A 139,588-nucleotide genomic window follows, 5' to 3' on the forward strand; every position below is an offset into this window, starting at 1 on the left:
ATACAAACCCAGGAGCCTCTTACCCCTCCACCTAGATCCAGCCCTCGCAGAGGCAAAGGCCAGGTCTCCATGGGGCTCTCCTGCACAGCAGTTGAAAAAAGCCCATTTTTCAGTGTCTCTCTTCCCAACTGAGGCTTTTTTGTTTTGTTTTGTTTTGTTCTTTATCTTTCCCTTCTCCTCCTATTCTGGTTAGTTTTATATTTTATTTTACAATAGCTTGAATAATACTTTCCTCATGTTCCAAACGCACTCGTTGCTTCCAGTGGGAACGGAAAAATCAGTGCTCCTTTTTATTTTCCCTTTTCTTTTTCTGTTTGCTGTGTTTATGTTATGGAAAATCCCCCCGGCTCGCAGACGGCTGGGCTGCTTTCTTGAAAAGAATAATCATCGTCATAGAATAAAGCGTTTTTAGGGAGCTGAGAGCCCCTGGTGCTGGGGACGAGCGCTTCCCCATGCTGCAAACGCTGCTGCCCCGCACACAGCCGGGAACTGTACCAGATTTACACCAGGTTTTCACTCATTTTAACTTCCCCCCACCCCAGACCTCTCAAGACAGGGCACACCCCCCCCAAAACAAGCTCTTCCTTCTCAGCCCCGCTCCCTCCAGCTTCTCCTGCAGCCTAGCACCAGGAATCCCTCCCCTTCAGCACACAGCCAGCCTCGTCCCTGGAGCAGACAGCACAGGAGCTCTTCCCCAGGGGTCTGCAGAGACCCCGCACTCTCACCCTGGGTCCCTGGTTATACCAGCCACAGGGTGATGGGTTTTGCCAAGAACTGAAGGTAAAGGCTGCCAGGATCCCTGGGATGAAAGGGTCCAGCCTTTGCACCAGCAATGTCCCCCGCATCAGGGATGAAGCATGAGAAAATGCAACAGAATGGACATAATGGATATGACCCCCACAGTGACGTTTTCTTCCCACCCTGGATGCACCCAGGAAGGAAAACCGGGTGCAAGTGCACCCTGCAGCAGGAAGCAGAGGGATGTGCATCCCCAGTATGAGCCCTGATCCCCCTCACCAGCGCCCCAGTGCCACTGGGGACCTCTGGCAGGTCCTGCCACGTTCTCCCCTCCGTACTCGGCCTCGTTCAGGGGGTATTTACAGCACGGTCCGTAGCTCGGGCTCGTCGCTTCGGATGGGAAGACACATTCTTGCTCCTAATGCCGACCATGTGTGATCTGAGCCTGCAAACGTACAGCTCATTGTTTGTTTCCCAAACCCTCTGTGGCCAAAACAGTGGACCGCAAACACTGACGACATATCAGAGGAGATCGAGTCTAAGAAATCATCATGAATTAAAGTGCTCAGCAAAGAGGAACGCCACTGCCTCTCTACCCCTATTAGATCATAACAAGGTGATGAGAGACAATGGATTTATATGCGTTCCCACATACAAATATATGAAAGAAAAAAAAAGGCACACAAAAAAGCAAGCCACCAGCCAGCAGGGTCCCTTGGAAAGGCAAAGCCACTGACAGTCAGTTGGGAGCCGGCGAGCTACGAGCGCACGAGCCTGCCCTGGGAGGATAAATGGAGCAAACCAGACCTCACGGCCAGGCGGCGCTGCACGACGTGTGTGTGGGGCTGGGGCAGCACTGGGGCTCCCCACACACCCTCCAACCCCAGGAGCTGGGGGGCATAAGGAGGGGTTGGGCAAGGGAAAGGGGTGAAGGGACCCAGGGTGCTGATGGAGAGCAGGATCCGACTGAGCCTGAGATGCAGGGATGCTCATGGATGTGCAGCGCTCATGTGTGTGCAAACACCGATGGGGAGTCACTGCTCGTGGGTGTGCAAACACCGATGGGGAGTCACTGCTCGTGGGTGTGCAAACACCGATGGGGAGTCACTGCTCGTGGGTGTGCAAACACCGATGGGGAGTCACTGCTCGTGGGTGTGCAAACACCGATGGGGAATCACTGCTCGTGGGTGTGCAAACACCGATGGGGAATCAGTGCTCCTGGGTGTGCAAACACCGATGGGGAGTCACTGCTCATGGGTGTGCAAACACCGATGGGGAGTCACTGCTCATGGGTGTGCAAACACCGATGGGGAATCAGTGCTCCTGGGTGTGCAAACACCGATGGGGAATCAGTGCTCCTGGGTGTGCAAACACCGATGGGGAATCACTGCTCGTGGGTGTGCAAACACCGATGGGGAGTCACTGCTCCTGGGTGTGCAAACACCGATGGGGAATCAGTGCTCCTGGGTGTGCAAACACCGATGGGGAGTCACTGCTCGTGGGTGTGCAAACACCGATGGGGAATCACTGCTCGTGGGTGTGCAAACACCGATGGGGAGTCACTGCTCGTGGGTGTGCAAACACCGATGGGGAGTCACTGCTCGTGGGTGTGCAAACACCAATGGGGAGTCACTGCTCGTGGGTGTGCAAACACCCATGGGGAATCACTGCTCGTGGGTGTGCAAACACTGATGGGGAATCACTGCTCATGTGTGTGCAAACGCCTATGGGGAGTCACTGCTCGTGGGTGTGCAAACACCGATGGGGAATCAGTGCTCATGGGTGTGCAAACACCGATGGGGAGTCACTGCTCCTGGGTGTGCAAACACCGATGGGGAATCAGTGCTCCTGGGTGTGCAAACACCGATGGGGAATCACTGCTCGTGGGTGTGCAAACACCGATGGGGAGTCACTGCTCATGGGTGTGCAAACACCGATGGGGAATCACTGCTCATGGGTGTGCAAACACCGATGGGGAATCACTGCTCATGGGTGTGCAAACACCGATGGGGAATCACTGCTCGTGGGTGTGCAAACACCGATGGGGAGTCACTGCTCATGGGTGTGCAAACACCGATGGGGAGTCACTGCTCATGGGTGTGCAAACACCGATGGGGAATCACTGCTCGTGGGTGTGCAAACACCGATGGGGAATCAGTGCTCCTGGGTGTGCAAACACCGATGGGGAATCAGTGCTCATGGGTGTGCAAACACCGATGGGGAGTCACTGCTCATGGGTGTGCAAACACCGATGGGGAATCAGTGCTCCTGGGTGTGCAAACACCGATGGGGAGTCACTGCTCATGGGTGTGCAAACACCGATGGGGAATCACTGCTCGTGGGTGTGCAAACACCGATGGGAAATCACAACTCACGGTGCTGCTCTCCTACTGGTGGGGAGCTGAGTGACCCATACATGAGAATAAAAGTCATTTGGATGGGTTAAACCACCTGCCTTTAGGGCAATGTGACAGCACCGGGGACCCCATTACCTGTGCACGGTGTTACCCCGCGTCCCCACATCCTCCTCTCCCTGAGCAGTGCTGGGGACACAGCGATGGCTGTTGTGAAACCAGCCCCTGGGGCTGAGGCCTCCCTGTCCCAACAGCCCTGGGTAACCAAGAACTGACTCACAGATGTGACATTTGTGGTTTGATGACTTAGAGGGAACCAGCTGTCACCAGGACAGCGGCTCTGGAAGCCAGGCTGGCACTGCCCACCAAAACTGGGGTTTCTATCACCAAAACTGCCGATTAGAGGCAAAGTTCTTTCAGTCCCTGCCAGATCCTTTACTCGGATGTGAACGGGCTCGTGTGAGCGGGGATTGGTGCTGCTCTCCCACGTGGGGCTCCTTCGCACGCCCCATTGGAAAGCCAAAAAATCCCTTTTCTATAAAAGAAAAAGCAGCGTTTCCAGACTAAGTAGTGAATACCTTTGGGATATTTCATTTCATTCCTTAAATATTTGCACAAAAAACACCCATTTTCATGGATGTGCCCAGGAAAGCAAACAAAAACTGTGAATGCGGTTGGATCCCCCAAAGCCAGGAGGAATTCAAATCAAGGTTCGTGAATGTTTTGCAGTACTCACCCAAATCTAGCCAGGCAGGAGAAAACACACTGAGCTCCTTAAAGAAAACAAGGATTTCTTGTCCTAACACTAAACAAATGTTTCACCATTTGGCCATATTCCATCCTTGGTGCAATCATTTAATTTTCCCCCATTTAATAAAAATTATGCCTGAAACAAAGATGTTTATTGCTTTTATGAGTTCCTATTTGTATGGAAATTGCATACAAGACGTGATATTTCTGTTGCTTTTGAGTTTTCAATGAGCAAGCCCAGTTAAACCCCAGCCTTTCTTCATCTGCCTTGTGGAGAGAGAAGTATAGATTAAAAAAACCATGCAAATGTTTTTTATAAACTTCTCTTATTTCCTTGCCATGGGACTGCCTTTAATTAGCTGCTCGGAGTACAAAGGACACATTTATAATGCCACCATCCCTGAGCAGAGGGCACTAAGATGAACGTTGCTATTCTGCCTGTTTGCCCTGTGCTCCAGCATGGCAATGTCCATGATGGGTCTGGAGAAGCAAGTTTGGATTTACCCCCATCCCATCCCCAGCTCTTTCTGCTGCCTTTCCGACTTCTGCTCAGAAGAAAACTCGAAGCTATGGAGGTGTCGTGATTCAGACTGACACCGCCAGCCCACCTCAAAGGGACACACGACCTGCTGTGTTCTCAAAACCAGGCCAAAATCTGGGCAGCAGCGACGCGTTTCCTGATGACTGAAGAGCATTGTCTCCTGTTTCCAAAGAGCATTTTGTTCTTTGGGCAGGGGTGTCCTGGGTTCAAGGGGTTTATCATCGCCCTCTCCAATCTGGTTGGGTTCAGCGTGACAGGCTGAGCCATCGCTCAGGACCTGGGTCCTCACGGCCATGATTCAAAGCCAGAGCTCAAGCTTTTGCTCCTAAACCACACCAGGAAGGGAAAAGGCAGAGGGGTTTGCAGAGCTCTACCCAATGCTCCAGCAAGCTCCCAGCTCCTTCTGGCACACCCCAGCAGCTCCAGCCCACCCGGTTCACCCCCAGCAGCCCAGCAAGAGGATGGTGGGTGTGAAACGAAGGTGAGCTCAGTTCTGGGGACACGAGACCCTGCTGGGAGCTGGGACTGACCGGAGGAGGAAAGTGAGGAGAAGTGACCTCCTCTGATGCACAGCTGGGAGGGGGGATGTGCTGTGTCCCGCCGGGTGTGCGGCAGGGCCAGGAGGAACAGGTTGAGCAAATCCATCACCCAACAGAGTCATGTATGCAGCAAAACACTATAAATATGAAAACACACAGCAACCATCTACAGTATATGAGTAAACACCTAAAAGTAGGCTTGCAAGCAGCCCTGGTCTTCCCAGCTCTCTTCATAAACTGGTTTCCCTTTAGAACACCCTCTCCATCAGCACGCGGAGACACCCTTAGACACCTTGGGCTGTGACCGGCATGCAGCACACAGGTTGGACACATATCAAATACACCCCAGCACCGCTCAGCCGCAACCCTTCCTAGTGCTGCAAAGGGTAAAACTAAACAGGAAGAAGCCGGTTTAGTTCTTGTTCCCTCTAGATGAACTTGGACATTAGCGTTCCTTTAGTGGGAGCAGGATGAGCACTAAATGAACACTAAACCTGGACAAGCGCAGAGCGTGGCGCGGCAGCAGAGCCCCCCATGGGCAGCGGTGAGGAGCTGGTGAAGCCACACCAGAGCCCACTGCTGGTTTGCTGCTTTGCAAAGGAAGTGAATAAATACAAAACCCGATGGTGCCAAGGAACGGACGAGCCTGGTCTGTACTCACTGCGCAGGAAAGCTGAGGAGTAGGTGACGAAGGAGTCGAAGATGCTGCCGGATGCCATCCACCTCGTCCTGTACCCCGGCTCCTGTGGAGGAGCTGCTGGCTGGCGGGAGGAGGAAGAGGAGGGATGGGAGAGGAAGAGGAAAGCGGTGCCGCAGGTAGGCTCGGGCTGGCTGGTGGCTGTGTGGTCGCACGGCAGAGCCACCACTCAGCATCCGCTGGTGCGAGAACGGCGTCACCTGATGCGCGGCGTCACCGGGCTGGCGATGTCCTGCGGCGGCGGGCGCTGGGGCTGGGGATTTTCCCCCTCTATATCTTTTGCTCTACTAACACTTCTATGGTTTGCAGTTGGCGGCTCACGGGAGGCTCGCTCGGACTCGCAGCTGAGTGACAGACGGGAGCAACGGAAACATTGCTCTTTAATTAATTATATTGTTCCCTTAGAAGAAAAGGAGAGGAGAGCCCGTAGATCTCTAATTGGGCGATTGAAGTAACAACCCATTTACATGCCGTGGTTTTCTCCTTTTAACTGCCTTTTCTCCCACATTCACCACTTGTCTGTATCCTAATTTTGAGCTGTACACAGCTTCCCGGCTCCCAGCCGGGTGTGGGGACTGCGTGCCGAGACTGCTTCCATATGTGTAGATGGGTGGTTCTTCTTCAGAAGGATTTGATGTGAATTAGTATTAAGCAAAAATATGAAGCACATGCGGCAGAATAAACAGCGCTGGCTGCAGAAGGGGGACCAGGGAAGGTGGAGAGGGCCGGCGAGGAGGAGGAGAAGGAAGGCAGTGGGTACGGTGACCTCCTGCTTTGCCTCAAGGGCAGCAGATAATTCCTGTATGTTTTCTTGAGTAATAAGGCTGACCCAGTAATACAGGTACAGCAAATTTCCAGGAGCTCCTAAAGGTGTCATTTCTGCTGGACCACAGAAACACCAGCACCTGATGGGTGCTCATGGCTGGAGCAGGAGCTGCTCCGGACGCTGCTTCGCCTGCAGTTGATGGGCTCTCATAGAAAATTGCTATTATCACCCTCAGAGATGAATGTTCCCTAAATGGGAAGAAATGTAGAGCTGAAACATGAGATGATATTTGTCCTTTTCTTTTTTTTCCTCATAAGAAAGAGCGAAGGGAGCTCTCTGATGAAGTAAAACAAATGCAAGCATGCAAGCTAAGTCTGAGCAATGAAAATCCACAGGCCATAGGATGCAAGGCAGCAGGCACTGGCCACACAAGTACGATTCCAAGGTTTTGGTGTTCATTATATCTTGCCACAGCCATTTTCTATTGAGCTTTTCATCCGATGGATGCTGGTGGTCCGACATATCGAGATGCTATCAGCTGAGACATTGCAGATTGCTGCAGTGTTACTAGAGGCTCGGGGGGAAGAGCTGCTTGTATTTACTACAGCTGAAACTGCTTGTTTGCTGCTTTTAAGCAAAGAGTGGGGGAAAGCGGTTTCAGAGCAGTGAAAGGGGCAGAGGTTGTGCAAATGCTGGCACAAAAGGGAAGGGAAAAGCAACCCAGCCTGGAAACACCCGCAGCTGCACAGAGCGGGGTCTGTGGCTCTGAACAGCATCGCCTTGTCTCGCTTGCCAGACACCCACCACAACCACAGCTCCAGCCTCGGGCTGGGAGGCTACACACAGCCACACTGCTCCTACCACAGTGGTGGCATCACCCCCCAGCTCCCCAGCAGTGGGGGACACAAAGTTCTGGTCCCCACTGTGGTGCAGAGGAGACCTGGGCAGCTCAGCCCAGCAGCATCCCTCCTGCACATCTGCTTCAGCCTCACAAGGCTCTTGGGCAACAGGCAGGGGTTTTTGGGGTTATTTTTGGATTTTATGGCTCCTTTCCTGCAGAAAAGGGGTGGGAGTCTCAGCCCTCACCTGGCTCAGGTCCCACTGGAGTCAGTGAGAAGAAAAGGAGGATGCAAAGGAGGAGGAAGAGAAGGGAAAAGTGCTTGTAAGATGCTTCCCACCTGCCGTATTATTAAGGGCAGACGGGTGCTTTGGTTCAGCTGTGCTGATTCACACACTGACCAAGCATCCCTCAGCAGTGCTAACTGGGGGAGGCTCTGTGTGGGGCTTTTCTTCTCGATCACCATCCCAACCATCCCCTTTTCCCTAAAACATGGCTGTGCCACCCCATGGACGTAGTCCTGAGCCCCTTTGGCACAGCCAGGGCTGCTGGTCCTGGCCGTCATCCTCGTGATCCACAGATCAGCTTTCATCATAAAACTTCTCCTCTTGCCCCCTCCAGTCATGTTTTTTTTCCCCATGCGGGGTTTTAAATGAAAATGCTCCCAATTGCTCCTGCAGCCGGGTGTAAGGGGGTTATGGGGCTGCAGCCTGCTGGGATTCCATTTGTTACCCGGGCATGGTACTAGCACATGTCAGGGCACTGAATGACCAGCCCAGGCAACACACTTCATTACACACACTTATTTGCATCCCGGTGAGAATCAGGGGCATCCCCAATGCTTTGGCGTTCACCAGTACTCATGGAGATCCTAAATTCCACCCCAAAGCCCCAAGAGGATCCAGAGCAATTTGAGGACAAAGCCCACGTTAAATTCTAGCCTTTTTACACCCGTTTACAGAACTGGGTCCTTCTTCGTGAGCGGTGTTACCACGGGAGCTGGGAAATGGAGCCAGGCTAAGCAGAAACACCCACCCCAAAGAACAGACAAGAGAAGTGATGGAGAGAGCCTCTGCGAGTGAAGATGCTGTTCTGGGAGCAGCTCGGGAATGGGCATGTTTCAGGAATAACTGATTTACAGCTTTTGTGCAATTAATCCATCCCTGGGATGCTCCCCCCTGTTCAGAGCCCGGTGCCGGCTCTCCCATGCAGCCGCAGCACGGGTTCGGCTTCGGATGGGTTTATTCCCTGTGTGAAGGGAAGAGCTTTGTGGTGGGCAGAGGCAGGCAGGCACATTGCAGAGGATGAGTATTTCCTGCCAGTAATAACATTAGGGTTAGGGTTAGGGTTAGGGTTAGGGTTAGGGTGAGGGTTAGAACAATAACAGAACCTCCAGGCCCAAACCTTCCCCCTGGCTCTCACCACCGGGAAGCTCTGGATTTGCTCCGTGGCTATTGCTGCAAAGTGAAGGGCAAACCCAAAGAGCCACCGAGCCCTCATGGGCTCCCAGAGGTGCAGTGGGTGCAGCAGCACCATCCACACACACCCCCTCCACCACCCTGTGCAGTCCAAGCCCCAGGGAAATGCAAGAAGGCTTTAGCACCCATGGATCTGCTCTGCAGGGAAAGCCGCTGCAGTCTCCGTGCTTCCCAAACACCATCACTGCATGCAAGGCAGGGACTTTTGCGTTATAGATAACAAACTGGTGGGGATTAGAACATCCTTTTATGTGGGGATGGCACTGAAAGCAGGCAAGTTGTGCCCTTAACGGTGCACAGCTGTGATGTGCTGTGTCCTTTCAGCATGCAGTGTTTTAGACAACACCGGCCATCCCAAAGCAAAGGGGCTGCTCGGGACCCTCTGCAACACCCCACATTGGTGGCAGTGCCCAGACAAGCCTGGCTGAGACACAGCTGCTGTGCCTGAGCCATGAGGCCACAACGGCGCATCCCTGCCCCACCGCCAACCCCATCACCAACCCCATCACGCAGCCCCACGCTGGCTCTGCCTGGAGCAATGGGAAAGGAGACATGTGATCAGCTCCATGAAAACTATCATGACCCAGGAACAACTCATGGTTGTCCGAGCTTCACCCCGGAGCTTCCTGACCGGCGCCAGGGTGCTTTGGGAATGGCGGTGACCAGTGCACAGCCTGGGCTGCACAGAGCCGCGCAGGCACAATGCCGGCCTTGTAACCCCGGCAGCGGCACAGCCATGCGGAGCGGTGCCTCCTGACCCCGAGCAAGGACCAGCCACGGGATCGCTCCATCACACCCGCCTTGTTTTCCCTGTGCATCCCACTGGAGGCCTGGGAGCCCGGTGACCCAGCGCCCCGATGCCGAGCTGGTGCCGGAGCTGAGGAACAGAGCACGAGGCAATCCGCTTTCCCTTTTGGCTTTAAATACATCTGCCAGTTGTGAAGCACCCGGGGGAAGCCCACCCATTCCAACTGCTGCTCTCACAAATGGCAAGGCAAAACCAAACAACAATTTATGGCAAAAAACGTGAATTTTTGTGTCTGGTCTGTGGTCTCGGCGTGTACGTTCTCCAAGTGGAACCAAGGAAGCTGCTGGGTTCTCACTTGACATCAGGGAGAACCATGCCAGAACTCAACCCAGGTTTACCAGCACAGACGAGTCCACGGGCAGCCTGAGTCCATTCCCCACCGTGCTCAGCGCTGTGGCCCCAGCACCACATGCAGCAAGAGCAGGGGGCTCCTGCAGCAAAGGCCACGGAAGGAGGCTCCAGGCATTTATTTCTAAGAGTGTATTCTATGATTCTGTGATTCTATTTTGCTATTCTGCAAATCTGGGCGTTAATACGGAAAAATATGGAGAGCTTGAGGGAAACTGCCATCACCTTCCAGCTTCCTTGTTTCCCTCCCCAGGACACAGGGTTGGATTTATTTTAGGGAAGGGAAGGGAAGGGAAGGGAAAAGGACATCACCACCCCTGAGGGAGCCCAGCAGAGGCACTCACTGCACTCACTGCTGTGACCTCAGTGGGTACCCAGCACCCATCACAGGTGATAGAACCCCTCCACATGCCCTGTGCTGCTTGGAGAGAGGGTTCATGTGAAATAGCCTGGACTTGAGAGGAAAGGTGGAAATTGCAGCCTCTGAACGCTCAGTAAATCAACTGTTATTAGGGTGGTGGGTTGGGATCAAAGAAACTGGGGTCTGACCCACAGCCCAGGCATGACCTCGGGCATCTGCTCTCAGAAACAAGGTTCTCTTCAAATCCACCATGCAGAAAGCACCCCTGAAAGCAGTGCTGGATGGGGACTAGGATGGGCTTAAAGCCCTGATCCCAGGAGGGTTTGACATCACCAGTTCTGACATCCCACAACCAGCCTCCAATGCAGCAACTGCCTTCGCCATGTATAGGAAGGACCCTGAGCCCTCCTGGTGGGGGCCAAAGCTACTGCAATACTCGTAATACACAGTTTATGACCAGCTGCTCACGATTCATTCCTGCATCCATATTGCAAGAACTGTGTTTTATTTCGGAGGCAAGATCTTTATTAGGATTACTACCGAGTTACTTGCTTTCCTCCAGAGAGCAGAGATTCAAACCAGAAGAGCTAATGGCTTAAAGACCAGGGATGAATTCAAAAGGATTCAACCCGTGGTGTTCTGCTCCCATTCAAGCAGCACCCCTCTTGCTAAACAGAATAACACTGCTGCTGTTTCTGACTCTTTTTCCTTTTCTCATCCTTTCTTCCCCACTCATAGGCAGCTGTTTCTCTTGATCACATCTGTAGCAAATCTGCACTCAATCCCCCACTGGCAGTGCAGAAGAGGGTGGAAGACTGGAAGGGCTGATCCCAGCACCCGGCATGTGGCAGGGAGGGAGGGAAGGGCTGTAATGGGAGCAGGAGGCTCTGTCTGGGCCAGTTCCCGGGAGCAATCCCAGCTCCGGACCCCATCTCCCCCCCAGCCCATTTGCCGTGACTCTGAACCGGCAGGATCCAGCTCCACCTGCCCTGGGGAGCCCTGAGGATGCAAGCACAGAGAGAAGCAGCTCGAGGTATTTACTCATTGCTTTCCTTTACTTCACTTCCCTTTCCTTGCACTGCTGGCGATGTGAGCCCTCGGGACACCTTGCTGCAGAGCAGGGCAAACCACAGCAGGTCGACAGAAGGTTCCCCTGCATCGCTTCACCCCTGCAATGTGGGGCTGGTGTTTCAGAGAGGATGCAGAGCTGCCATTGCCTGGGAAAGGCACCCTGGGGTGACCCAACTGCACCCAGCCCCGCACCCGCCACTGCGAGGTTTCACCATGTCACCTTGGGCAGGTTTTGGTTTGAATATGGCACTTTGGGCTGGTGACAGGCAGCAGGACAGTGACCTGCAGTGGTTGAGGGGCTTCCTGAGTGCTGCTTAATGGGCAGCGTCTGCAGAGCCTCATCTGCTTGGCACTAGGAAAGCAATGGTCAAACCTGCTTCCTGGTGCAAAGCAGCAATAACCCTGCTGAAGACAAGAGACCCGTCAACACAGGCAAAGGTGGCTCAAACACAAAGAGCATCTGTTAACCACAGAAAAAAAAACAATCGAGGACCAAATCTGGCTGCCCCAGTTTTGGGGGATGACAAAGCCGTGCATGGCTGGGGTGAGGAGCTGCCTGGAGCAAGGAGCATCCCTGCCGGGGACCAGCCAGGATGTGGAGATGCTGGGAGCAGAGACACCAGGAGCAGGAACACATTCGCAGCAGGATGGGGGCACCTCGCCACCAGCTGCCAAGTCCTGCAGACTTCCACCCTCTGTAAATACACATCAAGTCATTGGGGGCCCAAATTGCACCGATGATTATCGTTGGCATCTCCCCGCAGCTGGCCTGGGGAAGGTTTGACACTCCAGCTGCAGCATCCCTAACGTGAGCACAGCGATAATACCCCAAGCCCATCCCTGTGAGATGCAAAAGGCCCGGCGAGGTCCAGGGGATGGTGCTGGGGGCATGTCCAGGGTTCACCTTCCCTGCCCAAAGAAGAACCGGTGGTGGGGGGGGAGGCTCATGCACAGGAGGGGCCGCATCCACCCCACCTCCAGCGCCTGATTCCCCCAACGCCTCCTGCTTTCACAGAACACCCCCGCTCCCCCCCAGCACTGCGGCTTCTCAGAAGGGCTGCGGCCCCGCTCTCGGTTACTGGAAGGGCTCAGGAGGCCCCGGGCAGCTCCTTCCTTTCTCACCACGGTTTTTTTTTTCCTCTTGCTTTCTTTTGTCATTGAAACCCTTCCAGTGAGAGCTCCACGGGTCAGGAGCGAGCCCCAGCGCAAGCAGCGCCGCGGGGCGCTTGTCACGAAGGTGTTGGTGAGCGACAGGGACGACGGCAGCACCGCGGGCAGGATTTGGTAGGGGATGGCTGGGGAGCGCTGGGCTCAGCCCCCAGGGCAAGGAAACCTCTGGGCAGCACCACACGATGCTCGGGAGGAGGGGGTCAGGGCAGCAGTGAGGGTTTGGGGGTTCACGCTGGGGGAGAGTTCCCCCCCATGGGGTGCTGTGGAGGTGACGGGGAAAGGGGAAGGCGTACGGGAGAGGAAGAGGATGGGGGAAGCGATGCTCGAGCACCGGCGCGGTCCAGCCGCGCTCGCGGCAGCTATTTAAAGAGCAGAGCGTGGGAAACTTCTTCAGACGTGCGGTTTTCTAAGCGAGGGCCTGGTGTCTGCAGCCGCGGGTGAGTCACGGCACGGCGGGGGGGGGCACGGCGAAAAAGAAACAGAAAAGGGCAAAAACCCCAGCGCAAGCCCAGCCCGGCGGTGGGGGTTGGTGCCGCTGCCTCCGAGGACCCACAGCGCCGTTACCTCCTGCGCAGCAAACCAAGGTCAGACTTGTTCAGAGGCGGAAGCTCCGAGGAGTTGTGTGCTGGGGCTTTTTTGTTGTCTCTCTCTTCGAACGGGAAAACTGTCCCCTGCCTCCATCAAACAGAGAAACCCCGATCCTCTTCTCTTGACTCGTGTAACAGGAGGGGCGCTACGGGCACCTCTGACCTGGAGGGGACCCTTGAGGAGCCTGGGCAGCTCCAGGACCTCGGGCAGATGCAGGGGTCGAGCATCCCCAACACCGTCCCCTGGGAAGGAGCCTGGAGGTCCCAGGCACCTCCCACCCTGGCACCCTGGGCCAGGAGCGCTCCAGGTGAAGCCCAGCTCTGCCCCTGACCGTGGAGCCGAGCGGGGCTGGGGAGCACATTCAGTCATGTAAAGCCTTTTTCCCGTTCCTTCAGAGGTCAAACACTTCACCTGCTGTCTTAGCAATAAGGGAAACTGAGGCACAAACCAACACGCGTTCAGAGCTCGGTGTGGGTTAGCAGGGTTATAAACCAGGGGTTATAAACCTGGCGGTTTGGCCTCCCACTGCTTTTCAGCCTTTATTTTTCTGTTGGCGTCCCATCACTTTTAGGCCTCCCACTCTTTTTCAGTCTGTGCTTTGTTGTTGGCCATTCTGGAGCGACTGGGGCTGTTGAAGTGGCATTTTCCTGGGTGAAAAATACACATTTTTGGTTCTCTCAGTACCATCATATGTGCAATGTGAGATCCTTGGAGCTCCCAAGTGGGATCAAGCAGGTGGATTTGACCAACGGGAGCTGGGAGGTGGTTTGCCCTAGGTCAGCATCACATTCCTGGCGTGATGGGTGCTTCAGTGGGTGCTGGTGATGCACATGGGGGGCACAGGCAGTTCCGGGGCTCACACCTCCTGCAGGCATTACTTCTGAAATGAAACCACTCCAAGACTGGAGTTCTAAATTCTTGCCATTTGCTCTTATCATAGAATCATAGAATAGTTTGGGTTGGAAAGGACCTTAAGATCATCCAGTTCCAACCCCCTGCCATGGCAGGAACACCTCACACTAAACCATGGCACCCAAGGCTCCGTCCAACCTGGTCTTGAACACCGCCAGGGATGGAGCATTCACAGCTTCCCTGGGCAACCCATTCCAGTGCCTCAGCACCCTCACAGTAAAGAACTTCTTCCTTAGATCCAATCTAAACTTCCCCTGCTTAAGTTTTAACCCATCACCCCTTGTCCTATCACTACAGTCCCTAATGAAGAGTCCCTCCCCAGCATCCCTATAGCCTCCCTTCAGACACTGGAAGCTGCTCTGAGGTCTCCATGCAGCTTCTCTTCTCCAGGCTGAACAGCCCCAACTCTCTCAGCCTGTCTCCATACAGGAGGTGCTCCAGCCCCTGATCATCCTCGTGGCCTCCTCTGGACTTGTTCCAACAGTTCCATGTCCTTTTTATGTTGAGAACACCAGAACTGCACACAGTGCTCCAAGTGAGGTCTCACAAGAGCAGGGTAGAGGGGCAGGATCACCTCCTTTGACCTGCTGGCCATGTTCCTTTTGATGCAGCCCAGGGTACGGTTGCCTTTCTGGGCCAATTTTTCCAAGGTTTTAATTTAGAAAGTAACAGCTTCTTGTGTTGAAGCCACTTCCCGCAAGCTGTCCCTCCTGGTTAAAGGGAAATCCAACCCCCAATGCTGCAAGCCCATGGAGCTTGACCTGCACGTCCCCCTTGGCACATGTGGGGTACCATGGGCTGCTTTGGGTGACACTGGGAACAGTGGCAGAGCCAGGAGCAGGCACAATGTGAGGACAGGGACAGTGGCTCCGGCTCTGTGCTGCTTGGGAGGATTCAGGAATGGGTGGCTGAATTCTGCAGGAACCGCACGGTCACACAGACACAGACACAGCCCAAGGGTCACCTCGTCTGTGACCCAGTTACCTGATGTGAAACCAGCCCGGCGCAGGGGCCAGTGGGACCCGGTCACCCCAAACGGCTGCAGACGTGGTCCCTGCAATAGGGAAGGGCTGTGGGAAGCCCCAGCCCTCACTGGGGTGTCCCTCTGGGGACACCAGTGCCCGACAACCAAACCAGTGTGGAGATGGCTTTGCACCATTTCTGCCCCAAAACCACTGGAGGTTTTGCTCCAGGGACCATGGAGAGGGGGGAAGGGGATGGGGGAGCATGCTCCGAACAGGGCCAGGCTGCAGGCAGGACCCCAGGGCTGAGCATCCCCATATGCCCCCTGCTGTCACCCGCGGTCCCCACGGCCAGGAGGAAGCAGAGGCGGGCGTGTGTCCCGTCCCGTCCCGTCCCCCCCCAGCAGACAGAGCCGTACGAGGTCATGCAGTGAGCTGTTTTCTCAGCAGCCCGGACCCACAGCAGGTTCCGGGGCCGGGGGTTGGGGGGGGCGCGGTGCAGCGGCTCACGCACCCCAAGCAGAAGTCTGCGCCGCGCTGGGGAAGTGGCGGTGGCCGATGGCTGCTGCCGGCGGGAGGGAAGGAGACGGCTCCCAGTGACCCCACCTGCAGCCCTCGGGGGCTGGAGCGCTGCAAACCCCGCGGGGATTTCTCTTTCTAGCGAGGATTTGTGCTGAATTGCCGGCTCCCAGCGCCTGGCTTCTCCCTTCCCCAGCGCACAGCGGGGGCCGGTGCTTGCAGAGAGCCGGATGCCAGCCCAATGCTTTGCCCTTGCTGGGCAGATGGACACGGTGCTGGATCCCTGTGGCGGCACTTGGAGTGGCTCTTCCTGACCATTGCAGAGCCCCAAGACCATGAATCCGGAGCGTTGGACTGGCCTAGATGCAGAGAGGGAGGAACAGACCTCAGACCAGCACTGCCTTTGTGGCGTAAAGCGAAGGAAATACATCAGCAAATTATGAATAAAACACATCCATAAGAACAACAACAAAAGCCAAAACAAAGCAAAACAACAGTTCTGATAGTTTCCAAAGCTATCAAAAGAGACATGACAAGCCTGGACTCTCTGCTCTTCCTGCGGTACCCATGAGCATCCCAGTGCTGGAACTTCATCCCTGGAGGTGGCAGGGGACAGGGACGGGACGCTGGGTATGCCTCTGCTACCAGACCCATAACCCCTTGCTGGGACCACACCATGGCTGTGGGGACACAACTGCACACAGGTCCCATCCCCTCTCTTGGGATGGATCCCCGCTGAATGATATGGATCACGGAGTGAGAGTCTTTCCCACTGGCACAAGCAGCTGCAGCAGCAGCAGCACACAGCCTGTAGGGATAATTCACCATGAACCTCACATGCAGCCACTGCCGGTGCATTTCCCTGATTATCAACCCGAAACTTTTCATTAGCAATGAGTTATTAAGCGGGACCAACCCATCTCCCAGCTGGCAGCGGGTTACAAGTGTTTCATTAAGTGATCAGGAGCTAATGCAAGCTGCACCCGCTGCATCCGCAGGGCTCCGTACTTCATTAGCCAGGGATTACTATGCCATTTATAATTAAACGTTCAATGATTTCAAATACACGCAGCAATCATTGGAGGTGGTCACCCAGGAGGCAGGAGGGATCAGGGAGAGCTCCTGCACACGGTGTGTGCCGTGCTGCTGGGAACATCACTCCACGGCTTTGGCTATTGAGCAATTTGACCAATTCTCCAGTTTTCCCAGCAATTCCCAGCAATTCCCAGTTTTCCTCTTGGCCAGGGAAGATGCAGATGAACTCAGTGGCAAAATCTCTGGGTGCTGCAGCAGTGAGTAGTGGGAGGACACAAAGCAAAGCTCCAGTGTTCCCCATGCCTGGGATCTTCATGGACAAGCCCCATGGAGCAGCTGCCCCCCAGCAGCACCGTTTCTATTTTACAGCAGCTCTGCAGTCTGGAGCAGTCTGGTGGTTTGGTTTGATTTGAACCCAAAAGAAATGTCTCATTTCTGATCTAACGGGAAGCATTGTTTCCAGGGAACAACCAGCCTTCTCTGCCCCACCACAAAAGGCCAAGCTTTCTGGATGAGCCGATAGCTCATCCCGCTAGAGATTTTGCTAAGCCCCCACACTGTTATTTTGACATAGAACTCAGTTTTTGTGCCCATCCCAGGGATGCTACCAAGGGTGAAACCAGCCCTGCAGAAAACACATCATTTCCCTCAACGTGGGTCCATGCTGTCCTGGAAAGGACCCAGCTGGCTTCGGATTTTGTGCTGAAAGATGCATCTGGACCAGCATCTGCAAACCCAAGACCGTTCCCAAGCAGCAACGGCCACATGGACAGTCCCAGCATGTCCAAGAGCAGCAGCAGTACCAGAAGAAACAATTAGGAAAGGGAATTTGGATTTGGAGGCAACAGGCTGAGCTCTTCTCTTGGCCAGGAATAATGCCATAAATTTCAGAGGAGTGAAGCAAGTGCAAAGTGATGCTCAGCTTGTTTTGCAGCTCTGACATTTCAGTCTCGTCAAGAAAGAGGATATATGAGAATAGAGGGGGTTTCATGACTCGTTTTAAAGCAGGGAAGGGAACAAATGCTTCCCTGATGGAAACCGAGCCACAGCACGTGAGCACTCACCATGGCCATGGCAACAAACCCAAACCAAACCCAAAGCTGTCCCAGTGCATCCCGGGCTGGGGCAGCCACTCACCCTGAAGGAAGAAACCTTTAACAAAAGGACTAATTAATAGAAGACTTCATCCCTACCCCAGTAGTTTAAACCCGACGAGCGGGGAAAGAAAAACCACACTCCCATTACTTCAGGCTGGCTGGGTTTGGTCAGTTGGGTTGTGCTTTTTCATTAGGCGCTCTCTTGCAATAAGTAATTTTCCTTAATGCCTCGAATCACTCTTGATACCGCTGTGGTGTGCCTGTGGCCAACGTGAAGTATGAGGAGGTCACAACTGATGTGTCTTTGTTGGGCTGGGGTTTCATTAAGTGTGAGTGACCACAGAATTTAACGGTGCAGCCCAGCAACACTGCCCACTAATTGCTTTAGTGTACTCTGGTACCACCACAATTTCCCCTCCTCAGTATTGGGATTCATCTACTTAATCCAATGCCCTTCGTCAGGATTGTAGGGAGATGTGGCCTCATTATGTAAATACGGCTTTTCCTGAGTCTCTGATATCTCTCCAGTGTTGAGAAGAGGGAGACAGCCCTGCACGGGAAACATCCTGGTGCCTGGAAGACCTCCAGCCCCATCCACCAGTGCTGAGAAGTGGACTGCTGGGGACACTGCTCAACACATAACCCATCACTGAGCCCATTTCACAGGTGGGGAAACTGAGGCGCTGGCAGGGAATTGCTCCAGGTCAGCCCACAGCCTGACGCTCATCTAGGAAAAGGCAAAAGCGGTGCAAATATTGGGGCACTGCAGAAAACACCTTTCAGGTGAGCAGAGCTGAATGCTGCAACGTTCCTCCTCCAAAGCAGCTGGTAAAACGGGCAAAGCCAATTTTCCCTTCACTACTAAAGGGAAAAGGAAAGCCTGGATCAGGGACTGAACCCCAGCTCTCATCCTGCATCCCAGCCCTGCTTGGAGTCATGCTGCTTGGAGTCATCTCTATTGAGCGGTGTTATGGCTTGTTTTGCTTTAACTAAGTAAAATCCATCTGCTCTGTTGTGCTATTTCTATTCCTAAATCTTGCATTACATTGAAAGTCTTTTAAACCGTCTGCTCAGGAGGACTCTGTGCGGTTTCTAGGGCATTTTCTGTTTAACTTGCATTAAAGTGTACCAAAGAGTTACAAGTGCATTAGTGGTCCTGCTCCCAAATTGCTGTTATAACCTTTGCCCCCAGCCAATCAATCTTGCTGACACCCATTAAAATGAGCTCATGGTGCCGTTTTTATGGCCGGATTAAGTGGTATATCTGTAGCTCGGGCGGTTCGGCGAGGGCGTCACACTGCTAATGATTTCTTTATTGATCTTTAATGATTTCCTACATTAGTACAAGCAACATTAGCCTCAACAACATGCTCCAGGACAGATTGACTAAATAATTCACTGCAGCAAACTGTGATCACATAACTGCACATTCCTCCTTTGTGTTAAGAAACAGGGGTGGAAAGCGCGTAATTATAATCTCTGGTATAAGGCAGAAAGCTGTTGCATCCCCCCAGATTTCCCCCCAGCACTGACCAACTGCAGGAAGGAACCTGGCTTCATCCTATGTGCGTGCCCAGCAGTATGGGAAAGATGGAGCTGTGGCAGTCTAAGGGCAGGACCTGCCAGACCCCACTGAGGCAGGTCTGCCCCAGCTTCTCCTCCAGGAGTGCCCAGAACAGAAATGAGAGGGGAGGTGCGTGTCCTCAGTGACTGAAATGAAATTTTACAATCTCTGGGATAAGTCTGACATCCATCATTACCTGGATGATTGATGGGTGGATGGATGGATGGATGGATGGATGGATGGATGGATGGATGGATGAAAGGATGGATGGATGGATGGATGGATGGATGGATGGATGGATGGATGGATGGATGGATGGATGGGTGGATGGATGGATGGATGGATGGATGGATGGATGGATGAAAGGATGGATGGATGGATGGATGGATGGATGGATGGATGGATGGATGGATGGGTGGATGGATGGATGGATGGATGGATGGATGGATGAAAGGATGGATGGATGGATGGATGGATGGATGGATGGATGGATGGATGGATGGATGGATGAAAGGATGGATGGATGGATGGATGGATGGATGGATGGATGGATGGATGAAAGGATGGATGGATGGATGGATGGATGGATGGATGGATGGATGGGTGGATGGATGGATGGATGGATGGATGGATGGATGGATGAAAGGATGGATGGATGGATGGATGGATGGATGGATGGATGGATGGATGGATGAAAGGATGGATGGATGGATGGATGGATGGATGGATGGATGAAAGGATGGATGGATGGATGGATGGATGGATGGATGGATGGATGGATGAAAGGATGGATGGATGGATGGATGGATGGATGGATGGATGGATGGATGGATGGATGAAAGGAGGGATGGATGGATGGATGGACGGATGAAAGGAGGGATGGATGGATGGATGGATGGGTGGGTGGGTGGATGGATGAAAGGAGGGATGGATGGATGAAAGGAGGGATGGATGGATGGATGGATGGATGGATGGATGGATGGGTGGATGGATGAAAGGAGGGATGGATGGATGGATGAAAGGAGGGATGGATGGATGGATGGATGGATGGATGGATGGATGGATGGATGTCTCCCCATGCCTCCAGCACACACAGGATGGATGGGATGGTTTAAAGGAAAACTCTCATGAAGCCCAGCTGCAGAGGGATACCCAAGGCCATGCCAGCACAGGCATCCCTGCAGCCAGAGCCAGCATGGGCAGGAGCAAGAACGGGGACTGGGCCCTGGCATCAGAGAACGAGTGGATCTGCCATGGACCCTGCACCAGCCACGCTCCTCTCCATCCACCTCCCAGCTGCCAAACCCTGGAAGTCCTCCAAAACCTGATTCTGCAGCATCGCTTCACTGTTTCCTTGGTTCACCCTACCTGGGAGCTCCTTCCTTTGCTGGCAATGCTGAGGACCGAGGCCAGGATGGGGATGGCTGCTCCCTGCCAGCCACAAGACCGGCCCGTGTGGTTTGGGGCACGTCGGAGGCTGTCTGCAACCTCCAGCCTCCAGCTGGGAGGTGATGGGAGGTGCTGGTGCTGCTGCCACGCTGTTCAACTGGGAAAAGCACTCGATGGCATGGGTCGAACCTTCCATGGGTGCTGGAGCAGAGCCAGACGAGGCTGGGCACACCACAGTCTTCATTAGCGTAACTGGCTGCAAACCACAGCTCTTGACCTGCAAACAGCAATGATTTCTTCATTAATGGAGATGTCAACAGCAGGGAACCTGTGGTTTCTAATGACAGAGCTATTTTCATCAAGTGCACAAGCAAACTATTAGGAAAACAGAAAACTGGAGCCTTCACTCCTCTCCCCCAGCTCAAGGCAGTCAGCCCTTCAGATGCAAGGTGACATTCACAGGTCCTGCAGCAAAGGAGATCTCTCCTAGAGAGAGGCTGAGGTGAACATCACCATCACTTATGCTGGCGAAAGAAACCTGACGTTACCACTAGCTTGTCATCAATGGGAACATCTTCTGGATGGCACCTTTGGATGTCATGGCTTGGTGGCCCCATAGAACAAATCTAGAGGGGCACAGAGTGGTCAATAGGGGCTGCTCTGGTGACCTTGGCTGTGCCTAATGAGGTGTCTTAATGATGAGTGATACTCTTTCCCTCCAAGGCTGCCCCGGGTGGCAGAACACGCAGGGTGGCATCGCTGCAGCCTCAGGAACAGAAAGAGGGGCTTCTACAGAGCAGAAATGGAGCAAAAAGAAAGAAAACAAGCAAACCAACCCCACTGAAACAGAGCACTCAGGCATGGGACAGGTTCAGACTGAACCTGGCACTGCCAGTGGGAAAACAGCCTCCAACTCCAAAGAGATTCACATGGAGAGCTCAGGGCAGAGGCGTGATCCCAGTTTCATGGGATGCAGCTCCAGCCCTGCCCATGAGACATCCCTTGACCCTCTGGGAGCCTTTTCCTGATGGAACCCCCCCCCACAGATCAAAGGAACCAGCTCTGCTCCTTTCCACCCCAAAACACATGCACAGCACAGCCCTGGCTGGGGCTTCTCACAGTGACCATCCCCATGGACACAGTTCACACCTCAGAGATGCAGTAACATCGTGTTTGCTGGTGACAAACACCCCGGGGTGAACCCGTCAGCAGGAGGATGTTCAGGATCTCGTTAAAGATCCAGCCCTCAGGCAAGGCTCTCCACTGGGAGGAATCGGCATTGCCCCCCTTGGAGTCAAACAAAGCCACGTCCAATGCTGCTCTCTGAAGTTCTGAGCTTACCCAGGTGTTTGGGGGACCAGGAGCGCTGTGGTGGGAAATGGCACCTGCTTGAGCAACTTCTAGATTAGGGAGGACATTTGGGGGAAGGCATAAAGAATAACTAACTAACTAATACTGCATTTCATCACGCAAGCTGCACGCACCAAACCCAGCACTGGGCAGGTGGGCAGCCTCGCTTATTGCAAGTGCAGTACTTGAAATTTCAGTTCATCCCCTAGTTTTAACTGTACAATTGACATTTGTTCAGATTTAGGGATAGAAACATCGAAGCATCCACTGAAGCAGAGGGAGGTGAGGGGTGGAGATGGATTACAGCAGCAAATCAAGTATTTTTGTTCTCATTCATACCCGTTACATCTATTTGGAGCAAAACGTGCTCTTGGCAGAGCAGTCCTAAACCATCACTCAGAGGCGACCTTCTTCAAGGGAGGGACTGCCTCTTGTGGGCTGAGGAGAAACCCAATCCCACAGGTTTTCAGCCCTTTAGACCCCAGGGAAACCTCTCTGGTGTGCGGGCAGGACAGGCAGGATGAACGGGCAGGGACCTGCCCTGCGTGGAGAGGACGGTGCCGGTGCCGGCGGCTGCGGGAGACCCCAACCACGCTTCCCATGTGGCTTCAGAGCCTCGAGCCGCTGCCGGCCGTGGCCAGCGGCTCCGACGGCGAAGCCACAAACAGCCCCATCTGCCTATTGAGCGGGGCCCGCGGGCGCTGCCGCGGGCGGGGACATCGATCCCTGCTGTGGCACAGCGGAATCCGAGGCCACGAGGGGCAGCACAAGCACAGCCCCGCAGCCTGGGCGCTGGTACCATGACACCGGCACCACGGCACCAGCACCACAGCCACAACACCCGCACTGCACGGGAAAGCCATGTGCTATTGCAAGGGACCTCGGCAGCCGGTGCCTCACCATTGCTGGACCCAAGGGTGTGAAGGAGCCCGAGTTCAGCTCACCTGCACATCCCGATCTGAGCCCTTGAGGAGCTCCCGGCCCACGCGGCAGCATCCGTGGTGCGTCCGGCTGGACCTTGCACTGGGAAGAGCCGCAGCAGCGCTGGTAACTGGGGTTCCCATGCCATGGGGCACCCATTCCCACCGGGCACCCTGCACCCCAGGTGGAGCGTGGGGCTTTGTCTCCCTCTAGTGCACATCGCTCCGGAGCAGCTCAGCCATGGGACATGATGGACGGGGCACCCCTGGACGTGGCCAGAGCCCCGAGGCTGGGGCTCACCAAAGGGTTGGCCACTGCACCCAATGGCACCGGGAGGCAGCGCTGCTTCCAGTGGCAGAGTAATGGTAGCATTCATGGACCATTGGCTGGTCCTGACGCAGGAATGCACCTGAGTGGAGGCTGCATCCTCGTAGGGCACAGTTTGGACTCAGCATCCCAAGAAACCACTCACCTGAAGCAGCACCCACAGTTTGTCACCTACAGCGGTGCAACCGGGAGAGTTTTATCACATCCCCACGCACCTTCTGTATTGACTTTCCCTGTTTGCCCTGTTAAACATATCCTGGCAGGGGTACAGGGTGACTTGTTATCCTTGCATTGCAATATCTAATTCACTGATATATCTATTATTCATTTATTTTTCTATTATTCATTTATTCACTGGGAATTTAGAGGCAATCAAAAAGGCACTCTTGGTCATTTTGCTATAAAAGCATTTTTGATCCTCCTCTCTGCCAATGCGAACTTGTCTCTCTCGCTTAAAATACATTAATGACCCATTACAGGGATGGGATCTGATGCCCTGCTTATATATAGGAGCGTCTTTGGAGATTTTGAAATTGATATAAATAAACAGGGGCTTGTTGTTAATGCGCTCATTAAGCAAGGGGTGGGCTGGGGTAAGGAACACAATATTTTCCACTCCGAGCTCCCTGGGGGCTCTGCAATAGTAGATGTTAATGCCTAAAAACAAGTGACAAGACAGAAGAGCGAATCCGTGCCCATTGGGCACCAAACAGCTCTCGCCACCCCGTGCTCCCAGGGCCGTGAGCCAGTCCCAAGCCCTGCACCCCATTTGCTAGAGCAGGGAAAGCACCGGCACAGGGACTGGGTCCCCGCAGCCCTCACAGCTGTACAACAGCCCCTCACTTCTGTTTCCCTGTTCCCAGCTGTGGTCACCCCTTTCCCTGCTTCTCCCTTTGTTCCTGGCCCGAGATGACGCCGGTCCCCAGCTCCGCAGGTGCCATGACCCGACAGCTTCCTGCCTCCCAGCAGATCCTTTTGCACGGGGTATTGTCCCCAAGCATCACCCATGCTGCTGAGCAAGACAAGGGCACAGCCGGGCCACCATGAGCCCATAACTTGCCCTTGACCACCAGTGCAACTTCCCTCAGCTCTGCTGAGCGTGCAGGGTGCAGGTCACCACTGCCCACCACACAGACACCTCCTGGGGTTGTGCTTTGAGACAAAGCCAGATGAGGTGGTTTGCTGATGTCCTACTTCTTCTTTAGAGTCTCGGCTCTTCTCCCACTTCCATAAGCAGCATCTTCTCTGCTCACAGGAAGAACAAGCTTGGTGAGCTCCTCGGCCCACCATCTGGTCCAACTTAGAATCATAGAATAGTTTGGGTTGGAAAGGACCTTAAGATCATCCAGTTCCAACCCCCCTGCCATGGCAGGGACACCTCACACTAAACCATATCACCCAAGGCCTCGTCCAGCCTGGTCTTGAACACTGCCAGGGATGGAGCATTCACAGCCTCCCTGGGCAACCTATTCCGAGAGACCAGGTCACCTCTGAGCATCCCTGTGTCTGGGAGCCTCCACTCAGGAGGAGAAATGAAAGCAGGGAATGGGCTGGAAAGGAGGGCTTGACACGAGCCCTGACATCAGGTGGAGATTTTCCATCTCTTCAGAAGAGTGTCCCCATGATGGCCATTGCCTGGTCACACACTGGTGTCTAAGCCAAGAGCACAGTGCTAGGGGATGGCCCACACCCTGTCCTGAGCTCATGGGCTTTTGAGAGGAAAAGCAGCAATAAAATCCAACTGGGAAAAGAAGTGGCCGGGTAAGAGCTGGGATGTGCACCTCCTACTCATCCTGGCTGTTAAATGGCTGTGGAGCACCTGCAAAGGGCAAGTCCTTCACAACACAAAGGACCCAGTATGGACCAGGGACAGGTCTCAGAGCAGACACTTGACTCTAAAGGCTTCTTGGGGACATGAGCTCTCCCTAGGCACTGCCACCCCATGCATCATGGCACAGGCCATGCTGCTGTGGAACATCCCCATGGGCTGCCCACGGTGCAGCTGTTGGCACTATCACCCCCACTGCTTCCCTGGCAGCTCCCAGCAGTTGCAAAACCCAAAACACCCAAAGGCTTTCCTTTAGCTTCCAAATACCCATTTACATCCTTCCTCCAAGGCTGCTGAAGGGCACGAAGGCCACTGCAGCAAACCCCCATGGTGGCCACAGTCAGGGCCAGGCAGAAGACATTAATTATCACATTAGTGAAGCAGATTTAAAACAAAAGCAAGCAACCAAGAAGCCCTGAACCAAAACTGAAAACAAACCACCCCCAAATGGCACCAGCATTATGGAAAAAATACAGTTATTACTGGCTGCAAACATTCGGGCTCCTGAGCAAGGCCTTTCATAGGTAATTTCTGTTGTAATTAACATCTCTGGGTCTAATGGATCCAAGTTTCAGGGGACAAAGAGCCGCATTGTTAACAGCCTGTGCTCCTGGCTGTGTCGGGCCAGGCTGGGGCTGGACTGACCGGGAAATCTCCGCTTTCATCTGTCATTAGCGTCAACCCAGCTGTTATACCCAGGAAATTAAAACTATTCACTGCAGTAAAGCTTTAACGTCCGCGGTTTTATTTGACGGCCTGTGACTTACGGGCTTGACTGGATCCCCCTGCTCTGATCTCTTGGATTTATGAGTTCGAAAAGGCACCGAGAGACAGCGCCGGTACTGAGCCCTGGCCAGGGAGAGACACAGCCCTGGGTGCCAGTCTCCCCCCATGGCTCCCAGCGCAGCAGCTCCCTGCTGCCTCTGGCTTCAGGAGACCTGCCCAGGGCCAACTATGACACCCAGGCTGTGGTTGTTATTCGCATCCATCAGCGCTTCAATGCAGGGCAGCCAGCACAGAGCAGAGCATCACAGGGATGCCTGAGAGAAGGGATGGGTCTTGCAGCACTGGTCAGCACCGGAGGTGGGGACAGCCCGCTGCAGATCAGAGGAAAACCTGAGGTACAGCTCATCCCTGCTTCAAACTGCCCCGTGTGTTTTACAGCCTCCTGAGCACGGATACCTCCCTGCAAACTGCCATGCCGGCCCATCCATCAGTGATTTGTACACTTGGGAATAAAGGAAGGAGGCAGGACCCTCCTCTGAGCAGAACCTTCACTGCAGGCAAAGCAAGCAGACCAATCCTGCACCCGAAACCTTCACACGTGGTGCTCATCCTGCCCCACAGGGACAGGGAGCTCTGAGCTGCCAGCAGGGAACATGCAGGTCGGGAAAGCTGAAGTGGCTGCTTGGTGCCTATGGCTGTGCTGGAGAGTGGCTGCAGCAGCATCCTGGATTTCAGCATGCAAAGAAATGCTTAACAGATGGATTTTGCATCCATCCTTGTGGCTCCTAGAATAATCTTCATAAGCCACAATGTGCCCTTAATCCCACAACAAAATCAAGTCAAAGAGCAATTAATGTTCTGATACCTGTGGCTAGCTGAAGTGATATAGAGCTGAAGATTTCTTTTTCCATTTCACTCCAACTGTGGTTTTGTTTTTTTCCAGCCATTCTCTGGTCAGTGGTTTTAGGGGCACCAAGGTTCACTTCTGTGGGTAACCTCCACTGTTAGCTGTTGATTTAATTAACTCGGGCTCCTCTGCCTTCTTGACCATACCAACCCCAGCAGGGCTGGGTTTCAAACACAAACCCTGAGTATTTCTCAGGGCTTTAAAAAAAAGCAGCCCAGAGAAGTTAAAAAGAGGACTCTGAAGGAGTGGGCTCTGCAGCTCCAGGGCAGCAGCATCGGTTGCTTAGTCCTAAACCCAATTATTTGTGACCTAAACTTGAACCAAGAGTTCAACAGCTCAAAGGGAAGGCACGACCACAGGGATGCTCGCAGCATCTCCAGAGGCAGCACTGAATGGCAGGTCCTGCAGCTTCGCAGAGGAAAAGGGAAGAGCAGAGTTTCTGAGCAGGGCAGGCAGAGAGAGAACCTCAGAGCCCAGGGAAAGGACCCACGTTGCCCCAGCAGAGCCCCGTAACTGCTGCCCCTATGGGCAGCATCTGCAGGTCCACGTCCAGGTAGGGTTTGGAGGAGGAGGAGCTCCAAGTCCTCTGGATTAGGAGCAATCAGAAACCAACTGTTCCCTACAGCAGCCTTTGCCAACCAAGCCACCAGTCCGGACCCCCACGAGAAACTCAGTCCCCAGCCTCCAGGGATGGGTCAGCGCCTTCAGCAGGACGTGGGGATGTCCTCAACCCGGTGCTGAACCGCCCCGACCTTCGCCAGCAGCTGAAAGCCCAGCGGGGGCCGGCCCGGGCGGGCGCTGCCTTGTTTTTAGCAACCTCGTTGAAATTTAAATTGATTTGTTATTTATCCAACTGACAACAAAGAGAGAAAAAAAGAGCCCTAACTCTGTGCGCTGGGGAGATTGGATTCCTGTATCACTGTCAGCTGCATTAACTTACTTCCTGGACCTAAACTCAATTAGGGCAGCATTCCCTAGCATTAATAAATCAATACCAATGCCATTTTGATATATTTTGAATGTCTTTCATTATATATTTCAGGGCAGGGATTAGTGCTGGATTCAAAGTTAATGGGACGTGACAGGGCAGATCAAGTTGGGGAGGTAAAGCCTTAGAGCCGTTAGCTGTAATTGCTTTCTGTTGCAAAAGATTGTGGCGGTGAAACAAAGAGCTGCTCAACTTTTCTTGTCAAGGAGTAACCCCAGCCAGGGACTGTCCCTCTTTGGGGGGGGAAGAGGGGCTCAGCACCAGCAGAACGTCTCGGGTGGGGTTTGTGCCTGCACTGGGGCAGGGGTACGGCGCCGAGTCCCTCCTGCAGCAGCTTCTGGGACGGATTTGCATCCGGCTCCCCTCACCGAGGCTGGCTTTTAAACTGAGGGGTTGTGGGCAAATCGAACTGGTTTTGGGGCTCAGCTGGAAAGGGTGAGACAATGGAGCCACAGGAAAGGGTTTGTCCACCAGCCCCTCTGAAGGGGTCCTGGAAATTCAGAGTGAGCATCCAGCAGCACGGGCACTGTGTCTGCACGTGCACCCCAGCCCCAGCATTTCTCACAGCAACAGGGCAGGGAAAACGCAATAATTCCCACCACAAAGACTCACTGCAAAGCAAAGGGGAGTTTGCAGAGGTGATGGAAAAGCCTTTACTTAGGGCGGGGAGAGTTTACGGCATCAGGAAGAGCATGAAATACAGGTAAGCAGCATGGTGCTGCTGGCACAGCTGAAGACTCAGTAGATCATCCTTGATACTGGCATCCTTAAACCTAAGTATAAAAGACAAAACTCCTGATCCTCAGCTGGGATTAACCTCACCAAGTCCCACAGACAACCTGGTCCTGGCTTCGGCTGCTCTGGGCAATAATCCCTCAATATCCACCATGGCAAAGGTGAATCTCTGCATCTCCTCCTCCCTGCGCTCCCCGCTGCCTCTCAAATTGATCGGGACAGTCCTGATTGCAGATTAAGTGACCGGCCATCAGTGACTTGAATCCTGTCCATCAATCACTCAGGCTGGTCCCTTGCAAAACATTAGTGAAGTAATTTCTCAGAGCGACTCTTTCAGACAATAAAGCAGGCACCTTGCAAGATGGAGCGTGCGACTGTTAAAGGTCTTAAAAGCATTTGCCAGTTATGAATGGCCTGAAGGGAGCCATTCTTGCTGCATCTGGGGATGAATAAAGATGGAAAATAATAGTGTATCAATGGTATTGCAACTTTGCTGTATTAATCTTTTAAGGATTAAAGTTGTTTGGCCCTTCCAAACAGGAACAGCACAGAACACCTCTGGATTTTGGTGTATTAGAAGTGGAAAAATGTGTAGTCTGAGACAACTTCTGACCCATTCCCACCGAATTTATTGTGGTTGTGTCCCTGAAAAGCTGCTGCAGACTGTCCAGGGGACAGAGACACAAACTCCACCAAACCCCTTCCTGAAGGCAACACTTCAAAGCATCAGAAAAGCCCAGTGTTTCCTCTGCCAAGCAAGCAAGCCCCCAGACCGCATTATCCTGTCCATAAAATCAAAATATGCTATTAAGAGCAATTAAGAGTCAGGATTACCCTTTGAAAACAGGTGGTTTCACTTTCAGGGGCACCACAAGCTGCAAGAATAGAGGATTTATGTAGATTTTCCATAGCTGACTTGGAAAAAACCATAACTGGAAGGAGCCCACTAAAACACAGCCCCGAGAAGGGCGGTAGCGCCGCATCCTTTTGCCATTCATTAGACCCTTCCTCCTCCAGAGGCAGGTACTGATCTTACCGCAGGGTCAGGCCAAGGACGGAGGCCTCAAACCCCACCGTATTGTTCATCAAAACCATTTAGCCCCAGCAGAAACCAAGTAGCTCTTTTCCCAAGTAGATTCCAAAGCCTCGTAAAAAGGCACTGAAAGCGTAATGATCTTATAAACCTCAGCCTCGAGCGCCTTGGGGGGCAGTTCAGCTCTGACCGCATCGCCCAGTGAAGTACCCAGAATAGCTCTGCACCCAAGTGACAGCGACTGCCACCCTCCAGGTGATGCAAAAAGCCAAATCAGGCTGAAACCAGCAGGGATCCGGGTCCAGAGGCAGGATCCAGACGGAGGGTTCCCCAAGTGCCTCTATCATGGCTGAGGTTCTTGGGGCTGGTAGGGGTCTGGCTTAGCAAAAAGCCAAATGGAGATGTTTTGGCCGCATCTGCAGCTTGCTAAATTCCACAGGGCCTTTTCTGCCCACTTCTGAGTGCCTGTAATGTGGGTTTGTAGCCCCTGGAGGGTGTGGAAAGTCAGCTGTCGTGGGCTTTTATTTAACCTGGCCATGGAGGCTGAAAGAACCAAATTAGACGTTCAACTAACACAAGGCTCAGTGAGGATTGTTCCACCGCGGCTGCAGGCAGCAAACCCTCCTGGATGGGCTCTGCCCCCCCCCCATGTTCGTGTCAGGTGAGACCCCAAAAGCAACCACCATCTGGGCTGGTTTCCCCTGACTTCCCTGTCTCACCCGAGCGCTTAACCCGCTCCAGGGAGAAGGAGAAGAAGAATGAAGAATGGCTTTGCCCAGATGTGTTGCACAACCTTTAAAAAAGCAGAAGCCTCACTTGCGAAGAAACCTGCTTTGGGCAGCCCAGGCGAGCCCCAGACCTCTTTGCCCACAGTCTTGAGCAATAATTTATCCCAGCCACAAAGGGGATCTTCTCTCCCCATGCCGCAGCGACCCCAGTACAGTGAGCACAAGGAGGGTTCAGGCTTTGCTCGTGCATCCAGCTGCTATGCTTTAGCAAGGGGGTCTTCAATCTGCAAACAGGGCATAATGCTGCTGGCGTGCTCCTAACCCAAGGAAACGAAGAAAGAGATGCAAAGCAGGGGCTGGAAAGCTGAAAGAGCTCACATCTGCCTAAGAGATGTTTGATTTTCCCTAGTTTTAATTAATTAAAGATGTAAAGCAAATGGCAAAGGGAGCTTGGGGCTGCTGAGACCCAGTAGAGGGGCAAACCCCTGTGCGTGCCTGTGGAAATCAGAGAAGGTGTTTGACAACCGGGGAGGGAGATAAAAAAATGGAAATATTTCAGACATTCCAGAAATAACAGAGGCAGTTCCTGAATTACCACTGTGTTAATGGATGGAGGCTCCTGTGCTGGAGAGGCACCGAAACCTGCTGGATCCCCAGGACAATCAATGCAGCGGCAGCATCCCTGCAAGGCTGCAGCAGCCATGGGGCTGCACCAACACACACTGCCCTCGCAGCCCAGCCCTGTGGCCATCGCCACCAGCAGATGCTTAACATCAAGATAAGAGCGTTACTGCATCAAGAACCATCAGATCCAGGGAATGCAGCAGGAAAAACTCCTGCACCGTGCGAATCCGACCGTGAGCTCTCCCTTTCTACCCCAAACAAGGCTCTTATTTCCCTCCCTGGAGGAATTTTTGAGGCTCCCTTTCAGCAGGGTTAGAGCCTGTCAGAAGGACGGCAGGACGCATCTGACGGACAAGCCCATCTCCCCCTACTTCTTGCCTTTACTTCAGACATGACCTTTTGATTTCTCGGGTAGAGTGTAAATTACATGTCGCCAGCATAAAATATTAAATCCAATTTATATTTAATTATTGATGTTATTATGTATTCCATAGTAATGGCAGCAGGAAAAAAACCCAACCATCCACCCCACCATTAAATAGCTCGGTTGCATTAGCAGCTTCTTGAGGTTAGATATCTTCCTCCGCTCCTTCTTAACAGCAAGATTGATGGCTATGGGGAACTTTGTAAATAGTCTTCCAGAAATATTTTATCTGATTATTGTACCTATAAAAGGGAGCAGGGAGGGGGAGAAAGGGCCTTTGCAAACCACTACTAATTATTTGCTCAGCTAAAGGGCAAACAGCTCGGTGAGCTGCGTGTGCCTAATGCTCTCCAGCAACCCCACTGGAGGCCGGCCGCTCCGGTAGCCCCGTGAGCAGACGGGGCCATGGAAACCAGCCTGTGTTTAAGGGAAAAAAAGACAGTGGAGAACCACAGTGGTTTTTATCCAGCTGAGATTTAACCAGTCTGTTAAACTTGAGTTAGATGGTTTTACTAAAATATTAATCAATTCTGTTTTGACTTGATTAAGTTAATTTTCTGCCCATATATACATACACATATATATATATTTAATGCCAAAGCCACCCAAGGTGAGCAGGGTTTTGTTGCATTGGTTTTGCTCCTGTGGTCCTCACATGGGATGAAAGGGATTTATGGACATCCAGTACCAACTGGGCTCCCTGTGGGGCAAAGCACATCTCACTACCCCATCGTGCTGCAGGGCTGAACCACCAGAATCTCCTTCACACAGCATCCCTCCACCACAGCATCTTCACATTCACCATAACACAGCAACAGCTCAGGTCACTTCTGCAGTGCCCCCCCGCCAGCACCCGCAGCTCAGCACCATAAAACCAACATCATCCCCCTCACTTGGACATTCAAATCAATAACCAAATAGAGAGAATCCAGCTCCAGAAAAGTAAAGACCAAGAAGGCCTCCGGGGACTGACGCAGGCCACTAAGTGCTCCAGTGTCACAGCGCTGGGTGACAACCTTTGGGACCGGACAAGCTTCGGAGGCGAGGGGGAAAGTTTACCCATGGAGCTGCTCCTGTGAGACAAACACGTGGGATCCTTGACATTCCCCCTCCCCATCCGGAGGGCTGGCAGAGCGCAGGCGATGCTCCAGTGGGAGCTGCTGCGCTGACCCCACGCACTGAGTGACACCCGGGTGCTCTGCCGGTTGCTCTCCATTTCCTGAGCACCGTGAGCCCGTTGTGTGAGTGCTGCCAAGCAAAGTGCTCCCACTTTTTGACGGGAAAAGCTTTGTTCTTTGCTAAGAACACTCCTCAGCAGCCTCATAAAGCAGCTCAGACACCTCCCATCACACAACAGAACACTGAACTGGGTTCTTTTGGCTACCTGAAAACCTTTGCAGGTATCCCAGGGAGCCAAATGCCAGGAGAGCTCCTGCTCCATCACCAGCACTGTGCGAGGAACACCTAAAGCTACTGAGCCAGAGACCACCAGGCACGACCTGACTCTTCCTCCACTCCCCAGCACCAGCCCAGGGCCAGGGCAGCCCAGACTTCACCCTCCTGCACCTGCCAGCCCTTGTTTCCCCGTGCTCTGGCACACAGGCACCACGAGTGCATTGTCAGATATTTCAGCATCACAACAGCTTCGAGGAGCAGCAACAGCTTTCCAAGACTCATGTTTCCCAAAGCAGCTCCCAGGGGTTGCAGCACAGGAACAGCCCAAACCCCCCTGCACAGGCTGATGTGCAGCACAGCCAGGATCCCAAGTAGCCACAAGCTCTCTCCTTCCCACCCACTGAAGCTGATTAATCCCTAATTGCCTGCACCCCATCCTTACGGAGCAGCCCTGCAGCCCAGGTGCCACTGCCTCTTGTCACCTCTGCACTGAGCCAGCTCCAAACTGTGGATCTGGGCTTCGTTTCTGAGTCCACAGGACCTCAGAGGGCTTTAAGAGGGGCCCAGACTGCAGCACAGTGCTGGCTTTGCACCCTTCCTGCTCTCCATGGTGTGTGAGAAAGGAAATCTAGCCCCAAAGCGACCAAGGGTCATGGAGGCCCAGGGGATGTGCTGGCTCCTGGAGCACAGGAGCCTCCCTCGGTGCTGGGTGCTTCGCCAGGGCTGCAGGGTGCTGTTCAATTATCCTCTGTGGCGGCTCAATCGCTTCCAGCACAGTTCTGTGCCCAGACCTCTGATCTGGCAGCATCGATTCCTTAATCACGTTTGTCCACATCCTAATCTCTACGTTTACTTTAATGCACATTTATATCTATGAAGAACAGCGGAGCCCAGGGTGTTTCTCAGAAATACTCCGAGAGCCCCAAGCAAGCGCCACACACTGGCACCAGGGACCCACACAGCCTCACGCTGGGGAGCCGGGGCGATTCCTGCCCTACAAACACACAGCCTGGATCATCTGTTCAATTCCTTTCTTCTCCTGCAGACCCACATCCAACCTCTGCCCGCTCATTCCACAGCCACGGGCAGACAAAGCCCTGCTCACCCGTGTCCCGAGCTCAGAGAGGCACCTGCAGGGACACAGAGGGATGGCACCGGAGCAACGCTTGGCAGAGCCACGGCCGAGCTGATGCCCCCTGCTCAGACAAGCGGAATGACTGCCCCACACAGGCAGGGAACGCTCGGGGTGCCTGCACCCCACAGGGTCCGGGAGAGGCGGCCTCGGGTGCTTTGTGCAACCCCGGTGGCAGAGATGGAGCTGCCTGCTTTGGGGGAGCAGCCAGGGAAGGGGTGCGGAGGGAGGAGGCGGACGGGGAGGCTGAACGCACGGAGGGGGACTCGCAGATGACTGCTGCATCCCGCGCGCTCCGCTCAAACCCATCTGGGCTCCGGAGGCTTCCCGGGATGGAGACGTTTCCCCCTCTCCCGCCTCCCGGGCTAATTTTACTCGGCCTGGCCGGGGCCGCAGCGCTGGTTCTCGTTACGCCCCCCGCCGCGCACCCGCGCCGGCACGCAGCGCTTCTGCAGCCACAGCAGAAACAGCCCCGTTCTCTTTGGATTGTCCTCCGGCCGCTTCCAAAGTTGGGAAAAAATGACGGAGTAGCAAGAAAGGGGGGGGGGGGAAACAACAAAAAACCACCAAAAAACCCAACGAAACCAAACCCAACCGACACAGAGCAGACAAATCACAAATAACCGCTGCGTGCCGGGGGCCGATCGCGCGCCAGAGCGGAAGCAGGGGGAGGATGGGAGGAGGAAAGAGAGTCAAAATCTCAAAACCTGGCATTTTGTTTGTTACCAAACAAGTCCCCAGCCTCCCCCCCCCCCCAGCCTCTTGCTCCATCCCCACAGGGATGGCCCCTCAGCTGCTGCTCCCCGTTGCGGGGTCCCTGCCCCAGGGTTGACACCCCACATTTCCCTCTCCTGCCATTCCCACTGGCACAGCCACCCCAGCACTGGCTTGAACAGGGCATGGGAACACGTCCCCACCTTGTGCCAATGCACTGAGCCCTGGACCAGGGAGGGAGATGAGGATGAGCTGAGGGAGATGTGAAACATCAGCAAGAGGGAGAGCAGTGAGGGCAGGGAAAAGGGAAGGCACTGGAATGGAAGGAGGGGGTCTGACCCCCAAAAGGGGGTGAATAGCGCTGGTCAGAATGGCCACACAGTGCCCAAACTCCTGTGCCTGGCACATCCGAAAGGCCACGGCCCCAGAGGAACCTGAAACCGAGCTGCAGGGGAAGGGAGCGGGGGCAGCGCTCGAGGTTTTCATCGCAGCCCTTCCTCGATGGGAAAACCACGGGGAACAGAGGGTCCAGAGCACAAAACCCCGCGTTGTGCCCCAAAACCTGAGTCAAAGCCATCGCCCCCCTGGCTGCAGGGTGCAAGGTGGGCGCAGGCAGGAAACGGTCCCAGCAGCGGGTGAGGAAGCTGCGGGGCTGGGGCTGCATCCAGCACAGTCCTGGTTAACACATGTCACAAAACTGAAAGCCAAATGGAGAAGGAAACAGAAGGTGACAGTGAAGATACCGTGACTAACGGGACCTTCCAGGGCTGCTGAGAGGAACTGCCTTCGCCTTGAGGTGGCCGGGGATGTGCTCGAGAGCTGCAGATAGCATGGAAATGCCACCCAGGTGGTTACGAGAATGACGGATACAGGCAGCCGAGCAGGAACACGTTTGCAGAAGTGACACCCGCTGGGGCTCGCACCAGGCCCCGGCCAGGCTGGGTGGTTCCTCTGCTTGCTCCCCCATCAAACAGCTCCTGTACAGCCACAGAACACTCCCCAAAGCCTGCCTTGGACCAGCACCCCCCGAGGCCTTCCTACCCTGACCGAGGTTTGAAGGCAGGCACAGAGGTGCACGGCATCAGCATGCCTCTCCCGTTAACGACAATCACCTTTTGGTCCTGCTTTAAGATGCCTTTTTAGCACACTCGAACACCCAAACGCTTTTGCATCGGCACATTTTTTGCTCCGGTGCATTTTTGCCTTGCACAAAGGAGGAGGTGACTGCCCGAGGTGCTCCCAAAACAGGGGGAGGCATTTGTGCTACCCAGCAAAGAGCAGCATCACCCACTGAGCCCTCCCAGCACCCATGGGTGTCCCCAGGCAAAGGATGCTCTGGGCAGCTCTTGCAGGATCATCTCACTACAGAGGACAGAGGTGGGGAATGGCTCAAGGGGCACTTACAATGAACCCAAGCTTGCATTTCCCCATGGGCCTGAACATCCCCATGCACGAGCATCAGCTCCTGGGTTTGATCCTCCACAAGAGCTGAGCAAACCCAGCTTGCTCGCAGCCCCACTCAGCTCCTTTCACCAATGTTTCACCATATTAAGCAGCTGAACTGCATCATCCAAGGAGTGTCAAATTGGTTTTAAATGGTTCTAATTATAACCAGGAAGTTTTAAAGTGTGTGGGTGGAAAGGAATGCAGCAGATTAATTTAATAGCAGTTACCACGGCACAATAGTCCTTCAATTAAGAGTTCTTTCTGGCTGGGTTTTTTTCTCTTTTTTTTCTTTTCCCTGTTAATAATAAATGTCACAAGTGAGAATAGACATATTACTTCATCAGATGCTTTGGCATATCTTGTCACCGAACGCCTTTTGTGCAGAAATAGTAGCTGAAAGGGTAATTTTATAGGGCTTAGCACTCACTTAACACTTTAGAGGCCAAAATCAGGCCTCAGAAGAAACCCAAGGAGCTGCACCTGCTTGCATCCAGCAGGATCCGACTCAGCAACCACAGAAAAACCCAGGCCTCGTGCACAGCAGAGCTTCGCTATGGTGCGTCAGACAGGAGCCCGCTGGGAGCATCCCACTGCCAGCACATGGGGCTGGGGAGCGTTGGGGGCTCCGCTCTGCACCCCCAAAACACCCCTGCTCGGCTCTGTTTGTGTTCCCATCGCTGAGAACTCGAGCCCTGCGCCTGCTGCGGGGGGAGCGGGACCCCCGTGGTCAGGGAAGGGGCCGGCTTCCTCCCGGCTCTGGCTTTGAACAGCGTGGGGGTTCCTGGGGTCCAGGTGTGGAAAGGGAAGCGGCGCGATTCCAAGGGGAGAGGCCGTGAGCCGCAGGGGGTGTCCCACAGGAGCAGCAGCACCCGGCTGCTTCCCAACGTTCCGAACCCATCACTGACCGTGAGGACCAGCAACGTGCACCTCATGTGTCCCTGGGAAGGAGACACTGGGGCTCGGCTCCCTTCTTGGGGCTCAGCTCCCTTAAAGCCATCAAACCAGGCTGTTTCCAGTACCCTGTGCAGCGCACCAAGGCAAGCTCCCACATCCTCCATCCTCCCTTGTCTTTGCAATCCCTTCTCCCACCCTGGTCTCAGCTGCAGCCAGGCAGGTTCCTCTTTGCAGCTGGAAATTTCCCCTGGCTCTGGCTCCCAGTGCTGTGGAGGGATCCCACCAGCCCTGGCCCTGCCTGAAGTAGCCTTTCCCATTCTCATTTTCTTCTTTGAAAGGTTTATTCTGGTGGGTAATGAGGGGGGAGACTGCTGGGTTAGGGGAAAACCATGCAGCAACCCAACCCAGCAGTTAATGATGAGCGAGGATGCAGCGACCGCGGCCAGGAGACAAAAATACTGGGAAGAACAACCATTGAGAAGAAAACCTATGGCTGGTGGAGGAGCAGGAGGGGGGGGGGGGTCAGGAGATACCCCAACACCACCAGGCTCCCTGGGGCAGAGGATGGAGGGAGGGAGGCACTGTGATGGGGTCCATGAAGACCGGGACACAGCATCCCCTCATCAGTGCTCACTCAGCCTCACTCACTGCGGCACTTGCTCGCGGTGCCCGGCAAGACCACAGGAGCTTCCCTGCACAGCGCCAAGTGCTGGAAAGCATCAAAGACTGAGTAATATTCCCCAAAATCCGGCTTTGTCTTTGTGATTTGTGTTCGCGTTTGGCCGACACGATATTGAACAGATGCCTGGAGGGACTTTGGTGCTTAAAAACAACGCACAGGAGGTAAACAGGGAGATTTATTCTTTTACTTTTGTGGTTTTGAGATAGTTTATGGCACTGGGCTAATAACTCACAAACCAAAATCTCCATTGATCAGGGGAAAGGTTACGTTATCCTCCCTCCACACCCAGAGAGGCGGCTCCCATGCAGGCATCTCTGCCCTGCGGCCCACAGGGACAAGTCACCAGTGGGATGGCCAGGCCCAAGCCCTGTGTCCCACAGCAGGAGGGAAGCGAATCCCTGGTGTCCAGGGCAGCCTCAGGACCCCCATGGTGCTGTGGACTCAATACTGCTCATGCTAGGACCGACGAGCAGGATTGTCCCCCACTGCCCATCTCGCAGCATCCCTCCCTCCAGCCTCCTTCTCCCTCCTAATTGCAACAGCGGGACCACAGGTCCCATCCTTCCCCATTATTGACAGTTAATGAATTGCCACTTGTCACATTCCCCCAGGGAAGCATCCACCCCCAGCAATCGATCCCTGCTGCTGCTGGGTTTTGGGAGCCTCGAAGGCATCCCCATCCCATTGGGCTGATGGAGAACCAGTGTGGCACCTCCCAAAATGCCTGTGCATGGGATGCGGCACCAGGTCCTTGGGGTGGCACATGGGCCTGGCGAGGGGGAAGCACAGCGGTGAGCACCCCGTGCCGCTCTCCCACCTCACACTGGCATTTCTGTGATATACACTGTAAATCTGCTTCATTTGCAATTCACAGCTAATGACTGAGGTGCTCTCATCCAGGAAACTCTGCGAGGTTCCGGCTTTTAAGGGCAAGGCTGTAACCGGGCAGGAGCTGGTGAGCTGTGGAGAGATGCCCCAAAAGCTGCTCTGAAAGCAACATCAACCCCTCAAGAAGTCTGTCATTTATCGGCCACTGGGGCTGTGAATCCCAAACCATCCACCCCACGTCCCCTGGCCCTTCATCCCAGTTCAAGCCATGATCCCATACCAATGGGCTGAAACATGGACAGGGAAGGCTTGGGCAAAGATTCCCACAGGCCCTCCTCTGGCTGCTCCAGGTGGACTCTCTGCATGGTCCCAAGGGAAGGTGGGGTGGGTTTTCCATTGTGCCCACCGCTCGCTGCTGGCATTAAAGGCGAACCATTGCCATCATTTGAACTATATGATCAGGAGCCTAATTCAATACAATCAGGCTCATTGTTTGAGGGTTGAGCATTTAGCTGAAACCCTAAGCCAGCCCTGAAGTAATTTGGCTGGGGAGGAATTGATTTTGACCATCAGCACTTTCTCATTTTCAATAGAGTAGGGATGTAACCAGGTTAATTTCTCTTAAGCACATTACCCAGGTACTTTTTGCTCTCCAGGACAATGATTATGTGTCTGATCTGAAAGATTATAATTGCAACCCAACAGGACACAAGCACCAGTCTGTGATTGAAAGGAACCGGACTCAAAGAACACCAGTTTCTCTTCTGCCTAAACCCCAAACAATCTTCATGTTTCCCCTCTTTCCAAATTCCTCCATGGTAAATGACTACATGCAATAAAGCAATGTATTAGATCTGCTCCAATGGGGAAATATACTCTGATTGATCTTATCTTCCAACACAGCAGTGTCACCCTTCTGGATTAATGCAGTCATTGCAAGTTTGATTTGGTCCTACCCAAGTTTTAGGTCTATTTTCTTCTTCTTTACCCAAACCAGTGCTTCTGCTTGTGAAGGGCTTCCCAGCATTGCCGATGCCAACACCCCACCTGTCCCAGCCTGGATACGCCGGCATCCCAGGCACTGCCTCTTTTCCTGCCCCCGTTTTCACCCTGCTGACAAAGGACATTTGACTTTGGGTCTGCAATTCCCAGACATCGGCACGCCACCGGCACGGCCGTGCAGTGGGAGCACAGTGAACACAGCCCGTGCGCGCCACCCAGGCTCTCCCCTCTGCGTCCCCCAAATCCAGAGGTAGGGAAGGCTCCCCCCGCTGAGGATGGATGTCCATCGCACCGCCGCCACCCGCCGCGGGGCCGGGCTGAGCGCCTTGCCTGCAGCGCTGCCTGTGCATTATTACCCCCGATCGTCAGAACCTTCTTCCGCTCCTAAAGCACCTTTCATCACGAAACAGGATGGAGCGCGGCAGCTGCTGAACAGCACCGAGCTGCGCCGCGCAGGCAGCGCCGGGCAGGAAGTGAGGCAGCTCCCGCAGCTGCTGGGGCCGCGCAGGAGAGCAGAGCTCACGCCACCGCGTGCCGGGGCCTTATCGCATCCCCGGCACGCTCCCGGCTGCCTCTGACACGCAACGAGCCCATGTGGCAGGACGCGTGTGATGGCTGCGATGGGGAGGCTCCCGCGGCAGAGATGTCCCGGGCTGCTGCAGCGAAACACAGCCTCGCCTGCAGCACCCAGCGCATGGACCGGCGAGAGCAGCCCTGACCCGCACCAGTGGGGATGGGGCACGGCACACCCAAAGCATGGCACTGCACATCCAAAACATGGCACTGCACATCCAAACCATAGCACTGCACATCCAAAACATGGCACTGCACATCCAAACCATGGCACGGCACACCCAAACCATGGCACTGCACATCCAAACCACGGCACTGCACATCCAAACCATGGCACTGCACATCCAAACGATGGCACTACACATCCAAACCATGGCACTGCACATCCGAACCATGGCACTACACATCCAAACCATGACACTGCACATCCAAACCATGGCACTTCACATCCAAACCATGGCACTGCACATCCAAACCATAGCAATGCACACCCAAAGCATGCCACTGCACATCCAAACCATGGCACTACACATCCAAAACATGGCACTGCACATCCAAAACATGGCACTGCACATTCAAACCATGGCACTACACATCCAAACCATGGCACTACACATCCAAACCATGGCACTGCACATCCAAACCATGGCACTACACATCCGAACCATGGCACTGCACATCCAAACCACGGCACTGCACATCCAAAGCACGGCACTGCACATCCAAAGCACGGCACTGCACATCCAAAGCATGGCACTGCACATCCGAACCATGGCACTACACATCCAAACCATGGCACTGCACATCCAAACCACGGCACTGCACATCCAAACCACGGCACTGCACATCCAAAGCATGGCACTGCACATCCAAAGCATGGCACTGCACATCCGAACCATGGCACTACACATCCAAACCATGGCACTGCACATCCAAACCATGGCACTGCACATCCGAACCATGGCACTGCACATCCGAACCATGGCACTACACATCCAAACCATGGCACTACACATCCAAACCATGGCACTGCACATCCAAAACATGGCACTACACATCCAAACCATGGCACTGCACATCCAAAACATGGCACTACACATCCGAACCATGGCACTGCACATCCGAACCATGGCACTGCACAACCGAACCATGGCACTGCACATCCAAACCATGGCACTGCACATCCGAACCATGGCACTGCACAGCCAAAACATGGCACTGCACATCCAAACCATAGCACTGCACATCCAAAGCATGGCACTGCACATTCAAACCATGGCACTGCACACCCAAACCATAGCACTGCACATCCAAAGCATGGCACTGCACATCCAAACCATGGCACTGCACATCCGAACCATGGCACTGCACATCCGAACCATGGCACTGCACATCCGAACCATAGCACTGCACACCCAAAGCATGGCACTGCACATCCAAACCATGGCACTGCACATCCGAACCATGGCACCGCACATCCGAACCATAGCACTGCACATCCGAACCATGGCACTGCACATCCGAACCATGGCACTGCACATCCAAACCATGGCACTGCACATCCAAAGCATGGCACTGCACATCCAAAGCATGGCACTGCACATCCGAATCGTGGCACTGCACATCCGAATCGTGGCACTGCACATCCAAACCATGGCACTGCACATCCAAAACATGGCACTGCACATCCAAACCATAGCACTGCACATCCAAAGCATGGCACTGCACATCCAAAGCATGGCACTGCACATCCAAAGCATGGCACTGCACATCCGAATCGTGGCACTGCACATCCGAATCGTGGCACTGCACATCCAAACCATGGCACTGCACATCCAAAGCATGGCACTGCACATCCAAACCATGGCACTACACATCCAAACCATGGCACTGCACATCCAAACCATGGCACTGCACCTCCAAATCATAGCACTGCACACTCAAACCATAGCACTGCACATCCAAACCATGCCACTTCACAGCCAAACTATGGCACTGCACACCCAAACCATGGCACTGCACATCCAAACCATGGAACTGCACATCCAAACCATGGCACAGCACACCCAAACTCTGGCACTGCACATCCAAGCCATGGCACTGCACAACCAAACCATGGCACAGGACACCCAAACGATGGCACTGCACACACAAACCATGTCACTGCACACCCAACTCATGGCATTGCACAACCAAACCATGGCACTACAGAGCCAAACCATGGCACTGCACACCCAAACCATAGCACTGCACATCCAAACCGTGGGACTGCACATCCAAACCATAGCACTGCACATAAAAACCATGGCACTGCACACCCAAACCATGGCACTGCACATTCAAACCATAGCACTGCACATCCAAACTATGGCACTGCACAGCCAAACCATGGCATTTCACATTCAAACGATGGCACTGCACAACCAAACATGGCACTGCACAGCCAAACCATGGCACTGCAGACTCAAACCATGGCACTGCACACCCAAATCATGGCACTGCACACACAAACCATGGCACTGCACATCCAAATCATGGCACTGCACACCCAAACCATGGCACAGCACACCCAAACCATGGCACTGGACATCCAAACGATGCCACTGCACATACCAACCATGGCCTTGCACATGCAAACCATACCACTGCACAACAAACCATGGCACTTCACACCCAAACCATGGCACTGGACATCCAAACGATGCCACTGCACATCCAAACCATGGTACTGTACACCCAAACCACGGCACAGCACACCCAAACCATGAAACAGCACACACAAACCATGGCACAGCACATCCAAACCACAGCACTGCACACCAAAGCATGGCACTGCATACAGAAACCATAGGAATGCACACCCAAACCATGGCACTGCACATGCAAACCGTAGGAATGCACACCCAAACCACGGCACTGCACACCCAAACCATGGCAATGCATACGTAAACCATAGGAATGCACAACCAAACTATGGCACTGCACACACAAACCATAGGAATGCACATCCAACCCATGGCACTGCACACCCAACCCATGGCACTGCACACCCAAACCATGGCCCTGCACACCCAAATCATGGCACTGCACACCCAAACCATGGCACCTCACAAATCATGGCACCGCACATCCAAACCACAGCACTGCACACCAAAGCATGGCACTGCATACACAAACCATAGGAATGCACACCCAAACCATGCCACTGCACATCTAACCCATGCCACTGCACACCCAACCCACGACACTGCACACCCAACCCATTGCACTGCACACGCAAACCATGGCACTGCACACCCAAATCATGGCACTGCACACCCAAACCATGGCACTGCACACCCAAACCATGGCACTGCACACCCAAACCATGGCACTACAGAGCCAAACCATGGCACCGCACACACAAACCATAAGAAAGAACACCCAACCCATGGCACTGCACACCCAACCCATGGCACTGCACACCCAACCCATGGCACTGCACACCCAACCCATGGCACTGCACACCCAACCCATGGCACTGCACATCCAAATCATGGCACTGCACACCCAAACCATGGCACTGCACACCCAAACCATGGCACTGCACATCCAAATCATGGCACTGCACACCCAAACCATGGCACTGCATATCCAAATCATGGCACTGCACACCCAAACCATGGCACTGCACACCCAAACCATACCACTGCACATCCAAGCCATGGCACTGCACACCCAAACCATGGCACTGCACACCTAAACCATATCACTGTACACCCAAACCATGGTACTGCACATCCAAACCATGACACACTGTTCAAGCCAGATGCTGCAGTGGATCAGCCCCGGCCGATGGCAGATGGAGGCTACACCATGGGGCAGATGTTTAGGGAAGAGCTGCTGCCCGGTGCCCCCGTGCAGAGCAAAGCGCGGGCTGTCACTGTGCTTCAGCTGCTGTGCTTGGTGCTACCAGCACAGCTTCAGCTCCAGCTTGGAGCTGTTCTCCCTCGAGGGTGGGAGATATCCCAGGGCTGGGCTCACTGCCTGCAGGCTCTGGCTCATGTCCTGGGGACGCGGTGTGGCTGATGCCAAGCTGGAGCCACAGCAACACGAACCTCTCAGTGCCCCTGCTGAGCCCCAGGAGCTTCCCATGGCGAGGACACCGGTGGCCATCACCGCAGCCCCACGCGCCCCTCTCACAGCAGCGCGTTTGCTGCAGTGGACGGGAGATCACCAATGATGTCCCATTCAACCCCCCCACCCCGGCCAGGATCTTCCCCTTTGAAAAGGACAAATATAACTGGGATGAGTCAGTTCCTCCGAGCTCCCATCCCCTGTACAATATGTAACTGGAATTTTTCATTTCGGCACTGCAGGGGAGGCATGACTGGAGAAGACAATGGAGGCAGCTACAACCCAAAAGAGTGGAGCCAATTCTGTGTGCATGAGAAATACAAACACTTTTTAATCTAAAAATAAATTAACTGTAAGTGACAGCAAGAGCAGATCTGCATGCACTCACTGTCAGCCGTGCAGGACCAGGCCCTGCTCCTTGGGCAAGGCGGGCTGGGGAGAATTCCCTGCTTTTTGGGGCCAGGTTGGGATTTGCAACTCTGCCACAGAGCCGGGGAGACACTGGGCACCTGCAGCAGGAATGGGGCTTCCTGAGATGGCATCAGACCCAGAAGCAAATCCACAGATGCCAGGGAAATCTCTTGGGTTTATTTTCCAGCTGCATTACAGCAGCGGGAAGGGAAAAGAGGCTCCAGTGAGCCCAGGGCTGGACACAAACCCATGGGCACGTCCAGCCTCCTGTGGTTCAACGGGAGGGCAGCGACTGCACAAGCGAGTGACAGCCCCAGAGCCTCTGCCCCACAACCGCTCACCCTCTGCCTGCTCCTAACCCATGCCTGAAGGGGACAAGGGGTGACTGAGTGCTGGGGTCCCAAGCACGTAACTCAGCCACTGAACTGCCCAGTGACTGTCCAACATCAACAGACAAACCTCCCCTTCCAGCACCGGCGGTCCCGGTCCCCGTCCCCGGAGCAGGTGCAGTTTGCTTCGTGTGCATGGAAATCTGACAGCTCCCAGCCAAGCAGCAGGGATGCGGAGGGGGCAGGTGAAGGAGACACCCAAACCCAACCCACGTCAGGACCATCCTCTCCTTTTCCTTAAGGCGCTGTCACCGGGGCCCAGCCTGCTCTGCTGTACTGCACTGGCTTCACTGGGTTGGGGTTCTTTTTCCCCCTGCGGCTCGACTCCTTGCTGGGTACCGCCGCATTTGATATTTATAATCACTCAGCATGCATCAGAGTTTGGCAGCAGAAGAAAGTGAAGTTAAAAGAGAACAGAGACCGTCGGGGTTTGCCAGGGGCCCGCCGCTGCCGCAGCCCCTCATCACTTGGCCTGCGTTTCCCTCTGCTGGGAAGTGACGAGCTGCAGATGACAACGCCGGCTCCAGAACGTGTCGTGGGGCGGCAGTTACCGACCCTGCAGGGCCTGGGTGGTTTCTGCAACGGGAAAGAGGAGCTCTGCACCTCTGCAGGCACACAGGCGTTACACGCACACGCACACGGATGCACCTCTATGCGCAAAGCGCTGCTGCTGATAAACCCCGAGGGTAAATCCGTGTTTGGGTCCATATTTATCTATCGATAGCACCGGCTCTCTCCGAGGCTCCTCTGGACCACTGCCGCTTCTTCGCTTTGCCTGCAAGGCTGCATCCCCCGCCGGTTCCTCGGGAGAAGAGGAGGAAAATGCTCGTTGCCAGCGTTTCCGGAACCTCGGCTCGCCCCAGGCCCGCTGGGGGCTGCCTGCCCCGGCACCAGCGGCCGCAACCCCGGGGAATGGGAGCTCGCTCCCGGGCGGCTCCTTACGCAAGCAGCCGGTTTCAGGCCTGCCCCCGGTGCAGGCGGTGGCGGGGGGCGGTGGTTCCTCCCAACCGCTGGGGGGCGCCCGAGGCGGCGGCGGCGGCTTCCCGACAGGCCGTGCGCGAAGGCGGAAGCGGAAGCGTTCCTCGTAGGAGATGGCGGCGGCGGCGGTGTCGGAGCTGGGCAGCCTCGGCGCTCCCGATCCCGACGGCGGGGTGAGGGCGGCGGCGGCGGCGGGTGGGGGGCGGGGGGCTCGCGGCTCCTTCCCCGTCACGGGCTGAGCGAGGGTTGTTCCAGGGCTCCTCGGGCTCGGAGGACGAGGCGCGGCCTAGCGCGGCGGCGGTGGCTGCAGCGGCGGCACAGAAGCGGGAGGAGCGGCTGCGCAAGTTCCGCGAGCTCCACTTGAAGCGGGTACGCGGTGAGCGCAGCGGGGCCGGGCCGGGCTTCGCCATAGGGGAGCAGTGCGGGAGGGGCGGCTCCGGTGGCACCGGTGCCCGTCCAGCACACGGCGGCGGGCCCCAGACGCGGCGGTCGGGGTGGGCTGTGCCGGGCCGGGCTCCTGCAGCCCGGGGGTTCCGGTCCATTATTACCGGGTGTAATGAAGCGCTTTGTGCCTAGAACGAGGCTCGCAAGCTGAACCACCAAGAAGTGGTGGAAGAAGATAAAAGACTTAAATTGCCACCAAACTGGGAGGCCAAAAAAGCTCGGCTGGAGTGGGAGCTGAAGGTGGAGGAAAAGAAGAGGGTAAGCACACGAATACAGCTTCTGCAGCCCTGCTGAACCCTGGGCTGTGCACTGACAGTGGGGCAGAGCCCCATTCGTGGTGGTGCTACAGCCTTGGGAGCTTACGCAGGCAATAAAATCCACCTCCTAGTTAAGATTCTTGAGTATCTAAATTACTGTCCTGCCCTGGGTGCTGGCTGGACTCATCTTGGTAGGCGTAACTAAGCTTCATGGTTGGCTGTTGTTACAACTGAAGTGTTCTTTGTTCTCTGGTAGGAATGCGCAGCAAGAGGAGAGGACTACGAGCGAGTTAAACTGCTGGAGATCAGCGCTGAGGATGCAGAGAGGTGGGAAAGGAAAAAGAAGAGGAAAAATCCAGATCTGGGATTTTCAGGTAATGGCTTAACTACGTAACTGTGTTTGCACCCAGCACCTTTGTTAAGTGTTTTAGCTGCAAACTGACCCATCAAATAAAAACCTTCACCTCCACGCTTTTCCTTCCCCAGATTACGCGGCTGCTCAGCTGCGCCAGTACCAGAGGCTGACCCGGCAGATCAAACCTGACCTGGAGGAGTATGAGAAGCTGAAGGAGCAGTAGTGAGTTTTGATCTGTCATGTGATGGTGTCTGTGGTGTTTCAGAATTATTAGCTAACACCAAAGCCGTTCAGAAGTAATCCTTTCAGCACATGCTGTGCTGAACATCTCATCCACTGTGATGTTAGACCTTTTAATGTTATCTTAAAACTCATGATCCCATAACTGGCAGTCCCTGTGTGAGGAGTAGGAGCATTACTAAGTTTGCAGAAGCAACAAGTTGTGTCACTTGCACTGAGGAGAGGGTGGATTTAGCACCAACACCAGCACCATGAGCTGTTACAGTAAACTGGAGCATGCATAAACTGTTGTCCATCTCTTCCTGTTGTCCAGTGGGGAAGCGCTTTATCCCACCTCTGACAGTCTTCTCCATGGAACTCACGTGCCGACTAAGGAAGGGGTCGATAGAATGGTCGCAGATCTTGAAAAGCAGTAAGTAAACAGAGAGGTGGCACTGAGAGACCCTGTGCAGTCACACCCCCAGGTTCACCATGGGTGCCGTTTGCCTTTCAGGATTGAGAAGCGTGAGAAGTACAGCAGACGCCGGCCCTACAATGATGATGCTGACATAGACTACATTAACGAGAGAAATGCCAAGTTCAACAAGAAGGCAGAGAGGTTCTATGGGAAGTACACAGCTGAGATCAAACAGAACCTCGAGAGAGGAACAGCTGTCTGAGTCCTCAGCAAAGCACCTGCCCCTGCTCAAGTTTGGCTTAGTAAGAGATTTTGTGGGTGATTTTAAATTTTATAAAAAAAAAAATACCTTGTAGACTGTAGTAATTTGAAAGATCAATGATGTATTTGATGTGGTAAGTCATCTGCAGACCTTCAGCTGTACATAGCTTTTATTTGCAGAAGGAACAAGCTTGTGTAATCACGTAACACAATAAACTGGTAAGAATTAAATTCTGAGCAGTAGCCAGAGTTCCTGAGGACATGGGTAGCAGGGAGGTAAAAGCACGTTTGGGGAACACGAACTTTGGTAAAAGCATGGTTGGGACTGTTGTGTGATGAGTGTGGAGCTCCCCTGTACCACACAGCTGACCATCACCGAGAAGGTGAGGGACATCCTTTGTACACATGCCAGCCTTGCCTGGCAATACAGTTTCTCATTGGAGGAGTCAAACTCACTTTATTTTAGTAGTGATTTATTTTCACAAAAGCCAAGCCAGTGTGAAGGTCCAGAAATCACCTGCTGCTGCAGGCTGTGGTAACAACAGCTCAGCCTGGACATAGCATGCCCCAGCGTTCAGCCAGCTCGCCACTCAACACAGGTCTAACACTCGACACGCCAAGAAGCCAGTGCAAAATTTAAGTTTATTCACTTGACGAGCTACACAGTATAAATCAAGACTTCAAAATAACAGCTACTGAACAGTTGTTTAGAAAAAGTTACCCACCTGTAAGCTCTAGTCCATTAAAGCAATACAAAACACGTACAACTATACACAAGAGTCCCATCTGTGGCTGGCGGATCACTGTGCTCTAGATCTGAAAGAGAAACCTAAGATTCCGCAATTAAGATCTCAAAATGAACACTCGGCATTAATAAATCTTCACCCTGATCAGACCGTTTCAGCCCTCGCTACTGAAGTGTGCGCAACGCTGCAGTCAGACACAGACAAACAAGTCAGCGTGCCCGGAACAAGGCGCTTTTGGGTGAGAAGTTGAGAAATGTTTTCTTCTCCTCCTTCCTGACAGGAACCCACTGCCCATAGGGACTTCCCTTCCTGTCATCTTCTCTTGCCGGGGAGACTGCCGGTTCTTTAACCACTTGGCTTACTGGCTTCTGTAGGACTGGTTTTGCCATTGTATTCTGGAAAACAAAAGAACCACACAAGTTTCCTTTAAAAGTGCTGCCTGAAGAAGGAATGCACCAAGGCCTGTCAGCTTCCACTGGTGAGACAAAGCTTTCAGCTCACAGGAGACCTTATGCCCTCTGAGTATCACCTATGGACACCTGACACAGGACTTGAGGAAACTGCTTTTTCCTTTGTTTGCTTTACTAAAACATGTAGCTTGAATTAAGTTCTGGTGCAAACTACTTCTGGCATACGCTTTCAAGCCTACAGCACAGTAGATACATTTGACATCAGGTAAACATCCATTCTGAACACACTGCTATAGTGATTACAGGGCTCTGCCGCTGAAGGACTGATCCAGCTCCAGGAAACTCATTACTCAATCAGCAAGTTCTTTACCATTATTAAATTTAATTTGGCAACCAATGCTGGGACAAGCCTAGCAGAGTGAGGAAGTACCAGGATTCCACACTGGGAGGCCACACTTACATTAGGACTGAAGGAAATGCTCTTCTGTATAGCTGCTCTCTCTATTCCACTCTTGGTCATGTTTCCTGCTGGTCTTGTGGGTCGCTAGAGAAAGCACACACAGCTTAGGTGGGAGGACACATTATTCAATGCACGTTAAGGCAGTTACTAGAGAGCATGAACTTTCTGGTGGAGTTGCTTCAGATATTTACATCAACAGTAGCTGTAAGCTACTAAATATCCAAACAGATCAAATGTCAAACTCTCTTTGAAAGCATTCAGTGCTTTTCCCCCCAAAGTCCATATCCCAATTCTCTCATGTGATATCCATGCCCCCATTACAGACTTTAAACAGATTCCACCAACTGGAAGCATGGACTGCCCCACAGTGCAGTGGGAGAGCAAGTGGCTTTAAGTTCTGCATATCCATCCTGCAGAGCTTTGAATAACAATAAACTTATCTGCCAGTGATGCAGGCCTCTTCTTCTGTACTCTCAATATCTGGAATATATTGCATATATTATGAACGGGATGCCTGTACGATTTCTCTAAACCCCTCAGTGTATTTACTGCAGCATCTGCTCAATGGGAACAGTTAGTGCAGTTCTGCATTTACGACTAATCAGGTCACACTGTAATGACAGAGCCAAACTAACATCCAGTTTAAGCTGCTCGAGTTTCTCCCTCCCTTAAATTCACAGCAGCTACAGCCCACAAGTCCCTTTATTACCAACAGATTTTCTTCATCATGTCTGGAACCATAGTCATGATTTCTATAAGACAGAAATAAAGTATGTAAAATGCATTTGTGTGCTTTGGTACGTAATTTCTGGGAAACAGTTTGTTGCACATGAAAAACTTTTAACAATTAAAAAGGGCAGAAAGATGTAACTTGAAAAAAAAAAAATCCCCGCACTATTCACTCGGTTTCGTAAGAAGACTCTTGTTCTAGGTCAGAAACACATAAACTAGTCTAATTAATATCCTTTCAGAAGAACAACCCAAAGGAAAAAACTACATTCACCTCTCCTTCCCAACCTGCCACTACTGGAAGCCTGCAGGTACTCAGTGGATCAACCACCTCGCAAGAGTCCACAGTACTTTTGGCTCACAGCAATGTGGTTTCCGGAGCAGTTTTCACCACTCTGGGAAATCTGAAGTTTTTGTTCAACAGTTTCAATTCATAATCACAAACTCCAGAGTTAAAACCGATGAGACATCCATGCAGAGCCAAGTTAAGAAGGGTTTACCTTTTCCTTGAGAACACTCCAGTTCATACTTACCTCAGCTGACTCCCCAGGATCTTCCTGCTTTTGTTTGGTGCTTTTTCTCTCTTTGGGAGGAGTAAACATCTTCAAGCTTGCTGGCAAGATGATGTTATCTGTTCCCAGAGCTTTTGCAGCATTTGCTTTTGCAATTTCCAGGAGTTCCTTTTTGTCTTAAAAAAAAAAAAAAAAAAGTGTCTTCTCTTATGCTTAAATTAATATGTAACTACTCACACAAGCCCCAAAACCTGCAGGTTTACTATCACTGAATCTAAGTAAGCATTAACTGCGATGAATATTCATCAGAACTTGAAATTTAGCTTCAGTTGAAGTCCTAAGAATATGCTCTGAACTACTTTTTTAAAAACATGTACTTATAACCACCCATTGTCACTTTCAATTCTGCTCTGTAAAGCAACTCAACAGACGTAAATTTGCCTGGTTAAAATAAGCTGTAAGCTTTGAGGTTCTTACACAACAAAGGCTCAAAAAAGAAGTACCTTTTGCACTCAAGTGGAGAGGTGACCTACTGCAGGATCTTGATCGTGACCTGCTCCTCCAGCTCCTGTAAATCTCAGGGTATATTGTCCTGCCAAATCCATAATATTTTCTGCATCTAGAACGTGATCTGCTTCTCGAGTATGACCTTCTGTAATAGGATCTTCCACGGGACCAGGACCGGCTGCGGGACCGGTACCTTGGTGGCGAGCGGCGGTATCTGCGGTAGTATCTGACGTGGTACCTGCCACGGTACCGCGCATAGCCACGGGATCTCGACCGGCTTCTGGAATACGAGCGGGAGGATCTTCTGTACCTTCGGGAACTGGTTCTTCCACCCCGTGACCTTGATCTGGAGCGGCTCCAACTCCTGGAGGAAGCTGAAGAGGAACTACTTGAACTGGACCGTGAACTGCAAGATGATCTGCTGGATGACCTTGTGGATGACCTGTCACAACTCCTCCTGGATCTCACAGACGACTCTCTCTTCTTCGGTGAGCTGAGGGTTAAGTCATCCATAAAGCCTGTCATATCCTCAGTCTTCCTCACCACCATTTCCTGCACACAGGTGCTTTCAGAAGCTGGTTCTGGTTTTACTGTTGTTGTGCAATACCCAGTCTCTGTTCCTGTCAAAGGTGGGGAGGGGAAGCTCATAGTTTATGCGCATTAAGGTATTTATACAACCACCACCACCACCATTACAGCACACAGGCAGAAAGTTCCAAGGCTAATTAAACACCAGCAGTTGTCACCCAGTCTATCAGCATGTTTTGCCTGTGACAGTTTAAAGTGTCATCATTTCCTTTCCTATAGTCAGTCTTTCATATGAAATGAAAAAAAGCTTCAGTTTAACCCCTAAGTAGTTCTGTGTGGAATTCTGAGGTTGGTTTGTGTGGGTTTTAACACCCTTCATTCGCTAGGTTACCATAAGTGTTTTGTGAAAAGTTAGTACCTTTTCTCCCCTCTCCCAACAGAATTCCCAAGGTATTGTATTTTCAATCTATCCTAAATGCAGCCTATTACATTTACAATGAAAAACAAGCACTTGCCTTCAGGTCAGTACAAATGGAATAGCTTTATTCTGCAGTTCTATCAGCACCTGCAAGGCACGAAGCAGCCACACCAAGGCCGTGACTGCACATTACAAAACTACACAAAGCTCCGCACGCCCCAGCAGCGAACTGCTATTAAAACCATTCTACTTAACCAGTGAGCAATCCGGGCAATGCCGCAATGGATGTGCCCCTGGTTTTGGATGTAACCCTCGGTGAGGTTACGCATTAATAATTAAAATGGCTGTCCCTCTAGCGGCAGCCATTTCATAGCTACGAAAGTTGCTGCACTCCACCTGAGCTGTCTTACGCCAGGACTATAGCCCTGAGTCATGTCACCATCCACAGCTTGAGGCAGCTTGCTTTATCTCAACGTTTCTATTCAGTGCTCGCTGCAGGCCAAAGCTACCGAACAAACCCTAACGCCTGAAACCTGCACGGTCGGCTGCGTACGGGCCGGTAGGAAGCATTCCCCCTCGCCACTACTGAAGTTAAAGCTTCACTTCTAAGCCAGGACCAAGGTCACAAGCGCTACCAAGGGCACAGCTGAAAGGAAACCCCCCATGAATCCTGATCTCAGAACACGGCACCGCACACACCGGGCACACCACACCTACGTTCCCCACCCGCTCACGGGCACTTACCGCTGGGAGCCGCCGGGCTCTGCTGGTCCTGGTTCCCGGTAGGGTCTAAAGCGCTTCTGCGAGGGAAAGAAACCAAATAACGCTTGTGGACCCCGACAGCGCCGGGGAGACACCCGGGGGGGGGGGGGGGAAGACACCTCCCGCCCGCCCGCCCGCCCCGAGCGAGCGCGGTACCGCTGCGGCCGCCTCACCGGCTCCAGCCACCCGGGCTCCCAATGCACGAGTCCTGCTCGAGCGGCGACGCCTGAGGAGACAGCCCCGCTCCGCGAGTCACCCCCATGGCGGCACGGCCGGGACACGACCCAACCGCTCCGTCCGCAGCGCCTCAGGTCTTCCAGAACGTTCCAGCCCCGCGCTTACGTAACGGGCCGGCCCCCGCCGGCCCCACCGCGCCTGAGCGGCACCGCCCCGCCCGTGACGCTGCCTGTGCGCCTCGCGCATGCGCACTGCTGGCTGGCGGCCGACGGGGAAGCACCGCCCACGGCCGGGCCCGCGCGTAGGTGAGCGGGACCGGGACCGGGACCGGGACTCCCATCCCCGGGCGTAGCTCCGGTTCCCCCCCCCCGGAGCCGCGAACCGGGACCGTCTCCCTAGCGGTTCCTCGGCGGTGGTGCCGGTGCCCAGGCGCTGCCAGCGCCCCCCTCGGAGCGGGCCCCGGTGTGGGCTCTCCGCGGTTCGGAGCCGTTCCGCGCAGCCCCGGAGCTGAAGGAAACGTCCCTTTTCCTCCCGCAGCCCTTCAGAGCGCTGGAAGATGTCCGGGTTTCTGGAGAGCCTGAGGTGCTCGGAGTGCGTTGACTGGGGAGAGAAGCGGAACACGATCGCGTCGGTCGCTGCCGGAGTGCTGGTGCGTGCGGCTGCGCTCGGGCTCTTCGGAGCAGTGAGCTGGGGGTGAGCTAGGAGCTGTTGTCCCTTTGGAGGTAAAAGGAGGAACAGGGAGATGTTCTCCTCCTGTGTAGCGTTAATGACAAAACCCGTTCTGAGTGCTTGCATCCCTGTCTGAGGTTTCGCAGCTTCTACCCGTTTAGTGGCTCCTGGAGCAGGTAAATCTCTGGCTTTGCATTTAACCTTGTTCCTCAGTCCATGGCAAAACCGGTTGTGCTGTCATCAGACTCAGGGTTGGGGTCTAAAGGAATGATTTTCTGTACTAATGCCACTCTTTGCAGAGCTGTCTCGTTAAAACGCTTGTGCCCACATTTGAAGTTGTTGTGCTCTTTTTTCTTTTGAAACAGTTTTTCACAGGTTGGTGGATAATCATAGATGCAGCTGTAAAGTACCCTGAAGTGGAAGACTTCAACCATTCATACCATGCTTGTGGGGTTATAGCCACTCTGGCATTCCTAATGTAAGTGCAATTTCTTCGTGAGAGCTAAAGATTGCAACTTGCTTTGTGCAGTTAATTAGGGAACACGTGGGCTTTAAATGGAGAGGGAACTAAGAATAAAACATCAAGTTATTGTGTCTCATCTGTCTTACATTTATTGATACTTAGAATACGGAACCACTTAAAAAGTTAAATGTTGTACAAGTCCAAGGTTTTGGAGAAATGTTTTTTACTATTTCGAGCTTAATAAAACGATTAAGCTTTAGCCTTATACCCTTAAAAACAAATACATAAGAAATACATGATTTTATCCTTTTTCTATAGGTTTCTGAGAGGTTTCCTATTGCTTTGTAAAGATACTTTTTGTTTTACCCATGTTTACCCAGTTTGATCCTGTTTTGCTCGTGCAGGATCAACGCGGTATCTAATGGCCAAGTGCGGGGTGACAGTTACAGTGAAGGCTGCCTGGGACAAACAGGTACAGAGCTGTGGGCTGTTGGGTAGTGACAGGTCTGGGAAGCCACAGAGCCTTGGAAGAGCCATGAGGGCTGTTCCTTGTGTGACTCCCAAACCAAAGCACCCTGAAAGTCAGGAGTGTCTGGACTCAGACACAGGCACAACACGTCCCCCTGTGGTTTTCAAGGTGCTCGGATCTGGCTGTTCATTGGTTTCATGATGGCTTTTGGATCTCTGATTGCTTCCATGTGGATCCTTTTTGGAGGCTACGTTGTTAAAGGTAAGATATGGTGTGGAATGTGACCTGATCTGGTTCTGAAAGTTTGAAGGTATTTTAAATGATGATGAATTTTAGAACAGTGCACTGGCTTTTGTTTTTCGAAAGGAAGTTGGGTCACTTGAGTACATGTAATAGCCAGCCCTGCCTGTGCCTGAAGCTGCAGTGAATTCCACATTAGTGAGGTGCTTTGGTTTAATGCACACTCTTGTCAGCTCTGGTCTTACTCAAGGGGATTTTCAAAGAAAGCCAAGTGCCCAAGGTGCACAGCAGTGCTAATGTGCACTCCCCTTTTGTACATTGTCACTATACATGACCATACACGTGTACATACTGACACACACATATGTTCCAAACAGGATGTGCAACACGGCGTGATAACTGCAGTCTACATCAGCACTGCATGAGAGGCACATGTTTGGTCAGAGAACAGGACATACTTCTTCTCTTTGGAAAGCTAAATGACTGGGGGGAAGGAGATGACACAAAAAGCCATTGAATTAGCTTTCTAGTGGGGTTAGGCTGATCGTTGTCTTCTGAGAACAGAGTTTGGAGAGGATTTTCTGGAGACATACATGGAGATTTCTTTCTTTTGATAGAAAAACCAGTAGTGTACCCAGGAATAGCTGTGTTCTTCCAGAATGCATTCATCTTTTTTGGGTAAGACAATCTCTTTTTGTTTGTTTCATCTAATTTGTTTTTAATGATAAAAACTGAAACTTGCTGTAATCTGGTTCCTCAAGTCCTGTTTCATAACCAGACAAGTGAATAAACTGCATATCAAGGCAGCAGATATCTGGGGTCTGTCTGCATAGTTTTCATTGCAGGACCAGGAAATGGATTTACAAATACCATAGTTTGCTTCCTGAAATCTTGTATTTAACGTCATAGGTGTTTGATTTGCTCCATGATGTACTCGTATCACTTTATTCTCTTTTAAACAGAGGACTGGTCTTCAAATTTGGTCGCACAGAAGACTTGTGGCAATGAACACGCCTGTGGAAGTGCATTGGCCACGCTGGGTTTTTAACTGCACACTCCCAATGTTTTGTAAAGCCATTTTGTAAAGGGTGACCTTCAATTGTGTCTGAAGATAAACCCAGGAAAACTCAAATCATGGCACTAAAAATCCTGGTTCTGTGCTGTTTCATTTTTTACTCTTGTATGCTGATCGCAATGTGTAATGGTTTTGACACATGTAGAATTGCTGCATGTCACAACAGAAGTCACTTTTGTGCTACCATGTTTGCTACAAGTAAATAGTGTAGTGGAAAATGGATGTATTTAACCAGCTGTTTCTACAACATTAATTACAATCTGAGACTTACTAAAAATGCTTTAAAACAACTTTTTAACATCTATTTATTAAATATTTCCTATATCTGGACAATATAACCATTTTTTCCATTTCAAAATTTACTGCTGTGTGCCTTTTCTTGCGTAATACAGAACTATGCTGCTCTGGAATTCCCCCACACACACACTATGGCAGTAATGGGGAAGTCTCTGGTGAGTAACAACTCACTGTTGCTGTGGATGATGCCGTAGAGGCACAAGTACAAGTTGTGCAGTGGCTCTAGATGGAAGCAGCTCATCCACAGACCTTGCTGTCAGCTCTTTTGCAACCACTGTGAAAAGAGTTCTGTCTTTGGCAGGGAGGACAGTCACTGCCAGAGAGAATGTTGATCCTGTGTCTGCCCCTTCCTATGTATTCACCTGGGTTGCTGCTCAAGAAATAATGATGAAAGAGATGCGGGGAAAAGAGGGTGAATAAATTGCTATTCCTTAGCAGCATTCCTGCTAGAAAACAGCTGTTGCTTTGGCTGCTGGGAAGTGAAGGACACCAGTTGAGCCTGGATTGCACTGTGGCACAGGTAGTAGTGCATAGCATGTTAACTGTGACAAACCAACCATCAAATTGTCATTTTCTTTTATTAGATAAGCATTTTTTAATAAGTTTTTCTGTGTCAGCTATTTTTGGAACAATGAAGACACACCAGGGATCACAATCCATTTAAACACAAGGGTTCACTTGCCCCATCAGGCCTGAGCTCGGCACAGGGTAAACCAGCCCAACATACACCACCCTGGGATTCATATCACCCAGGCCCAAGCACTGTCCCCATAGCCTCCCCTGCTGCCTGCACTTAGGGCAGCCAGAGCCCTTTGGGCACTGTCCCCACACGGACAGGCTGTGCTGAGTTTTACTGCCAATCTGAGTAAGTATCATTGCTGACAAGGGCACCAGCCACAAGCAGAACAATTTCACTCCTTGTCATCTGAGCTTCCAAATAGATAGCTTGAGCCAAAGGATTATAGATTTTTCTTTAAGCTGTCAGATAACTCAAGAGCTCAGTCTGGCAGGATAGAGTTCTGGCCCTGATCCAGCTCGCTCATCAAATCCCTGCTTAACAAGGCCTTCAACAGAATTAATTTAGCTTAAAAACAAGTACTTGCATGCTTCGCTAGAGAAGAATGAGTATGGACACTTGGAAAAATTGTACTTTAACATACTTGCTTTGGCTTTGGGAGCTAAAAATAGTGTAAGGTTTCCAAGCATTTTGATTGATAAGCCATTACAGCGATGAATGCAGCCAACTTTTTTGTAGCAAAAAATATTTAAGTTCAACAAAGCAGTTTATCTTTCAAGAATAACTAGTACAGTTTATTACTAGTTTTTTAGGTGCCCATTGGGATGGCTTTCTTGAGCCTCGGTCAAATCACTCATCTGGGTTCCTCCATTCAAAATCCAACAGCCAAGTGGGGAAACTGAAAACAAACGTTCTTGTATCAGAACATTATATGCACCAAATCATAATACAAAACAGGCAGTGGAAAACCTTACTGGAAGGTTATTTTCATCCATGCTTTTTTTTGTAATTCAGGTACAACATCACCTTCAGCATTTGAAGGTGCCCAAGGCCTGTGTTGATGCATCAGGCTGAGCACCACCCTGCACCCAGGAAGGCCGAGGGGCTTTCAAAATGTACTGTGAAATGGAATTTTCTTTTCTTTTTCATTTTAATTTCAGATACCCAGAGTTCTTCACCAAGGTGCTCTATGTTCTCCCACACAGTTCATCTGACATTGAAACTTACCTCCCAGTAAAACTGGTCTTCAAAGTACTTGGATACAGGGATGCTCTTGAACAGTCTGAGGTTTAAGATTAAACCTATTTGCAAAAACAATGAATATATACATTAGGGAAAGGGGATGACTGTGTGTAACTGGAGGTTTCTTAGTAACCCACATGCAAATGTAATGTACATCAAATACAAATAACGCTTCAGCAGAGCCCCTTGACTCAAGCTGACCTTAAATACAAAGAAGCTTGCCAGGATCAAGGCTTGTGTTATTAAACATTAATTACTCAAGGTAAAACCCCATTAAACAGCTTGCCAGACTCTAAAAATACATCCAGAATTAGTCTTGCATGAAAAATGCCTGTGTATTTAAAGTAGCGGGGCTCAGAGCACTGCTAGCTTGGGATTTCAGATGGAAACATTTGGACTTCTAAACAATTGGTTAAACACTGTATTTTGAATTCTTCTAGCTGAATGTGTTTTAGAAATCTGCTTGATGAGCTCAACATCTTCATTACACTTGTGGCAGCACAAAGGTTTGAGATGAATTAAAACACACACACAAAATGATTGTAGAGTGTGTTTCACAGCAGTTTTCATCTGCCATTTCTCTTTTATTCAAGATAGAATCAACAGCTACAGAAAAACTGCAGCTGCCAGGATGTCACACGGGGAACACATGAGCCCTGGTGGCCCCAAACCACTCATGACTGCAGCCCTGTGCTTGGCTGGTGCCCGCCAGCTACAGACACTGGGGAACCTGGCAGATTCCTACCCACTGGCCTAAAAAAGTGGCAAGTGCTAGACAGCATTTGTGTCACAGATACCCAAATGTAAAAATAGTTCCACCCTCACGCATCTCCTGTCTGAAATGTGAAGGCAGCTGTTAAGCATCTGTTAAAATAAGCTTTGCCAATGAAGGAATGGTGCTAGTAGGTTATTCGTGCAGAATACATCTTAAATACAGGGCTTTGAAGAGTCCCTGGCTCTTCTCCAAATAATTTACCCATAGAAACACACTTCAGAGCCCCAATTTGGCCTCTCTCTGCAGTGTTGCACTGACATGACAGCAGGTAACATAAGCTGATGTACCCTTTACCCCGAGGACATGAGGAAGGTACCAAAACACCTTTTTCAATACTGACCTGCAATAAGACCTGTTATCAAAGCGACGCTGATGGTCAGGCAGAAGGCACCAACTTGAATCATGACCAAATAACCCATACTGAAAAGCAAAACAAGTGTTTCACTTTTTGAAGTTGACTGATGTATCATTAAGACTGTGAATTAATCTGTATCTCCACAGCATTTTACATCAAAACCTCCCATAACAATTCTGTTCCAGAATCTCTCTGCAGCTGCAGATAGGTGTTTTAAGAAACCCTATCAGATGCCTAACACAGATTTCAGGGGACATATTTTGCCCTTAGAAACCATCATTGTGATAGTAAAATGTCATAATGTCTGTTTTTTCAAGAAGAACACGTAAGGCCCTTATGCTGCACTGTGGTTCCTTTCTGCATAAACTGAGAAAATTGGGGAACTTCTTGTAGGACATGACATGGGGCTGATCTGCAGAAATGAAATGCCAGTGCCAGATCAAAACAGCTACAGAGCATATCCTGAACTGAGCCTTCAGCTTTTGCAGCGGATCCCCCCAGCTGTATTTTCCAGCTCAGTGTCCACACTGGCTTTAGTCCAAGCTGGCATTCTTGCCCCTGACTCAGAGTTCAGTGTCCACAGAGAAGTGCTGATTTCTGCCCCCCATGTTAGCATACAGAGGTGCCCAAAACATGTTACAAAAACCAAACTGAGACTTGGAAGGACACACATCCCCAGCCTTCACCTCCTGTATCTGCCACACTGAACATCAAATGAAGAGGGAGACAGAAAACAGGACCAAAAGCTAGCATGAAAGTTTTGATCCAAAGTCAGCTCAACACTCCAACTCTTTTTTACTGACTTTTTTGGACTTCAGAGATTATCTGACTTCAGAGATTATCTGAAGTTACCTGATATAAAACAATTGATCTGTGATGACCTTCTGTATGTATGAGAACTCTTCTCAGGGCACACTACAATAATGATTAGCTAAGTTTATTACTTAATAGCAAGAATTTATGTACCTTGGTAAATTATTCCAGTTTGTTATTATTAAGAGAATGACCTGGGTGAGAGCTCCAAGCACAGCAGGCATGCCAAAAGTGAAATGAACTCCAGAGGTATCATGAAGCTTGAGAGGATTCAGGCATCTCTGGGAAGAAGAAAAGATTTAACTGATATACAAGAACACAAGTTGATAATAGTGTATCGTCTATTGCAGACCTAGGAAATGAATTTTGGTTTTGCAAGTTGCAGTCCTGCACTGTGCTCAAAAGGCCTCAGTTCTCCCAGCTTTAATCTTTTTGAAAGAGAGGTTTCCCTTGAGGTATCCTGCATTGGAAAAGAAGTTTATATAGTTTATACAAAAAACAATTTCAGGGTTTGAGTACTACCTGTGAACAGTAAGATCCTAATATGGCTATCACACTGGCAAGCAGACCCAAAGCCATTGCAATCCAAGGGTGCTCGATACTGTGTGCTGCATAACCAACAGCGACCCCACCAGCTAGAACTGCACTGTGGATATGAGTCTGTAAAAGCAAAGAACAAAAACATGGAGTGAGAGTTCAGTCCTCACATACAGCAGTCTCTGTATACTGTGAATTATGATCTGAGGATGTAATTTCTAAGTTGCAAGTTCAGTCTTCTGCTTGGGAGGCAAATGACTGTCAGGCTGAAAACCTGGACTTGTTTTTACCAAGTAACTATTATACTTTTAGTGTATTACTGAGAGTCGCAGAAAAATCCCTTTTCCATGCAGTAATTTTTTTCCCATTTCTTACCATTCTGAATTTCCCATCCTTTGTGGTCAGAACAGACAAGGCAAAGGCAGTGACAGCACTCACTGCGAGGCCAAAGTAGGTGTTGTAGATGACTCTCCACTTCTTGTCAGATAGTATAGAATTGAAGCTTGGCCAGAACACCCAGAGAAAGAGAGTGCCTTGGAGACAAAGACAAGCAAATATCATTACCTGCTCTAAACCACAGTGAATGAAGTACTCACTGTCTTTGAAGGGCTCCAGCCCACATTCTGCTTCCTCTGTAACTCACACAATTTAAACAAAGGATAACACCTTATAGAAAGCCCTAAGAGCTACCTGCAGTACCAGCACCTTCCAAGAAACACACCACTGTAATGTCAAACAGACAGGCCAAAGCACAGCTCTGCTGGCATCTGGCTGGTCCTTCACTGGCCTGAAGGTAGGATGCTCTTTTCAAGAACAGTTTTAACATCAGCTTTACCCTATCTATCATCCCCTTAAATGCAGGTTCAGATACAAGTAGGAACAATCCCAGTGTTGATTTCCAAATGATCAGCATCCTGCCTATTATGCACAGGCACCAGGGACCTGCTCCTTCAAAGTTTCTGCCTCTTCTCATGGGACTGTGGGATAACTGTTCAAAAGCAGCTGCAAGACAGAATGAAAGCCACGAAGGAAAACAGTTCACATGGTACAAATCACTATAAAGAAACTCAAAGTGCACTTTGGAATGTCTTTTACCTTGGCTGCCAGTACAACTGGTAGGCTTTGAAGAGAGGATGAACTGGGTTGTAAGACCAGAATCCTCTCTACCCCTACTAGAAGGGTTAGAGACTAATAGCTTGATCTGAGGTTATCACACTTCACCAGCCCTGCCATTCACAGCTTCACTTTCTTGTTCTCTGTGAAAGGGTTATCTACCAAATAGCTACTGCCTGGTATGTGGGTCCAAAAGAACAGTTCACTTTCCTCCCATAAGATCACTGCACGGTGTCACACTTCCATGACCACATAGGCTTCACTAACAACAGGAATGAAAACAGGTTCTTCTGCTTCTCTGACCCGGGCCCTGTTTGTCAGCATTTAGGAATCTGGGCCTCTACAGAAGAAGTACACCGCTTGGCAGGATACGTCTTTCCCTATACGCAGACACACACCCGTAGATCAAATTCCAACCAGCAGAGGGAAGTAGGGGGCCTCACGCTAAGCCAAGTTGGACCACACTGGGGAGCCTGAGCCTCTGCCCGCAGAGCTGCGAACAGCTCCAAGTGCACAAAGTATCTGTTCAGCTTGGGAATAAAACAGTCACACAGTGAGGACCTCAGCACCCTGCACACGGCTCTCAGAAGCAGGATGCAAAAGGGAACTATGAGGAATTTGCCTGCTCAGCTGCTCCTGTCTGCCCATGTTACCTGAGAAATTATTCGAGACGTGGCATTATAATTACTCCAAAGCAAGCACTTGATTGTAGCAAGCTGCACTGAAACTATCACAAAGGTTTAGCAGTGTCTTGATAAGTTATATTAAAACACTGACCTCCACAAATTCTCCACCAAAGCAAGAACTCCAGGGACTCAAACCAGCATCATTTACATTTCTTTTTAACTGGGCAAAGACTAACTTAGAATTAGACTCTCTGGGCCTTTGCAGAAAGATCTTTGTTCAACTGGTGGAAGTTACCAAATTGCTTCTTTAAGAAAAGGACTATAACTCCCATACATTCAGCCTGTCATCACTCTGTTCCTTTCTCATGTGCCTGTCTGTATCGTATTCCCCACCCTTCATCAGGCTTTTATCTTTCCATTTACACTACTAGGCAGGGGCTGCTTTTTTATATCTCTGTACAGCACCTTGCAAAACAAAACTGAGCCTTGGCCCCAGCTGGCAACCATAAGCATTACTGAAATACAAGTAATGATCTCAGTTTTGGTGCACAGGTCCCTACCAATATGCCTAAACAAGCCCAAAGGGGCAAATTTAGCTGGGAGAGGCTGGCATAGCCTTTATGCTCAGCCTGACCAAAGCAAATGAAGCCACAGCCCCTGCAGGAGTGGTTGCGTGCCTGGTAGGAAATACTGTGAGACTCACCAAGGCATTGTCAGAAACCATGAAGCACAGCAACAGCAGCAGTTTTCTATGCTTGGCTGCATTCAGCTGTGCATTTTGGATACAACAGCCTCAGTGTGCTGTGGCCAGCCCCCCAAAACCTTCCTTATGGTCCCACCACAATCTCTTGTTCCTAGTGAGACATTAAAGCAAATGCCTTACCCAACATGGACAATAAATCTGACTTTGGGGTTCTTGCATTCTTATCAGTCCTCGGTGATGGCTCAGGGAAACATGAGGAGATGGCCAGACCAAAGTAGGCTCCAAACAGGTGAACATGCATCATGCTGATACTGTCTGTAACCTGTATCAAGAGAAGACTCATAGAATGATTTGGGTTGGAAAGGACCTTAAGATCATATAGTTCCAAACCTCCTGCAATGGGCAGGGACACCTCACCCTAGACCATGAATCTGTAGTTTATTTGAGGCGACAGGAAGACTTTGATGCAATTCCTGATAGAGTTGCTCATGTAACCTCCCTATAAGCACTTTATTTTCACAGTGCCTCAGTTTATGCACAAGCTATTTATGTGAAATTAACTCAGCTGAACTCAATGCAGCTCATAAACACACAGTTCCACTAACAAACCACCAAAAGGCAACATGCTAAAATCCCAGTGAAATTTTCCCTCATGTGCCTGAAATCGTATTACAGTACCCGCAGGAATGTGTTGTTCATCCATCTGCTCATACGGAAAACTATTAGCTCCAGAACTGTCATCAGAATTAATTGCACAGGGTTAGCCTTCCCAAGAACAGCTCCAGTGGAGATGACCACAGCAGTCAGGCTCATAGCAGCCTCTATTAGCCTGCAATAAGAGAAAGAACAAAAGAATTCTTTAACATGACCACACCAGGGGCAATACAGAAAGAATGACAGTCAAATGTCCTTAAAATTATTCCAATTCTAACATGAGATAATTACCTTGCCAGATGACATTTATTTTGCCTTTGAAGAAGTAAAACAAATAAATCTATCAGCACAGAGCACTGGACACCAAGTACAATGAGCAGGAGGTTGAATCCGGTGGTGCTAAACCCGTATCTTTTCAGAAACATCAGGAAAAAGCCAAATCCAAAAATCATCATGTGGTTGACATCTTGGAAAGCTGCATGACAGAAAGGACCAAGCCAGCAGAGATGTTACTAATTCAGACTGGATTGCTGGTTAAAAACAAATCACAGTTAACTAAGAAGCCTTCAGATAAAAATTCAGGTGCCATTATTATTCAATAAAGAATTCCAGAACTTTCCTTCCAATCCATAAGTAATCAGAAAAACAATTCCCTTGAGCCTGAGTTTATTTTTCACGAAGTGATCAGAATGGATAATAGGGAGGGGACTGAGGGATCAAAAAGCACAACAGAAATGAAGTACTTTCAGCAATGAAACCTGGGCTTTCCTTTTTCCTCAGGTGAACTTAAAGAGCTTTAGTTGGACATTTCAGGGAGAGTTACCATGAATTAGTACTGATTCATTCCTTGAGAGCACTAGGGAAGAAATGAGTTACAAAGAGAAACCCATATGATCTCATCTGCGGAGGGGAACTGAAATAGCTGTAGAAAGAGTTCAATAGGGAAACCAGCACCACTGAATAGAAGGCAGAGGCTGTCCAAGCCCTTGGATTGGTAGGGCTGAAAGCATCCCCCGGGACATGCAAACAGCCATATTCTCATATCCTTGTACTGGCCTGTCCCTTCTGCAAAATATCAAGCTGCTAGGAAGCAGATCTGTATTTTTTGAGCTATAAAACAGGGAGGGTAACACAAGAATGTCACGAGGATTAATCAGCTCTTATTTGCACAACACTGTAAATACATTGCACACTATGGCCATAGCATAATCTGCTAATACATTCCTTTGATCGATGCACAAAATGCTTCTCCAGAATATATTTAAATCCTTAATTCCACTGTATTAAGTTCATTTCTTTACATCAAGCACTCAAATAGAGACCAGTGCCATCCTGAACTCTTACTTTGTAGCCCAACAACCCTTTCGCACACCAAGACCACTTAACACAGAGCAGTGCCTGCCCTAAGGAGTTGGTTGCATTCATAGGGGTCAAGATGACCACAAACAGGCAGCAGAAAACAGACCAGCAATGCCATTTAGTATCACTTAGGTCTTTGTTCAATGTCATTGCCTTGATATAATAAATACACAGCATACAGGGCAAGGTAGGGCACTCAAAGGCCAGTAAACCATTTTACTTCTAATAAATACACAAACCTGCTGGATCCCATCTTTTTTATTAAAAAATAAAAGTAGGCATTAACTCTTCCTTTCACAACAACGTTGCTCATCTTACCTGGGTAAGCCTTAATTAATTTATCGTCATATGGGAACACAAAGTAAAAGAGGGCGATGAAAACAGCTTCCAGAGAAAGGATTAGCCACGGCACGCTGTTTCGGAAGTTGCGGTAACTGGAAGGCATTGTGCACCAGACTACATGAAGCACAAACACAGCAATAATTTTGCCTATAAAAGTGTTCCAGTAACCTCAGACCAATAGAAATGGAAGTTTTGGGGGGCAGGAATAAAAACTCGAGAGAGATAAAAAGGCCAAGAGGCAACAGCAACTAACATTTCCTTATCTGTGGCACAACAGGAGCCCAAACTTACCCCAACCAACATGGACTGAACTCAAGATGTACTTGTGAACATAGACATCTCAAGCTGTCAATGCTGCAGTGCTCCAGGACACCATCATACAGTACTTCAGCTGTTGCAGAGCCTCACAAATCAACTAAACAGTGAGCAAAGAAGAACATGGACTCCTAAGAGTAGAATCTTGGCGTTTATGCATAATTGTTTACTACACTGCTTGTACCCAGCCACCGGGAGCGCTCTGAAGGCTCTCGGTAAGCCGCAGGCTGGGAAGTCACCGTTCAGAACCAAACTGAGAACAAACCACAGACCTGCACCTTCCCGATTCTTTAATTCAAACCCAGCCTTCATCCAGAAGTGTATCAACTTCTGCATTGTGGCTATAAGGTACTTTTGGAAAGGCACAGCTTTTGTTTAGCTGTTATTTTAAACCAGGAGCCACTAGAGCAAGGAGGGCTGTATGGTGGAAGTTAACTATGTCCAGTATATCCCTATGCACAGACATCATGATTTGTTAGATAAGATCATTTGGTTGTTGAGGACAATTTATGAAGCTGTAATAGAATCATAGAATAGTTTGGGTTGGAAAGGACCTTAAGAGCATCCAGTTCCAACCCCCTGTATGGGCAGGGACAGCTCACACTAAACCAGGAAACCCAAGGCTCTGTCCAACCTGGCCTTGAACACTGCCAGGGATGGAGCATTCACAGCTTCCCTGGGTAACCCATTCCAGTGCTTCACCACCCTTACAGTAAAAAACTTCTTCCTTAGATCCAGTCTAAACTTCCCCTGCTTCAGTTTGAACCCGTTACCCCTTGTCCTATCACTACAGTCCCTAATGTCCCTCCCCAGCATCCCTATAGCCCCCTTCAGACACTGGAAGCTGCTCTGAGGTCTCCATACAGCTTCTCTTCTCCAGGCTCAACAGCCCCAACTTTCTCAGCCTGTCTCCATACAGGAGGTGCTCCAGCCCCTGATCATCCTCATGGCCTCCTCTGGACTTGTTCCAACAGTTCCATGTCCTTTTTATATATTTATTTTATTTTATATATATATTTACTTATATTTTAATATATTTTATATATGTATTTATATCTTTTAATGGGAACATTACTATTCTCAGGATTCACTGTGGTTTTGATAAACTGAAGCCTCTTTGTTCATAACTGTAGTTACGCCTCAGACTTTCTGCTTGAGGCCATTTCAAACAGAGTGCTTGCGCGCTGGCGTTTGAGATAGTAACAGTGCACACAGATGAGCAGAAAGCCACCTGCTGGTGACAGAAATATGTATAAGACAAAAACACAGGCGGAAGAATTCCAGTCAGTTTGTATTTCAGGGCATTCCTCCTGCAAACCCAGGCTGGACAGCACAGGAAGAGTCTTCAAGCCACCTGTGAAAGGTTTGCATTTGTGGCAATATCTTGCACCTTCCTCACATGCAATATCAATTTACTTTACCAGCTTTTACTTAGGCCTAACGAAACCCAACATTAACCATCCTTACCCCCTTCTCAGGAGCTCCTAAACAACGTTCCAAGGAGTTTGCTGGACACGCCAAGTGCTGCCCTGGTGTCACAAAAGTCCTGATCATCATTCTTTTGGTGGGATCTCGGGGGCAATTGAGACAGAACCACAGCACCTGGTGAGCTTTCTCCAGACACGAGCGCAGCTGAAACAGCAGTTTAGGAATGGACTGAGCTGATGCAGTGTCTTTGTGTGGTTTATAAATGCAATGTACCCCATCAGCCTTCATCGGTCTCCCGCAAGACTCCTTCCTTTCAGACTCACACCAGGACAGGAATGACCCAAACGCCTTCCATCATTTTGCCACAGTCAAATGAACACAGTAAGCTCTTAGGGCACTTGTCACCAAATCCCGTGACAGTGTTAACACTCGGGGCAGATACACCAAAGGCTATGCATCTGCCAGCGGTGTCCCTTACGTGCCATGCTGTAAACGATGCTCAGACTTCCAGCTTCAGTTCTCCCCCAGACAGGAAGAACCAAGCTCGGTGGTCTCAGACGGGTGAAGCACAAAGTAACCGTCACATTCGAGCTGCGCTACCAACAGCCCGTCCCCATCGACTGAGCTCAGCAGCCGCAGCCTTCCGTGCAGTCCCCTCTGCCCGTTTAATGCCCTATCGGAGCCCACACCCCGCGCAGTGCAAACAGCACCGCAGGACCCTGGTTCGGAGCGGCCCGTTATCCCTCAGGGAGGCCTGGCAGGCGCACGGCTCCCAGCCCAGCTCCGGGCGGCAACGAGAGGTACGCTAGGACCCCTGCTCCGGGCAGCCTTAGGGCAGGCAGGAGCCGCTTTGGCGGCCTCCCTCGGGATCGGGGGCAGCCATTGGCTTCCTCACGGTTTCCCAAAGGGACGCGGGACACGGGACAGGGCTCGGGGCGGGGGCTCCGCCGAGGGAAGCCCCAAAGCCAGGACCCAGCCCCGGAGCCGGCGGCTGAGGTGCGGAGAGAGGGCGGAGCCCCGCCGTGACTCGGCAGCCCACGGCGGCGGGACCCTCCCACCCCGCCCCTCACCTCCCATTGGCTGACACCTGCCCCGCCCAACAGGCCTCCCTTAGGGACTAGCTTCCCATTGGCAGAAGGCTGACACCCCTCATGGCCTCTGATTGGCTCATCGCCAGCCACCGTCCGTCTTTGGGCCGATCAGAGAAAGGGAGGCCAAGTCGCCCCGCCCCTCTCCGCTTCTTGCCTCGCGATTGGGCCGGTCTCTTGTCACTCCGTTGTACGCGTCCTTCATTGGCTAGAGTGGTCCGTCAGTCACTCCGAGGGGTGTTTTCCCCCGCGGTGAGCCGGCAGCACGGGGCCGCGCCGAGCCGCCCCCCGTTACCTTTGCACTTGAGAGCTGGCTTTCGCGGCAGCCCATTTGCCAGCGGGGATGTCAATCAAGTGTGAGGGGCGGCACCTCAGCGTACGGTGACAGAGGGACTCGAACCCTCCTTCTTCCGCTTCCGACTGGATGGCTGAGCTGTCTTTTCATCCCCGATTTGTCTCCTATTGGGAGATTTTGCTGTCGATCACAGCACGGGGCGGGAGCCAGCCAGAAGGACAGTGGGCGGGAGGAGGACAAAGCCCCCTCCGGGATTGGCTCAGGAGCCATCAATTCACGGGTCCCTCTCTTCCACGGGCTTCCAAGGCCTTCAATCAGGGGTGTAGGCGGGCCGATCGATAGCGAGGGGCGGAACCTATCCTCCGATGTCACCATTGGCCTCCCCGGCTGTCCATCTCCCTTTCCCCAATGCCCATTGGTGAAGCTCGCCGTCTTTCCGGCGCGGTGAAGCGCTGGATTGGTCCGCGGCGGGGCGGGCGGGGCGCTGCGCGGCGGCTGCGCGGGGGACGCGGCGGGGAGGGTCTGACCAGGAATTATTGTTATTTCTTTGTTTCGCGGGGAAAAAAAGGGGGAAAAAGAGGGAAAACCGGAGAGGCGCCCGCGAGAGGGACCCCCGCGGGGGCGGATGGTGCTGCCGTGACCGGGCAGCGCGGGGCCGGGGCGCGCGGCGGGGCCGGCCGGGCCGGGCCGCAGGCGGCCGGGAGGATGAAGCGGCGGAGCGCGGACTGCAGCAAGCTGCGGCGGCCGCTCAAGCGGAACCGCATCACCGAGGGCATCTACGGCAGGTACCGAGCGGGGCGGCGGTGGGAGGACAGGAGAGGACGGGGAAAGGGGGGGGGGGAGGAAGGACGCGCCGCCCCGGTCCCCTCGCGCCCCCGTCCCCTCAGCGGCGCCCCGCCCCCCGGCCCTGTCAGCGGGGCCACGCGCGCCATGGCGCCCCGTTCCCCCCCCCCCCCCCCTCCGCTCCCCGGCTTTGCCCCGCCCCGCGGCCTGCCCGCACCGGCCCCCGCCGCCCCCCAGCCAGCGCCGCGCTCCGCCGGGGCCGGGGAGAGGCGGGGGGGAAGCTGCTGGCCAAGGTCCTGCCGGCGCGGCCGGAGGGAGCGGCCCGCAGCTGGTGGGAGCCTTCACATCCCCCTCCCGTGGCCCGTGTGCCGGGGGAGCGCTCCTCGAGGCGCTGCCGCTCGGGTCGGGAAACTCCGTCCTCACGTGGTGGCCGCGGTCCTTGTGCTGTGGTCTCCGCGGCGAGAGACGAGGGATGCGAGCAGGGTCCGGTGTGGGGGATCCTGCAGCACGGGTGGTGGAAACGCAGCCGGTGTCTGAGTCTCCTCTGACCTAGGAAACGAGGAGGGGAACTGTAGTAAAACGAGATCCGTGTTCTTGGCCATGGGTGGTTTGGAATAAGGGCATGCTTTCCAGGTGTTTACATGCAGAATGCACCGAAACAGAGATTCTGAAGCATTTACTTGTTGTGAGTGTATTCAGAGGGTGTTTTAGAGCTCTGCTTCTTGAGTATGCCAAGTTTTACATGAAATGGAGTAATTGTGTATTTCTGAATGAAGAGGAGGTTGGTTTAGTAGAGGCTTTCCAAAGTTACACTGTAATGTCCCATTTCTGTTCCTCGTTTATATATGCAGTGGCTGGAAACTTGAGCAAACTCATATAATGCAGATTTGCATATGGAAATGGATGATAGTGGGCTCTGGCTGTAACAAACCTGTCACAATATACTGCTTATGCTACTTGTAGTGAATCTCCACGTGAGAGTAGAGTAGAGAGTCTGCTGTTGCTTTAGACTCCTGGGTTTTGAGAAAAGGGTGCTTGGAATGTCAAAGAAAAAGCAACCATTGCTTAGAAGTTAATATTTAAGATGAGTGAACTTGGGAAAATAATGAAAATATAAGCAATTCCTTTTATAATTACTTAGTTTTCCAAAGTCATTCAAAATCCTGTGCTCCCTGTTACCTTTGAGGTGACTGGTTGGAAAGGTGGGAGAAGAGGAGGGAAAACCAGGAAAAGACGAGGAGGACACCGGGTGATCAGTGTGTTCAGTGTGGAGAGCTGTTGTATCTCCGTGAACAGCCTACAGACACGTCTGGCTGCTTGTGCTAACTTCTGGAATGCTTAGTTCAGAAGCGGGATTTTAGCCTTTGTTTCACGTGGCATTTGGATCAGCAGAAGTAGTCAGTGACCTCAAAGTATTGTCCCCCAGAAAGAAAAGAGAAGCTAGTGGAAGGCTTTCCTCTTTGGAAGTACGAGCAGAGAGAAGTGCTTCTACATGGGTTTACATGGATTGTGACTCTTTTCCGTGTTTCTTTTGCTCTCCTTTTTTAGTTTTGGGCTTTATTACTTTTTTTCCTCTTTGCCTGTCATAATTCAAGGAGGTTACACCAGGTAGCTTCTGGTATAACTCTAGATTTCTAAGTTTTGTAATTGCTGCAGTTATTTACTCAACTTATCCTAATTGTCACCATCAGCTTACACAAACCCAGTAAACAGAACAATCAGTAGGTAGCATCATAGTGTTACAACCAAGCAGCTGGGCTTGAACAAACAGCATGATTGAGGTACTTAACTCTGGTGGGTTTTCTGTTTGCTTTTTAAGGCAGATGTTCCTATCCTTGCTCCCTCCCCAGGCTTTCAGTGAAGAGCTGTAACAGACGCGTGTGAGTGCAGTTGGGAGCTGCAAAGCTGAAGAGTTTTGGAGCAGGTGAAGCAATGAAGGCATTGGCCTGCAGTAAAGCTCTGGTGGCAGGTTTGCTACGTGTGTAAATCTGAAGCAGAGTGTAAGAAGGAATAGGAAAGAGCTTCTAGTCACAGAACAGAGTTAGAAATGTAATATCCAGGCTTGCACTGAAATACATGAATATTGCATCTCCCTGAATAAGTGATTTTGCCATTGTCTGGAATATCATTTCTAACAAGTTGATCTAAGGGTTCACAGCCTTTCCTATCTGAAATGTTACAGCTGTAGGTCTTTAAAGCCCTTTCCCCAGCATTCACTTCCTAAATCAAATGAGCTGTTTTGTCTCAGGCCTTCAGAAACACTTTCAAAGTTATTCCTGACCAATCTTCCCCACCAGATTTTCAACAGCAGCCTCACTATCCTGTTCTCCTTTAGACTGCTTTTTCCATGCTGCTGGTTTTCCTTCCTTCTGCTTTCTGCCTTCCCTTCCAGTTTAGTTTTACTCCCCATCTCCAGCTCCTTGGGGCTTTGCTCGTGTGTTCTGCTGCTGGGGCCCTGGCTGCCTGTGATGTAGTAGCACCATTTCAAGTGAATGTTGCCACCTCTACCCAAAAAACCCAACAAACCCCAGTCTAACATTATGTGCAAGCATGGTAAGGACTTGTGCTATTTAAAAGTATTGCAGTATCTGTGGAAAGAACGTTACTATAATTAAAACATATCTGTGCTTTCAGTCGAGTTCCAAACCCAACAAACTGGGGGTAGGAATTGAGATCTCTTGTTATTCCACAGTGTGTTCACAACCTTTTTGCCTTTTCAGGTTTTAAGCTATAAGTTGCCATTGTTTTCCGATGTTTGAGCGATGAACATCTACCTTTGACACTGCATGCATTAAAAACTTAATGAAAATATTCATTGCAGCTTGTCAGCAGTTAGGCAATTAAAGTTTACTTGTTGGTGCTTGTTTCTAAGTCTTCCTAGTCCTCATCCTTCATTATTTAAAACCCTTCAGCTTTGTTGCTGCTACTGCTTGTTTGGGCTTTACCGAGTCCTACTGGCACTTGGTACCAATTGTGTATCTAGCTCAGTTGCAAGATGAACTCCACGTGTTAGTGGCTTAATTTATGGTGCCATATCTGCTGTCTTCTGCTGTGTATCCTGGATTTCTTGACAACAGTCCTTGAACACTGCATGTTCCTTTAGAATTAGGATTTTTTTTTTTAGAGCTATATATGTATTGCCCTTTATCCCAGGCCTCACCTGGGCTGGCAGCCAAGTGGGAGGATGTGGCTGTGGTTACTGAGGTACCTGCTGCTGGCATGAAGGCAGCGGGTGCCCCTGGGCATCTCGTGCTGGGCAGCGTTCCCTTTGCTAAGGGATCCTGTGATTCTTTGTGTCCCCTACCCTCTGATATGGCTCATTTCCAAGGACTTGATTCTGGACTCTGCTGACAGCCAAATAAACTGTAAGGAAAACCAGTTCATTACTAACTCCAGGAATGTGGCCTTTTTTTAGGCTTTTTCTTAAAAACAATAAAACCCGCAAATCCATAAGGATCCTTCCTACTGATCTATTCTGACACTTTTTTTATAAGCTTCCTATATGGAGAAAACCATTTTCTTCTCAACCTGACCTGGAGGTCTGTAACGAACCAGTAGTGCTATTTTTTATTACGTAAATTCAGGTCTCAAATCTAATTTAGCTTACATTTAAATGTGTTCTACTATGTCAACCCCGACGGCACATATAATATTGCTTCCCTCTGCCAGTGACTTTCATTCCCTGCACGCTGCAGTTCCTTTCGCTTTATTTTACTTGTTCTGGAGTGATGTTTTCAGCTGAGTTACCACAGTGGGCTCACAATGCTCTTGTTTCAGTACTACAATACTGATTGCTGCTTAGCTGCCTGTGGTTCAGCAGTCTCTATTGCACTTGCTTCCAGAATTACTGTAAGAATTTTCTATTTTGTCTTCCTTTGCTTACATTTCCATACTTCAGTGATTACTGTGTTCTTTGCCGTATCAAGACACTGAATCAGTAGTCAGGGAGGTTTCCTGGGATTCTTTACATTTCAGATTTCACACAGTGATTTCCAGTGTGCATACCACGTTCCAGCAACCATGGTTTCTCTTGCATATTTGCTGTGTTCATTCTGTAGCACTTTTCTTCCCCACTAGTAATAATCTTGCATATATATATATGTGTGTGTGTGTGTGTATGTTTACATATACAAAGCTTTTTTGCTTGCAAGTCTCCAGTGAGCATCCCCAGTGTTCCGTCTGGCACTGAATGGATAACCTAGAGGTGGTGACTGTTTGGTAATTCCATGGCATGTTAAAGTTCACCTTTCTGTGTTTGGTGCCCTGCCAGCTTCAGGATCCTTCCGCTCTATTGTCTTGTGTGAGCCAGGCTGCACAATGAAACATGCCATCAGTTCTGCCAAGATTCACTTTCCAGCCTTAGGGACTTGCTGATAACAGAGGGATAGAATAGAAGCTTAATTTGCTACCAGATAGGACTTGGGTTCATAATTGGTTGGTTTTTTTTTTTCCTAGTGATTTTTAAAACTATTTTTACCTTGTAGCAAGCACAAGGTCTGTTTCTGTGGGGCAGGAAAAAGAGAACAAAGAACAGTAACAAAGAACAAGGGGGGGGGAGGAAATGGCATCTGGCACTTGAAGGGGGGGAGAATATGGAAGAAAATTGTATGTTTGCAAATTCAAAGGGGTAGCACAGCCACGTGGGGTTAGGAATAAATGTTTCTATTCAGTCTGCATTAGGAATCCATTGAGGTTTCACAGGATTTCCAGCACTGTGGTCACTGCTCCTACCTGTGCAGTGCCCTGCTCATGTGAATGTGGCCATCCTTCCCCTCATCTTCTGGTACCCCATGAGAGTAGATGCCATGTGCCAGTTGTATAGGGAAGGCCCTGTCCTTCTTAAACCTGTCAGCTCGCTGAAGTCAGAGTTTCCTGACATCTGCCAGAGCATGAGATAACCCAGATTTTAGGTACTTACTGTATGAGAACAAACTCGGAATTCTAATTGGCATCATGGAATATATTTGAGCTTTTCTAATAAAAGGGATCCAGAGGTTAGAGAGCACTTTGCCTGGTGAATATTATCTTTAAGTGAGGATACTGACACAGCAGCTATCAAAATTGGAGGACTGGGTGGATGTGCCCAGAAAGATCAATGACTGCCAGACGTTCATGGGCACCAGATGGCTGGTGCTGGATTCCAGAGGTGTGTGTGGGGAGCAGGTAGCAGTAGAGATACACTGAAGGGGAGGAGGAAATCTGGAAGGGATCAATAGATTGAGGAGCAAAGATGAAGTAACAGGGCTAGTACAAAGCAGAGGGAGGGAGGAGGGCTACTGCTCAGTTCTGTTAGTCATTTCATTCACGTGGTGTGATGTGAATGGTGTGTGTCGTTTGGAACAAACCACAGAGGAGTGATGAGCCTGTCCAAAGGAGACGTCCTCAGCCTGCTCTGGGTGTAGCTCTCACTGGAGGTTTCTCAGCTATGGCTAATTTGGGTGTTCATACAAAGCAGTCTGTTCACTAAGCCCTTGCAAGGTAACTGATAAACTGTGTGCTGGGCAGGAGCAGCAAACCCCGGTGTGCAGCACACCTCTGTGCAAGAAGGGTAAGCAGAGATCTGTGTTTCTGCCTACTACAAAGCCTCACTGCCAACTCAAGCCGCAGTGTGCGGCGCCGGCAGAGCTCTGTGTGTGACTGTGCCAGCACAATGTAAACCCGGCCCATTTCGAGGAGGGAGCTGATGTCTGGAGGCTGCTACCAGTATCCCTTTCTAAAGCTGGGCTGAGTGTGCAGCTCTGCTCTGCAGCCCTGCAGGCTTTAACTGGAGGGGAGCAGGTCCTGATGTGAAAAAGCCATTGATGGGGTATAGTACCCTCCTGATGGTTTCTCTGAGTGCATGTGCACTCAGCAGCTGAACATACATGTAGGATATATTACACAACAGTGAAAGTTGTTGCTGAGGCCAGCCTAAGTGGAAGAGTCTTGTAAAAGAACTAACTTTCTTGTGTCTTAGTCTTGTACTTATAAAATCCTTCATTGCTTTTGAGTTCTTCAGGTGACGGAGGAATAGGCTCTTTAATATTCTTAAAAAACCTTATTACCATTGTTGTACTGTAACAACTCCACTTTAAAAGGTGGTAAATATCACCATGGCCTTTGGATTGATGCAAATTTAGTATTAGAAGTCACTGTAATGACTGTATCGCAGAACTCTGATTCAGCAAATGCTTTAACTTAGAGTGGCACTTAACAGTTGGAAAGTGTTAGTTCTGACAACCTAATTTGCTGGGGAAAATGTGTCTTTATAGGTTTCAGTGGCAGAAAAATCAACAGTAACCATAAACTTAGCCCAGGAATAAGTGCCTACACAACACAACTGATTTTCCAGCCAAACAGGCAACATCAGGACTGCCTGGTTGTGGTGCCTCTGTGTATTTTTCTCAGCCCTAAAGAGCTGCACATGTAGAATTGACAGCATGGTCAAGCCGAGCACAGTGGTGACTATGTCCCCACGTGTCAGCCACATTTTGTGCCTGAGTATTCCCTGAATGTGGCTGCTTTTGACAGGCTCGTGCTGCAGATCTAATCTTTACATAACTAGAGACGAGCAGTGTATGCAAGCATAATCTACTAGGACAAATGTGACCATTTAAGGTGTTTTGGTGGGGTTGCTTTGGGTTTTGTTGTGGGTTGGGTTTAGTTTCTTTTAATACTTGTACTGTAGTTTTGTTCTCCTCAAAGAGGATGTTTTGAATGAGTGACTGGGATGGTTCTGTAAAAAGCAGGATCTTCCCCCCCAGTCCCATTATGTTAAAATCCAGATTCAGAACGTTCAGCCAGGTGAGTGGGGGGAGGCTGAGGTGGGTCACATGTGGAATAGTTGCTTATTTGTCACAGTCTTCAAAATGTATTTTCTATGAAGTTTTCTCTTAGTTTGTGCTGATTTAAAAGCATGAACTTGTGTGAGTACATTTAAAGCATGAACTCATGTGAGTGTGTTTGTGTGAGTAGTTCCATGGGAGCAAATCCTTTCGCAGTGCAAAGCCTGGCATTGGACTTTTGAGGGGGAGCCTGATAACATGCCGTCAGCAGCAAAGCCAGGCAAGAACTCTTCCCCTGGGGAGGCAGCACAGCCAGGCCAGTCAATGAAGGACACTTTCAGGCACACAGAGTCAGTCTTTGCTCACAAGAAATCAAAGTGCTCTCCCAGTTGTGTGGTTTGGGAGTTGACCTTGTGTGACAACGTGAGTGATAATTGCAGGAGTAGTTCCGTTGCCTCCAAACCTCTGCTGGTACCTGACACTGTTGATAGAAGGTTTTTGTTTTGTGTCTTCTCTGAAGAGCTTCCTAAAAAAGCCACGTGTTCATGAGCAGTGCAGAAACTCAACTCTACCTGGCACTGTGCATGCAAACTCCTGGCAGCTGACCAGTAGACAGCCAGGGCAAAGTTCTGCTGGTGCTGTTGGCATGTGATAGAGGAGGAAAAAGAAGCAGCTAAAAGGAAAAACTGCCCTTGATTTAAAAGATAGGTTTGAAAAACCCCACCTTTGCTATAGCCCAACAGAGTGCAACAAGGTAGTTGCATCCTGGGGAGCTGGAGTAACGTACTACATCTGTGGGTGGTGGGATTTGAGGGAGCTTCCTCCTTATCAGCACAATGGATCGGGCTGATCCCTCAAGTGCTCCTGTGTTAGATATGGTCTCAAAATATTTTGAGCTCTAGCCAAGAAGGGTCATGAATGGTTCAAAATGCAGGACAAAGAATAAGGGAAATGTGCTTTCAAATAAGTAAAAAATAGAAGTTGGACTGTCTGGTCTCACGTGTCTTCATTTTTCTGTTGTGGTTTTATTTTGTATTTAATTTAATATGGATGTTTTCAAACATAACACTGACAACTCGGAATCAAGCCAGTCTTCCTAATTGCTATAGTTATAGGCCTGAAATACATCTCAGTTTATTGGTGTTGCAGTTTCTGTGTTAAATGTGGAAAATGAGCCAACATCTGCAGTCTGAGGAGCAGGAACACAGACATTTCCGAGCTCCCAGTACAAGAGTGCAAAGTGGAAGAGCATCACTTCAGCTGTGAAGTCATACCTGTGCCTGTGTAAAACTGCCCTGCAGAGCTGAGGGAGGTTATCCTGCATGTCTGCAAGGGCAGTGAGCTCTCTCTGTTGCTTTGCTACATTAACACAAATGCAGTTGAATAGAATTAGCTTCATTAGACCAGGCCTGGTTTTAATAGAATAATAATAAACCTACTGTGTTGTAAATGACTTTGGATGAAGTTTTCTTGTCTGTTATAGTTGTCTATAGTTTTTATTCTTGAACTAGGTCTCTTTATTGCAAATACTGACTTGAAATTACCTTTTCTTTCTCCCCCTCTCCCAGTACTTTCCTGTATCTGAAGTTCCTGGTAGTGTGGGCCCTGGTACTGTTGGCAGATTTTGTCCTGGAGTTCAGATTTGAGTATCTGTGGCCATTCTGGCTCTTCATCAGGAGTGTTTACGATTCCTTCAGATACCAGGGTTTGGTAAGTATAACACACATTCCCTCTGTAGGGAAACCCTGCACAGGTTCAGGGTTAGACAACTGGCTGCATGACACTGATGAACCTCTTCACAAACAGAGGAATTTTCAGGTGATTTAAGTGCCCTGGGCTCAAGCCTCTCCTCTCTGCCTGCCTGCTTTGTCTGTGGCAAGTGGAGGTGAAATCTGTAGCTAGCAAATGTTCACCATAGGAAAATACTGTTTGAATTCCTGAGGTTAGTGAATTGGTTTAGATCCTGAACAGGGTTTTCTTCAAAATAAAACAGAAGCCCTTTACTGTTTAGGTCTTTCCTGCTCTTTCAGAGAGTAAATGACCGTGCTGGTTGATTGGGTTGGGTTGGTGGGTTTTTTTTTTCCAGAAGGAGAATACAGTGATGATAATGTTATATCAACAGTGTAGATGAAAGTCTTCAAGCAAATTAATAAGGAGTAAATGTAGCTATTTGGAGTCTTGGTGGAAGGAGTGGATAGGCACAAATTTTCACGTTGTACCTATTCTCTCTTAATCAGCCAAGTTTCTGCTTTCATTGGCTGCACTACTCTATTTCTTCGCCCTGGTTAGAAGCAGCATTAGTGTTTCTGTGTTGAAGTCATTGTGGTGTCAGCATTAATAAGCTGGTAATATTTGCTGAAATAAACAAAGCACTCTTCTTTCCCCCACCCCTCCTTTCTTCTAGGCCTTTTCAGTATTTTTTGTTTGTGTAGCATTCACGTCAAATATAATATGTCTGCTCTTCATACCAATACAATGGCTGTTTTTTGCTGCCAGCACCTATGTTTGGGTACAGTATGTCTGGCACACAGGTAGGTCATTCTTCTTCATTGATTTGAATATATATCTTGCAGCTTTTAGTAACATGCAAAACCCCTTTTCTGTTCGTTACCACATTTGTTTTAATGCAGTTTTGTTAAAAAAGATTCTTTCATTAATATGCTCAGTTGCACTTGATATACTGGGTGTATCTTGTAATCGGGAACGCCCGAGCAGTGGGACTGAAGGTGCATGAACAGCAATTCCAGAGCAGTAAAACAAATATTTTCCTAACTTCGAAACCATTCTGCAGCAATTCAACAAACACAGAGCACAGACACAGGAAAAGCTTGTGGCACAGAGTTATGTTCCTCCCATCTTCCACTGGTGTGCTGTTCAGTTTGTATTACCATAGTTTCAGTTCATTTTAGTCAAAACTTTCTGTCAGCTGGATCCAGCTTCTGAGCGAAAAGGCTGGTGTCTGCCCCAGCAGTTTGGCACCTGTATGGAGAAATCTTCTTCCCCAGTGCCCTTTTTATTTAATGCTTACTTGTTTGGCTTTGTTTTAATAAATCCTTAGGTTCTGGGGCAGCAGCTGGCATCAGCGGGAGGTGGTTTAGTTTCCCTGAGCACTAACACTTGACATGGGTTCTGTGCCTGTCTTTCACACAGTCAAAACATTTTAGGAATAAAACTTTTTTTAGAGGTAATTTCTCACTACCCAAGTTGTTGGGATTTGAGGCCTTTGTAATATTTTATGCTAGACTTGCCATCAGATCCTGAGAATTTGCAACATCATTTCTCAGCTGGCGGGTGAAAGCAGTCATCTTTCTGACAAGTTAGTAATTTATCATAATGACAGTGTGGGAGCTAATGGAAGATGCTGGGAACCAGGTGCTGCCCAATTAAAGTACATAGACAATCTGGAGCTATTTTTGGGATTGCATTCACATGTTAAAGCACTATCTGATGTTGTTCTCAGCCTTAATGCTAAAAAACCCTAAAGGAGAACTATGATGGGCCAGTTTGAACTGTAGCTATTGAGCTTGTTTAATATTTTAATTCACTGCTTCTCTTTAAATGTTCATGTAAGTCACACATATGTATGTAATCAAAACCTTTGTTTAGCTGTATGAAGCTTGTGGCATGTAACTGGGATAGGTTTGTAGGGATTCACAGTGGCTATATTGCAAGTAAAAGTGGTGTTTTCCAGTGGCCAGGATATTGAATACCTTTGCTTGCTTGGCTGCCACTTTCCATTCTCTCCAGTAGTGCTGGAGAGAAAAACCAATAGAGCATCTTGAACAACCCCCTCATGTAGGGTTTTGAGTTGCAGACTGCCTGTATATGGAGTGACCAGTATTGTACTTACTCACTCCTGTTTTCTCAGCTGATTTGCTCACTGCTGCTACCAAGATATACCTAACTTGGAGTGAGAAAGTAGTCCAAGCTTACCACTTCTGACTCAAAGATCATAAGCTGTAACATTACCTCATCTTCTGCAGTTCCTTCCATTTGTGTTCTTTCTCTGGGTAGGCTTTTGTGCCAAGCTATTTCATTAGCTGTGCATCTGTTATTTTTCACTGATGTCTTCTCAAAGTAATAAAGCAGGATAAGGAGATGAAAGTTTAGATGTGGGTCAAAAGAAAGACATCCTTGATACTTTATTCTGAACAAAACCTCTTGCAATCCCCTGTAAGTCTGTCTGAAAATTCCCCTTGACTTTTGGAATGTTTTAAAAATAGCTTGATTTGCTGCTTGTAATATATTACTGAGGTGTTTTTCTCTCTTTCTTCTGTCAATAGAGAGGGGTGTGTGCTTGCCAACAGTATCACTGTGGATACTTTTTGTTTATATCGAAGCAGCCATTAGATTTAAAGATCTAAAAAATTTCCATGTAGACCTTTGTCGTCCATTTGCAGCGCACTGGTGAGTGTTTTCTTGTTCTCCTTACCTTTAGTTCACCAGAGGAATTAATATTTAAGGCTTTCTTATATTGGTTTATGGCTTGGCTGTTCAGTTCTCCCCTCACACATTTGTCATTAAATAGTCCATGAGAAATGCATGCTAAGCAATAACCAAGTACCACCTATCTGAAGATACAGTGCTTGTGAGCTGTAGGGAACTTGTAGCATGGATATCCCTAGTGTTACCTGGCATCAGGTTACAAATTTTGTATTCACATAATGAATAGATGGTAAAAGTAGCAAAGTAGTTTCACTGATAATTTATGTATACCATTACCAAAAAATCATCCTCTTTTTCTGTAACAAAGCACTCCTCTTTTTCCCCTCCAACAAGACGGGCTCTCATGAGTGATTTCATAATTCACAAGAGGAAGTGAATAAGCTGCAGGTTGAAAATCGTGACAGAAAACAAGACAACCACTACTTAATTGTATCACTTCTTTGGAAGTGATAAGAGTGACTTCAGGCAAAAGACTCAGCTGCAGAGTATCCCTATCTGGAAGAAATGCTCTCTTATTCCACAGGTTTTTGGTGTAGTATCCATTGATTGGGCTACGTTTAAAATGTGTCCTGTTTTTCTTGGAGTCATTTGGTCCAGTTCCCTGTGATACAGCCTCTAATAAATTATACATCTGTCCATTTATATTGTCTACATTGTGCAATAAGTCCCTTAAACACTAATAAAATTCTGTAATAGGCTACAAAAGCACTTTAGGAACTGTGAAGAAAGGTCTTTCTGCTGCTGAATTGGATGCAAACATTTCAGCTTGTCATCAGAGTTTTAGCACTGTAGCTACAGCTGTCTTTACACAGCATTACAAAAGAAGCCTTGGCAGAGATAATGTCAGATGCATATGCAAATGATTCTTGCATTCTGGCAGCTTACTTAGACATGCAATTTGCACAGTGTTGCTGTTACTGAGCAAAGAATGAGAAGACTGTGACGGTTAATAGTCATCTGCATCTGAGTTCTCCCCTGATCGAGGATACCTTCAGTGTTTAAAATGCAACTCCACTGTTTTGTTAAAATACTTGTCAAAGATCTATTTATTTTGATTCAGGGGTGTTAGCTCACTGATGGAGTATCCGTGTTAATAAATACTCCAGCAGGGTTTGTTGGCATTCTCTGCTGGTGCACTTGTCACAAGGTGATACTCAAATCCTGCGTGATGAAGCTGATGTGCAAGGAAATAATTCCCAAGTTCTATAACGCTTCTGTCATCCCCATCAGCAAATGGAAGAGCAGAATCTGGCTGGAAGGGAAGTTTTCATGTTGTGACTGTCAGTAAGATCAGTGGAAGAACCAAGTTTAGGGATGGGATGTTTCCACTTCAAGGTCAATCCCATAAACAGGAATTTCTGAAGGCCATTTGTTGCCCACAGATCTCTTAATTGTGGCCAGCAGCAGCAGCAGGCAGGTGATTACTGAGGCTTCACCTCCAGGGTCATTTCTAGCTCTCCCAGGGTGGGTGGTGGCACTTTGGCTCACAGCTTTTGTCCCCTCAAAGAACATGGCAGCCCCAAAGCTGTATGTTCCAGTGGCTTCTCCAACTCTCATTTGTCAGCCTGTGCTGCAGTGAGAAGAGGTCACAGGGCCAGTTGCAGAGGTGGTATTTTGTCTCAGTTTTAAAGAGTGCTGGAAAAGGGATGTGCTCTTAATTTCTGAATGCAAAAGGATGAAGCCAAGGGTCGGTTTCTCCTTCCACTGTTCTGGATGGATGTTGCTAACACATCTCCCACTTTAATGTCTTATATATTACATTGCCCTTTAGGAAAAAAACTTGGGAACTTCTGCTGTATTTGGCTCTTATCTCCTCAGAAGATGCATGATTCTTAGTCTGGTGCTTGTCTAAAAGCTGTCTTTGGGTAGTGCCATTGCATTGTCATAATCCTTTAATTTGTGCTACACTTAATTGTTGTCTGCAATGAACTGTAATTTTACCTCAATAAAGAGGTGCCTACATTTTTAAACTGTTAACTGTGGTACAGCAAAAACCATTTTATATATAATTTTCTGGGCAAAGTTGTCATTTAGATGTATTCTCAGCTATATAATCTGTTACTATTAATGATGGTTTATTAATTTGCTATTATGCTTACATTTTGAATGATAACGTTGCTTTTTTCCTAGTATTGGCTACCCTGTTGTGACTTTGGGCTTTGGCTTTAAAAGTTACGTCAGCTACAAAATGCGTTTAAGAAAACAAAAAGAAGTGCAGAAAGAGAATGAGTTCTACATGCAGCTTCTCCAGCAAGCTCTGCCCCCAGAACAGCAGATGCTACAAAGGCAAGAGAGGGAGGCAGAGGAAGGCAAGTTATACTTATTACTTAATGTGTTTGCTTTATCTGCTATTTAAAAAACCTGCTAAGGAAAAGCTTTGTTAGTCCACATTGTTTTGCTGGAAGTACAGTGAACTTGGAAACAGAGGAGCCAGAAATGAAATGGTTTTGGCAGTGGTTAGTATGGCAGTGGAAATGAATTATGTCTTCTGTTTAGTTCTTCATTAGCAACTGCATCAATCTAGTCAGTGAGTATTTATTATTCAGTCCCTGTTTCCTGCCAGTAATGATAAAAAAAGTCTTAAGTTATCATGTGACTTCTGATTTGCTTTTCTAGATAGACCCTAATACTGATTGCTTTCTGCAGAAGGATTGATATGTAGCTAATGATGTTCTTTTGTCTGTCACAATATTGATTGATTTAATGAACTAAGTATATTTTTTGTTTTGGTATTGCAGCAGCCAAAGGATTATCTGATATGGATTCCTCGATACTATTGCAGCACAATGGAGGCATTCCAGCCAATAAAAAATTATCTGCAACGTTGCCAGAGCTAGAATATAGAGAAAAAGGGAAAGAAAAGGACAAGGATGCGAAGAAACACAACCTTGGGATAAATAACAATATTTTGCAACCTGTAGACTCTAAAATACAAGAAATTGAATATATGGAAAACCATATCAATAGTAAAAGATTAAATAATGATCTTGTGGGAAGTACAGAAAACCTCTTAAAAGAGGACTCATGCACTGCCTCATCCAAAAATTACAAAAACGTCAGTGGAGTGGTGAACTCCTCACCTCGCAGCCACAGTGCAACGAATGGGAGCATCCCCTCCTCATCTGCTAAAAATGAGAAAAAGCAGAAGTGTGCCAGCAAGAGCCCAAGCACACACAAGGACTTAATGGAAAACTGTATTCCTAATAACCAGCTAAGCAAACCAGATGCACTGGTAAGGTAAGTTTGATCTGAACATTGTGTAACAGCCTGTCTTACCCTCCCTTCTCTCCAGTACATCGGAGCTTTTTTTCCATAGGAAAATATGATCCCATGAACACAACAGAATTGTCTAGTGGTGGAAGAAGTTAACTAGGAACTAGGCCTTTCGGGTTCTGTTCCTGATTTTTGCCTCTGGTTTACTCCGCAGCCTTGAGCAAATTGCTTCCTTTCTACCTCAGTACACAGTACTTGCCTACCTCACAGGGGTGCTGTGGGGCACAATCAATAGCTTGACAGTCGCTTCATAGAAGGCATGAGAGAAATGTGGAGAATCACGATAACAGAGCTCAGTGGATGTGTTCTTGACAAACTTTCCATGGAGTGACCTTTAAATCTCCATGGAGTTCAGTGGGGTTTGATGGTGCCTGAACAGGTTGTTTTGTCTTACTTTTTTGTTTTGGTTTTCCCCTGAAAAGCCCAAAATGTTGGGCTTTTGTTTTAAGCTTCAATTCACAAGTAAGGATGCAAAGTATGAGCTACTGTGCAAGCCCTTAAAGTTCGAAGTTCAGATTCTTGCTTGCATATCTACTGCCTTACTGGTTTAAAAACAGGTCCAAAGGATTTAATTTAGCTGCCTTGTAAACTACAAAGATTGAACAAGTCACATCTTTACATGTGCTTATCTGAAGTTTCAGTGAAGATGTATTTGTGAAATGCAGCTAAGTACTTGCAGGGTATAAGTGAAGACATACAGTGCTGTCATGTTACCAGAACAAGTACTTGTAAGAAAAAGGGAGGAAGTGTTTGGACTGGGGATAGAGATACATCTAGAACAAAGCTGTTACATGGATATGCACTTTCTTACTGTTCCTGGCTTATGTCTGTCTTTCTCCTTTTCTCACGTGCTGAACTCTTGTGTTCAACCCCTTGTTGGCTAACTTAATTGGCAGATTGGGTTCGTTGGCCCTGTGGGTTCCTTTTGGTAATAGGAGTTTGACTCTGGTCTGTCTCTGAGGATTTATGCTGTGTGAATACAATTACTTCGATGAAAATGTTATTTTTCTCCTCTGCTAATCACTCTGTCACTGCTTGGTGTACCTCTGCCAGTTACATATCCAGGCTAATTGATACCTAATGTCTAGAGAGAGCTTGTATGAAGAAAATGAGAAACCAGCTAATCAATCTAATCTGTGAATCGCATTCAGCTAAGGTTAATGGGATACAGATGGCTGTCTCTTCAGCAAAGCTGCATCTTAAGAAGCCTGTAGAGGACTGCTGTATTTGTATGTTGCCAGTTTCAGATGGGCATCTCTGTGCTCCTTATGTTACTTGCTCACTGAAGAAAACAGGTCAGTTCAGCTTTGCTGCAGTTTAAAACTTAATTCCTAAGTGCTGAGAAAAGAGAAGACTCAGGCTTTTGTCCCGTGTAGCTATGACAAGAAATGAGATTTAAACCTCGTATGTTTTACATTACACATTGAAATTTTTATATGCTGTGATGTGAGCTTGCTCCAAGTCATCATGGTCATTGTCCAAAGCAGGTTTTCTAATGCAGAAGTGGGTATGCAATAAACTAGATTGTGCCCTTACAGTGTTCTTACTCCTCTAATTCACTGGGTAGGGGCAGAGTACACATTAGCGTACTCTGAGCGTGCCTTTGTGCAAGGTAGCCTTACTCTGCCCGGAAGGAGAATTAAGCTACTTCAGTCTTTGTTTGTCAAGTGTTTCTCTGTGATGTGTGGGTGTGATGTGGCTGTTGTGTTAGTAATTCCTGTAGCTGCTCATTGAACATTGATTTCCCTGTGCAGGCAAGCCAGGAGCACTTAAAACACCAACATCCTGTGTGTTGCTGCTCACAGTTTCTTACAAACGCGATGACTGAAATCATTCTTGAAATGCAGTTTCTATTCAGATTGAGTATGTAACTCCTACACAATGGAAGCATAAACTTACCTGACAAATTGGATGGGGTGGAATGCACTTAAATTTAAAAATTCATGTTTATTTTTCAAAGCTTGTCAGTTATCCTGTCCCTGGAGTGTAAGGAGTGATTTGTTCATCATCTTTTCCACTTCCAGTAGTATTACTCATTCCTGTTATTAAACTTTTAGTCTGCGTCAGTGCTGAAGCCTGAAAAGGGCTGTGTGGACTCTTGCCTCTGTGTCTGACTTTCAGATCAGATCTGCTCAGCTTCCAAATAAAGAGGCTTTTTATAACTTCTTGTCCAGCAGACTCGCAGCAGGATGTCAAAACCAAGCTGCTTTCCTTTTGTGTTCACAAATGACTTCCCTGGGCTGACTAACCCGTATTAAATGTAAAGTATGCCTTAGGACTGCTGGGGACTCGGCTTAACAGGGGTTATTCAGGAGCAAGACAGTATTGCATGCTGCTAAACTTCTCTTAGCTACTTGATGTGACACTTTGTATCTGAAATAGTACTGCTGATTAAGTTAATGTTTTATATATACAATATTACTCTTATTTGAAACAGTTGAGGTTTTCTTCTTGCTGCGTCTGGTAAATGGTTAGTGCACAGAGGAGAGGAAGTTGCTGCTCCCCGTCTTTGGATGTTTCAGTGAAGCTTGTTACTGTCATCTCAATTGATAGAGTGGTTTAAGAGACTGTGTCCCTGCTGATCAGCCTTAAAAGTAACCTCTTAGGGGTATGTTCCTACCATTGAAGTAAGTGTGTACTTCCAGTGGATGCTGAAATCTACTGTTGGTTTGTCAAGAACTTGGTAATTGAATCTCTGATCTGAGCTCTTCATTTCCCAGCACTGGTAACTGAGCCAAGAGGAATACTTTGGGATCTAGCAGAGGGATGAGCGTGGTATCTCATAATGCTTCATGCTGTTTGTCAGTAGGTACAGTGCAGATTGACTTCTTGTTGCTGTTTCACTGTCACTTCTGAGGCACAGCAGGTTTTGTTCATGGTTTAGGGGTTTGATATATAGAACAAGTCCAAGCTGGAATCACTGCAGACTTTGTGTGTGTTGCATATTACACAGCGTTTCCTGCCTCTAGCTATTTGCACTCTTAAACCCAAAAAGGCACAAAAAGCCACAGTCAAAAACCTGGCAGTGCAGCTTGGCAAAGCTGTTTGTATCCAGAGATGTCCTGCTGTCGGCACACGAGGAAACAACCTGTCTCATGTACTAATTATTCTCGGAGATAACAATGACATCTTCTGGCAGTTGGACTAAGGAAAATCTCTGCAAAGCAAGAGCTGGTCTACCCACATTTTCCTTTGCTTTACTACAATCTGATGTTACCTGCAGAGACAGACTTGAAGGTTTTCATGTAAATTTATCTCCATTTGATACTAATAATTGTACATCTTTTGTGGCACTGTTGATGTCCTAAGGCTGCTGCTTGCTTCCTTATCCCCCTTGCCTGAAATGGCATTAGGGTTCCAGGCTTTTTGCTGTCAGCTTCTGTGGGGGTCAGCATTTCATGTGATATGATGGGAGTGATGGGAAGTATAGAGCAGAGAAGAAAAAGAGTTAGGAATGTAAGTTAGAAATCATGGCAGTGATCCTTCTCGCAGACCATTTTCAAGCCACTGCCAACATAGTGCTTGGACTGTTCAGAAACAGAAAAACCTGAAATGCCGCCTGCTTAGATCACTTCTGTGGAAGAGAAAAATAAGTAACTTGGCTTTCTCTATGTGGATTATTGTTTTGGTAATGAGAAGTGCTCTGAGAAACTGCTAGTATCAGCCTGTTAGTTACAGCAGGAGAACCTCAGTGCTGTGGGATCACATTGGCTACCTAGAGAAGTTAGGTTCACTGCAGGGGATGCATATGCCAAGAGAGTGGGCCAGAACACAGCCAAGGAAGAACATGGGTCTCTTAGAAAAGCATCCGAGGCCTTCTGGGGCTTTGAAAACTTTAATTTCTCTATAAATTGTGTTTTAATTTGTGCACAATTGCCAGGTGATTATGGAATTGAGTTAGCTGAATGAGTAACCAAGCAACAAGGTATGTTATTCACTAGTCATCAATACTTGGGAGCATTAAGCTGAATTGAGTTGTCTTTAAGTTGATCCATCCATTTCCCTGAAGCATTTGGAAAAATACTTAGTCTTGGAGGTGATTACTGATGAATTCTCTTCATCAGCAAGATCAGGAATGATGTGAGGTACTGCTGAGAAAAGAAAATGGGTAAATCTGCATTTATAGTAATGGCAAACTGCAAAGAAAAATTGGCCTTGGTTGTGTAAACAGCACAATGTAATAATCTGCAGCTAAACCCTCATCTGAAAAATAGTTTTATGTCAAAATGATTTGTAGTTTGTGCAGCAATAAAGCATCTTCTAGAACTCTGGTTTGCTTCACCCCCACTTTGTAAATAACTTTCCCAATAAGCCTGGAAATAAGAGACTTAAGCAGAAAATGAAATGGTAGAAAGAATAGTAATAATTTAAAAAATGCTGTCTTCTTGGGTCATTTATCATTGCAATAGTGGTGCAGACTGTTGCAGGAGGGGCAGCTCACACACTGTTTCGTGCTTGTAGCAGCACAGCTTTCTTTATGGCATTGCATTGCTTTACCTTGATGATGTGCTTCCAATTTAGAAAGCAGGTAGCAGAAGGGGTGTTCTTCATCTTCTTCTGTTTCTGGGGAAAATGATGGATGACCCCTCTCTCTGCAGAGCAGAGCTTTGGCTTGCTGTTCCACAGAGACATGTTTAGGCTGAAAATGTTTGACTGATAAGAACACGGTTACACAGTGGAGGATGCAAGGAATACATGTGGTTTTGAGGGGGAATTAACTTCATGTGGTTTGGTTTTCTTAATGAAGTTCTGTATCTAGCTAATTGTGGCAGATCTGGGAGAGAAAATGTAAGGAAACAGTTGGTCCTTCCATTATGATGGATTATTAGCTTCCTAACTCATTTCAGATAGTGAGGAGCATTTATTTGCTCTCTAAATTGTAGAAAACAGCTGCTTTGGTATTTAAAGCTGTAGTGAAAACTACAGCATAATGAAAAGGATTAATTAAAATCTGGTAAAACCTTACTTTACGATGTATTTCTAACCAAGCCCATTGCCGGATACATTTCCAATGTTTTTGTCTGCCATTGACTAGAAAGAGATGAGTTTCCTTTGTTAGTTCTCTTCTGCCCCTTTGGAGTTGCACTACAGGAGCTGGTCATTCGCATAGATTGATCATGCATTTGATTGACACATCTGTTATTCTGTTCAAGTTAGGTTATCTGTACTGATAGGAGAGATTTTATTTCTGTTTCACAACAGAATAAAGACTCTTGACTGCGAGGTGCTGTGAAAAATTGGGGTGCATGGAAGCCCAGAATCCATTGATTAGGGTAAGTTGAAGCAGTGCAGTTGCCGCTTTTGAACTGCTGAGCCCACTGTGAGCTCGTTTGCAGTGGCTGGTAAATTGGAGAGTCTTTGTGTTTTAATGGGCACACAGGGTATACAGCTCCCACTTTACACCTGCTAGCAGTTTCTGAGAAGCAGCAGCTCCTCTGCAGCATGTACTGAGTTAGGGTTGCAGGTGGGCAGTGCTGGCTGCTCATAGGCAGTCATTGTCTCTCGGTGCCTGGGCTGCCTGGATGCGTTCTAGCAGTGTGGCTGCTGGGTTTTCATAAATGGTGGAAGCACCCAGGGTTTGAGCAATTATTGTTGAGTTTAATCCTGAAAAAAGGTGAACATCTGATTCTTGGAGCATGCTTGAAAAGTAAAGGCAGAAGGACATCCATGGGGTTTTTGTTAAGTGTTCAGGCAGGATTTGAGTGATGTATGAGTGTGTAACACTTCTTGATCCCAGTTCTCACAGATTTAATGTACACAGTTTTGGTTGGACACTTTTACCCAGGCTGAGTGAAAAGGAAGGCTGTGGCCTCATATTTCCCCTGGTTTGGCAAGCAGCATCCTCTCTGCTCATGTTTGTGCGTGCTCTCTGGATCCTGCAGGGTTCAGCTCTCTTTACAGCACAGCCTGGACCAGCCCCACGAGCACTGTGGGTGCAGAGCCCTTCTGGGAACTGCAGGAATGCCATAAACCAGATGGCTTCAGAAGTTGGAACTAATGTCAATGCTTTGTTGCCAGAAACACAAATTCAGTTGGTCCTGTGCCAGCACCTCTTGATTTATTTGAGCTTCACCTGATCAGTTCTTCTTTTCCTGGAATACTAAATACCCAAAATAAATCCTGGTATCTTATTTGAGCATTTTGGCATAGTTATAGGGGAAAGGATATTTACAGCTGTCTTACTTTCACAGTTATCACTTTATTATGGACACGCATGTTGCAGTCTGTGGATAAATGTCAATGTAAAGTGTGTGTGTGTGTGATTTCTGTGCATTCCTTTATGTTGTCCTTCCAACCATATTTTCACCTATTTATGAAAACCTATATTAAAACCAGTCAGCTGTTGCCTTACAACAGTTTAATGCTTCCTACAGCATCTTACTCTCTTCAATTACTGAGTTTGCTCTTTCTAAAATCCTGAGTTACTGTTTATTGGAAAATCAAATTGAACTGTTATATCATTGTCCAGCAAGTCTCCAGCTCCATCACTTAACATACTGAACACTGGGAGGATACGTGCCTAATAACATCTGCTGATGGGTTTTCCATTTTTAGTTTGTGTGCTGTGGTTACATGCTGGAAGGAATATTTGGTTAGGTTTGCAAATTCTTTTCATCCTACAACAGAACGTTTGAAATGATTTGTGGTCTTCCATCTGAAATGTGTATTTGCTTTGTGCCGTTACTATTTGCCTTCTAAGTTCAGTGGGGTGGGGTTTTTTTTCTATTTAAAAGTACATTTGACCACAGTTTGTACTATAGTAAAAGAAATTCATTTTATCAGTGGGGCAGTTTAAGTATAACTAGAAAGACAACTTAGTACAGCTATAGAAAGTGGGATCTGATCCTTTATAGGCTGTTTCTTGCTGTTAATTTACCCAGTAGACCTCTTCAGTGCAGTTTTAGCCTATTACAGATATGCTTTTGTGGGTTTCCAGAAGTCTGATGATTCCACATTTAACCTCTTGGTTAATTCACACAGGATGTTCTTATACCTCATATTGTTACAGCTCTCGCAGTAGCATTTTAGGTTAAGATTTTCCTGCACTGAAGCCCAGAGGAGTGAAGTGTTTTCATTCTGAGGACAGAAAGCTCCAACAGTTCACCTGCACTAGTGAATGTCAGTAAGGGCTGTTCATTTGGGCTCTTGTGACAATTCTCCCCACGTCCTAATGTTCAACTGCCACTAATTCTGTGTGGAACTTTAGGAAGGAAAAACATCTTTATTTTCTTTATGAACATTTAGAAACTTTGAATCAATGATAATTTGATGGCACAAATGAGATTGTGTGAGTGACTGAGAGGCATATTTGCTTTTAAATAAGTATGTGACTGTGCTTATAAAAATGATTATTATTTACCTGAGACATGCTTTTATTCCAAGAAGAAACACATTTTGAAATACGTTTGGGGAATACTTTAAAGTGTGGGGAAATATTTCAGGGGAGCTGCGTGCCTCTCTTCAGCGACTTGGGGCTTATTTTAACCAGGTTTGATAATAAGCTCACATGAGTCTTGAGGAACTTTCTAAAGCTACAGCTAAATGGATAGCAGATGGCTCCTGTTCAGGAACAATTAAAAATAAATTTACTGACTCCTGAACTGTGGATGACTTGACACATCCTGGTTGTTCACCGTGCACATCATGCGCTTCAAGGAGCAAACCATGTTTAGGTGGGAATTCGGCAGCGTGATCGGCTGTAGCTCACAAATGAAACCCTGATTTGGTGAGAAAAAGTAGAATTTGTTCAGGTGTGCATCTGGCCTTGGTTACAGCCTCTCAGGCTTAGAGGAAAAATGTAATTCCATAATTCTTGTTCTGGGATTCTGCAGTGCAAAACAAATTCCTGTGGGAGGATACGAAGCGTGTGTATCACTATAATAGAGCTATGTACGTAACGTTACATAAAACATTATTATTTAGCAAGGATAAACATAATTCCTGAGAGTTGAGTATTTTAAGTCTGAAGGGCTGGGGGGTTGGCAGATGGTGCGATGTTCGCTCTGTGATTTTTATATAACATGCGTGAACCTTTGGGTAATTGGGAAATAAAGTTGAAATTGTCCCTTCAAATTGTCTGTCTTAGGTTGGAACAAGATATTAAGAAGTTAAAGGCTGACCTGCAGGCGAGCAGGCAGATCGAGCAGGAGCTGCGCAGTCAGATCAGTTCTCTGACCAACACAGAGCGGGGGATTCGGTCCGAGATCGGGCAGCTCCGCCAGGAAAATGAGCTGCTTCAGAACAAGTAGGTGCTCTTACACTAAGTCAGTGCTGCTGACTGTAGTCAGGGGAAGCATTGTGTTAAGTCTCTATGAAATTTGCTGGCAAATCCAGCAAGGCTCATGCGGGACCACTGGCAGCAATTTATTTTCAGTAGGTGAAATCCTCCGTTAAATCCTGTACCTGTTACCTTCCAGATTACACAATGCTGTACAAATGAAACAAAAAGACAAACAAATGATCAGCCAGTTGGAGAAGAAGCTGAAGGCAGAGCAGGAGGCACGAGCCTTTGTAGAAAAACAATTAATGGAAGAAAAGAAAAGAAAGAAGTTGGAAGAAGCAACTGCTGCACGCGCTGTGGCATTTGCTGCTGCTACAAGGTACTTTGTTCTACCCCAGACCAAGCTCAGCTCCAGAATATCCCTGAGATGTGCTTTGGGGGGATTTGGGGCGGCATTTTTCACTGTTCTGTACATAAAAGAGTAGTCTGTATTTATTTCTTTATTAGGAAGCTTGATCTGTTTTAAGAGGTCTACTTGTGTTAAGGCAGTGGGAGGACTTGCTTCAGCATCTCGATGTTTTTTCTGCAGAGGAGAATGTACTGAAACTTTACGGAACCGTATCCGGGAGCTGGAGACAGAGTGCAAGAAGCTAACAATTGACATAAAGCTGAAAGAAGATCAGATACGAGAACTAGAAATGAAAGTTCAGGTAATGAGAAAGCACCAGGGGCTTAGATCAGCATCACAAGGAGTGAGTGCTTTCAGCCCTTGGAAACTGGTGGAGGCAATCAACCCCTTCAAGAATTATGTTCTTCAGATGTCTGCCTTGCATGTCTTGCATCAAGACACTTGTTTGCAAGAAGATGGGTATGAGAGAGGTTGTCTCAGCTCCACACCATTCCATTGTTTAAATTATTAGAATCTTTTCCCCCAGACCAATGGTCTGGGTAGACTGAGAATGTAAATCCCCTCAAGAGTTTTCATCTAATGTGAGGAGCTTGTTGCCAGTCTGCATCACTTTACATTTCACTGCTAGCAAGCAAGATTGCTTACTTTATGCAGTCTGAATCGCTGGCCAGACATGTTTTGTTTTTTCCTGATAGTGCTTGACTGTTGAAAGTACATTGTGCTGGACTCGTAGCAGATGCGTTGTCTTGCACATTCAAGTTTAAGAGCTCCAATGTGTGAGCTGAAGCTGACCTTATTCCTTTAAATTGTCTGTTCCTGAAGAGGTACTGTTTCTTTCTTAGTCAAAATTTTCATGCATACTTCCCAGCCACACAGTGCCTGACTCTTGTGTGCAGAATCCTCGCTCCCTCCATTTCCTTTTTCCAAATTTCTGGGGTTGCAGCACAGCTGGGTTCAATGTGGGAAGTATTCAGAGATAAAGAAACCCTAGAAATCCCTTTCATCGGCCAATTGCAGTAGCTTTAAGTGCTTCTTTAGTATCACTTTAAACTCTTCAGCAAGGCATCAGTCCCCACTGTGGCCACTTTGCTGTGGAAAGTGTTGTCACATTCCACAGCTTGGCTGAGGGCTGCCTGGCTGCTTGGCTGGCACTTGGAAGGGCTGAGGAGGGCTCCTCCGTGGGGGCTCTTGATACAGATGAGAGGGGGCTGAGAGGCAGAGTAAATGGTACTTGCTCGCTGCACTATTTATGTGTTGTACAATATGGCTTTAATCACTTGTGATGGTCGTGTATAATTACTGGAGGTAATATTACAGTGTCCTTAATTAACCATCATTTTAATTTTACAGTATTAGTCCCAGGCCCAGTGGTGTGCTGTGGGGAAGAGAAAGACTTCTCGGTATATCTCACGTGTGAAATCAATGAGAATAACATTTGTCCTAATTACTCCTCCAGGAGCTGCGAAAGTACAAGGAGAATGAGAAGGATACAGAGGTGTTAATGTCAGCACTTTCAGCCATGCAGGATAAAACACAGCACTTAGAGAACAGCCTGAGCGCAGAGACAAGGATCAAGCTGGATCTGTTCTCTGCATTAGGAGATGCAAAACGGCAGCTTGAGATTGCCCAAGGTAAGGCAGGATAGTTTAATTCAATCCACAGTACTGACTGAAAGCATGACAATAGAGCAGAAAGAATATCCTACCTCTTTATTTAGGGGTGAGCTACAGCCCCCACTCAGCATTTCAGCTTTCAGTGGGGTTTTGCCTTTTGTGGCTCTGCCCATGTGAACCTGACCTGATTGCCCAGGCTATTAAACTGAAGCCAAAAGCCATCAAGATGGGTGTTTGACTTAATTTATCATTGCTTTCTACATTTTTATAAGCCATTACCTCAAAGCTGGAGAGCTTCTTTTAAAGGGCTGGACTGTAAATAATAGTTGCTATCTATTAACCCCCTCTCCTTGAATCCTAATTGTATTTTATTACTCTTGAAGTAAATACAGCCTAAATGTTGGGGGAGCAAAATAACCCAGGCAGTTTTAAATCTGGCACTGGTAAGGTGAGCATCGACCCTGGTGCCGCAGCCACCAGAGGGAGCACGAAACCGACGATAACTCCCTGCTCAGGTTAGGAACCAATGAAGCAAAATCAAATAAAATTAAATAACCTTTTGATTTAGCCCCTGTTTAATTTCCCAGCAGAAATTTGCTTGGCTGCAGGAAAATCGTTTCATTTCATTGGTGTTTGTTTCTTTAATTGCTGTAGTGATGATGTGAGTGTGCACAAAGGGGGTTCAGTTGAAGAACTCATCTCATAAGCAAATGCTACTGCTCTTGTGAGGTGCTTGTAAAAGGTGAATGGAAAAGAGCCAAGTTGAGCTGTAGAAATAATTGATGCAGCAGTGAATGCAAACAGTGCAAAATCTGATGGAAGTGCTATGTCAAGTTGTGTGACGTGGTAACTAGAGGTAATTCACCTCAACACAAAGCAGGAGTTACACAAGTTGTGTTTTACTAATGCTGTGTTAGGCGGTGAATATCTCCTGGGTGTTTTGCTTCAACAGCTCTTAATGAACAGTTGGTGGAGGGTGAGAACACACTGTGGGTTCTAAGTGATGTTGTTTGCTGTTTTCAGGGCAAATAATTCAAAAAGATCAGGAAATCAAGGACCTAAAACAGAAGATTGCAGAAGTCATGGCAGTAATGCCCAGCATAACATACACTGCAGCCACCAGCACTCTGAGTCCGGTTTCCCCACATTACTCTTCCAAATTTGTGGAGACCAGCCCTTCTGGACTTGACCCCAATGCCTCTGTTTATCAGCCCTTGAAGAAATGAATGCCAATTTTCTTTTTGCCCAGTAATTTTGTCATGCTGAAGGCATCACACAGGAGTGTCTCTTGCAGTCAAGATGAAGTTGTATTGTGTGAGACTGTATTTGTTGTCATTTAAAACAGGATAAAAGAACATCTGGATTGACTAGAACTGCCCATCGGTTTTTCTTGTAAAGTTTTAGAAAACCTCACAGAACTTTGCAATTTATTTTCCTTGGCCAATGCATTAAAAACAATTCTTGGTTTTCAAGTAGCCAATTTTGCCTTTTTATGTACTCTTGCATGGTTTCCTCTTGAAAAACACAGGGCTTTGCTTGATTTTGAACCCTTTCTGCTTTTTGGGTTGTTTTTTTTTTTAATAAGTTGAATTTGCAGATTTGTTCAGGAATAGTGAGGAAAAAACCTTTAGTTATTACAGTGAAAGGGTTAAATAATCCAACAAAGCTTTGATTTATAGATGTATTGAATACAAATATGTGATGTTGCAGAAGATAATTTGATTACCCCTCAAAGGACCAAACAAATTTCAGGGGCGTTGTTTAAGGGAAAGAATAAGAGAATAGCTGATGATGTGACGGTGGTTGTTGTGTGAAATATTTATATTCCCATTGGTGTTTTTAGTCATTGAGAATTGCTAACAGTCTTGTTCACAGTGCCTTGGGAAAAGACATTTCAAGAGGAAACTTGATAGTTTAAACTATTTTTTCCCCCTTCACTGTCATCTAGCTTATATATCAAAGCTCATTACAGAGTCTACTGCAAATTGTACATGGTAATTTGGATGTTCATTATAAACCAAGGTTACATCTTCTGTTTATTTTGATATAAACTCAGCAGTGTTCTGTAAGTCGCCTTGATTATACTGCATCATGGAAGGCACAATATTCATACAGGAAGCGTTATTGTGAAGGCGGAGCTGTGCAATGTACTGTATACAAGAGACTGTAAAGCTGGCTAATAAAAGCTGCAGTTCTGGGTTTTTTATTTTATTCAACTCTGATTTACACTCTCTGTCACCTCGTGTTTGACAGTTTAAGTGGAGCTGAATATTTTTCAGCCCTTTTGCCAAGGGGTTTTGAAGGAAACCTGTAAATTGCACAAACATTTATGTTCAAATTGACTTCTACATTATAGAAGGTGTTTGCCCTGGCAGCTTCTGAAGGGTTTAGAGGGTGGGGATTGGGGGGGTGGGAAGCAAAGTTGGACTAGTGACTCCCAGCATTACAAACCCAACACAGGGCTTTGCAAACATGCAGTGGACTCTGGGAGGACAAATTTCCTAAAGGAAAAGCATTTGGTGTTAATTGGCATGGAGGCCTCATTAAAAAACATTGAGTAGGACGTGCAACTCCACAGAAGTATTGAAGTTTCATCATTTTAATCAGAGATATTCTTTGGGGACAAAACTCCTCGCATTAGCCAGGTGTGCTTGTAGCTGCCGTTTGCATTTGGAATCATCCTGTGTAACTGTCACCATCAAGGTGTTGCTCAGAAATGTCATCAGTTTTCCATCTCTGTGCAAAACACCAAATCCTGTCAGTGATTTTTTGTGTTGAGGTTCCCCCATTTTGCTGCCTACTTCAGCACAGTTTTCATTCAGTACTTGAGCCGCATTCTTTTTTTTTTCCGTGGGGTTTACAAAGAATAAACATTTTCTTGAAGATTAAAAAAATAATAATTTTTTTTTTTGCCTTTTTAACTGCCCTGATGTGGCCTGGTGTAGAGAATACATTTTGGTTCAAGAGCACTCTGGTGTTCCAGGTAAGCCTCTTGTATTTAATGCATAAACTCAGCAAGCCCTGGCAGTGGGCTCTTAGAAAGGAAAAAAACCCAAAACAAAAGGTAAAGTTCTTGAACTGCAGAAGTGCATCCCGAGGTTTAGCCTTTGTCCTTCACCATTCTCCTTCCTGCAGCAGCTGAGATGGAGGTTTTAAGCATTGTCCTTGTCTACACAAACCCAAACAACTTGTCCTTGGTTTCTGTCTCTGCTTCGTTCTCTCAGCAGCCACTGTTGCTGTTGCCATTTTTTAAGTGGGAACCCTGCAGCTGCATTCAGGGAGCAGGAGCTGTCGTTTCCATCTGTTCTTTGGCTGCTGCCCGGCTCGTCCTGACATGGGGCTTCTTCTCCAGGTAAAACTTTCCAGGTACCAAGATACTCCAGCCTCAGCTCTTCCGTGATCCTCCTGCAGGCACTGCCAGAAGCTCCCAGTTCCCTCAGGACACATCTATTCTTGTTTTCTTCTCACACCACCACCAGTCTGACATACACATAGATCATTTCATAATCGAAATACATTATAGATAAGTTTGCCATTTTCACAGCTCACGTTGCAGTGCAGCAGAAGCTGCTTCTTTAGTAGCCTCCTCAGTTCAGATGGAAATGCTCTTTTAGGAAGGAGGAAGGTATTTGCAGGCACCAGTCAGCTGTGCAGGGTAAGTGAAGTGAGTGGAAGGAGATAGTTTAAGCACTCAACTCTTGATGCCAGCCAGCCTCTGGATCTTAAAATATTTAAATGCCTGAAATGGAAAATATCTTAATGACTCATCATAAATGGTACTTGCAAGATTAATTTATGGAGAGTTTAAGAATGTAGGAGTGCAGAAGGGTCACTTAGGATAGTCTGGGTTTTCTACAGTAGATTTTAAGATATTACTGCAGGATAAACACCAGAGAGGTCTGCCAAAGAAAGCCTGAACTTTTTCCAGCCAGCATAAGCCTAGGGGGAAAAAGTACTGGAAAGCCAGGAGTTCTGTGCAATGGTTTTGAGTACCTTGGGGTTTATCTTCCCTCAAATCTGAAGTAGAGCGGAGAGCAGGATGTCATTTTATTTTTAATATTTAACAAAAAGCTTCTTTATTCATGGAGTCTAGTAACTGTGCCAAGATGAACTGGCTCCCTTTTCTTAGCATATATCATGGTGATGGGGAAGGGAGGGCCTAAATGCATGTGTTGAATTCAGTCCTGCTTCATCACACAGAATTGCTGCTTTGGCCTCAGTGTCCCTCTGGCCAGCGGGAAATGAAGCTGCAGGTACCAGCTTCAGTGCAGGACAAGGGGTGAGCTGCCGTCTGCCTGAATGTAGCTGCTTCCTCGGAACTGTTTAACCAGGACAGACTCATGGTTTGCTTTTCCTTTTCCTTTCTTAATTGTTAAATCAGATTTGGAAGTTGTTCGCTTATCCTGAAGCACGCTGGAGTTACACACTGGAGTAACTGGCTCCAAGAGTGATTCTTAAACCAAAAGAAGTGTGCCTTCAGCATGTCCTGATCCTGCTGGTGTGTCCAGGAGCTGGCTGCTCCACGTATGTTGCTGTTGATGGCGTTTGTATGCAACAGATGGGTTTTTTGCACTTTGAAATAAAAATGAGACTCCTTCCAATAGCATTGGATAGGAAAGGCTCTGTTAAAATGTTTAACCGTTTCCTTTACCACTAGTGCCTGCTATTGAGAATAAGACTGTTCCCAAGATTAGCATCTGAGAGTGGGACGAGAGCCTAAGCCAAAGCCTGCACCTGAGCTGCAGGCAGGTTTGTGTACTGGTGGCACTGAGTACCACTGCACTGCAGCAGTGCTGCGGGTTGGGGCTTCTTTTGTTTGGGGTTTTTAACAAACCTCACAAGTTTCAGTCGCAAGCTCGGTGGCTGTTAAATACTCATCGGAGTTGGTGTGCAGTGAGGTACGTGTTTCTTACTACTGGACATTGCCTTTCTCTTGGCATTTGGAAACCAAGGTCAGAAACAGACCTTCAGCAAGTTAATACTAGCAGATTATACAAATTAAATCTGTGATGCCTCAGTATCTTAATTGAATCAGCTTCTATGATGCACTAAAATAACACACAACCATTTGCATCATTCTAACAAAAGAGATTAGGCAGAAAAAAAGGGCAAGAATCAATCAAGTTCAAATGCAAGTGGCTCATGTAGCTATAATATCTGAGTGGTCACGATGCTGTTCTAGAGCATCTTGTCAGGTTCAGAAGATACTGGTTTGTACTGCTTACAATGGAAGTCTTTGTCTTACCTAATTAAGAAATTATTTCCCATCAAGATTTAGCTGGTATGAACAATAATGGTTTGATTATAATAACAGTGGCAGTTAGGGAGAGAGTAGCCTGCTCCTTCACCTTGCCAGAAATGCTCCAAGAGCAGTCCATGTTTTGTGGGGAGATACCCCTTTTTCTTGCTTACCCCAAAGCAGCAGCTGAGCAATTTCCCTTCCTGACATCACAACGTGGTATCTTGGCCATAAACCGTGTGTCAGCTTCAGGTGAATTTTCTTACCCTTTGCTTTCAAGCCATTCCATTCAAAGTCTGATTGAAACGTTCCTTATGCAAAATGCATGGCAAGCGTTTTAACGACGATTTAAGATGGTGCTAAACCCAAGGGATTATTGCAGGTGTGAAAGAACTAGCATTTTACAATCTTTATCTCTGTAATTGCTCACTTAATCTGATCTATTTCTTCATATGTTTGCCATTGTATCCTACCTTCCATTAACACTGACTAAACAATTTGGTCTCCCGATGATGTTTTTGGCAGCCTCTGTTTGTTTGTAGACTTTTCTGGTGCGTTATCACTGAAACCCACCTGCTTATTTGTAATTTCTTTGGGGTTTTTTTTTTAGCTAGGTCTAGGGTTTGTGTTTGCTTGGTCGGGTTTTATCCTTAGCCCTCACTCTGAATTACCTGCCCTATAGAATAACTGCAAGCAATTTCTGTCATGTAGAAGATTTATGCTTCATCTGCTTTTAGTCCCATTATCAAAAAAGCCAATTGAAGGGATTGTATAAGGTGCATCTGTTACCCATGGGAATATGCATTTCTGCCTGCAGAGCCCCTGGGCTCTTTGGAGGACATTAGAGCCCCCATCTGTAAAGAAACCAAATCACAGCCATCCTGAGAGAATGGAGCTTTAAAATGTTGAACTCTTTTGATAGGGAAAGAAGTTGAAGTAGTCTTTTATCCATGATTAGCTTGAAGAAGAGAAAATCCAAGTCCCCCTGAATCCTAAGGAAACTTGGATCCGAACCCAAGTGTTGTGGTTTCCAGCGAGAATAGCTGAGAGCTGAGGGGCCCAAACCCAAAGCAAACGAGGCTTGGAGCTCTCTGAAGGGGAGGAGAAGAAAGGAAAAGTCCTTTGCGTTGGCTGCAAAGAGCCACGAGAGGGCCCAGGCAGCCTGTGCTGAGCCTGGCCCCGCTGAGCGCGCATCAGGAGCCCTGCTCAGCCACCAGCACCCCGGGGAAAAGTCATTTGTTTCTAACCAGACTTGTGATGCTATTCCATAGTCTTCCTGGTGTGTGGGAGAATAGGGAATCCCTAGATGGAAGCCCGGAGAGCTCAGGAATACATGGATTTACGTGCTAATAAAAATCAATATGCCCGCATTCTCTCCCTGAGAGGCTATAGAGAGATTCAGAGAGGGAAGAAAGACGGCTTTGCTTTATCCTCCATATCCAGAAGCCTTTCTGCTGCAGAGACCGCAGCGATGCAGATCCTTGGTCGATGTTTGATGCAAACACAGGAACCGTTGCGCCCTGTGTACACCTGTAGCGTTTCACCCATGTTCTCTCCATGCTGGTGGTAGTTACCTGCTCGACTGCCTTTACTGGGTGTCTGCCGGTGCAGCCGCAGCTTGCCTGTAGCCCTTCTCTCTACCTGCTTACCCATCTGTAAAATGGGCTTTTTGTTTCTCGGCTTCTCAGGGACGCACTTGAAAGCTTGCTCCGTGTTTATTGCTGCTTTAAAGGACCTCACTGAGCTCAGGTATACAGGAATGCAGAGGGTGCACGTAATAGTTTTCAGGTAGGGATTTCTCTGACAGGTAAATATTTGGCTTCCTCCTATGTCTTCTTGCCCATAGCAGCAAAGATTTAGTAACAGTAAAAGGAAAACTTAAATGCATGTGTGTTTTTAACACAAGAGTCAGCTATCTTCTGGTCTCTTTTACATTTGTTACTGATTTACCATAGCTAAAGAAGAAAGGAGGGGTATGTAGTAACATTCTGGATGGAGACCAGCAGGACCCACACTTAAGGCACTGACGGGGGAGAAGCTGGAGGAATTGAAACCACGAGTTTTACTGCCTATTATGGCACCAAGTAATGCATTAACAGTCTGATTTTCATGCTGTGTTTCTAAATGGCAGCAATACTTAGAAAGACAAAACGCTTCTCAAGTATTCCAACACAAAGGCCAGAGTTACTCACTGCAGAGGGAGCCTGATCGATTATTCCACGTGTACAGAGCCACTCAAAGGGGAGCATTATGTGGTGGTTTAAACAGAGCTCAGCAAAGCCCTGAGCAAGGCGAAGTTCTGCTCTCAGCCCTGTCACTGCGACTTGATGCCGAAAGGGGGTTTGAATTGAGAGCTGATAAGGCAGCTTCTTGCCCCATAGAAACTCATCTGGAGAGACACCAGGGACTGAGGAGGATTGAACAGGGTTTTCTCAGTGCTTGCTCCTTATTTTTGTCACCTCAGCGTGTTCAGTGATAGTTACATCAACCAACACTCACTGATTCCCGTCTGCCTTTAGCTGAGTTTCCTGTGCAATCCCTTTGCGTTTCAGTTCTGCCAGCCATGTGCCTGCCCTGCTTTTAAACAGATGGTGATCCAAGGAAGCATAAAGAGTAAGGGTAAGAAACACTGCTGAGTTCTTCCCACCTTGTCTGTGTGCCCTGGTTGACTCTTTAGCGAGCTTGTGAAACAGCAACTTCATTTGTTCTGTGGCAGCACTTAAAGGAGCTGTTGGACAGGGGTGCAAAGTGGTCCCTGGCAGCTGCGCACTGGCACGCATTGGTGTCCCTCTTGCTTTTCTTGTGACCTCTGAAATTCCTGGGGCTCCCAGCACAACTGCACAGTCCCATGAGCCAAAGCTACCCTGAGCTGAGGTATCTTGCTTGACAGGTCAGGTTATACCCCTGCGCTGGGCTCTCTATGCAGTGCAGCTCCAAAGATGTGCATCTCCCTCCACTCGTTGCTTGGCTCCTCAGTCTAAATGAATTAATTTGCTTACCCGGACCTCTGTCTTCATCTCCCTTGCTTTGTGCAGCCAGTAAGCAGCTGATGGGGTTTCAACCTGTTGCATGTTTGTGGTCTTTCTTGTTTGGGTTTTGTCTTGCGTGGCTGCCCTACTATTTCTCGAAGCCCAGGCTTTGGAAATCGCTTAGCCTTATGTTTGGCAGTTCAGTTAATAAGTTGCATAATTACAGTTCTAAGAGCAGGTCCAGTACCTTTAGAAAGTGCAGGGGAACCTAAATACCCTCTTCCTTCTCTGCCTCGAAATGGTATTAATTTCTTTCTCCTCTAAATGGCAACAGAATTAATTCTGGAGAGACCTGTTGCTCAAAGTAGAATCAGTGGATTAATAAAAGTGTTAATTATTCAAGCCTGCAAATGCTCCCTAATGATTGTTTAGTGCAAAGTTAATGTTTGATTGGAGAAGGTCATCTGCAAGCCTGAGTAGGAAATCTGTCTCTGTAATAGCAGGTGAAAGCCCAGCTACAAAGCACAATTCTCTTCATGCTATGCACTGGTGCTCTCCACTGCACTCTGCCTCACCATCCTCAACAATGGGCTTGGAAGCAGGGCTGGTTTTTGCCATAGGGCAGCCGCAACCCGAAGGATCACCCTTGTTAATGAAGTGGGAGCAATCGCACCCATCGCTGTGCCACCTCATTGCAGCCCTACCTGCAGGGGAGCCTCGGGCTGAGCGTGGCTGCTCGCGTCTTGCACTGCACACAGTCTCCTGAGAGCTCAGCCAACACGTGGCAGGCATGCAGAGGAAAGCAGCGGGTGCCGTGGTTTTGCACCCACAGTCCCTGCTGCAATGCTGTGCAAATGGAAGTGTCCAGCAATCATTGGTGCTGCAAAACCTCAGCCTGCCGTGGGGCTGGGGCAGAGCTGTCAGCCCCAAACCTCTGTGTGCACTCCTCAGGGGTAGTTGAACCGAATGGCACCAGCAGGTTTCTTCCCCAACAAAGACGAGCACCCCATTGCTCCAGCTCAAGAATGAGTTTCTCTGTCAGTTCTAGGTCTAAGTCGCGCTGCTGAGCCTTTCTGAGCTTGCAGGGGCAGGTTAACTGCAGGACAGCCACAGCCTGGGACTGCTGCAGGACCGAATCCTGCGCTTTGACCGGTTTCCTCTACTGGGATTTAACTGGAAAGGACATCAAGAACCTGGCTTAACCTGGGCTTGGTTTTCCTGGCAGTGCCGAGGCTGGGAGGAGACCTCCCTTTTGCCAGCCGTGGCCCTCACTGCGTTTGTGGCTTTGGGCAAACCTGTGTGTGCTTGGAGCTGGTTTTCCTGTTCAAAGGGAGGACGGTAAGGTCCAACCTTGCGAGACCCCCTCGGAGGAAGGGCGTTGTGTCAGCGCTGCCGAGGTCTGCAGTTGTCAGAACGGATGTTTAACTTTACAGCCTCAAACCAAACAAACCCCTCTCTGAGTGAAGCCTTGCCTGGAGCTGCTGGGGTTTAGGCATTAATGTTGCGGGTCCCTGTAGATGCTCCTCGTTGCTCCATCAGAGCGATGAAACTGGTGTGTGTTTTGCAAAAGGAAGCGTAGCAAGAGAGGAGTCTCTGCCAGAGGTGAACCATCACAACCAAACAGGAGGCGAGCAGCCCCAACGCTCCTTGGTGCAGCTTAACCTCAAGGGAATGAGGGACACAACCTCCTTTGTAGCAAGCAAGGCACTCAGTAAAAGCAGAGCTGGAAAGAGCTGTTGCTGACATGAAGCTGCTGCTTTGACTTTCCCAACTGCCAAAGGCTTTGGAAGCGCCTGCTATGGAAGCGCTGCTCCCCAACAGGAAGAGGATGAGGGCTTTGAGATGTCTCCTGCGCAGCAGCAGCAGAAACCCCATCAGTCCAGTAACAGATTGTGGGAGATCATCAGGTGGGAGAGAACTGAAACGATTCCGACCTTTTGGGGTAGGAAAGCTCTTGCGCTTCATGGGCTGTCCACGCGATTGCTGCACCTTGGGGGATCTCTTCATTAACCTCTTGGATGTTCACAGGCAGGCTCAAAGCTTCTGGCTGCTGGGGTTTCGGCCCCGTGCTTTGCAGTGAAAGGGGATTGAGCAGGACCCAGGCTGCGCTTGCTCCCATCACGTCTCCTAACAGATTCTGACAAGAGGAGCCACGGTAGCAAGAAAACAAGCAGGCACTGTCTGGGACTGCAGGGGGTTGTGTATGCAGCCAATTGAGACTTCCCAGCCCTCTTTTCACTGTAATTCACAGGGACATGGGAATGTTTCCCTTACACCAGCACTGCCAGGCAGGGAATGGCTGCGACTCCAGGAGCTGGGGCAGCTCCTGCTCGTAGCTGTGGCTACACGAGTGCGGGGTGAAGCAGCCTGGCTGTACTCTGCCAGCGCCTGCAATGAAGCCTGTCCAGCCTGTTCAAACGATGTCAAGGCTCAGCTCCAGGGAGAGGTCTCTCCCTTTCGCTACCCTGATTTGTGCTTGATCACTTAATATCCCCCATTCGAGCATTTCACTCAGCAGAAGAAAGGTCAAGAAGGGAGAGCAGGGTTCTTGGCTTGCACATCTGCTGCGCCAGGCCCTCGAGGACCTGTCTGACACTTGTGGATCTTCACAGTGCCTGCTGGAGGATGTGGGTGTTGCAGCAGTGATGTAGGTCGGTATTTGTAAGCTGTCTGGGGCAGAGCCTCTTATCTGTGGAAGGATGTGGACAGCAGCTGACGGAGAGGGACCCACGCCTCATACGTGAGTGCTTCCAGAGCCGATGAAGATGAGTGATTCCTTCCCAGAACAGAAAAGCCTCCAAATCCTGCATGCAATTGAAGCTGCAGGAGGAATTAAGGTTGGCAGAATGTCATTATCTATACTGGAGCTCAGCCAGGACCTGGGGCTCGCCCTCCTCCTCCTGGGAAAGTGCCATTGGGTATTTGACAGCTCTATTGGGTCCATCCACTTGGGTTTAGGTATCCTCTGAAAGACCGGAGTTGCTGGGGCAGGAACCCCCCTTGGCTTCTTGCTGGAGCTAAGACTGTAGATAGCACCTACCAAATCCTCCCGCGCTTGCAGCACCCAGGCTCCCTTTGGCAATCCCTGTCCGAGTTCTGGCAGCTGAGAGCCTGCTTCTCCGCATGTGGGGTCAGGCAGGATGGCAGCCCGTCTGCAGCTTTGTCTTTATTACTGCTGTGGGAGGTGGCCACGGCTTTGGTCCATTTCTGCCCTGCACCCTCCTATATTCAACTGAACACCCCCAGAGCCTGCAGCAGGGAGGGGATGCAAGACAGACAGGTTACTGCATGCCTATGGCTTTTGCTGGTGCAGTTCCCCAAATCCCCTCTCCTTTGGCCACATCTGGACACGCCGGTGCCTGAAGAGTCCTGGTTTCCTTGCTGTGCCTGTGTAACGAGCCAGCCTTGCTCCGTCCTGGTGTCATCCACAGGACTGATGCTCCTCGGTGCCCTGAGGGTGCTCGGTGTCTGCAGGTCACGGCTTTGTCCCGGTGGCCACAACACACCGGGAAAGTTCTTTCTTCTGGATCCTTGACATCAATATTTGATGTGACCCAGGAGCATCCCAGCGGGGCTGCGCGGTGCGCCCTGAGCACGGGCCACGGGGATGGAGGTGGTGGATTAATTATTATGAAACAGCTCTGAGAAATAAATGCAGGTTGCCATGGAAGCACCAGCAGCGACAATGTCACCCCGGGGTTTAAGATGCTTTCAATGCTCCAAACACCATTTCCCTCCTCTTTCAAAACAAAATCTTCCAGGGGAGGGGAGATGGGGCTGTGTCCATAGGCTGTAAACCAGGCTCCCCTTTATTACAGCTGGGATCAACTTCATGCCTAAGCCATAGGGAGAGGGCACAGGGGCTGCAGGCAGAGGAGCCAACCCAGGAGGCAAAGGGGAGTGCAGGCTGGAGACCAGGGAATAGGCTGGGGATGCAGAGGACAGCTTCTTGTGACCCCTGCTCCTTGGGAGGTTTGGGGTGTAGCGGGAGAAGAGTTAAACATTAAAGAGGGTTGGAACATGACAGGGAAGCGTCTCTGAGGGTTTGAACGGAATAAATTGAGATCTTGTTTGAGAGAGGGAAAGAGGTGAGCAGAGATGTCGAGAATTGGTAATGCTGATCTAATGAATGCAAAAATTCAAATTACTGGAGCACCGTGTAAAAAACCCACACGAGGAAATGCCTGGAAGCTGGGCTCTGCCTGCCCCCTTCGCTCATCCGGATGAAGCGAGAAAGTGACCTTTTAACCCACTTTATTTTAATGACCCGTCTGTTGCCTGTCTCGCTGCAGGAGCCTGGGGCTTCGGTGCCTGCAGCCAGCACCAGCAAATCCAAGGGAATACCAGCTGTAGCCGGGTCTTGCCCTGTCTGTCCCATCCGCAGGCTGCAAGCATGCAATGGTGTTTAGCTGGTGCTGTGGTGCCATCTGCCAGCAGAGCCACCCTGACCAAGTGATGGCTCGCTCCTTGTGTAAGCTCAGGCAGCTCCTGCAGCACCTCGGGTGGGCATCAGCTGCTGGATTCACTGAGCCACTGAAACTTCTCGCGGCCCAGAAACCAACCGTGTCCTGGGCTGCATCCAAAGGAGCGTGACCAGCAGGTCATGGAGGTGATCCTGCCCCTCTGCTCTGCCCTCGTGAGACCTCACCTGGAGCATTGTGTGCAGTTCTGGTGTCCTCAACATAAAAAGGACATGGAAATGTTGGAACAAGTCCAGAGGAGGCCACGAGGACGCTCAGGGGCTGGAGCACCTCCTGTGTGGAGACAGGCTGAGAGAGTTGGGGCTGTTCAGCCTGGAGAAGAGAAGCTGTATGGAGACCTCAGAGCAGCTTCCAGTGTCTGAAGGGGGCTATAGGGATGCTGGGGAGGGACTCTTCATTAGGGACTATAGTGATAGGACAAGGGGTAACGGGTTCAAACTGAAACAGGGAAGTTTAGATTGGATCTAAGGAAGAAGTTCTTTACTGTGAGGGTGCTGAGGCACTGGAATGGGTTGCCCAGGGAGGTTGTGAATGCTCCATCCCTGGCAGTGTTCAAGGCCAGGTTGGACAGAGCCCTGAGTGACCTGGTTTAGTGTGAGGTGTCCCTGCCCATGCAGGGGGTTGGAACTGGATGATCTTAAGGTCCTTTCCAACCCAAACTATTCTATGATTCTATAAATGTGACCACCACAAGCCGGTGTCCTGCACACTTCCAGGCGTTAACAGCAGCATTTGTCCTGTTCTGGTTGGGCTTGGCCTCTAACAAACTATTTCTGCCTTTAGAGCTGTGCTTGTTCTGATCTTGCAGTCAGTCTCTCACCCACTTCAGCTCCCTGGCTTCTTGATTCTGTGGCCCCTGCCTCATTTTTGGGGCTGTCTTTGGTGTAGTGCCCTGCATGCTTAAAAACCTGTGCTGCCTATAAAGACAAGGGCCTTAAAAGGCTGTTTCTGCAGTGCCTGGCTATGAGTAGAAATAGATTCAAAACTGGTGGAGAAAAAAAAAACATTAAAATTTCATAGGTTCCTCAGAGCCAAAGTCTCTGCTTTCTGAAACCTTCCAGGGCAAGGATCTCTGCTGCCTTGGAGGCTCTTCATGGACATGCTAATTGCTAACACTGAGGGCAGCAAGATTCGTCCAGGAAGGGAAGAATCACGGTCGGGGAGCTTGGGTCTGGCTCTCAGGCATAGAATCAGAATAGTTGGGGTTGGAAAGGACCTTAAGGTCCAGTTCCAAGCCTCTGCCGTGGGCATGTTTGCACAAAGGGGATTGTGCCCCTGTGTTTTCCCCCAGACCCTGAGAGGGGTCACTCCACTGCTCAGGACTGGCCTTAAAATCTATCTTGGACTAAAAAGGAGCATTACAACCCCTGTGCGTTTGGAACCTTCACACATGTTCACGGAGAGCTCCTGGGAAAAGGTGTGTTTTAACCACGTAACCAATGCCATAACTGAGCTCAGCCTTCCTTTTGTGCCGTTTGCTGCTGAGGTGAGGAGGCCAAAACCAAAATCAAAACGTAAAACCTCGCAATGCTTTTCAGCAGCCTGGGATGGCCCCGTGCAGCAGGAGGACTGCACTGTTCCAGCTGTTCAATCAAGTGATTGTGGGTGTTGGTTATGTGCTGACAGGCAGTGATACCTCCCTGCAGTAACAGCAGGAGCCAGAGCCAAGCCAGCGGGCAGAGATGCAAAGTAAGTACTCTCCTTAGATTCATTTTAATTCCCTCTGTATCTTAGGATACCCGCTAAATCATCGCCAGCAGGAATAGCATCTGCGGTTCTTAGAAGCAGCCGTCAGTCCACCTGGCCCCTGTAGCTGTGCTGACCCCAGCCTGTCTGCCCGATGCTCCTGCTGTGCTGACCCTGCACCTCTGCAATGATAACGGGTGCTGATGGAAAAAAGAGGATGCAAAGCAGAGAAAGATGCACGGAGACGACAGCCGGATCTCTGGTACCTAAATCAGCCATGGGGCACTGGAGAAGTCACCTGAGGCCTGCTTGGCTCCAGCTCCAGAGACCAGCCCATGGCCATCACCCTTCTCTCAGGCCTTCCTCTCCTCAGCTTCCCACCCCAGGGTCCATTCGCTCTTATTTCTGCTTCACTCCCAGACCCGAAGCCCAGGCTGGTGCTGTTCAGTTGGAGCTCCTCGCAGGGAACAGCAGAGTACAAGGAAGGCAGTGATGGTTTCACGTGGCCTCATCCAGCAGAGGTGTAAAGCAGCATCCTCACATCCCATCAACTGCAATGAGACTTAAACGCTCCCAGCATCCCTTCACCATCAGTTTTAATGCTTTGGCATTGGGCTTGGAGGCTCTGGGGTAAAAGCCCTTCTCGCGGAACGATGAAGAAGGCAACCTCCGATCCCAGAGAGCAAACGTCAGCCTGAAGCTCGGGAAAGGGAGGGAAATAAACACCCAAGGCATCAAAGGGGATACAGATGGTCAAAACTTGATGGAGAGCCCAACTCCCTGGCAGTGAGCCTGCGGGCATTAATGTGAAAGCGATTGTTCTACAGATGCACAGTTCTGACAAACCAACGTCGAGCAGCTAATGAGAAGCCAGGAGCCATGTAACTAAAGAGCAATGCAGATTTAGCACTGCAGTTTCGATGGGGTGTTTTGGAAACAGTGAGGTTTGGGGGGGGTTTGTGTGTGTTTTACAAAGCCTCCTCTTTCATTTGAGTTTAGAAACAGTTCCTGCGTTTCCTATCCCTCCCATCTCCAACCTGTTTGTGCAGCAGGTGCTGAGGAGCCCAGCCCCACGTGCGGATGCGCAGCACCAGCAGCGAGCAGTTTCCAGCAGCCCGAGCAGTCAATGGCCTTTCTGTGCGGTGCTCAGCTGCTGGCAGTGCCCGTGCTGCTGCAATCAAGCTGCTCGCAGAGCCAGGCTGGGCTGGGTGATGTGCACGGGGAGCCAGCTCCACACTGAGCTGTTGGCTCGCTCCAGCCTCCGGCGTGCAGCGAGCGGAGCGCTGTGGCCTGAGGGTGTCCCTGAACTCTTGCCATTGGTGATGAGCCATGTGAGCGGTCTCTTATGCGGCGTTCTTCATGGGTTCATTTGTCTTTTTCTCTTCCTTTGGCAGATGGAGAGCCTAAAACAGAGCGGAGCAACGTTTTGGCCGATTGTTACCCATTGAACCCATCTGCAGAATAAATCAGAGTCACCCAAATGCCAGCGCAGCGGCGAGCCATGAGATAACGCTGCCCCCATCCTCTTCTCCCTATCAGGTTTTATACAATGAGTCTTATTTATGCCTGAAGCACTGGAGTGCTACACACATGATTCCCAAATGACTCCCCAAAACTTCCTGCCTCTTTCTGTGCGACAGAGCCCACGATGTGACACCCAGTGTGTAACATGGCACCAGCAGGGCCCACAGGGACAGGGGGATTTGATGCTCCTTTGCCAAAATCAGGCACCTGGGGCTGTAGCAGTTGGTCCCTGTGTCGGGTTTGGGGTGCTGAGAGCACCCTTGGGGAGGAAGCTCTGCCCTCACCACCGCGATGCTCTGGATTGCTGCTTGCTCACACCAGACACAGACCAAACACAGATTTCTTCCTTACTGGGCCTGTGGTGGGCTGGAGGAGAGCCCCAATATCCCCGCTCCTGCCCTGCACAGCCGATGATGTTTCTTGCAGCCTGGCACTCTCCACCCACCTCCTGGAAACTGCACAGAGCTGTTCCCAAAATACACAGGATGCAAGAGGAGCCCCGGCTTCAGCACAGCCCCTCTTCAGCAACTGGAGAAAATGAGAGCTGACAAAAGGTGCCCTTAAGGGTGTCTGCTTCCCAAAGGAATGACCTCAAGGGCGCTGTGAAGTGCACTGATGTTATTAAAAGGATGTGCGAGGGAGGCTTGTCAGCCCTAAGTGAAACGGATAAAAAGATGTTTTATGCAACAGGCTGTATCTGAATCGAAGGGACAATTTAAGCTGCTTTGTGGGTAATAGCATCTCTTTGATTGAGAAGCCGTGTTTTAAATATGGAATTAGTGAAAATGAGCGTGTTGGTGACCCTGTTTTCGGGGAAGGCTCTGTTATACACGTTGCAGTGAGCAATAGGACTTGAGGCACAGCAGAGTGGCTTTAACCATTCAGTGGCTTTCACCTGATTAAGAACAAGCCCCTGAGCTCTTTCCTGGCATGTCTGAGGTCTGGGTCTGGTCCCTGACCGCTCTGAAGAGGCTGTGCTCACTTGGGAGCACCAGATGTGGGGAGTGCAGGTGCTCAGCTGCTGCCAGCAGAGAGGCAGAGCCTCACCAGCCCTGGCTGACCGCCTCCTGTCTGTGCGGGATCGGCCCCTGTTTTGGACAGCTATCACATTCATTATCCTCTCCATTCCGAGCTGTCATCTGATGTTACCGCTCCCTGACACGTTCCACCCCAGATCTTGGCTCCTTTTCAGGGCTCCCTTGATGCAGTTTGGCATCTGCCTGGCAAGAAGTGCTATTGCTGCCACCTTCCCCTATCAGCATCCCTTTCTTGTAGTGCCCTTCTGCCTTCGCGTTCAATACTACCAACTAATTAGCATCACATTATAATTGAATTGTCAAAAGGAGCTTGCATTAAGGTTGAGCAAGTCAGCAGGGTTACTGCTGTATCCTTTGGTCTTACGGCATCTTTTTAGCATCTCTTCTTCATTACTTCATCATTCATTAGTCATTACAACAGCTAAGGATTAGACTGGGAGCCTTTCGGGGCAAGCTCTATGTCTCCGTATCCCTTCTGCAGCACGCCTGCAGCACTGCAGGCAGCCAGAAAGCTGTGTCAAAGGCTGCTGTTTGGTCCCTACCCCGTCACTGACTCGCAGACTCCCTCTTCCTTCAAGCTGTGCTGAGTCTCCAGAGCGACTGAGGAGGATGTTTCCAGAGGCTTCAAGTGGCAGCAGATGTGCAGGGGTTGCCTGCCCAGGGAGTAGAAACAGCCACTAAAGCCAGAGCTGGGTAAAAGGGGCTTGAAGGAGCTCTTGCTCACTGCTGGTGCCTCTTAAGAGCTGCCCCATCCTCCTCTGTCCAGCCTCATTCCTATGGGACTGCGCTCTGTGCCCTGGTCCTGCTTCCAGCACTGAACCCTCTGCACTTGCCAGGGCTGGGGGTGAGCACCTCGACTCCTCTGCCAGCACAGCCCAGCTCCCGCTCGGCACAGACACACGAACGAGGTCTGGTGCAGCAGGGGCAGAGCTCGGAGCCCGGCACTGCTGCTGGCTGCAGTCTCACATAGCCCCACTTCCCTTCATGGCCCTCTCGGCCGTGAGTCTGGGGCTTCCCTTTCGGCGGCAGCAGCAGGGGGGTTGCAGATGGAAAGCAGCGCAGCAGAGCAGCGGGGCCGGAGCAGGAAGGAACCAATGCGGATTTGCCAGGCCCCACTGAACTCACCTCTTGTCCGCTGCCACTTTGCACAAGATGAATGCGGAGAGCACGTAGAAAGTTCCATCCATCTGGGAACCCCAGCAGTCCCTGTTGATGCTCCTGCTCGTAGCCAAGCCACGAGCTCCCAAAACACCACTGGGACCCACTGACCAGCAGCACTTCCAAATAAAGGAATCAGTTCTTGCCCAGCGCCCTGCAGGGCTGAGGAAGCAAAGCTGCGTTGTCTTCTTTGCAGGTGCTTCGACCTCCTCTTCCTGAGGCTGTTCAGCAGCAGCACTTCCATTCTCCGCTCCCTTCACATCCCCGCTCCGGGCAGCTCCGAAATTCCTCAGGGAGCTCCTGCTGCTGTTCCCTCCACAGTGTGGAGAAGAGCCCGCATCACAGGCTGCAGACACCGAGGCACCCGGCTGCAGCGGTGGCTCAGGGGTGGCTGCTTTGCACCCAGCGAAGCTCTTCAGTAAAGGTGGGCTCTTCTTTGAGGATTAGGCTGACTTCCCAGCGGATTCATATGCTAACTGAGGGTGGATCCATGGGAAGCACATAGGAACCACCCAAGGGCTGGAGCAAGAGATGTGATCCAGGAGATGCGCTCTGTGCCAGGGGCTGGCAGGCCAGGCCAGGTCCCTTCAGTGCTCCTGTCCACACAAGCGGGTGTCCCAAGGAACCTCCGAGGAGGGGAGGTTCAATTCAATCACTGCTGATGTAGAGGCATAGCTCCAAGGAGCTACTTGTGTGCTGGCCATCAGCACTGACCCGATGCTCACGTTCAGGGCTGCCTCTGGCAGCCCCTTCCTCGCTGCTGGTTGCTGGGAACTTGAAGGAGTCCTCCCCTAGCTGGGGCTTGCGAGGTCCCTCGGAGCCTGTGGCACCCAGCCTGGCCCCGCACAGCCCCTGCTTTGCTGCAGGGCAGCAGCCGGTGCAGGCAGCATCACCGCAAAGCCTGCGCAGGTGGGGGTTCATGTGCCAGCACAGCAGCACTCACCCCCCTGGTCCCACTGCGTGCTCTGCTGCTCTGTGGATGCTGCATCCCCCCGTGCATACACCCCTGGCCAGAGCCCCCGCAGGCTTCTTGGCTGCTGTATCTCTTTCCTCGCTGTAGCTTGAACACCCGGAGCCCTGCGTTTCAAAGCCCTTCCCGTTCTGCATGGACTGAGCTCCCTGGCTCTGTGCTTCCAGGAGCAGGGGCCTGGGCTTTGCTGCGGGCTGCAGGAGCCAGAGCTGCTCAATGTCCTGCATGGGAAGCCAGCCAGCCCTGCATCCCGTGCCCAGGGTCAGCGTGGCAACCTGCACCCCAGGGCTGCTGGCCAGAGAGAGAGAGCAGCCAGGACACAGCTGCCATCCCACTGCTCTTAAATGGAGCCCCTTAGCTGGGCACGCAGCTGAGGACTCGCCACCAGCACCCTGTTAATGCATTTCCCACGTTACAGTGCACCCCAACTCACACATGATTAATAGAAACCTCTTGTTGCTATGGGACTGACGTATCCCTGCCTCACCTCGTCTTTCACTTTTCCTTTTCGTTTTCCAGGTAAGTGCTCTTTGTTCTTCCATTTTCCTGCTCAGAAGTGGTGGAAAAGCCGGGACTGGGGGAAGCGAAGGGGTGGGAAGGGAGATCTGGAGCTTGTGATGGGAAATGATGGATTTTTGTAAATACACAGGCAGCTTTTGCATACGGCGCAGCAGGAATAATCTGCTTTCTGTGGATCAGGAGCCATGCAATTGCACTGAGGCTGCCAGAAGGGCTTTCCAGAAGAGAGGCAGCAGAAGGGACCGGATACGCTGGGCAACTGGGGACAGGGCTGGGGAGGTCACAGGGTGCACGTTAGTCCATCCCTGTTCTCACATGCTCTGCATCCCCAAACATCCAAGGCAGCCAGCCTGAGCATGCCATGATGTGAAGAGCCAGCATTTGGCATTCATCAGACTCAAAGCTGCACATCAAACCCCATGTTTGCTGCTGGGGTGGTCACGCACTTGTTGCATGATCCTGTTATTATCTGCCCTGGAAACAGCACTGTAAATAGCAGCAGGGCTTAACTCACTGCCCCACGGAGCTCAGTGCGGCAGCTCCTCATTTCCCCACAGGGCAGCAGAGGAAGGGACCTCCCGAGGAGCTGGGTTTGGGTCTCCAAGACCTCTCCCAGGGTTGTGGGGAGCCGGCGTCAGCCCCAGCATGGGACTGATGCAGGGTGGCTGCTGTCGTGGTGTGGAGGCAGAGCTAAAAGCAGCAGCAGGGACCAGTCTGGCTCCCTTTGGGGTTAGCTCCTGTTGGTCTCAGTGCTGTAAAGAGGCCTGAGTCCAACTGTGTCCTTTGTGATGGCAGAGGCAGAGCAGGGACCACTCCTCTGTGCCAAAGATGCTCATGAGAAAGGTGCTAATCCCTTCCCCGGGAGATGGCTGTTCTAACACCTTTTGCTTTGCTCAAGGAGAGTTATCTTCCTTCTTTTAAGTCATTAACGTGGAATTAGCGATACCCATGTTCTGGTTTGTTATACCTCCTAGCAGGGTTCAAAGCAGATAGATTTCCAAAGAAATGTAATTGATGCAGTGCAAATGAGCACAGTGACATTCAGCATCCAGTTGGAATACGAATCAGTGCTACCCGAGGCACGGGATATGAAGGTGATGCGGGGACCAGCAGCCTTCAGAGGAGCCGATGAGGGCCATGCGTGGATGGGTAGCTCTGCTATACCAGCAGGAGACCAGCAGCCATGGGAAAAGGAAGCTGGATTCAGAGCAAACTGATTTCTCAGCTGCACCTGGCATGAAACAACCTGAAACCCAGTATGCAGCCAGCTGAGTGACTGAAAGGTCAGAGGGGAGGGCTGGGATTGCCACTCTGGATTCCAGAATAGCAGAAGCTACAGGACTTAATTCTCCCTTTCAGCAAGGCTTAGCTTAGGTTTTTCCACTGCTAGAGGATGCAACCCAGCTCTTGACAAATTGCTCCAATTGCCCTTAATCTTGAAACACAGAACATCACAGAACCCCCAGTCTGGTCTGAGTCAGATTTACCCAGCTCCATCTTCCAGGGCTCGGGTAAGATCCCGTTGTCTCCCTGGTTAAAGAGCCTCTTTGGTCAAGCTGCTGTCCCGCAGGATGCTGCGCTGCAGACCCAGAGCAGTGGCTTTGCTCGAAGGGGAGAGAAGAGAGCATCGAGCTCTTTATCACCGCCCCTCTCACACACGGGTCTCCGACTTTCGGCATGAGAAAACTCCTTTGCTTTGCAGCAGCAAGGAAACAGAAGCCAGCAAAGGGCAGGACGTTTCCAGGCAGGACCCAGTGACTTTTCAGAGCAGTCGGGGCAGGGCCTTCCCTTTGCGGTCACTCAGAGCTGAGCACCCAGCCCCGGCAGCGCCAAGCTCATCAGCATGTGACAGATTCCAGTATTACTATTAAAAGCTCAAGCCCCGGAGCCAGCTCCTCCTCCAGGCCTGAAGAGCACCAACAAAAGTCACATTTCTCTGCTTGCTCTCTGGGTTTTTGAACTCCTTCATGTTCTCGACCACAAAAATCCAGAAACCTCGTGTTTTAGGGGAAAACTTGGGATCCGATAACGCAACCCTCGGGGCTGTGTGTAAAACAAGGAGGCTTGCGAGAACTGGGCCCTCCAAAAGCTACAAAGCGCATCCAGAGCAGAGGATGTGACCCCTGCTCTCTGCATGTCCTCAGCATGGAATGTTCGTTTGCTGGCCTCTTCTGCTCTGCCAGCTCTGCCTGCGCCTTCTGCATGGGAAGCAGGGAGGATGCTCTGTTGGGAAAGAGAATCCTTCACAAAGCCTTCGTCTGAGTGGTTGGGCATCCCTCACCAAAGGCAATGTGCATACAGAGGTGTCCTGGCTGCGAGGGATGATCTCAGCACACAAAGAAAACATCGGTCTGAACTGGGGGGTGAGGAGATTATAAGGATTAAACAAGATGGAGAGAGATGTTTAGTTATTATTAGCTTCAAATTCAGCCCAACGAGAGCAGCAAGGCACTGCCCATCTGCTGTCTGACATTGACACAACCTCAGTGGTTCTGTTCCCGTCTGCACCCTAAATTTGATGTTCTGGTACAACCCCAATGTAAAGCAACCCCAGAGGCAGCACAGTCTGACACTGGTGATGCGGCGCTGGCGGTACTGAAACTGCCCTGTGAGAAAAGCTTGGAGAGAAGGAAATAGCCTCTTAAATGCAGTAACCTAACGGGAGAGAGGACAGGAAGAGCTCTGCTGGGCAGGCAAAAGGCAACCCAGAGTGTTCTTAAGGAAAAACTGAGAAATGGTTATAATTAAGAGCACATTAAATCGAGTGGTAACACTACATGAGGCGGTCGTGGCTTTTCACACAGTCCAAATTGACTCCCTTGGCATCTGTGTTATAAATTCCCTTATCCATGTCTGCTCTGTAACATGACAGAGAAATGTTGCTCTGAGCTGCCACAGCAGCAAAGCACATGAGTGAGGGGGATGGAGGATCTGCCAGGAGCTGGCTTTGGGAGATGGGAAGAGGATGAAAGCTTTTCCAAAGGAAATACACACAAATTAAGGGATGGATTTTCCGAGGTCTTTCCTAAGAAATCCTCATCTCAGCAAAGGGGCTATTTCCTAGGGAAAGATTTGCCTCTGAAAGGGGAGGACGCTGGACCCAGTGCAATCCTGGAGGGTTGGGGGGTGTTTGTGCAGGGGGTTACATATGTAAACCATTCCTCAGGCACCAATGCATCACTGTTTTCAGCTCATCGTAGTCAACTCTTTCACAACGCATAAACACATCCACGTGGGAGCAGGAACCACCCTCTGCAGCGCCTGCTGCAGCCAGATGCTGCACTGGTGGTACCTGGGCTGAAGCCACAGTCCAGCCTCATCTCTGCAGCTTCTCAAAGGCAGCTCCCATGTCCCCGCAGTGCTCAGCTTGCAGCCCTGGCCCATCAGCTGCAGCTCGTCAGGCACATTGACAAGGCTGCCAGGCCTTGATTGCAATTAGGTTGCAGCTACTCATTACCCCGGGGCCTGTTTTCCATCAGCAGGGGCACCTCAGCCTGTGCAGCAGTCAGCCGGATTTTATTGGCGATCCAGGCAAGGCTATGGAGAAGTGAGCATAGCTCCAGAGTAGGATGCAAAAGCACGGCAAAGAATAGGAAATTGAGGCCATGGTGCTTGGGAGAGCGCGTGAGGATGGTGCCAGCAGCGGGCAGGGTAATGGGTGTTTTAATCTGGGGGCCCCCAGCTGCGGGGGCTGTAAGGGAGGTGAGAGCAGCCGGGGCTCTGCCCGCTGTGTTTGTACCGAGCAGGGCAAGGAGCAGCATGAGCCAGACCCCCAGAGGAGACCCAATATCCCTGGCTCCAGGAGGGGCGGGCCCTCAGTCCCGCAGCTGCAGCTCCAGGGGTTTTAAGGATGCTCAGAAACCTTCCTTTTAGCTGGCAAAAGCTTCAGCATGGCAGTAGAGCCCCGTGCTGCGCCCGACAGCCCCCGTCCGGCTGCCGCTCACAGGAGCGGCTCACTCAGACTGCGCTTCCCACCTCCAGCCTGGTGCTGCTTCCCAGCCAGCGCTGATCCCGGGCATCCGGCACGGACCGGGTGTGTGGTGCTGCCGGAGCTGGTCCCATTCACAGCCTCTGGAGAGCCCTTTGCGCGGGTGACACCACGACTGCTGTGACTGACACCGACCTCCCGTGACGTGCACTGCAGCCAACAGCAGCACAGTGAGATACTGATTCTGCTCTATTTGACACTGTGCATATTTATAATGCCCTTTCTTCACAGCATGTTAATTGAGTCATTAACAAAGTGTTAATGACTGCGGGAACTTAAGTCCTAAACATGCCCATAAATTAGAAGTTTGCTGATGATCTGAGGCCTGGGTCGGTTACAGTTCAGCCTCATGGCAGTGGGCGAGTGGAGGCGATCCCTGCTAGCAGGGAGCAGCTCGGCCTTCCCTGCACAGCCGTGGGAGCAGAGAGGACTTTTGTCATCCTGGAGACAGGGAACATCGCCCTCACAGCTACTCGCTTAGCCAGGACAGCTCGAATTATGGCAAACGAATGTCAATGAGAGCACATTTGTATTGCTGGTTTTACTTTCTCCTTAATGAAATGTCAAAGGAAGGGAAAATAGCCGCAAATGTCAGCAATTGGTCTTTTATCACACAGCCCGTTAGACACAGCCCTTTGCAGCAGAGATGCCAATTTATTCGGAGGCAAACCTCGGATGGGTTTGACAGAGTGGAAGGAGCTCAGATTTCCATTAGTGATCACCTTTTCACCAGCTCCAGATGTGCTGATTTGCTCTAAATGCACTTTGCTATAAACATGAAGCCATTAGAGGGCAGGGGCAGAGCCTCGGGAGCAAGGGGAGATGTGGCTCTAATAACTTGATAAATCAAAGCAGGGAGTGCCTGAGCTCTGGCAGGACAGAATAACGCAGTCACTGGGCTTAGCCTGGGGTTGCCTGTGCCCAGTGCTCCAGAGGATTCAGGGATGGCTCCGGGGGCTGTGGCCCCTCCAGCTGCGGATCTTTCCCATTGGAATCACGCAGTAACTGCTCTGGGAAATTGCCATGGAGGAAAGGATGGGAAGGAAGCAGCAGAGCAGCACACGAGTGCCGAGAGAACCAGAGCACGGAGTGATGGATTTAAGCACAGAAACGGGAAACTAAATCAGGGCTGTATCCGATACCTGCCCGTGGCTTTCTCAGGTTAGTTTATCAGCGAATTAACTGCAAAGGTGTCTGCCTTAACTCATCACGTATTGGCAAGTGGAGAGCCCTCCAGAGCTGCTGGGTGGGAGCTGAGCTTCATCAGCGATTTAGGGAGATGTTTGAGCTTGCGCTTAAACCTCAGCCTTCAGTTAGGTCTGAGCATGTCCTTCAAGCGCAGATGCTTATGTGAGTTCCTGCAGGGATGATCTGTGTGTGTGCTTAAATGTGCTCCTGACAGCGCGGGGTTTCTGGTGTTTCCTTAGAGAGCCGCTCCATGCGGGGAGTGCTCAGGAGCGTTCCTGCTTCCAAGTTTCAGTCCCCGTTCCCAGCTCACCCCCTGCCTGCTCATGTTTAAACCAGGCACTACGTGCACGTACTGGTGGCACCTAGTTTAGGTACGTCCTGGTTTAGATGGGGCTTTTTGGAAGAGGAATTCTGCTCAACCCTTCCAGCACCACCTGTGCGCTCGGAGGGGAACCGGTTCTGTTGGTGACTTGAGTTTGTTGGCCCCTGGCCATAACCGCGAGGGGGAACGTTAAAATTTAACTAAAAAGGCATTTTCAATTCCACAAATGTTTCTGTGGATAATAGGCTTTGTAAGGCATTACTGCACAAATCCCAAATACGGGGTTTAACCTCCTGCTTATTATCCCTTTAATTTTGGAAAGCCTTTAAGGGCTTTAATCTTCCATACAATTATGCTCAGGCTGAGTTGAGGGCACGCTGGTGGCCGCGGTGACTCGGATGCTCTGGCTGAGCTTTATCAAATGTGGTATTTTAGTATCATGTCGTATTTTATCGGGGGGGGGGGGGGGGGCAATCAAACACCTTTTGGGGTAAATTCAACTCTTTTGGTGTGTCCTGCTCTAAATCCGGGGGGGGAGAAGTGGGACCCCCATGGGAAAGGCGTTTGCACTGGGGGGGGGTGCTCTCGGAGATCCCCCCCCACCCAGGTTTGGGTCCCGGGATTGCCCCGCGGGTCGATGGGGGCGTGGCCTCGTGACATCACTTCATTTGCATGCGGGCCCCCGCCTCCGGACGCGGTCAGCGCTGGCGCCGCAGGAAAGTTTGCGGCGGGGCGGGCGCGGAGCGGAGCGGGGCCGGGATGGACGCGCTCAAGTCCGCGGGTCGCGCCCTGCTCCGCAGCCCCAGCGTGCACAAACCCTCCTGGGCCAGCGGCCGGCACAAGAGTGAGACCCGCACCCCCCTGCGCGCCCCCTTTCTTCCTCCCCGCCTTTATCCGGCTTCGCGCCCCCCGCGTCCGCTCTTCTCCCTGCTCGAGTTTCCCCTCTCCTCGCTCCCTTTCCGCGCTGCTTTGCCCCGTCCGCTCTCCTGCCCCCCCCTCCCTTCCGTGCCTCCTGTACCCACTTTCAGCTTCAGTCCCGCCCTGCGCCTCTCTCTTCGCCCCTCCCGTTGCCCGCTTTGCCCCCACGCTTTTGCTCCCTTTCTCCCTTACCCGCGGGGCTCTCCCTGTCCCTGCCGGGGGGGATTTGTCCCCATTCCCGTGGCGCGGCGGTTTCTGGCTCCGTCCCACGATCGATGGCCCCCGGGCGGCCGCTCGGGTCCCCTGTGGCCGGGCAAGGGGGGGCCCAGCGTGGCTGAGCCTGCCCGGCCCGCGGGAGAGATCGAGCTTCTGCGTGTTGCTGATGTGGTGAGACCGACCCGGCCCCGCTGCGCCCTTTCGCTGGGATTAAGGGCCTGCGGGAGGCGAGGGGGGGCCGAGCTGCACACGTGGGGTGCTGGCTGTGGGGCTTTGAGGGACTCCACAGAGACCCTTCGGGACACAGCAGCCCTGACCCTGCTATGGGGTGACCTTGCAAACCGCCCTGTGCCCTTTGCTGCGCGGAGCATCGCACGGGATGGATGCGCCCTTGGCCTGGCTGCAGTCACTTGGTTAACGGGGGGACAGTGAGGTGGTGGTGGATGGTGCAGAATGGGTCGTGTGAAGGAGCGTCCGTGTCTGCCTTCTGCTGCCTTGGGTGCTCCTTCCTTACTGAAAGCAGCACTTAAACCACCCAGTTTTGTCCTCTGCCAGTGTGATCTGTGGGTGGCATCATCCTGGGATGCTCAGAGGGTCCCCATTGTCAGCAAGGCCTGGAGCTGCCCTGCGCAGGATCCAGGAGCAGTGCCTGGAGGTTCCATCACCCAGCTCACCTGGCTGTTCACTGGTGCTCTCTGGTTCTAGCTGGGGTGCGAGGCGAACGCAGCATCCCTCCTGTCCTTGGGTTTTCCTTTCCACCTCCTTGTTTGGCACCCATGTGTCGGGCACGGAGCCCTCCCGGGCCCGCTCCCACTCGGCTGCCGTCACTTTGACTTCCAGCCGCGGCCGTTCCCGGCGCTGGGAGTGGTGCTGGGTTCGTGGCTGCTCGTCCCGGAGCTGAGTCACCGGTCACCCCGGGGTGCGGCCGCCCCGGCTCCACAGGGAGCTGCAGTTTGGCCCCGCTGCGCTGAGGCGGCCGAAGGGGACGGAGCATAAAGGGGGAAGCCTTCAGGGACGTGTTTTGTCTGCGGCGTGCGGAGGCTGCTCTCTGGGAGCCCCACTGCCCCCCAGGGCTGGGAGGCACCTTGGGAGGGCTGTGGTTTGTTGCCACATGCTCCAAGCAAGATCCTCCTTAAGCACGAGAGTGGCAGATCCTGGGTGTCAGCTCCGTGTCTGGAAGTCAGCTCCGGTGGGGCGGTTTCAGGCTCTGAAATACCCCCGTGGCTTTCAGTTTGGTCCCAAACTTATCTCTGTGTTTAGAACCATTCTTCCCACCACCCCCCCAGCACTAAAGGAAGAGGCTGGAGGCCTCCTTGGTGGTTTCCAGGGGAGAGCAGAGACATCTCTGAGGCTTCACCCCGGCAGTGGCTCCGTGGGGTTGCTGGTGACTGATTTAGCAAGTCTGAGCACATCACCTGGATACCTGCGGCTGCACATGGGCTCAGCCAGCGGCAAATCCCGGCTTAGCCCTGGTGGGTGGGTGATGGGTAGCACAGGGTAAGGTTATCCCTGTGATAGGTAACAGAGTAAGGTTATCCCCATGATGGGTAACACAGGGTGAGGTTATCCACACAATGAGTAGCCCAGGGTGAGGTTATCCCCGTGATGGGTAGCCCAGGGTGAGGTTATCCGTGTTGTGGGTAGCGCAGGGTAAGATTATCCCTGTGATGGGTAGCACAGGGTAAGATTATCCCCATGATGGGTAGCACAGGGTGAAGTTATTGCCATGATGAGGCAGCCCTGACCCCTCCCCTGTGTGTGGCTGGGGCTGATGCTCAGGATCAGGTTATGGTGTGGGCCTGGGCACTCACAATTAAGCTGAGGAACGGATGGATCTTAAAGGGCTTCTGCTGTTTGCTGCAGCTCATGGCTGAAGCATACTGTCACCTCTTCTGACAGCCCCATCTCCCCCCAGCACCTTGCATGCTGCAGAAGACCAGGCAGTAGCTAAACCAACACCTTGTTCATACCAAAACCCTCCCTCAGGGCTTCTCAGAGGTACCTTGGGGTGTCAGAATCCAAGAGCCTCTTTGTTGCCTCTCTAGAGCTCCCAGAGAACTGGACCGATACCCGCGAGACGCTGCTGGAGGGGATGCTCTTCAGCCTCAAGTACATGGGCATGACCCTGGTGGAGCAGCCCAAGGGAGAAGAGCTCTCTGCGGCCGCCGTCAAAAGGATCGTCGCTACCGTGAGTATCCGTGCTGGAGCAGAGCCCTTTCTCCTGATGCTCAAACCAACCTGTCATGGGGAGAGCATCAGAAGCCCCAGGTCTAGAGACCAAAGTGCTGTCCATCTGCAGGTCCAGCCCTTCCAGTGGTGAGCAGGCTCCTGGTGCTGTAGGTAGAGCTGTGGGCACTGGCACTGGGGAGCCTGCCCGTGGGGCAGGCTGTGGAAAGCTGTTGTTGCAACTCTGAGCTCTGGCTCCCCTTGATAAGCTCGGGTGACCCTGGGTGTGGAAGAAGCCTCTGACCCAGTAAAATCGGCCTTCCCCAAGGCTGTATCTCCTCTTGCAAGGCAGGGACAGCATTTGAATGTGGCCAGCATGTGGCTAAGAGCTGGCGGGCAGTTCTGGCTTCTCCTCGCTGGGATTTGGAGGGTTAAGGGGAGCAGGGAGCAGGAGTTTGCTCCCATTCCCAGCTAATACCACTCATCCCACTGTAACTCGGAGGTTACAGCCGTCCTCTAGCATGGAGCCTCCCTGGAGCCCCTGCTCACCAGGCTCCAAGTGAAATTAACACTTCTTTAAGCCCTCATAAAAGGGAATGAGGCAAAGCCCCGGTTGTACAGTTAACTGTTGTAAAGTCAATGGGGTGTCCAACTGCGCTGGGTAATGGCTGATCCGTGCCTGACATGTGCTGAGCTGGACAGAGGGGAGTGCTCGCATGGAACGGGAGCTGCTGGCAGAGCCCTTCACATCTGCTCTGAGCAGACCAAGGACAGAGCCTTGAAATAAAACCCCTGGGGCTGAGGCCATTGGAGGGACAGGTCTGACCCCGCAGCTCACATGAGATCCGTGGGCAGCGGGGCTGAGGACCCGCTTCTGTCAGTGTTTTATCAGTGACTTTCCCCTCCCTCTTCTCCTTCAAAGGCAAAAGCAAGCGGAAAGAAACTGCAGAAAGTGACTCTGAAAGTGTCCCCCCGAGGGATCGTGTTGAACGACAGCAGAACGAACGAGCTGATCGAGAACATCTCCATATACAGGTGGGTTATGGGCTGCACGTCCCGAGGCTCCTCCTCTGACCCCATCTGCACCCAGGCTGAGCTGGCACCTCACTGGCCATCACGTCTGATGGGAAGCAGAAGGTGGGGAGGGAGGGCGGTGGCTATATTTAAGGTAAATTTACATCATCTGCAGTAAGGACAGCTGGTGGGAAGCTTGGAGGTGTGTGTGTGGACTGCAGATCCTCAGCCAAGTGCTTCATGGCCACGTGTGACTTTACAACCTGTTTGTGGCTATAGCAATGACCAAACATCTGGGGCGACAGGAGGAGGTGGTGAGAGCATCTCTGAGTGGGGGAGAACACAAACAGCAGAGCCTGGGCTGCCCTCCCCTTGCTGGCTGCTCCACACTTCTGATAGAGTTAAATAGCTCTGGTGAAGAGCAGGGCTGGGACAGCAGTGGGGACCCAGTACCACCATGGGGAGGGCAAGGATGGGTTACCCCATATCCACTCCTCTGGCTTTGACAGGTATTTCATCCAAAGAGGCTGGAGGCAGGCACGGTCCTGGTGGAACAGAGCTCAGCTCCGGTCTGGCCCTTTCCATCCTCTCTGTCCCTCTGCATCCCACACTCTGCTTCTGTCCTTCACCTGCTGCTCTGCCCCCCTTTGCTAAAGGTGGGGTGGGGAGCACTGGGTCGGGGTGCTGTCTGTAACCAAGCTACTAACCTGCTTGCTTTCCTCTTAGTTCAGACTAAGCTGTGTGCACAGAGCTGTGGTGCTGAGCCCCAGCCCTCCCCAGGAGAGGAACTGCTAAAGAGCAGAGCCAGGATGGGGGTCACTGCTGGGTAGCAGCAGGCAGAGCCATGGGTCTGCACTTCTTAGGTGCTGCTTCAGCTCCCCCCGTTCAGACACTGTCAACAGCCATTGGTAAAGCTGCTCCCCCCGGTCCTTGCTCACCTCCAGGCACCCCCCGATTGAGCTGCCTGAGGTCAGCGCATCCTCAGCAGGCTGCTGGTGCTGCAGGAGCAGGGGGCACAGCAAACACTGGTGTGTGTGTACCTGGGGGGGCCATGGCCCCACTCTGTGAGCGTGCCCCAGCAGCGGCGGTGCCAGGGCTTCCCTCTGACACCTCGGGTCTTCTCTTGGGGTTCTCTGTGCACCGGGATGATGCTGGCTCTGAGCTCTTGCCCGATCATGTGCTGGGGCAGCCACCGAGAGGCATCGGTTGTAACACGCGCACAGGCGGGCGCGAGTGACTCTTTCCCTGGGGATTCAATGGCCATCAGCTCTGGAGCTGGTGCTGGGGCTTTCCCATCTCTGCTCAGCGACCTTCTGCAGCTTTGTCAGCATCATTAAGAGTGGTCAAGCTGTTCTGTGGGAAAATGGGAGAAAGGGGTAAACTTCCAGGGACCTCTTTAATCCAGAGCAGGGCTCAGCTCTGGGAAACAACATCCAGGCCATTGAGCAGAGGCATCCTCGCGTGCAACAAGAAACTAATGCAGCGCAATGCGTTTTGAGTGTGGCTTTCTGGAAGTCGTCTGCTGGGAACCGGGACCTTCCTATCCCCTCCCTGCAACCTCTGAGGGCAGCGCAGGGCCATGGGAAAGCTTTCACCCAAGCGTCCCGCTTTCTCCTCAGGTTTTCTTTCCTTAACCCCCATTTGCTCTGTTGTATGCCCAGGGCAGAGGCTTTGCTCGCTGCTCGCGCCTGCTGCCTTGCACTAAACCTCCGGGGCTGCTCCAGCCTCTGCTCGCTGCCTTCAGATGAGATGCTCAGTGCTGCAGCTCCTGGCACGGATGGGCCCGTGGGAGATGGTGGTGGCTGATGCTGAGGGACCCACTCACCTGCAGCAGGGAGCTGAGCCCCCAGTCACAGCCTGGGCTCCCCAGGCAGGTCAGCCCCTTGCTCTGCCAGAGCCTTGATCAGCATTTGGAGTCAGCCCCGCTGCGGTGCGGCCATCCCAGGGAGGCTGAGCCTCCTTCCCGTGTCCCCTGGGCTCAGGGGTCTCAGAACATCCTGCACCTCTGCTACTGCGGCCCTTGGAGCCTGACTTTCAGCTTTTCTTGAGCACCTCTGCATCAGTTTCTTTCGCTGGTTTGAGATGAAATCCTAGGCTGAGGGCAAGTCCTCCTCTCTCCTTGCCAGCTCATCCTCCAAAGCGAATCTGTGAGTGTCTCTTGTGGAGGCAGAGCATTCATCAGGCGCGGTCCCAGGTGGGACACTGCAGAGCCTTCCCCTTCTCTAACCTGCCCTTCCCCACAGGCTCAAGCACTTTCTCTCCTCTCCTCCCCTCTCCTGCCTCTGTGCACAGTGCCCGTGGTTCACACCATGGCTGCCAGAGCCGCGCTGCACTTCTCTTACGTTCACACCAGTGCCATCCGCTCCTCTGCTTTGGAAGCAGTTGCATCGAAGCCTGTTAATGCTCCTGTGCCCCCTCTGCCTTCCCTGCTTGGCCCTGGCGCTGGAAGCCCTGGGGTAGGCGCTTCCTGGCAGATGAGAGGAGAGGTTGGTTGATCTCCCCGGACAAGACGTTTCGTTCTGTCTTTCAGGATATCCTACTGCACGGCAGACAAGATCCACGATAAAGTGTTTGCCTACATTGCCCAGAACCAGCTCAATGAGAACCTGGAGTGCCATGCCTTCCTCTGTACCAAACGGAAAATGGTCAGTCCAGAGGAAGAAATGGGGATGTGGCTGTAGGAGAGGGAAGCAGAGAGGGTCCGTGCCGGTGAGATAACGGCTCTGCCCCTAGACAGAGTGAGGGGGCCCTGCCATGGGGAGCACCCCCCTCCTGCTGCTCACAGGCAGTGATCCTGGCAGTGCTGCCTGGCCGTTGCTATCGAGCAGGCAGAACTCGGGGCTGGATTCAGCCAAGGTCTAGGGCAGGGGTGGGAGGACCTGGTCCTGCACCCCCCTGAGCCCCGCTGTGTGCTGTGGTCCCACGTGATGGGACCCTTCCCTGCTCACATCCACCTCCCCAGGCTGCCAGAGAGGCTTTGGCAGGCGGGAGGTCTCTGGGGAGCTGGCAGCAAGTGCCTGAGGTGGCCTTGCTGATGGGAGACGTGCAGCCAGCGGTGCTGGGCTCGCTGCCCTGGCTCCCATCCAGTGCTTCCCATGCAAGGTCCTCGTCTAATTTTTAGCAGCCTCTCTACAGACCAGAGCCATGTGCTCCCTCCCCATGGGAGCAGCACAGGAGATCCAACTGCGTGCTGAGGATGGGGCCCAGGGCAGAGACCTGTGTATAGGAACAGTCTCTGGCTCTTGCTTTGAACCTGCTCAGGGGACTTTTTCCTGCTAATTCAGTACATCAGGATGGGCAGGGACCCACACCAGTGAGCTAGAGAGGGAGAGGCATGGGTCACTGCTGCAAGTGGGGCAAGGAGGGCACTGGGGGCCTCTCCCTGAGAGAGCCCCACAGCAGGAGGGGGCTTTAGGGGAGAGGAAGGGCAGGTTAGACCCATCTGCCTACAGTTACCCTTCCTCTGCTGCCTGTGGTGAGGCCCAGCTGGAGGACAGGATCCCCTGAATCCACAGGGAATCAAACCTGGGTGCCCATGCATCCCAGCGTGGTGATTCCTGGGTCCTTACAAGCGTTCCTGTGCTCAGCTCTTAATATTCTGCACTTCTCCCAGCTCCTTTTTTTTTCCTGGGGGAGAGAATAATGGGAGCCACAAGTCGTCTCCTTTCCGCCGTGCGTTCCCATCCGTGCAGGCAGAGATAAGCCTCGTTCTGCAGATTAGAATTCAACTCTCTCCAGTGCTAAAAGCCTTATCTCGGCGCTCCATCAGCTCGGAGCATCTCCCTCCTAGCGCACTTCTCCATGGCTTTTTGTGGCAAAACCTAGATTGGATTGATTGTTTTTAGCTTGTCTATAAAACACACGTGAGGTGCTGCCCTGCTCCTGGGGCAGGTCCCTGGATGGGCACACGGCTTCCAGGCTCGGGCGTGTAATCAGTCTGTATTTTTAGCCCTTGGGTAATTCTCAGCCGTAGCTGGTCTATTGAACTTGATTCAGATGTGACAGCTTAAACTGTAAACAGCTGTGAGGAGTTTCATACTTAATTATGTATTTAAGGTTCTGCCATAAAGCATTTGCACTCCATCAAGGATGTAAATAGCTCCAGCACTGGATGAGCTCTCCTGCTTGGCTGGGCTGGCACCACCGGCTCTCCTCACTCAGCCACAGCTCCAGGATCCAGGGCTGCGTGCTCCAGCCCCAGCTCTGCCTTCGCTTACTTTGTGGCTTGGTAAAACCAGCCTCCTCCTGGAGGCTGCTGCAGCAGTGCAGGGTGCTCCCGGTTACCCCTTTGTGCTTCAGCTGCTCCCGAGCTCTGCCTCCTCCTGATGAAACCGCCTTTTGTTTCACATTCAGCACCTCCAGCCGCTCGGGCTGGTCAAGGTGGAGGGGTTTTAAATGCTCCTCAGGCTGTTGGCATGGGGAGGAATGGAGGGACTGAAGGTGAAGGTGCTCCTGCTCAGCCCTGGCTGTTGCCAAGCCATCCCACGCTGGTGGTCCAAGCCAGCAAGACCCCAGCTCAACTCGGGAGAGCCAGGGGAGGACCCTGGGGTCTCTCTTGTCCTGTCCCATTGCACCTAAAGATGTCTGCAACAAGCTGTGTCCTGCATGGAGCACGTCTCTGCGTTCATCCACATTCGATTACCCCTCCCCAGTCAGGAGGGGAGCCCGTGGAGCTGAGGCTGGATCCAGGTTTTAACGTGAATCTGCAAAGCCAAACCTCCACGTGGTTGAGCCCCACACGAGGAGCCGTGGGTTAACGCTGTCTTTCTCACCCCTGTCTTCCCAGGCACAAGCAGTCACCCTCACCGTGGCCCAGGCCTTCAAAATCGCGTTTGAGTTCTGGCAGGCAGCGAAGGAAGGTGAGGCTTCTCCCCTCCTCCCCCTCTTTATGTGGAAGCTCAAGGGATGACTTTGGGTTTTTTCCCAGCTTTCAAGTGCCTTTTCCCCTCGCCCCCCGAATTTCCAGGGTGCTGTTAAGGTTGATGCAACCTCTGATGTGATTTAAGGCATCTTCCACGTTTCTCTTGACAGCCCTATAAATCCAGGCAGGTTTTGGCTGTGCTCCTCTCTTGCAGGCGGAGAGTGAAGGTCTCGGGTACCCAGAGCCCTGCCACTGGCAGGATTTCTGCTTTCACCTTCAATGAGATGATAAAAGGCACCCAAAGCCTGGGCTGCTGGGGGCAGTGGAGACCTGGTGGTCCCTCCCCACTGTCCATCTTCCCTAAAGACTTGTGGGGAACCCTTCCCCAGGCAGTGATGGGGTCTCCTCGTTTTGCAGAGAAAGAGAAGCGGGAAAGGTTGGAAGGAGAAGGGACAAGCAGGCCCAGCTCGGAAGCCCCTGCCCACCCCGACACACGTAAGTCCCCAAGAGCAGAGCTTTGCTTTAGGCTCGGGCATGAGGAACAGCCTGAGGCTGCGGGGTTTGCCTTGACCAGGGCATGCTCCTGGGAGGGTTTGGCGACCAGCGAGGAGCAAATGCTTCTGTCCTAGCAGGGATGCTGCCCTCAGCAGAGTGCTTGGGGCAAAGTCCTTCCACCCCCAGATACATCTCATGCAGCCCCTCCTACACAGCTGCTGCCACCCCAAGTCTGGTTGCTTCTGCCCCAGGCGTATTGGCTGTAATGTCCTTAGGAGCTTAGCGTGGACCCCCACATCCCAAGTTTGGTTTTGGGTTTGTCTTGGACCCAAAACACTTGCCATCCCATTGGCTGAGGGAGATGGACATCCACATGCCACTCTGCCTCTGGCTTCCCTAAGGAAAGCCCCATAAACCTGCTCATCATTCAGTGCCATGGGTCCTCTGCTGCCTCTGAAACGCAGGATGCATGGCCAGGGAGAAATGGGACAAAAGGCTGATCTCACTTCCATGCTGGCCATGGAGATTTAGCACAGAGGAAAATAGCATTAAACTGGGCTTCCTTGCAGGATGGCACATCTCATTTCTTCATGTGAAGGCTCAGGACTGGAGGAATCTGTCACAAACAGTGGCACATTGGGATGAGTGAGGCCCAGGGCTGCCACAGGTATAGGAAGGGGCTCCAGCCTCTGCCTGGGGGATGCTCCACAGCTGGGGCACTTTTGATCCCCTGTTACTGCAGGGTGAGGAGGAGGATTTGAGGCTTCCCTGAAACTGGTGCACCAGCAGCCCCCAGGCTGGGAACTGTTCTTCACCCAGGGCAGGATTTGTCCTCAGTCCTATAAAACAAAGCATCTTTTATAAGATGCTGAACCGCACGCAGTGTGCTGAGCTGAGGAGGTCACCCAGGGCTGTTCCCACACTGGCATTGGGATGTCCTGGGGTGGGACCTGGCAGCTCTGCCTGGGGCTGATCCTGACTCATCCTGAGCATAAGCAGGTACCTGGAAGCCCCCCTCATGGCTGCTGGAGGGATGAGCCAGCTGGCCCTCCCCTGTGTCCTTGTCAAGAGGTGCCTGAGCTGAGCATCAGTAATAATTCAGGCTGAAACCACAGCGAATGCAGCTCCTCCGTGCTAAAATTCGGGGCCATCCTGAAGGGATGCGATGCAACCGTTTGGTTCCCTTCTAGAGGGGAAGTGCTTCCTGCACAAAGACTTGGTTTCCTGACATCTCTGCTCTCCTCTCCCCTGTCTCATTCCTTCTCCCCTCTGCTCATAGCAGCAGCCACGGGGAACTTGCTGGATTTAGAAGATTCTGCCAAGTCGCCCGTGACCAGCAGCACAAACTCCCCACACCTGGATAACAGCATGTTTGGGCCCAGCTCCTCTGTGAACAACAACATGGTGTGGGTAAGTACGTGCCCGGGGGTGCCATGCCACCTCCCTTTCCTTTGCTCCAGGTCCCATCACGGGGCTGCTTCTTGGATGGGTGCAGGCAGTGCAGGGCTGCCCGAGCGAGCTGGGTTTGGCGTCCTTGAGACGATCGATCAGTGTTCAAGCACCTCCTGCCTTTCTGAGGCTCTGTAGATAAATGAGCTCGCCAGGCACCCTGAGCAGTGCCCCTGCAGGTGAGTGAGCAGTCCTTATCCTCACGCAGCAGTCCTCAGTGGTTTGGCACTTCATTGAGAGACCACCCGACTGCTCTGTGCAGGGGAAAAGTCATGATGCTGATGGCTTTTGTTTCATCAGAATTGGGTTAGATTTATGGTCGTTGCTCTTGTTTTTCCTTTGTTCTTGGTTGTGGCTGTATCTGGCTTGTAAGAGCATGATGCCTTTAAAGTGTTTTCAATAATCTGGCTTAATTGTTCCATGGACCACCACCACCAACCCAGCCCATGTGCCCATCACCAGCCAGGCTGGGGCTGATCTTTGAACCCCCAACCGACCTGGGACCTCATCCCAGCCACGTGTTTCCCAATCTGGAAACAAGCTGAATGTTGCTAGGATTGTGGAGAATTGAATGCTAAATGCCTTTGCCTGGAGCCTGTTTCTTGAGTGTGGCAGGGCTGAGCCTGAGGCTTTTCAGGTTAAGCCTAAAGATCCACTTAAGTCATATCAAATCCTGGAGGCTTATCAGCGCTCTGCAGTCCCTCCCCTATCGCAGAGTTTTCATACTTTACATATTACATTAAGTCTGTGAGTGCATTACATGATTTTGGGAATAGTCAAGTCTGTCCATAGCAAAGCCCTTGCACTGCATGGGAAGCCTTTCTCCTGCAAGCAACTCAAATGCTTAAGAGCAGATCAGAGATAAAGAACCCCAGAGCTGCTTTCAAGCAGTGAAGGTTCCTCCTGTGCTGGTGCAGAGTGGCTTTCTGGGTTCCTGATCCAGATACGCCCCAAGGGATGCCTGGAGCCTGTTGCTGAGCTCCATCCAGGTCCCTCCTCCTAGCAGCACGTACCAGTCGCATGCCGAGAGCTGGAAGAGCTGAGGGCTGTGGTTAACCCCAGAGTGGGATGTGGTCCAGCTGATAGGCCAGATCCAACCCATGGGATCTGAATCAACCTGTTTTGGAGATGGTGGGAAAAGGCCAAGCGCCTGCCCCATCCCTGGGCTCTGAAAGGAGTGGTGCATCCCTGACCCGAGCCTTGGGATCTGCTCTGAGGAAGCCTGGACCACCTGGTGATACATCTCTTACCCTGGAGCTTGTACAGAGAGTGAGATAAAACCTGCCCGAGGAGGCAGATTGCTGAGAGGGCTGCTGCTTTAGGCACTCAGAAGTCAGTTTATACATATATAGATACATACTTTTTTGTCTGCTCTGCTGAAGTGTGGAGCCAGATCCCTAAATACACTTTTGTGCGTTCTCGTAGCAACTACTTCTCTCTCTTTTTATCTCTTTAACAAAGGAAATGGATGATGGTCTCGACGAGGCATTTTCAAGGTAATTCTAATAATTCCCTTTACAAGTTCAAGCCACTGGGGGCCAGCCCAGGAGACTGAGTAGTGACTGGCTTTTAATAATGCTTCTAATCTAATCAGCTGCTGTGATCTGACCTGGGCAGCTGCCCCATCGGTGCCTCAGCTGTTAATTGAAAGACAGGCTTTGAGGCTGCCTCACAAGCCAAATATTTTGACAACCTTCTAAGGATGGAGGGAGGCCCTGTGTGATAGGGAATTCAATTGCCCAAGCAGGCAATGTGTTTGTTGGCCTTGCTGGAGTGGTTTGAGCCTGCAGCGATGCTGGCCCAAGCTCCTGGCCTGGGGGAGCTTTATCCTTCCTACCTTGTTCCCATCTGTTCCCAACCTGCAGCAGCTGCTGAGGGCAGCCTCCCTGCGCCACTGGCCCTTGCTTGCAGCGTGGTTGCATCAGGGTGAGTCTGATGCACCAGTTTTGAATTCGTGCACCTGAGCACAGAGCTTGTGGCCATAGCTTCCTGTGCCTTAGTGCGCTTCCCAATCCAAATGAAGAGCTTCCCTGCACACACATGTCCAGCTGTGTTAAACAAATCCATTTCCTTTCAGGTGAGTTTCCCTGTGTGTGTGCTTGTGCAGGCAGCCCCTGCAGGGTGATGGGGATGCTTTAGGGTACAGGGGTCCCAGCGTCCGGCTCTGGGCATGAAGCCACCCAACTGGGTGCTGCAGAAGCCCCAGTTTGGGCAATGAACTGCATTGGATGCAGCTGGTGCAGGCAGCAGAGAGCTCCCAGGCTCCTGCTCCAGCTGGGACATCCTGGAAGAGGGAGCTGAGCCCAAGGCTGTCACCTCCCCAAGAGCCTGGGGGCTGTCACCTCCGCCCAGGTTTAGAGCAGTGCAGAAACTGCACGCTCAGCCCTAAGGAAGCAGACCTTCCTGCCTTGTTGGGCTCTCAGGAATGATTTACAGCTTCCACTTCCACAGTGGCCCTGTCCCAAGCTGTGTTCGATCAAGGGGCTGCTTGAATTTATGTCTTAGTGTCATCTGTTTTCCTCACCTCTGTTCCTTGCCCTACTTACTGAAGCAGATGGTGTTGACTGCGGTGTTTTGGTTTGCCCTGCTGGGTGCTGACTGTCACATCAGCCTTGGCCTTGTGGTGACTCAGTATTTGGGCTGCTCATCCACTGAGTGGGTGCTTCTCAAAGCGTTCCTGCCACAGCACCATCGCTGGACACTTCTTTATTAAAAGATGTGTTCAGGTTGAGGCCGTGCCTCCCCGGATGAAGCACCAAATACTTGAGTTAACCTTTGGCCCTGGGAGAATTGATGCTGCAGTGGTGCATTTTCACAGAGGTATTTAATAACACAGCAATAAATGGGGGCTTGTTAGGTTTTGTGAAACATCTCGTGACTCTATGATCGGGGATGTGCTGGCATGACCTCTTCAAGCCGATCCTGTGGGTACTAAACATCATCTGAGTCCTGCTGTGTCTTAACCCACGTTGTTAGATGCTCAGGCCAGGGAGCACAGCCTGTGTGTGCACACACCACCATGAAAACTCACCCGTGGTCAGCAGAGCCCTGCGCTGAGCTCAAACCCAGCTCCTGCCAACAAGAGCTCAGGGGAGGAGAGCGGCACCGTTCTGCCAGACCATTAATACCTGGGATGTCCAGGCTGTAAATTCCCTGGGTGCCTGTAGGGGAAATGTTAGGGTAAACCAGCAGCAAATGTTATGTGCCAGCTCTCCCCTTACTGAATGATTTCATTCCACTGGAGGATTTTGAAATGTGGACCTGCAGCTGGGCTTCAGCATTATGGATGCAGCAAGCATCCAGGCTATGAACTGCACAGATTTGTGTTCTTACTTTGTTTTTCTCCCCTGTTAGACTGGCTCAGTCGAGAACAAACCCTCACGTCCTTGACACAGGACTGACAGCTCAAGACATCCAGAGTGCAGAAACGCTCTCGCCGGTAGACTGGAACAAACTAGATTCCAACACAGGCGAGAAAGATGATCTGTTCATGTTTTGAGGTCAGAGGCATCTAAGAGCTGACAAGAGAATAACCACTGAAAGTCTGTGGACTGAATCATGCTGATCCAGGTGCTGTATGCAAGGGACTCTTCTTGGCTTTTCACCAAGTCAGGTGATGTTACAGCACAGTTTAGACCAAAGCTTTAGGAATCTAATGCAGATTTTTGTACTTTGCTTTTATCTAAACCACAAGATGCTCTTGAGCATATTTATTCATAACCCTTACAGTTTACATATACTATTGGAAGGTGTGTAGAGCATCTACAGTATTACATGGCAATATGCCATGGAAGAACCTTCAGCAGTGCCTGTTCCTCTCTGAAAAAAGACTATGCAACACCAAAGTCTCCCTGTAGATACTTTTGTAGACAAAGATCTGCAGATGCAAATGCAATTGCAAGCACAACTGTTACTAATCCACTGTTTTGGAACACAGCACCTGCCTAGGCGGAGCGGAGGAGATTTGCAGCAGCTGCTAACAGTGTTAAAATCAAAGAGGTAGCAGAGATCTTGCTTTTGTTATGAATGTCTGTGATACTCTCACAGTTGTCAATCACCCTTTTGAGTTCTGGCTGTTTCCTTGCCAGCTTTGGATGGGAATTGACACTTTTTTACCCAAAGACTCTATGAAGTTTTGCACTTTAAAACTTGAACTGAAAGCAGTGGTCCGAGCTGTCGAGGTAAGCGGTGCCTGTAACTTCTCTTCAGAAGCTATTAACCCCCCAAAACCCCAACCCAGCAGTGCTGCAGATCTGTTTCAGAACTGACTGCTCACGTGCGCCGTTTCTGATGTGACTCAAACACTAAGGCTCCATTGCCCTGTTGGCTTGAAAAGCAGAACCACTGGGGAGCAACAATTTGTTTTGCTGAAGCGTGTTGGAAGTTGCAGGTTGGGTGAAGCCAGCAGCACAATAGATCTGTGTTCTTAGCCCTGCTAAGTGGATTTGGCTGTGCGTGCCTTTTTACTGTCTCAGAACCATTTGGTTGTTGCTCACTCAATAGACTGAAATAGAATTGGATTAGGCAAGGCCAATACCTGGATGTTCAATTGGCAAGAGGTGCCCCTTCCAGCGGTGCTCTGATCCTCTGATCCGTGTCTCCCGCCAGGCTCGGGAAGCTGTCTTCATCTGCTCCTGGAGTTGAAAATAAGTAATGGAGGTATAAAGCTTATGCTAATTAAAAGATTAAGTTTAATGATCCTAAATAGTCGCACTGACAGTTTGCAGTGTTTGTGGCCTTATGTGAAGTATACTAATCTGTTTTATAGATTTGTAACTTGGGTTTGGAACACTAATTCATTCCCCAGATAGCTCTTTAGAACTTGCTTAAAACTGCTTGCAGAAGACAAAAAAACCCAAGGAAAAACCTCTTTGTCAGCTGTAAGGATTTATTAGGGAACAGCTGAGTGACTCTGACTAAAATTTGTTCCCCCCCCGAGTGTTATTGTGATAAAGTATCGAGGACTCGAGGAGCTGACTCATCATGTCTCTTAATCAAATGTGTGCTTTCGCCACAAAACTGTGTTTAAAGCAAGTTTCATCTGGAAGCTCCTGTGCCTGTGACTTGCTGGTCGTGTGTAGGGCAGCGCTCTCGCCATTGCAGGGGTTACTCCCACTTTGTCCATGCTCTGGAGACATGAACCTATCGCTTCAATCATGCCAGAGCCACGTAGAAGTGGTTGTAGCAAGCGCCTTGTCCAGCCCCGAGGAGTGGTGATCTCCCTAGGGAAGAGCTTGGGCTGTGGGAATGGCCTGTGAGCATTTCTCTGTACATTGATCTTTCTCCTTTTCTAGAGCCTCTAGGAGCACATACTGAAATGCACAGTGCTACAGATGTACGTATATAGTTTTTTAAGGAAACATTAAAGAATACCTGTACTGAGGGGAATAAAATTCTACCATTTTTTGGAGTGTCTGTGCTGGGTGACTTCATTTTTACCATGGCAATAGAGAAGCCTCTCTATTTCCAACTGGTTGAATCCTCCATCTTCCTTGATGCATACCAGTAAGCAATGGGAACATCCACGGGAGGTTTCTGGCTGTGGGAAAGCTGTGCCAGGGCCATCCTGGTGGGAAGATGACTGCAGCTGGACACTAGGCCACAGTGCTGCCTCCAGGAAATGCTTGTGGATCTGGATGTGGCCACGCTGGATGCACAGAGGGATGCACAGCAGCCGCCTGCCTGCATCACTGGGTTGGCCTCCAGGTAAGGGTGTGACAGTGGATGAGAAAAGGGAGGTTGGTGCTTCAGGCTTGTCTGAAGATTAACACAATGCTGGTAACATCAAAACCCCAAATCTCATAATTGATAGAGGTTCTGAGTTGCTCATTTAATGCATCCCCAAAACTGCAACAACCAACCCTCAGCGGCTTCTCGCTGCCAAACCCAGGCTGGGTTTACATGTGAAGTGCATCAAGTGTTGCTCTTTCCTCTCTGTTCAAGGCTTGCTCTTCAGTGATGCTCAGGTCAAATCCAGCTCTGAGCTCACGCACCGGCTGTCGGGGACGGTGCTCTGCGCCGCAGCAGGTACCAGCCTCTCAGCTTCTCTCTCCTTGGGGCACCAAGAGCCTTTGTAAATGTGTGCCAAGCTTGAGCAAGAGCTGTTGTTACCCAGATTGCTCTTGTTTAAAGCACAAGTAGAGCAACATTTCATCTGAACACCTGAATGCTGTTGTTTTTCATAGCCAGCCCCAGGGTGCTGGGGGCTGTGAGCAGCTCTGCCAGGCTTCCTTGTGCTCTGAAGCAAGAAGCAATAACTGTCCTTGTGGACAAGCACAAATGCATTTCGGCCGGGGATGGAGCAGGGACCGGGTGGGGATGGAGGCTGAACGTGTCAGCGCTGCGTGACGCCAACAGCCAGCTGCCAGAGCCCAGTGAGACTCATCCCTGTGGAAGCCAAGGGGTTGAACCAGAACAAACGCCAGGCAAAGGCTGAAAAGCCTTGTGCTGGCCTTGCTGGCACCCAGGGCAGGGGCTTGCTCTGGATCAGCAGCCAGTGCCAATGGGGTGTTTTGCAAGCGTGTCACTGCCTTTGCTGTCCATCTTCTTCCAGGGTTTACAGCACTTAATAGCAGGAGATGATGGTGCAGCAGGAGAGCAGAGCAGGGATGGATGCAGCATTAGCAAATGGCTTTTGTCACAGCTTCCGTTGCAGGGAGCAGCGGAGCCACGTGCCATCGTGGTTGCCCTCAGTCCGCACAGACAACGAGGGGTGCAGGGTTGTTCTGCCAAAGCCCTTCTGTGCATGGAAGTATATCGAGAAAATGCTGTGATTTCAGTGCCAAAAATTCCACGCACTTGTCAGAGGTAACTTCTTTATGCCTGTCCCTTCAGAGGAAATCCTGCTGATGCTCTGGTCCCCTTAACTGAGACCTAGAGCCTCAGTTCATCAGGTCGGTAACTTGGGATTGACAGTGCCCAGGTTGTGCCCCTGCAGCACAAGTGCCGTTGGTCACCTGGAGCCAAGTGAGATGCAGCGAGGGCTGGGGAGAACCCAGGAGCTTTCTCCATCCGCAGCACGGGAGGACCCGGGAGCCCACAGCAGCAGCCACGGGGCCAGAAGCTGAAGTGTCCCAGCACAAAGCGAGCGAGCGGGGCCCTGCTGCAGCCTGTGGCTCAGAGGTTCTTCATGCAGCAAAGCAGCAGCTGACTGCAAGCAATCTATCAGGAGTGAGCAGACACTGCTTATGACAGAGGGAGTCTTAATATTGCATTACTTCATTTATTTAGCACCTCTCCTCTAATGCCCAGGGGAAGGACAATGGGAAAGTGGTGTGGGTTGTTGGGGGCTGGTTGTTTCTTTTCTTCCCTGCACAGAACAAACAGCCTCCAGATGGTTCTTGGCTGAGCGAAGAAATATTGGCTTTACAAAAAGAAGGGATGTCAAGTCATTAAAAGCTGCAGGAAGAGAAGTCTTCTGAGATGGGAGTGGAAATGGGGCCAAGAGAGCTGGAGCCAGAAAGCAGATGTAGGAAGCACAGGGAGACGGGAGGCAGTTGCACAGTGAGTGTGCAGTTAGAAGGTGATTCCTGACCAAGTGCTGGTTCAGCTCCTGCCACCAGCCTCTCACTGGACACACGCTCGCTCCCTTCTCCGCTGGGCTCTGATCCCTGTCAGCAGCAATTGCTTCCCACTCCAAGCTCTGGAGATGCTCCTGGCGTGGTGGCTCTGAGCCAGCAGAGCCAAAGGGCCCCTCTGCTCTGCCCGGGGAGCGGATGAGGCCTCTGCCATGGGGCCACGCGCCGCCGGCCCGCAGCCGGGGCTCTCCATCGCGCCCAGCGCCCGTCTGGCACCGCTCGGCTTTGGCAGCACCGAGCATCTCCTGGGGCATTGACCTGCTGGAAGGCTGCTGGGCTCGGCTGCCAGCAGAGATGTGCGTTTGCAACGGAGAGCTCATTGCCTGTTCCCCGCCGTGCGGCTGGGGGGGCTCCCTGGAAGCTGTTGCAGGAGCAGGGTTGTGCCAGCAAACCCAGCGTGGGAGCGCCAGGGAAAGCGGTGCCGGCTGCGCTCGCAGGCAGGGGCTGTGCCACCTCTCAGCTCTCCTCGTCGCTTTTCCTTCCAGGAGTGAGGCATGGTTGTCACCAGCGTCACTGCTCCCACGTCAGGGCTGTGGGGTCGCTCCTTTCCCTGCAGAGAAAATATAAGGAGAGGCAGGTTGTGAAACGTCAACCCCATCAGGTCTTGGCTCTAAAATCCCCGCTGACTCCTGTGATTTATCACTCACCCAGCTGCTACTTGCAGCTTGGATAAGATAAGCGGGGGGGGGAATATGAATTTTAAAAGCTTGGCTTTAAAGTCCACAGAGTAAGGCCAGGAATCCTCTCCTGGCCGAGGTAACAGGGCAAGAACATCACTGGTCACAGCTGAAATAAAACAGCCATCCACTCCAGGCTGCCCTAGGAGAGGATAATTCTGCTGCCTTCTCTTCCCTGATGTGGTTTTTGACCCATGATGTGAGAAAACCAGTATTTAGGTACAAAACCCCCGCTGCCTTCCTTGTCTTTCCATTTATCACCCAGGCACCTCGTTTGCTCTGGTTCCGTTTCAGGCAGCAGAAGCAAACCCGCGCCTGGGACAGCCCTGAGCCATCATCTCCCTGGGCACATGGGGTGATGCCCAGCGGGTTCTCCTTCCCCTCCTTTCCAACCAGCCACTCTGCAAGCTCTGCTCCAGCTCACTCACTTTCTGCCTCCATTGGGGTTTGCTTTGCCCCTCTTCAGCCTCAACCATCAGCAGTTTCTCACCCAGCAAAGCCTCCGTCCTCCACACGCGTTTCCTCCCGCTCTCACAGCAACCTCAGCGGCAGGTTCTGTCCCAGCTGCTGAGAGTCCCACAGATGGTAACACCACTGCAGGCACAGGTATTGCTTAAAAGCCTTGATGATGATCCTTTGCAGGGAGCTATTTGGCTTGTGCCTTTGTGTTTCCATCACCCTACCTGAATCCTGCCACAACAGCCCCCAGACTTGCTGCTTCTTGGGTCTTGGTTTAGCTACAACCCTCCTCCCTTTCCCTGCTTGGCAGCATGGATTTTCATGTGACGTCCCAGCACAAGGCCTGTCACTCGGCTATTGCCTGGATCACAAGCTCGTACGCACAAGCCCCAGGTCTAATGAATGTAATAAAATGTGTAAAAGTACTAAATCTCCTCAGGCGTGACAATTTGATCACTTCTATCCACTGTCACAGCACAAGGAAAACTGTCAGGGAAGAATAAACCAGTTCTGGCTCTGGCATTTTTTATGACTTTTAATACGTTTCCTTTTTTTGTTCCTGGAAATTTAAATTATAGTGGTATGCTTCACTTAAAAAAAAAGGAAGTCTCCATAGCAACAGGAACATCTAAATTATTACAGCTGATCACTTCCCCACCAGAGTCACATCACTTGCCTTTGCCTTGTAGTCCCAGAGGTGCAGGCCTCTAATAGGGGCTTTGTAACTTATTTATTGTCGTGCTTATTATTTATGTATCGTGCTTATTTATATAGTGTGCTTTGTAACTTATTTATTATAGTGCTGTGTACACACAGCACTTTCTCCATTAATGGAGAAATCCTCCAGAAGGATTTAAGCCTGATACCTGGAGGCTGGGTTTCAGGTTTGCTCTGGGACTCCTTACTTCATGA

The 139,588-nt window shown here is 50.4% G+C and overlaps 6 protein-coding genes across 12 annotated transcripts; 4 read left to right on the plus strand and 2 right to left on the minus strand.

Moving 5' to 3' along the window:
* The first annotated feature begins 45,692 nt into the window (after positions 1–45,692).
* On the plus strand, positions 45,693–47,854 carry SYF2 (SYF2 pre-mRNA splicing factor). The gene is made up of 7 exons (XM_061480332.1): positions 45,693–45,849; positions 45,932–46,045; positions 46,253–46,378; positions 46,634–46,751; positions 46,864–46,954; positions 47,286–47,384; positions 47,466–47,854. Exons 1-7 carry the CDS (start codon positions 45,790–45,792, stop codon positions 47,629–47,631), a joined length of 774 nt encoding a protein of 257 aa, XP_061336316.1. The 5' UTR covers positions 45,693–45,789; the 3' UTR covers positions 47,632–47,854.
* Positions 47,855–48,253: 399 nt separating this feature from the next.
* RSRP1 (arginine and serine rich protein 1) lies at positions 48,254–53,038 on the minus strand. The gene is made up of 6 exons (XM_061480331.1): positions 52,876–53,038; positions 52,685–52,740; positions 50,991–51,614; positions 50,509–50,663; positions 49,247–49,330; positions 48,254–48,771 (listed from the first exon to the last, which is right to left on the minus strand). The coding sequence occupies exons 1-6, from the start codon at positions 52,962–52,964 to the stop codon at positions 48,586–48,588; spliced, it is 1,194 nt and encodes a 397-aa protein (XP_061336315.1). The 5' UTR covers positions 52,965–53,038; the 3' UTR covers positions 48,254–48,585.
* Positions 53,039–53,349: 311 nt separating this feature from the next.
* Positions 53,350–56,155, plus strand: TMEM50A (transmembrane protein 50A). The gene is made up of 6 exons (XM_061480325.1): positions 53,350–53,528; positions 53,914–54,026; positions 54,416–54,483; positions 54,649–54,741; positions 55,338–55,398; positions 55,683–56,155. The coding sequence occupies exons 1-6, from the start codon at positions 53,436–53,438 to the stop codon at positions 55,726–55,728; spliced, it is 474 nt and encodes a 157-aa protein (XP_061336309.1). The 5' UTR covers positions 53,350–53,435; the 3' UTR covers positions 55,729–56,155.
* Positions 56,156–57,377: 1,222 nt separating this feature from the next.
* Positions 57,378–67,339, minus strand: RHCE (Rh blood group CcEe antigens). Of its 4 annotated transcripts, none has more exons than XM_061480322.1 (11): positions 66,911–67,339; positions 65,105–65,543; positions 63,719–63,902; positions 63,452–63,602; positions 62,954–63,095; positions 60,707–60,864; positions 60,317–60,454; positions 59,948–60,075; positions 58,967–59,046; positions 57,837–57,910; positions 57,378–57,507 (listed from the first exon to the last, which is right to left on the minus strand). In XM_061480322.1, the coding sequence occupies exons 2-11, from the start codon at positions 65,229–65,231 to the stop codon at positions 57,481–57,483; spliced, it is 1,209 nt and encodes a 402-aa protein (XP_061336306.1). In that variant the 5' UTR covers positions 65,232–65,543; positions 66,911–67,339; the 3' UTR covers positions 57,378–57,480. The 4 variants fall into 4 exon arrangements, with proteins under 4 accessions (XP_061336306.1, XP_061336305.1, XP_061336307.1 ...); XM_061480321.1 differs by having other exon boundaries at positions 60,314–60,454; XM_061480323.1 differs by lacking the exon at positions 60,317–60,454.
* A 1,493-nt stretch (positions 67,340–68,832) lies between these two features.
* Positions 68,833–95,974, plus strand: MACO1 (macoilin 1). The gene is made up of 11 exons (XM_061480293.1): positions 68,833–69,039; positions 77,370–77,511; positions 78,206–78,332; positions 80,085–80,208; positions 82,378–82,556; positions 82,986–83,484; positions 91,607–91,765; positions 91,938–92,120; positions 92,331–92,451; positions 93,607–93,781; positions 94,787–95,974. Exons 1-11 carry the CDS (start codon positions 68,960–68,962, stop codon positions 94,987–94,989), a joined length of 1,992 nt encoding a protein of 663 aa, XP_061336277.1. The 5' UTR covers positions 68,833–68,959; the 3' UTR covers positions 94,990–95,974.
* A 23,553-nt stretch (positions 95,975–119,527) lies between these two features.
* Positions 119,528–135,373, plus strand: LDLRAP1 (low density lipoprotein receptor adaptor protein 1). Of its 4 annotated transcripts, XR_009747805.1 has the most exons (10): positions 119,528–119,688; positions 122,024–122,166; positions 123,067–123,179; positions 125,689–125,803; positions 127,945–128,017; positions 128,437–128,514; positions 129,794–129,924; positions 131,425–131,459; positions 132,041–132,767; positions 133,318–133,408. XR_009747805.1 is itself a non-coding variant. In XM_061480350.1 (9 exons), exons 1-9 carry the CDS (start codon positions 119,604–119,606, stop codon positions 133,460–133,462), a joined length of 918 nt encoding a protein of 305 aa, XP_061336334.1. In that variant the 5' UTR covers positions 119,528–119,603; the 3' UTR covers positions 133,463–135,373. The 4 variants fall into 4 exon arrangements, 3 of the variants coding, with proteins under 3 accessions (XP_061336334.1, XP_061336335.1, XP_061336336.1); XM_061480350.1 differs by lacking the exon at positions 132,041–132,767 and having other exon boundaries at positions 133,318–135,373; XM_061480351.1 differs by lacking the exon at positions 132,041–132,767 and having other exon boundaries at positions 129,797–129,924; positions 133,318–135,373.
* The last annotated feature ends 4,215 nt before the right edge of the window (positions 135,374–139,588 follow it).

The sequence above is a fragment of the Pezoporus flaviventris genome, unplaced genomic scaffold, assembly GCF_033815535.1.
Source record: "Pezoporus flaviventris isolate CSIRO_AGI_PZ_B2104156 unplaced genomic scaffold, CSIRO_AGI_Pfla_v1 ptg000176l, whole genome shotgun sequence".
Classification (NCBI taxonomy): domain Eukaryota; kingdom Metazoa; phylum Chordata; class Aves; order Psittaciformes; family Psittacidae; genus Pezoporus; species Pezoporus flaviventris.

What these genes read in the sequence shown, in the direction of transcription:
- SYF2 (XM_061480332.1), top strand. Translation starts at nt 45,790, where the DNA reads ATGGCGGCGGCGGCGGTGTCGGAGCTGGGCAGCCTCGGCGCTCCCGAT. An exon ending in CTCCCGATCCCGACGGCGGG is followed by an intron (nt 45,850 to 45,931) that starts GTGAGGGCGGCG and finishes GGGTTGTTCCAG; the next exon opens with GGCTCCTCGGGCTCGGAGGA. An exon ending in GTCGCAGATCTTGAAAAGCA is followed by an intron (nt 47,385 to 47,465) that starts GTAAGTAAACAG and finishes TTTGCCTTTCAG; the next exon opens with GATTGAGAAGCGTGAGAAGT.
- RSRP1 (XM_061480331.1), bottom strand. Translation starts at nt 52,964, where the DNA reads ATGGGGGTGACTCGCGGAGCGGGGCTGTCTCCTCAGGCGTCGCCGCTC. An exon ending in GAGCCCGGCGGCTCCCAGCG is followed by an intron (nt 51,615 to 52,684) that starts GTAAGTGCCCGT and finishes CACCTTTGACAG; the next exon opens with GAACAGAGACTGGGTATTGC. An exon ending in TCTCCACTTGAGTGCAAAAG is followed by an intron (nt 50,664 to 50,990) that starts GTACTTCTTTTT and finishes TTTTTTTTTAAG; the next exon opens with ACAAAAAGGAACTCCTGGAA.
- TMEM50A (XM_061480325.1), top strand. Translation starts at nt 53,436, where the DNA reads ATGTCCGGGTTTCTGGAGAGCCTGAGGTGCTCGGAGTGCGTTGACTGG. An exon ending in TGGAGGCTACGTTGTTAAAG is followed by an intron (nt 54,742 to 55,337) that starts GTAAGATATGGT and finishes TTCTTTTGATAG; the next exon opens with AAAAACCAGTAGTGTACCCA. An exon ending in AATGCATTCATCTTTTTTGG is followed by an intron (nt 55,399 to 55,682) that starts GTAAGACAATCT and finishes TCTTTTAAACAG; the next exon opens with AGGACTGGTCTTCAAATTTG.
- RHCE (XM_061480321.1), bottom strand. Translation starts at nt 65,231, where the DNA reads ATGCCTTCCAGTTACCGCAACTTCCGAAACAGCGTGCCGTGGCTAATC. An exon ending in ATTAATTAAGGCTTACCCAG is followed by an intron (nt 63,903 to 65,104) that starts GTAAGATGAGCA and finishes TCTGTCATGCAG; the next exon opens with CTTTCCAAGATGTCAACCAC. An exon ending in GATCTTACTGTTCACAGGTA is followed by an intron (nt 60,076 to 60,313) that starts GTACTCAAACCC and finishes TCTTCTTCCCAG; the next exon opens with AGATGCCTGAATCCTCTCAA.
- MACO1 (XM_061480293.1), top strand. Translation starts at nt 68,960, where the DNA reads ATGAAGCGGCGGAGCGCGGACTGCAGCAAGCTGCGGCGGCCGCTCAAG. An exon ending in CCTTCAGATACCAGGGTTTG is followed by an intron (nt 77,512 to 78,205) that starts GTAAGTATAACA and finishes CCTTTCTTCTAG; the next exon opens with GCCTTTTCAGTATTTTTTGT. An exon ending in CGTCCATTTGCAGCGCACTG is followed by an intron (nt 80,209 to 82,377) that starts GTGAGTGTTTTC and finishes CTTTTTTCCTAG; the next exon opens with TATTGGCTACCCTGTTGTGA.
- LDLRAP1 (XM_061480350.1), top strand. Translation starts at nt 119,604, where the DNA reads ATGGACGCGCTCAAGTCCGCGGGTCGCGCCCTGCTCCGCAGCCCCAGC. An exon ending in GAGAACATCTCCATATACAG is followed by an intron (nt 123,180 to 125,688) that starts GTGGGTTATGGG and finishes TCTGTCTTTCAG; the next exon opens with GATATCCTACTGCACGGCAG. An exon ending in CCCTGCCCACCCCGACACAC is followed by an intron (nt 128,515 to 129,793) that starts GTAAGTCCCCAA and finishes CTCTGCTCATAG; the next exon opens with CAGCAGCCACGGGGAACTTG.